The sequence below is a fragment of the Engystomops pustulosus genome, chromosome 8, assembly GCF_040894005.1.
Source record: "Engystomops pustulosus chromosome 8, aEngPut4.maternal, whole genome shotgun sequence".
Taxonomy (NCBI): domain Eukaryota; kingdom Metazoa; phylum Chordata; class Amphibia; order Anura; family Leptodactylidae; genus Engystomops; species Engystomops pustulosus.
In genome coordinates, this window is record NC_092418.1 from 74,536,033 (window position 1) to 74,658,550 (window position 122,518).

A 122,518-nucleotide genomic window follows, 5' to 3' on the forward strand; every position below is an offset into this window, starting at 1 on the left:
ACGCCCCATTATTCTAACTGACAGCTCTGTGTCTCTTCAAATCCCTGCTCTGCCTTCTAGCACATAAAGATCGTCTGCTTATATTCAACTACAGACACGTAAAGCTCTATGTACAGATGGGAAATAGTGTGTAAATCATTTTACACGGTGCTGTGTTTCATTTATGACATGTGACCAATAATGTCATCGCAGGTCCTTTAGCCTTCTAATAATAGCAAACTGTTTCATTACATGAAATCACAGCAGCCTCCATGGAAGATGGAGAGGAGTAGAAGTCTTTGCTGTGACTTCATGTGGACAGATACATGCATGGGATAAAGTTTGCTACTATTAAGAGCCTGATGCCAGGTAATATAAGAGGTGATGTAAGCAAGCGAAAATGTTTAGCTAAAAGAAAGGTATCAGTCAATGAATAGAGCTCTATTGGAACCTGTCACTGGCTGTATATGAGCAAATGGAGTGACAGGTTCCCTTTAAGGTGAAAGGTGAAACCCGTAGATTGCTGCTATGTGTTTATCCAATGTTTGGATTATCAATAAAGCCTGAAACAATTCTGGAAAGGAACGCTGTGCTTGGACATTTCTTTGGTTATAAACACAGTTTCTTGCCTTGAGGATCCGAGCACCGTTTGATCCAGTCAGCATCAAGGTGCAAGTGAGCTGATCTTCCATGTTGTGTCTAAAAGATCAGAATAGAGTTACACAGCAACCCTCATTCTTTTGAGCTAATATTTTTAGATACTAGTCAGGGGCACTCATTTCCAAAATTGTACACAATCCCAAGTTAGGTTCAGTTCATACTTTTCCATTTCACTCTCCATTTTAGGAGAGTGTAACTGAAATTAAGAACGAGAGGTGAAAGGAGAGCCTCGGTTCACCTTACGTTCCCTATTGACATCAAACTAGGAAGGTTGCCTTTCATTTCAATTCTGTTATAATAACCAAAAAAAAACCACACAACGTTACACAACGTTTTTCTGTCATTTTATAATGGAAAAGGGAAAGGAAGCCGCCAAATGGAGACGTGAACTGAGCCTTAGCCACACATTGTAATGTCCGTGCCTGAATGTCCCTCTATCCGCAGTTGGCGGAATACATGGCGTATTTGTGTGTGAACTGTGGCTTAATTCTTGTGTTTGGATTAACTGAGCCACACCCTGCTCCTTGCATTTCTGTCCTGCCCAGCAAGGGTTACTAGCCTGATGGACAGTTCCTCCAGTGTGCTGCTGGAGGCGTGTCCGGGATCGGCTTTAAATACCTGCCCATTCCCATCATACCTTGCTGGTTATTTTGAGTCTGACCTGTGTATATCCCTCCTGTACCTGTATCCATCAGACTTGCTGGTTATTTTGAGTTTGACCTGTGTTTATCTTGCTTGATCTTGATTTTGAGTCTGACCTGTGTATATCCCTCCTGTACCTGTATCCATCAGACTTGCTGGTTGTTTTGAGTCTTGTCTTCCCTGTGTTTCTAGTTCAGTTTTACTTGTCTCTGTTTGTCTGCCTGTATCTGTACCTGTATCTGTACCTGACCTGTGTATATCTGCTTGACCTGATCTGTATATTACCCGTTTGATCTTGACCTGACCTATGTATATCCTATCTGTATCTGGATATCTGCCTGAATTCCTGTATATATCTGTCCCTGTCTCAGTCCTGTGTTTGTATTCTGTGCACCAGTGTGAACACTGGTCTATTCCTGTATTCCGGTTTCCTGTTCTGTCCTGCATCTGTATTCTGTGCACCAGTGTGAACACTGGTCTATTCCTGTATTCCGGTTTCCTGTTCTGTCCTGCGTCTGTATTCTGTGCACCAGTGTGAACACTGGTCTATTCCTGTATTCCGGTTTCCTGTTCTGTCCTGCGTCTGTATTCTGTGCACCAGTGTGAACACTGGTCTATTCCTGTATTCTGGTTTCCCGTTCTGGTTCTGTCCTGCGTCTGTATTCTGTGCACCAGTGTGAACACTGGTCTATTCCTGTATTCCGGTTTCCGGTTCTGTCCTGCGTCTGTATTCTGTGCACCAGTGTGAACACTGGTCTATTCCTGTATTCCGGTTTCCTGTTCTGTCCTGCGTCTGTATTCTGTGCACCAGTGTGAACACTGGTCTATTCCTGTATTCTGGTTTCCCGTTCTGGTTCTGTCCTGCGTCTGTATTCTGTGCACCAGTGTGAACACTGGTCTATTCCTGTATTCTGGTTTCCCGTTCTGGTTCTGTCCTGCGTCTGTATTCTGTGCACCAGTGTCAACACTGGTCTATTCCTGTATTCCGGTTTCCTGTTCAGTCCTGCGTTTGTATTCTGTGTACCAGTATGTTCACTGGTCTTTACCTGTATTTCCGTTACCTGTCCGCTCCACCATCCAGCAGCTGCCAGATGAAGTAAGTGTCCCCTGTCCTGTTGTAGGGTCACTCAGGGACCGTCAGTTAGGTTCCTGATAGTGGGTTCGCCCTTATCAGGGCGGTTTATCTGCTTTAGGCAGGGCCTTAGCCCGCAGGGACGTCGCAGGGTGAGTTCGCCATCGCTTACGTAGTCTGACAGCTAGCGCCAAGTCTGGTTGTGGTTGCGCGTTTGCTGGACGGGTGCTGACACACATTATAAATAAGTTCCAAGAAAGAAAATGCATCCATGATCATGCATGATTCTTGATGTGATACCGTCACCACGACTGTAGTGAAATAATCCAAGCCATTATAATTGTTTAGGAGTTAGATGTATAAAAATGAGAGGCTGACGAGGGATGGATAGCTTAGTATGAATAGTGATCGAACAATGTATACTGATCTGTAATTATAGTATATAGTATAACAAGCGATTGGAAGATTACAGTTATAGTTAGAGGAACGGAAGAGGAGACATGAGAAGAGACTGGACTCACTTAGTGTCAAGCGTTAAGGAGCCTCGGTGGTGAAGCTTGCAGTGGGACACCTTGAAAGTGCACCCATACCGAAAATCTTGAATGCTAGCATACCTCACATGAATATAATAATCTTTAATGAACATGTAAGAAGGTAACAATGCAGCAATTATACCACCTTTCAAATGCTTCCGCTTACCAAAATGCTGCAACAATCTCATTTAAAAGGACTTGTATTTGTCATCATCCTCCATCTACATTTCCTTTACTTTTTCATGACTTTTGATTTACTGTCACTTTAGAATTTTTGATTAAACACAAGCATAATTTATTTGGCTGATCAAGTATGGAAAATGTAACATTATCATGAAGAGTTACATGATAAAAAAATATGTAACTTGTCCTTTGTAATGTGGTGATTTATCAGGTTGGATTTCATGTAAAAGTCATGTTGTTAAAATCTGAGGTTGGGATTTCACATAGAGACTGAGTGAACATTAAAGGTTTTGAAATGGCACCAAGAACTGCAATTTCATAAACTAAAGTTTGTGGACATTATCAATGAATTACCTTTGGTAACCCCAACAATCCATGATGCACAGTTTTGAGTCACACCCTGGGTCATGATGGTTGTGAAATGTCCACAGCTATTCCAACAGCCGCTGTAAGATGCGATTTCATGTTGAAGGAGAGAATGGGCATGTTTATCAGGGCCTCTGCCCCACGTCACAAGCCTTGAAAAAATGGTAGCCAGTGGGGCATTAAGGGGGGGGAGGCAGCCGGCTGGGAATGGGCCAGCACGGGGCGTTACTGTCCCCAGGCCTACGCACATGTAAACATTTGCAGGTAGACTGAAGCCTCTTGATGTATCGGGCACGCAAAAGCAGTGTAGGGGCTATCATACGCGTGCGCACACATGATAAATATACCCCTATATGTTAAAACTTTATACCAATATTCATGTGTCGTGACGGTTCTGCTTCATCACAGAAGTCACCAAAACAAGAATGCTGAAAAAACCAATAATGAGAATAAGCAGCTTTCTTCAGCAGGGTGCAAAATGAAAGCACAACATAAGCTTGACCATTTCTTTAGGCAATAAGCTTTAACAAAAAACTGGTTCTTCTCACCATACTTTTTTTGGCAAGCTGCAGAAAAATGTGTTCGGCCTGTGGAAAGAGACCTGTATGCTGGACAGAACACATTGCACAGGATGGGAGTCCTTGGGGCACATGTATCATAGTTTGGTCTCTCTGAGAAGAATTTTAGAGACTTTTGGCGGCTCTTTTTTGCACCTTATGTATGATCCTGTCTTTTTACTTGTGATATATGTTCAGCTTTTCCTATCCTGGCAGGCGCAAATTTTGGCTTCTTTTTGAGACTTTTTGTTGCAAATGTCTCAAATCCACATGGACACAAGCCTTGTAAGAGGGTTATATATAGGAAAGGACACTTCTGTTAATTTGGGATTTAACATGTTGCATTTTTAATGCATTTTGAAACCTATTACAACAGCTGAGGAGAGTGGATTTTCCTAATTATATTACTGTTAACATTTGAATTTCCAACACGCATAGTAAACGCAATGTTAACACATGCGTTAACGTGGTGTTTATATTGCATTTTGTAAATGCAAATGTTAACAGTAATGAAATAAAGCAAATCCCCTATCCTCAGCTGTTGTAAATGGTTTCAAAATGCATTATAAACACAATTAAACTGCTACATGTTACCTCACCCTTAGAAGTAACCAATAAAAAAAAAAGCAAAAATTTAAAACTTTTGACAAAAGAGATTACTGTGCAAAATGTTAAACAGTTAAAGCATGTGAAATAATTCCAATTTACATGTTAAAATTGGGTCCATGAAAAAAGAAATTCTTTTGCACCTGCCCTGGACCAGGTGCAGAATTGCGCCAGAATTGGCGCAAAAATGGCAAAATGTTGCACGGAACATCTGGAAAACTAAGATACATAAGGCACACTGCAAAAAGTACAGACCAAGGCGTACTTGAAAAAGAACAGAGTAAAAAGTCGCAAAAACGGCAAAAGTCGCTAAAATTAGCCAATTTGGTTAGCTGAAACTATGATACATGTGCCCCCTTGCATCATACAGAAATATCTGTCTTCTGGCCAAATTGCAATGCTGTTCATTAAAGGGGAACCAGTCATCAGGAGCTCCTTTTTCTGGCTCCCCCATAGAGAATAGTGTGCACGTTGCCAAAGTGTTTTTATAATAAAACTGGCTTTTTCCGATAAAAAAGAAAAGTTAGATGAGAGTTTACCTTTCTCTGTGCATAGCAGTGTCTTGTGTCCCATGGGAGTGGGCAATGAGAAGCAGTTTCCTCCACACCCTCGGGAAACCGTTCTGTCATCTGTTTATTTAAAATTTTAAAAAAGCCCATATCCCTCCTAGTCGAAATAGGAGCATGACGGAGCGGTTCCCTGAGGTCAGGGGGAAACCACTCCTCACTGGCCATTCCCAAGGGACAACGGACACTGCTCTGCAGAGAGAAAGGTAAACTCTCATCTAATGTTTCATTTTTATCGGAAATAGCCAGTTTTATTATAAAAAACATTTGGCAATGTGTGTACTATACTCTATGGCAGTGGTGGCGAACCTATGGCACGCGTGCCACAGAGGACACGCAGAGCCCTCTCTGTGGGCACGCGCACTGATGCCTGAACCACTGCCGGAGGCTCACTGGAACTGACCCTGCTCAGCCGATCTTCATGCTGTGAAGGTGTCAGGTCTCTGTGGAGTTTCCTGTGTGCCAGCGCTGCTGTCTGATCACAGCTTACACATGCTTCAGCAGGCAGCAGCACGGAGCCGGCCACAGAGGTCAGAGGTTGCATGTGGGCGGAGTCACAGATGCTGGGCACTCACACAGCGTCTCCTGCCTCAGCCCCTGCTCTCCTCCCGCCTGTCAGCAGGGAGACCTGAAGATAAGAGAACGATGCAGCACAGGAGTCCAGGCTGATAGATGGTGGGTGAGTTCTGCTCATTCCAATTACATTTAGCTTCCTGTGTCACCCGACCCCACAAACAGCCCTGATGGTTATTCATTCACTGTACATAGGGCTGCAGGATCCCAATCCCTATCAGACACTCCTGTGTATAGAACAGCACTATTGTCCTTACACAGAGGGAAAAGCAGCAGTCCCATGTAAGTTACATGCATAGGACTGCTGCCTCACCCTCTCTCAGGCAGCCCTGTAAAAGGTATAAAAGCATTTTACCCTGCACTGTTTGTGTCACATTGAGAGAAATACAGCAGTCCTAAGTAAACTATGGAACATTAGGCTGCAGCAGTCCTGTGTAAAATACAGCACTGCATGGTGCAAAAGCCATTTGAGTAACAGACTGCTGCATCTTATTGCTCCTTACGTTACATAGGACTTCTGTAGCTAGACAGCTTTCATTCATTACATAGGACTGCTGCCTCTTTCTTAATGTAAAACAGTGATGTATAAGGTAGCAGTCCTATGCAAGGAAAGAAAGCAGACAGGCTGCAGCAGTCCTGTGTAATATATGCGATCTGGTATCCCAGCAGTCCTGTGTAATATATGTGATCTGGTATCCCAGCAGTCCTGTGTAATATATGCGATCTGATATCCCAGCAGTCCTGTGTAAACTTAATACTGCACTGTTAAACCCAGTGGCTCCCTATGTATGTAGTGATCTATTTTTATTATTAATTACTAACCTAGGACTGCTGCAGATTTTCTAGTTATCTATTTTGGCATTATTGGGCAGTATGCATTTTAAAACGCAATTCAATTTAGAAGCACTAGAGAGGAGTTACTACTGATCAGGAACTAGCCCCGAGTGTGAATTGTCTTATTGGCACTTTGCGATAAGTAGGTGCATTTTGCGTTTCAGTTTGGGCACTCGGTCTCTAAAAGGTTCGCCATCACTGCTCTATGGGGAGATGGGTGAGCCAGAAAAAGGGCTTTACCAAGGCCAGGCACCTCGGTGACATGAAAACCTGCAAAACCTCCCTTCCTCTCTCTTTCACTTTGATTCTTTTTATCTTTTGCTATGTACCTATTATTAATAAATAAGAAGTACACAATATGCAAGTATAAGACCATAAATTTTATTTCTCTCAAAATTAATATAATAGCAAAGCAATGGGAACAGATATTAAAAGCAGTGCATGTCATACACACTTATATCATTATATTTGGTATATTGCCACCAAAAGAGCATACTAAATGATAGGTATGGAACAAAAAGTAAGATAGGCCAAAGTGCAGTCAACAGGTAAAGCATGGCAAAATTCTATTAACAGAGACTTAGAGCATAGTTACCATACCAACTAAATAGGCACACACTGTGCAACCCAAAACGTGTTTCACTAGTAGCTTTCTCTCTTTCCTTCGTCCTGGTGGTAGATTTCCTTTAAATGCTACCGACATCTTTGCAGGCGGCAATCAGGGGGTTAACACTTGCAATTGGTGCTAACACCGACCCCGGTTGTTATCGATGAGTGTCTGATGTCTGTATGAAGAGGGCTCGCCCAGTGATATTCATACATCCTTAACAACTCCCTGATGGATATATCCGTCAGTGAGCGTTAAGTAGTTCTCAGCAAATATGTAATCAATTTTTTTCAATTAAATCTTTTGACCGTCACAAATAATCAGCTGGAAAACACTTTATTTTGATGTTTGGATACATGTTTGAGAAAGAATTTTCATACTGGAATATTTCCATATATTTTCTGCCAAACCTGCATAAATAATCAGTTTAGAAAACCAAACAAGTAGAAAAAATGAAAACTAAATAAATATCAGTTATAATCTTCAGTTTGCTCATCAGATTAAATGCTGTTGTAGTTACTAACAATAATTTAGGTTGTTAACTATTACCATTTTCTTAGCTCTTTACAACCATTTGATACAGTTCTTTTGTCTACAGTATGTAGCCTCAGGGGTGGGATTCACCTGGTCCTCTCCAGCTCGCACAAGGAAGTTGTTAAAATTCTAGTTTTGTGAGCTGGAGAGAAACCGGCTCACTCCAAGTGGGGAGCCGCAATGCATGTTTCTCTCTACTCTGTGATTCCCATCTCACAGGATACAGTAGGGCTATGAGATGGGAATCTGTCCGTCTGCACCTGGGCCTCACAGGCCATAGGCTTGAATAGACCTTTGACCTGTGATTCGTCAGACCCAGCTCAAGCAGATGCAATGACTTCATCATTGTCCAGGGTGAGAAGGAGAAAATGTGTCGCCTGAAAGAAGAGGTAAGTATTCTCTTTTAAGTATTAATGGCTACTGGGGTATTTTTACTGGCTACTGTGGGCCTTGATTGCTGGCTACTGAGGATATTACTACTGGGGGCATTACTGCTGGCTACTGGGGGGGGGGGCATTATTACTGGCTGGTGGGGAAATTAAGATGAAGAACAATCCATGGATCTGACCACTAAAGGATCACTCATTCCAATGGAATAGAGATAAATTACTTGACCCCATTCAATGTAAAGCAAATGGTGGAGAGGATCTTTATCTAATATATAAAGCTGAGTATATGTGTGTGTATGTATTAATGTATGTGCGCTAAAGGAATCTGTACTGTCGCATTTATAATTACCAAATTAAGCACAGTCGCTGACCTGTGGCCAGGTTTTGAGCCGAAATTTTTTTTTACCAAAAACCCATATTTACAAAACCCACTTTTTAGCGACCATATACATAAGCCATTGTGGCAGATTTACTTACCCGGTCCATTCGCTGTGGACGATTCGGGTCTTCCGGCGATTCACTAAGGTAGTTCCCACCATGTCCACCAGGTGTCGCTGCTGCACTGAATTCCGACGGAATGCACTGAAGTTCACCAAGCCAGACCGGGTGCAGGTAAGCACGTGTCAAGCGACACATTTTTTTTAAAATACGGCGGTTTCTCTGAATCCGACGGGTTTTCCGACGACCACGCCCCCAAACCGATCGCGTGCGCCAAAATCCCGGGGCAATTCAGGGAGAATCGGCACAAAACTGTAAAATTCGGGTAACGTGACGTAAAGACACGATTAGGCCCTTAGTAAATTAAGGTGAGCCTTGATTGGTTGCTGTTCTGCCACAGGTCATTAATATGAGCTCTGAGCTTTGATTGGTTACTATAGGCAATGATTAGAAGAACTTATGTGTGAGGTAAGATCGAGACAGACATAGGGGGAGATTTATCAGGAATGTCTGAGGTAAAACTGTTCCAAGCGGAGATCAGCTGTAATTTTATAAACAGCTGTGCTTTGAGACTGTAATGAGAGTGTTAGAGACAGACAGTTGTTGTAATGAGAGTGTCAGAGACAGACAGTCACCGGAATGAGAGTGTCAGAGAAAGACAGTTGCTGTAATGAGAGTGTCAGAGAAAGACAGTTGCTGTAATGAGAGTGTCAGAAACAGACATTCACTGGAATGAGAGTGTCAGAGACAGACAGTCACTGGAATGACAGTGTCAGAGAAAGCCAGTCACTGGAATGAGAATGTCAGAGAGTCACTGGAATGAGACTGCCCGGGACAGACAGTAGCTGGAGTGAGACTGCCAGAGACAGACACTCACTGGAATGAGAGTGTCAGAGACAGATAGTTGCGTGAATGAGAGTGTCAGAGACAGACAGTTGCGTGGATGAGAGTGTCAGAGACAGAAAGTCACTGTAATGAAAGTCTCAGAGAGAGACAGTCACTGTAATGAGACTGCCAGAGACAGACAGTTGCTGGAATGAGAGTTACAGAGACAGACAGTCGCTAGAATGTTTGCACTGTTTTCACTGTTTTTGATAAATGTGGTCTACTTTGGGACACTGTTAATATAATGTCTACTGTAGAGGCATTTATTATTTGTGATAAAAAAGGTGGATATTATGATGAAGTAAAGAACCTAAAATATTTGTGTTGTAAAATCTCCACAAATGAGTCATGGCCAGAAGAAGCTGACATGGTAGTCAGGATTTCTCTTTTCTCTTTGGATTTTTCTTCTTCTATTAAACACATCCTTTGTGTCACTGGATTCACAGTAAGTACTTGTATTACCCATGAGCTCCCAATACTGCTGCATGCTCTCTGTCCTATGATTCCACATCGATCAGGTGACAACCACATCTCATGGGATTCTCTGGATTGAGGAGTCGGCAGCCTCAATCCCGGTTAAGGGACCTGATGCCCATATCGTGAAAACGCTCGGAACTAAGGATATAAGGTAATTTCCAAAAGGTAAATGTAGTGCTACGATGTCTGTCATAAGCAGCAGAGGGTCAATATTTTCCATACGAGCAAAAAAGCCTGGATGAGTCACCTTGGTAATGTTGTGGAGATCCTTGGACCATATTCAGACTATTGCACTGCAGATATGTAAAAACCTGTACATTTACTTTATTAAAAAGAATTTTCAAGGCTAAGTACAGGCAAACATGGAAAGGACAATGCGCCAATAGGGACAAATTAAGCCATGCAGAGTAGTGAGTGTTTTCACCAGGTTCCCATTTCTACAAGAAATTTGTGTATAAAAAAAAAAACAACATTCCTATCTGAATCGATGAATAAGAGTATAAAGGGGTGATGTCAACATATATATTAATTCAATTAAGAATATTCAGATTAAATTCCACACTCATCCCATTAGTTTGAAGGGTGTTAAGCCGATGTATCCATTCAATTTCTCGTTTTTTCAGCATTTTCTGTCTATCTCAACCCCCCCCCCCACCTCAGGGAAGGGACATGGTCTATAATGCACCATTTTAGTTGCCAAATATTATGATCTGCCTCATGAAAATATTGGGGAACACGGAATTACGCGTATTGATTGATGATCTACAATTATATAGTCTTAATCTACATTCAGTGGTAGTTTCCCCGACAAAGATATTAGGACACAGGCAAGTTAGTACTTTTATAACAAAATCAGATCGGTTTCAATGATGTAGCAAAGTCCTATGTCACTCTTAACAAGTTTATCATGGAAATTCTTACCCCTCTTGTATGAAAACAGGGGAGTCTCTTAAAAATTAAGGGACATCCTTATGTAACCGGTTACGTATGGGCCAATGTTTCCATATAGAGTCCACTACTAATTTATGTGGTGGCTAACCCCTGCAAATTAACCTCATTGCCATTTAGTCTAGCCGTGTCTCCATTTTGGCCGCGTTGCTTACTATTCTACTAACCCTAATCATTTGGCTATAGGGTTGTCAGGCTAGAGGGTTGTGGATCCTCTGGACCATTGCAGACGATGACTCAAGCCACTACCTGGGACCGGAGTCTAAGTGGTACCCGGTTTTCACCAGAGCCCGCCAAAAAGCGGGTTAGACAAGTTGCGGCGTGGTACCACCAGGTCGTTCCTCAGACGTGACTTGTCTGCAGTGGCAGCCAAGGTTGAGGTACGGGAAGGGCAGTCAATCTTGAGGTCAGGCACAGGGTCAGGGCAGGTGGCAAAGATACAACATCAGAGTCCATCCGGGGTCAGAAACAGGAGGTCCAAGCAGAGGGGTACAGGAACACAGCACACAGGACAGCAGAACGGAGGAACACTGGTACACGGGAACACGGAGGAGCTCAGGTAACACAGGAACATGGAGGGACTCAGGAACGCAGGAGACACAGGAATGCAAGAGACACAGGAATGCATGAGACACAGGAACTCATGAGACACAGGAACGCAGGTGAATCACAGAAGAGCTTTCTCTCAGGCTGTGAGGCACAAAGTTCCGTCAGGGCTTGCAGGAAGACGCAGGCTTATGTAGAATTAGGCAATATGGCCAGCGCCAATTAATGGCGCGCTGGCCCTTTAAATCTGGAGAATCTACTGCACACGCGCCCTAGCAGTCGGGGACGTGCGCGCACAGCGATGGGGAGCGTGCCAGGACAGGTGAAACGCGCTGGCGGTGCACTGGCGGGGGCAGAGGAGCACGGGTGAGCCCGCGACCTGCGATATGGGTTGCGGGACCACCCATGAAAGTACCGCCCCCCCCCCTTCGGCCTCCCACTCCTCCTGGGCTAGACGAATCTCTGCAGAAGATCACGATCCATTATTTTATCCTCTGGCTCCCACGACCTCTCTTCTGGCCCGAACCTCTTCCAGTCAACCAAGAAGAACCGCTTCCCCCTTACTGTCTTCATGTCCAGGATCTCTTTTACCTCATAGGTGTTGGTGGAGTTTGCCACTGGAGTGGGAGGAGGAACTTGCCATGTGAAGCGATTCAGGATGACAGGTTTCAGCAGGGAGACGTGGAAAGAATTTGGGATGCGCATGGTAGGAGGAAGGCGGATTTTATACGCCACTGGATTAATGCGCTGTAACACCTCGAATGGTCCCAGAAAACATGGGCCCAGCTTGTAACTGGGATCTTCAAGTGAACATACTTGGATGACAGCCACACTTTGTCACCTGGATAGAATATGGGAGGAGACCTGCGTTACTTGTCAGCTTGAGTTTTGGTGCGGACGGACGCCAGAAGTAGAGACTTACGAGTCTGTTCCCAGATGGATTTAAGGTCTTCTACCAACTCTTCCACAGCAGGAACATCAGCAGACACGGAGAGAGGTAAGGGTGGTTGTGGATGTCTCCTATAGACAACGAAGAAAGGAGTGGCACCGGCAGACTCAGAGTCCAGGGAGTTGTAGGAGAACTCTGCCCATGGGAGCAGAGTAGACCAGTCGTCTTGTCGGGCAGAGACAAAATGGTGGATATAACAGCCTAGGATCTGATTAACCCTCTCGACTTGTCCATTGGACTGAGGGTGATACGCTGAAGGAAAGTCCAATTTCACCGGTAGTTGGCTGCACAGAGAATGCCAGAACCGGTAAAACAAACTGAACCCCACTGTCAGATACTATGTGCCGGGGGAGACCATGAACCCGGAAGAAGTGAGTGAAGAACAGGCTGGCAAGGCAAGGAGCAGATGGTAGGCCTGGCAGCGGGACAAAATGGGGGTCATTTACTAAGGACCCGAATCGCGTTTTTACGGCGGGTTACCCAAATATTTCCTATTTGCGCCGATTTTCCCTGAATTGCCCCGGGTTTTAGGCGCACGCGATTCGATTGTGGCGCATCGGCGCCGGCGTGCAAGCGACGGAAATCGGGGGGGGGCGTGGCCGAATGAAAACCCGACGGAATCGGAAAAACCGCCGCATTTTTTTAAAAAAAAAGTGTCGCTGACACGTGCTTACCTGCACCCAGCAACGGATCGTGAACTGCCTTAGTGAATCGCCGGAAGACCCTAATCCACCGCAGAGAACGCGCCGCTGGATCGCGAATGGACTAGATAAGTAAATCTGCCCCAATGAGTTATTTTGGAGAACCGATCAGTTGCCACCCAGATGACAGTATTCCCAGAGGAACAGGGAAGGTCTGTGACAAAGTCCATGGCCATGTGAATCCATGGGCAACTGGGTATCGGCAACAGCATCAGGAGACCAGCAGCTTTGAGGCGTGATGGCTTATTACGAGCACAGGAGGTGCAGGAACCCACAAAATCTCGTACGTCTTGGACCAGATCCGGGCCACCAATAGCAACGAGAAATGAGGGCTAAGGAGCGCTGTACCCCATGAGGCCCAGCCACACGAGAACAATGTCCCCAAGTCAAAATCTTCTTCCGAAGGGCAGGTCGGACATAAGTCTTGCCAGGTGGGAGCTGCCGGAGGTCTACTGGAGCAGCCACAACCAGCCGTTCCGGAGGGATGATATGCTGAGGAGCCGATTCTTCCCCAATAACATCAGAGGCACGTGAGAGGGCATCTGTCTTGATGTTCTTTTCAGCTGGATGAAAATGGATCAAAAAATTTAAACGTGAAAAGAAAAGGGACCAGCGGGCTTGTCTTGGATTGAGGCGTTGAGCAGTCTGGAGGTAAAGGAGATTCTTGTGTTCAGAATATACACTGATTGGGTGATGAGCTACTTCCAGAAGATAGCGCCACTCTTCCAAGGCAAGTTTAATAGCCAGGAGTTCCCGATCTCCTATGGAGTAATTCTACTCAGCCGCAGAGAAGGTTTTGGAAAAGAAACCGCAGGTAAGCGTTCGGCCTTTGGGCCCTCTCTGCGTGAGCACAGCTCCAGCACCTACCGAAAAGGCATCAACCTCAAGTTGGAATGGTTTCTCTAAATCTGGCCGTGTCAGTACAGGAGCAGAGGCGAAGGCAGACTTCTGTCTTGAGAATGCTTTCTCAGCCGCTGGTGGCCAGTGTCTGGGATCAGCGCCTTTTCTAGTTAGGGCCACAATGGGAGATACAAGGGAAAAGAAGTGAGGAATGAATTGAGGGGGAATAATTAGCAAAACCCAGGAATCTTTGTATGGCACAAAGTTCCACTGGGCGAGGCCACTGAAGTACCGCAGACAACTTGGTTGGATCCATCTGTAGGCCTTTATCGGAGATTATGTATCCTAGAAACGGAAGGCTCTTCTGATGGAACTGCCACTTTTCTAGTTTGGCATAGAGGTGATTGGCCCTTAGGCGCCTAAGAACTTGCCGCACATGCACTTGATGAAACTCCAGATCAGGAGAGAAGACCAAGATCTCATCTAAGTAGACAACAACACAGGAGTATAGCAGGTCTCTGAAGATGTCATTAACAAATTCCTGAAATACTGCAGGCGCATTACACAGTCCAAAAGGCATGACCAGGTACTAAAAGTGCCCGTCTCGGGTGTTAAAGGTGGTCTTCCACTCATCGCCCTCCCGGATGCGGAATAGATTATATGCCCCTCTAAGGTCCAATTTAGAGAAGACTTTAGCACCACGGAGGCGGTTAAAGAGTTCCGTGATCAAAGGCAATGGATACCGGTTCTTTGCTGTCACCTTATTGAGGCCCCTATAGTCAACGCAAGGGGCGAAGAGATCCATCTTTCTTGGCCACAAAGAAGAAGCTGGCACCGGCAGAAGACGTTGTGGACGAACTTGAGGCTGCTTGACGCAAGACTCTACAGCACGCTCTCTAAATCGCACGTCTATGCGGGTGGCCAGAGTGATTAGACCACTCAGAGTAGACGGCAGATCACGAGTGGCCAGAGTGTCTTTAACATGAGAGGAGAGTCCCTTTTTGAAAGTTGCGGACAGGGCCGCGTCGTTCCAGGAGAGCTCCGAAGCCAGGGTACGGAACTGCACGGCATACTCTCCCACAGATGAATTGCCCTGGCACATATTCAACAACGCTGTCTCAGCAGAGGAGTCCCGTGCAGGTTCTTCGAAGACTGACCGGAATTCTGCCAGAAATTCGGAGAGTGTAGCCGTGACCGGGTTGTCTCTGTACTAAAGCGGGGTAGCACAGGCCAGGGCTAAGGATAAATGCCACCTTGGACCACTCCGTGACGAATTGGGACGGCATGAGTTCTATGTGTAAAGAACACTGGGTGATAAACCCCCTGCAGAGCTTCGGATCCCCGTCATACTTGCTGGGCATAGAAAGATGTAGCCTGGGTTCAGTAGCAGGAAGGACAGACGGGGTAGCGGGATTTGCAGGAGCAGCTTCAGGGACCTGTTGCTGATGCTGGGTAGTTAGCAACTGTTGCAGTATGGCGGTGACTTGCTCCAGCTGTTCGCGCTGTGCGGCAATCTGCCGGGATTGGTGGATCACGATCGTGGCAAGATCGGGCCAACTGGGAGATGGTACCTCAGCGGGATCCATAGCTGGATCTTACTGTCAGGCCAGAGGGTTGTGGATCCTCTGGACCACTGCAGACGATGACTCAAGCCACTACTTGGGACCGGAGTCTAAGTGGTACCCGGTTTTCACCAATGCCCGCCGCAAAGCGGGTTAGACTAGCTGTGGCGTGGTACAACTAGGTCGTTCCTCAGGTGTGACTTGTGAATTAGGCAATATGGCCAGCGGCAATTAATGGGGCGCTGGGCTTTTAAATCTGGAGAAGCTGCCGCGCGCGCACCCTAGCAGTCGGGGACGCGTGTGCACAGCGAAGGGGAGCGAGCCGGGAGTCGGGACAAGTGAGGCGCGCTGGCGCCGCGCTGGCGGGGGCAGAGGAGCATGGGTCGCAGGACCACCCGTGACAAGTGGAGAGATTCTATAATTCTTCTTGGATGCACACTCAACAGAATCTCAAAAGATTGCTAATCTGTCACCCCTCACATATACCCACGTGTCCAAAAATTTTATCTCTGACTGAGAGTATGTCATTGTAAATTTAATGTTGGGATCAACTCCATTCAAAAAATTAAAAGAAGGTCACAAAGGACTCAATATCACCATTCCTTATTTGGTGATACTTATACTTTTATTTTTGAGTTGTAAAATAAATAGAAAATAAAGTCTAGACATTGACAAGGTTTGAAATATTTTTTTTTTCATTCGAAATAATAATTTTCTCTTTCAAACTTTGCTTTCATCAAAGAATGCCCTCTTTGCTGCAATTCCAGCATTGCCGACCTTTGGCATTCCAGCTGTTAATATGCTGAGGTAATCTGGAGAAATATCACCCCAAGCTTCCAGAAGCTCCTCCCGCAAGTTGGATTGGCTTGATGGGCACTTTTTGAGTACCATATGGTCAGGCTGCTCTCACAACAGCTCATTGGTGACTGGGCTGGCCAATCCATTACAGATAGAATCCCAGCCACCTGATTCTTCACTAAATAGTTCATGTATAATTTGGAAGGTGCTTTGTCCTGTTGTAGGATGAAATTGACTCCAATCAAACGCTGTCCACAGGGTATGGCATAGCATTGCAAAATGGAGTGATGGCCTTTCTTATTCAAAATCCCTTTGACCTTGTACAAATCTCTAACTTCACCAGCACCAAAGCAACCCAAGACCATCACATTACCTCCACTATGCTTGACAGATGGTGTCAGGCATCTTCTAGCATCTTTTCAGTTGTTCTGCGCCTCAGGAATGTTATTCTGTGTGATCCAAACACCTCAAACTTAGATTTGCCTGTCTATAATAGTTTCTCCAATCTTCCTCTGTCCAATGTATGTGTTCTTTTTTCCCATTTTAATCTTCTCCTTTTATTAGACAGTGTCAGATATAGCTTTTTCTTTGCCACTCTGCCTTGAAGGCCAGCATCCTGGAGTCACCTCTTCACTGTAAAGGTATACACTGGCGTTTGGTGGGTACTATTTAATGAAGCTGTCAGTTGAGGACCTTTGAGGCATTGGTTTCTAAAACTAGAGACTCTAATGTACTTGTCTTGTTGTGCAGCGGGGCCTCCCACGTTTCTTTCTACTCTGGTTTCCTCAGAATAGAGTAGTACACACAGTTGTAGGAAATCTTCAGTTTTTTCTTCTTGGCAATTTGTCGCATGTAATGGCTTTCATATCTAAGAACAAGAGTAGACTGTCGAGTTTCACATGAAAGTTCTTTTCTTCCAGCCTTTGTGAGAGTTTCATAAAACAAACAAATGTGATGCTCCAGATTCTCAACCTCAAAGGAGGGTCAGTTTTATAGCTTCTCTAATCACTTGAACAAGTGTTTTCAAAGGTTTTCTAAACATCCATTAGCCTTCTTACACAGTTAGCAAATGCAATGTACCATTAAGCCATTGGAGTGGTGGTTGTTGGAAATGAGCCTATATACACCTATATAGATATTGCTTTGAAAACCAAACATGCAGAGAGATAAGTCATTTACCACATTAACAACGTACAGACTGTATTTATGGTTCATTTAATGTTAGCTTCATTGAAAAAAATGTGCATTTCTTTCAAAAATAAGGAAATGTCAAAGTGGCCCAAACATTTGAGCGTTAGTTTATGCCTTAAAGGAAACCTACCACTTCTGAAGGTAGATATGAGATGCAAACACCGGGCACCAGCTCAGGGTGAGCTGGTGCCGGTGCTTAGTCTCGTTAGTGTTAAAACCGCGGTATCGCGGTTTTAACACTTTTTAAACTTTATAGTAGAAACTGCTTCGGCGCTGCGCGCGACCGTGCGCGCGCAACGCCTGCTGCATTTCCAATGTAGGCGCGCGCACGATCGTGCGCACGCAGCGCCGAAGCAGTTTCTGCTAGAAAGTTTAAAAAGTGTTAAAACCGCGATACCACGGTTTTAACACTAACGAGACTAAGCACCGGCACCAGCTCACCCTGAGCTGGTGCCCGGTGTTTGCATCTCATACCTACCTTCAGAAGTGGTAGGTTTCCTTTAAGAAAAGTGACTGCTTACTCCTTGTATAATAGGTAGCTGTGAGGATGAGAAACTGTTTTATGTTTAGAAGTGTCATCTATGGAGGGATAGTAACATGGGTCATAGAAGAAGAGCATGTTTTAGTAATGTATAATTGCTTTTCACAGGATATTTAGGGAATAGGGACTTGTTTGTACACTATTATATTTTCCATTGCAGGGCTGTGCATTCCTCTAACAAGTGATCCAGCACGAAGGGGGTTAGAGATGCTTCGGGGTTAAAGGCAATCTGCGTATTTTCCCATTTATATGCAAGTTTTACAAGAAACTTTTGATGTGCAAAACTTTATTTAGAACTTTTCTTTTGGCCCAAAAAATCATTTTCAAAGAAAAACATAAACTGAGTGAAAACAATATTTTATCAACACTAAAAAGCATACAGAGAATATTCCTAATCACAGTGACCTGGGTATGATCAGTACTTGGACATGACATCATTATATGAATTACTAGATATCATTTTAATATTTGTTCTTACTACTATTTGTTTATTCACATTTTCCTCTAAAACATACAGGATAAGGCCTGTTAATGCGGTAGCAAAAACATATAATTTCCCCAGGCAACCAGAAGTCGTTTTAGACCTTCAGTGAAAGCATAGGGCTGTCCTTCAGGCTGAGATTTTGTGGAACAGAATCCTAGCAGGAGAATCGTAATGACTTTGGGCCTGGAGGGTAAATTACAGGATTGGGCCTTTTTACTAAACCTCAACACCAATGAGCTGCGGACAGAAGTTTTTTCATCTGTAGTTCACATGTTTCAGTTTCATAAAGGGCTATCCAACTAGATTAAGGACATTTTTGGCTGTTACCCTTTTCCTGACCCCCTACAAGCAGATTTGAGATTAGCTATCTAACTTGATTGGGACTGACGGAATCCTGGGGTTGTTCTTGTCGTTTGGCCAAACCTATACAATTAGAAGCTCCAGCTTCCTCTTATGAGGTTCACTGGGGAGGCTGATCCCAGGGAAGGCCCTTTGGGCAATCAGGGATTTTTTTGAAGGGAACTTTTCACCAACCATACCCCCAAAAACAACAAACCACTCACTGTATATGTCTTCCATTTGAGGTTTTATATAGTAATTTGATGCCACCATTCTAACAAAAAGTACTTTTATTCACTCCATAAATAAAGTCAAGGAGGTTGGGGACCTCTGGAATACATTCAAAGTACCCCAACTCGTCTTGTCCCCTCCTACTTCTAACCCAGATTCCTTCACTGTGACATCATCATCTTTTGGTGCCAAGAACTCACACATATGCAGTGCGCCTGTGGCCTTCACACATGCGCCAAGCTAGTGGACCTCTAGCTAGTGGACCGTGGATGTGCACATTGTGGATGAGTACCGCCAACTAGATTATGAGTGCTCTCACTATGTAGTGAGCCTGTGAGGCCAAGAAAAGAAAAAGAGGATGACGCCAAGATAAGCTAGGTAAGGAGTGTAAGGGGACGAGAGGTCAAATTACTATAAAAAGCCATGAACGGAACACATAAACAGTGGGCTATAAGGTACCTGTGAGGTTTATGGGTGGTATGGCTGGTGACAGGTTCCCCTTAAAAGGGTATTTCTACATGTACTAGTGTCCTTTAAAAACAGGTTCACCAGTGGTCAGCTGCTAATTAGCCTCTATCATCCCAGATTTGCTTGAAAAGATAGTTTGGCTGTCATGGGTACTCCCGCGATCCATGTCGCGGATTGCCGGGGGGAACCCATGCCCCTCTCTGTGTCACTGGCCCCGCTGGCGCTGCCCAAGACTAACCTCTCCATGCTCCTGCTCCCGTCCGGACTAGGCCCCACGTGCGTCACCGCTCCCTAAGGTCTCTAAGGACCAGTGCACAGGTGATTGGCGCTGGCCACTTCCGGGTCTGCATTTAATCCGGTGGCTCCCATCATTCCCTGCCCGATCTTAAAGCCATTCCTGTGAAGAGAAAGCCCTAAAGCGTTCCTGTGTCTCCGGTGTGTTCCTCTGTTTCGTTCCTAAGTATCCTGCATTCCTGTTCCTGCTCCTGTGTTCCTGTGATCCTGCGTTCCTGTTCCGTGTGCCAGCTTGTGTGTTCTTGTGGTGAGTCTTAGTGTTCCTTCCAGCGCTATTCTACCGCTGTCACCCCGGGCTCGGACTGTCTCCTGCATTGCTACCTTGGCTGCCACAGCGGGCTAGTCTCATCTGTGAAACAACCTGGTGATACCCCTCCGCAGCAAGACCATTCCGCTTTGCAGCAGGCTCTGGTGAAGACCAGGTTCCATTTAAACTCCGGTCCCAGGTGTCAGCTAGTACCATCTCCCGTAGTGGTCCAGGGGGTCCACAGACTGAATCCTGACTCTAGTTCGTTTTCAAAAAGTTTGTAAATGATCTACTGATCTACTAAGAGATTGCATTGGCCATTTTGCTGTTGAATACTAATTTGACATTTTGATTTTCTCTGTAGATAAGGCTTCTCATGAACAACACAATTAGACATATACTGTAAAGAAATTTGGTTATTTGCTGAGCATAAGAAATAGGCATTTTGGCTCAAGTAAATCCATTTTCTTGGCTACATTCTGTCTCCAAATAAACTTTGTTTGGACCCTGAAAAAAGAATCAGGGCCTCTGAGGCCTACTTCCCTGAAGGCTCTCCCATGTTTCCTTTTCCATTATGGGAAATTCATTAGGAACATCTCAGTTTTAGGAAGAACCTTAACCAGCCTGCAAAAAAAAGTGGGTTGATTTTGAAAGCTGGAGTCAGGTTGCAATCCAGGCAATTGAGGTACTCATATAATTTTTCATGGACCCATTTCTGAGACAATGGGGGTCATTTACTAAGGGCCTGATTCGCTTTTTCCCGACGTGTTACCCAAATATTTCGGATTTGCGCCGATTTTCCCTGTATTGCCCCGGGATTTTGGCGCACGCGATCGGAACAAAAAAAGTGTCGCTTGGGACGCGCTTACCTTCACTTAGTCCAGCTCGGTGAATTCCAGTGCGGAACGATGCTTTTCAGCGCAGCAGTGCCACCTGGTGGACGGCGGAGGAACTACCTTAGTGAATCCCGGACGGACCCGAATCCACCGCAGAGAACGCGCCGCTGGATCGCGAATGGACCGGGTAAGTAAATCTGCCCCAATGAGATCAATGGAGGACATTTATTGTCAAAGTGGAAGCTTTGGAGTCCTGGGTGGGTGCACTTTTTTTCCCAAAGCTTTTTCACACTAACCAATTTATGATCTTGTCCCTTTTTTCTCTCGAAAGTTCTCTGATGTTGAAAGGAATTACACTGAAAGAAACAGAGAACTTTGGGCTAGTTAGTGGACTTTTCAAGATTATGTCACTTTCTGGAAGGTTCTCACCGTCAAGTTGTTGTTATTGCTAATCATAAAAATATCAAAACAGTTGAATCTCCGGCAACTACATATTTTCTAGTCAGTGGGAGTATTTTAGCATGCAATAACAACAGTAAGTAATAATTACAAATTTCTTGGAATCCATATTGATTCTAAATAAAGCAAGGAAGAGGGCCTGCCTATGAGTTATAAACAGTAAAATAGCTGAGAACATTTAATGCTTTAATTTAATAAAATTTGGCAAAATTGACAAAATAACCAGGAAATAAAAAATGGGCAATGTGTCGGACTAAAGTCATTTAACTAATAACCAAGGGTACACCAGCCATAAGGTGAGTTGAGCCATAGGCAGCACCACTTGCATTAAAAGGGGGGTAGTATCAGGGGCCCAGTTATTTTCTACAGAGCAGGATCAGCCACTTAAAGGGAACCTGTCAGCAGAAATAGACCTAATAAACCACTCCCAGTATTGTTTTAACACCATGTTTCTTCCATGGCCCAGCATGGTGATATCATCCAGAAAATCTACATTTTTGAGATGTGGATTGGTTGTGTAAAGTCAAGGAGGAGGAGAGTTCAGCATTGAAGTCGAGCTCTCCTTGCCTAAGAATTCCCACTTCACTGTAACGAAAGGTCCTGTGTCCAAAGACATCAGTAACTGGCTTTCCAGAAGTCCTCTGCAGGGTGTAAATTACAGTGAAGGGGATAGACAGGGTAAGCTTGACTTCAGTGCTATACTCTCTTCCTCCATGACTTTATACAACCAATTTACATCTCACTTCAAAGTTTATTTTCCAGATGATGCCATCATGCTGAGCCATGGAAGAAGCATGCTAATATTTTACAACTGGATGTGGCAGAGGGGCACCATTTATAGCTCTCCTCAGGAAGCAAAGAGTTTAGGTTCACCCCTGCTAAGTTCACAACAGCAAGGGACTAGCCATATAAAACTTAACTTTTACTGATATAGTTAAAAATCACTTACTGAACTTGTATACACACATTGGGGCACATTTACTTACCCGTCCGAGTCGTGATACCTGAGGTGCGTTCCCTGACGATTATGCACTATGCTGTGATCCACGTAGACCCTGCACCCGATATCCTGAATGTGTCTCTCACCGCTCAGGTACGCCAGAGTTCACCTTCTTCTTCCGACACAATCCCCGGCGTGATCCCTGAAAAGTTGTGAAACCCGACAAAAATGCGGCCGCAGGATCCTTAGTAAATAAGCCCCAATATGTGTAGACAAAAACACAATTTAAAATGGAGCAGTCTTACCAGGTCAGATGTCGGGCTTCAGGATATGTATCCCTGTAGGAGATCTCCAAGGGGGATTCTAGATATACTCGCCCTTAACATACACATACGCGCGTTTCATCACCAGTTGGGGTGAATCATCAGGGGACTGGTTAGGACTGAAAACTCCAAAGGGCAAGAAGATACCTGGGGAAACCTTGGAACCCTGGACTATGGTTACACACAGGCCTTCCGTGGTTATTTCCCCAAAGTTAAATAGATACTCATTTCCTGAGTGATATACCTAGCTAGTGAGCGCCATTGTGTTGAAGAGATCCACCTTATATATAATTAGCCCCACCTACATGTCTGCCATGGGAATGGTTTTTCATTTTTGGCGGTGAGAGCCATGCTCTCTACATCCCATCCGGACCGGAAGTGTCTGCTCTCCATCTCTGGAGTGCACTCAGACACGCACCATCCACAGAGAATCGCACATCGGTGTGAGAAAACGCCGCAGTGGAAATGGTCATGATTCACATCTGGAGTGCATGACTGTGGCGCCTGCGCACCAGAAGACTATACGGTCCAACGGTGGAGCGCATGAATCCGGCGTATCTACGCATGCCCGCCAGGGGAGCTTGTGCTCCACCCCGGAACGCGTGACGACAGCGCCTCAGTAGCCTTGTTGGCACTTTACTCTGAAGCCCTATAAACCAATGCTCTTGTGTGAGGTACAATATCAGAGTGCTTCGAGACAATGGTACATCCGTATTTTTCTATTATATACAAGAAAAATTGTGATCTCAGAACATTAGTTTTTGCTCCATATGGTATAGAGAAAAAAAAATAGTTTTATATTACAGTTTTCACTATTTATAAAGAGTTCTTTTCTCCTCAAAATTCTGAAGTGACTTTTATAAATTGAATTGTGCCTCTTTTCCGAAATACTGTAACATAGGAGCCCTACAGTTCGAAAAAGTACATATATTCGGGGATATCAGTTCTCTATACCCATTCCTTAATTGTCCCTGTGGATATCGGTTTATCATTTCTTCATTATTACATAATCGACCTTACAAGATTGTACAAGTTATTTGGCTGGGAGTGCTCAAATGGATATCATCTCTCCTAGAAATATCAAAATAGTAAATTGTTCATTAAGTCCGTTGGGGCTCATTGTCTGTAGTTCGAAAATCCAATGAGACTCCTTTTGTAAAGTCATTTGTTCCCAGTCAACCCTCTTTGTGACTGTTCGACTATATCGATGCCCATAAAGAATATGGCCGATATGTCAACTACATGTTTCTGATTTATGTGTCTCGCTACTGATGTGTCGTTGTTTTTGTCAATGTCCAATATGTGTTCCCCTATACACCTCTTCAATTCCCTATTTTTCTTCCCTATGTATTCGATCCCACATTTACATATCATTTTGTAGATGACACCACTCGTCTTGCAACTAATGAAATGCTTGACCTCGTAGCTACATCCCGTATTGGTGGAGACAAAGGTCTTGCTAATCTCCATGTAAGGACAAGCAATACACCCACTGCATTTGAAATTACCAATAGGGGTTATTTTATTAAGCCGCGTGGTGTTTCGTGGGGCTACATAGTGACTTTCAGTGATCTACCCTTCCTAAAGGTGATTTGTGGGGCCTCTCCTAATCGTCTTATATCTCTGGGTCCATCAACAGGATCCCCCAGTGTTTTTGTATTATTTTGGAAGCCTCTTTTGCCCCATTATCAAAAGTTGTAATCAGTCTAATCATCTTAGTATCTGTTGGGGCCCCATCCTTGTTCTGTAACAGCTCACTGTGATCCTTCTCTATTGCCGATCTGTATGCTTGTCTAAGAACATAATCTAGATATCTTTCCCTGAATCTTATCCTGAGATCCTTAGCCTGGGCCCTAAATTCCTAAATATTTTTAAGATATAAGAGTAATATTTTTTACTATCATTAAAACTGATATTGAAATTTGAGAATCTTCTTTAATGGGCAAACCCCTGTAAGTGAATAATATTGGAGTTGTGTAAATGACAAATGCATTTCAATAACACTATCAGCCAATGAGAAGGCACACAACACTCCGAAAAACGTTTTACAAGATCTAATCGGTAGACCATTCTCATCTCACATTGTTACCTCCATCTAACAGAAGGTACCAATCATAAAGACCTTTGACTTTCTGCCAAAAGGCATCTAAAACACAGCAACCGTGGATGTATGCAAGTATTTTACTCACAGTATTATCTCCACAATCCACCATACCTTCATCCTCCGGCAAACTTGAAATTATCATGCGTAACTACTCAGCCAAGTTATATGTTTCATTTCTGTTTTCTACCTGCAAGGGCCCTGCAGCTTAATTATTACTAAGTGAAGGGATTTATTTGAGGGTTCAATGCTTTTTTTCATTTTTATTGATTTGAATACATTTTAATGTGCCTATTAGTGCAGAGTATTCACACTTTTTTATTAAAATATTTAATTATTGCATGAAAATGATGCAAAAGAAACCAATAGCATTTAATAAACTTCAAAAAGTTAATACATTTAAAAAAAATATTTCATGTGGTATAATACATACAACTTAACTTTTGCTCCACAGGATAAAGGCATATAATGAATTATATGGTTGCCCATGTGACTTAGTACAACAAACTATTTTTGCTAACTATGTTCATACGTCTTGTTGATCTTTGGTCATCTTAACCTAAATGATTTTAGGAAATGGTGAACAGTTTTTCCTCCTAGGAAACTCTATATTTGTTTAGTCCTATCAAAGGCCATCTTATATAAACACTAAACACGTTGGTCTCATTGGTCAAACACAAGCTCCGTTGACTTTCTGCCGTGTTCTTTAAGACCTTGGCTAGACACCTCCATTCTTGAAAACTTCCCTCTATCTCAAAAAGGTTGCATGTAAACTGCTCTCTTATATACAGCTGATGGATTTAGCTGGAATGATGTCTGAATAAATGACTTCTGATCTTGAGCTGAGTCTGTTGAAGGCTTCTTTGTATTAGTGCTATGAATCACACAGTATGTGCAGGCAGCTTTTCTGCGACACCAGGGGAGGATTGCCATGTGGCAGTGGATCGCATTCAATAACTTGAGGTTAGCTGTCATAAACACTTAATTTGACATAAGGCACAACTTTCTAAACACGTCTATTTTTTTCTACGTGTTGAGGTCAGTTTGAATATTACCAACTTCATATTCTTACATGTTAAAGGATGGCAAAACACAGAGAGGTTGCATCTTATTTTTAACAGATCATGATCACATTTCATGGTCAAAAAGTAGCAAAGGTAAATAAAAGTACATTTAAGGTTCAAGCAATTTACAGTTTTTATAGTAACAATATCCGTTATTCCCAAATTTACAAGGAAAGAATGGAACCTGTTCAGTGTATGTACACTGTATTTATAGGTGATATTACCCTGTTAATGTAGGTTACCCTAACTTAGAAACTCAAGCAACTTAAAGAGGTCGTTCCAAATATTTAAGTTATTGTTTATCCACAGGATGATTGGTGAGGGTCTGACTACCCCGACCCCCGCAGATCATTGAAAAACGACCCCCAGCTCGCCAGAGAACACGTTCTGACTAATGGATGGAGCAGAACCACTTTCTGACTAATGGATGGAGCAGTAGGACAAGCATGTGCGCTACCTCTCCATTCACTATTTATGGGAGGGGTCAGAGGTTGCTGATAGTAGTACTTATGTATTTCCGTCATTCCCATACAGTGGATTTAGTGAATGGAGCTCCAGGCACATGCTTATCCATTGTTGAGAATGAGATCCCCCTTCTCTGAAGAACTGGTGGTCATGTTCTTGTGATCGTGGGGGTCTCATGAGTCGGATCCTCATTGATTAGCTAGTTATTCCCTGTCCTGTGGATAGGGGATAGCTTAGATATTTGGACAGCCAGGGACATTGCTAGGGTCAAGGTGGGGCACAAGAGGAGCATATGTACTGCATATCCACTAGTGTCCACTCCTGACAATTACTGATCCCCACAGTATATGGCCCCATACTTTGTATTACACCCCCCTCATTGTTCCACCCACCCATTAATGTTCCCTAAATGCTGCCTAACAAGTAATAATGCAATCCACACTTAATACCTGTGGCCCCCACTAATTCCCCCTCAATGCGAGCCATACACAAAATAATGCCTTTCCTTTTCATGCCCAGCTAAAGGAGCCACTCACCTAATAATAGCTGCACTAAGGAATGCCCCCACAGCCCCCACAATGATAAAATATACAGTTCCGACTTACATACAAACTCAACTTAAGAACAAACCTACAGACCCTATCTTGTATGTAACCCGGGGACTGCCTGTAGTTCTACTTGTGCTGCTGGGATCTACCCAGCAGCAGTAATAAAGAGGAAATCTATTGGTAGAATTCCTTTAAGCAACATATTCACAGACCTATGCCCTGTCTATAAAAGTTCATTATAATAAAAATGTAATTTCTACAAATTCATATTATAAATCAAAATTCATAGAAGTGTCTCCACTTCTTGCAGTGATTACAGATTAGTGGCAATAATCCCCTTGTTACAGGCAGAAATACCAGCAACATGGCTGCTTTGTAAGCTCACATTTGGGAAGACACACAGGACATCTGTTTCAACTTAGGGAAGATGTCATTATTTATAGAATAATGTATTTTGGTAATTGTTTTAGAGAAGAGGCTTACATTTATTTACATATGAAATATAATGCAGGTGCTGAACCATTGGACGCCGTTATGGAAGTTTGGGTCATTGTTGCACTGCAAAGCGGGTCAAGGTGGAGATCAGTTTCTGGAGACACAGAACGGACTCGCTGCAGCCGGGATTTTATGTCTTCATTTTATTTATTTATATTTTGAAAAACATTATAACGAGTTAACAACTTAAAAATGTCATCATTACCAGGAAAAGGAATATCGGCCATAATTGGAGTTGACAACATTTCAAACATTTACAGTAAACTCAATGATGGTTAATAATACCATGTAAGCTGATGCCTGCCGCAATCGTTTTAATCATGAATATGCACAGATTTTTCACCTTTAATCTTTGTTTTACTATTTCCAGCATATTATTGGGATAGTTGCAGAACCCCATAATACACACTCCATCTGTTTACACCATAATACAAACTTTAGCTCTGGGCTAGAATACGTGCTGCAGGACTCTGTAGGCACCATCTTTTCTCTTGTTAGATCACAGAAGGACCATCAGAGTTTTTATTAGTTGGCTTCAAAGAGTTTGCTTGGATCCTCAGTAATCTTCAGGGAACTTGGTGTTGCCGATTGCAGTGGCAAAGATGAAATAAAGCATAGCATCGCTCCATCAGTTTCATTAGATATTATTATCATAAATATGGTGGTCTATAAAGATATGACAGGACAAGGAGACAGTATACTGCACCTGTCTGCTTCCTCTACTGCCCTGGTTAATGTATAGCCCCCCGTCTCTCCCCCCGTCCTCAAACTATAATAATTTTGATTGATTTAAGTAATTAAAATGGACAGACCATTTGATGATAAGATTATAGAGATACTTCAAGAAAAACAAAAAAACTAATATTTATTTGTTCTTTTCTTGTTGTATCAATATCTATATAGCATGTTGAGATGGTTGTGTGAATTTGTCACATAAGGAAAAGAAATAAGTCTGTATGACTGTATGCTAATGACATTAATAGTAGAGATTAAGAGGATAGTCATAGAGTAAGCTCAGCAAGCAGAGTTTGATATGTCTATTGTTGATACTGTAATGCTGTGTTGAGACATCATGGGAATGATAGCAAGATAAGAGAAGAAAAAGAATGGTAATTGTAAAAATTTAATTATTTTTAAACAGCAGAGATACTGAGCTGCAAAATTTAGGTGCTCTATGTATATAGAGGTACAAAGTGTTACCGTATATGATCACTTGGGGGAACAGTGATGGAATGTTGTGTTTAAGGTGTTGTCTGCAAAATGATGCTATGATTATCCCATTGTTTGCTGTTAAAGGTGTTGCCCAAGATATATTTGGTGACCCGGTCTCTTACCCAAATCAATAGGACACAAAACTGTAAAGATTGGCTGGCCAATTGTATCTCTTATCATGCACATGGCTCCTCCCTAACAAAAGAAGCTAGAAGAGAAATGACTCCATTCTGCCTTTCAACTAAAAAATAATGCTGATTCATTGCAGTTTTATATTTGTAGAATATTGCATATTGTTTATCGATCCCTTTATTTCTAGCTCACTGAAAGTCGTCGCTACCGAAAGAGTTTATAAAAAACAATTATAATAATTGTTACATTGTATTAAATCTGAGTATATTAAGTAGTGTGTTTATACTTGTCCTTAATCATATAGTCAGTGTGGAGCATCCCAGAGGGTTAGCACTTTTACTAAATGGGGCAAGAAGTTAACCACTATAATGTACTGACATGAAATGTGATGAAATCGGAGATTTGCTCGCACACGCTGGACTGAAGGCATCCTTCACTTTGGTATCCAAGCACGATTTACACTGTGATTAGGACTGCGAAGCTTCAGTTGGGATATTACGGCTTATGTTTTTCCTATTAGTTTCCAAATGACCTTGGAGCACCAGAGTTACATCTGATTTTGATGAAACTTTAGACGTTGCTGTTAATGGAACGCATGAACCTTCCCATGACTCCTTGCAATTATGAAGGCCGCACAGAATCGCTAGTAATGTAAACATATTTACCAAACGTAAAATTGATCGTGTGAGATCCCTGGTGTCCTGCGTAGTCAGTCACGTCAGTACAGGCACATGGGTGGTAAAATACACGCCAAGATTTTGCTCCCCCTGCACCTGGTAGTGTTACTGTATCTCAGCAACATTCCACAGAGAGCTGGCTTCCAATTGGTTGGCAATCTTCTAAAAGACGTAGGTCAGTCTGTGGTTTGCTCAGTGATACTAAACAATAGCTAAACAATGGATGCACCACATGTCTGTCTGATTTTCTTAACAGCTTTGAGGCATTTGTTGTTAGCATCATACCCCCCAATTGCTTTTCTTTTTAATTACAGTTAGAAGCAGTCACCATTCCTGAGGCTATTTGTAAATTTGATCCAGTCTGACTTGGAACAGACAGAGAGTGCAGACTTTCTGCAATGACTTTCATATAATATAATCCTAAGGAAAATAATTAATTGGTATCATCCAGTTATAACATGCACCATGCCCTCCCTATGTCATAGTATCATTCATCCATGTCTGTCTTTTATATTTTTGTTATTCTGTTGCTTTTTATGCAAATATGGAATAAATCTGATATGAAATACTTCTAACTTTTCCTAGGTTCCAATGGAATTTAAAATTAATTTAAAACATCAATTATATAATATTCATTGATTTTATTTTAAAACTATTGTTGGAATCAATGAGATCAGAGCTGGACCCAGAAGGAGTCTCTCCAATGATCCACTGCTGTCATTAGATTTCTAAACTGCTTCAGGCTGTGTTCACATGATGCATTTGCCTTGTGTTTTGAAATGCAATGGGCAAAATACATCATGACATTTGAATACACTAAACGTAACATGTGTGTAGTGTGTGGCATTGTAAGTCATTAATAATAAAAGACAAAACACATGTTGCTACTTAAATAGCACATGATAGGTTTGATGCCTTTTGCCCAATGCATTTGAATTGCATTCACATCATCAGAATGCGGCTTCAGGCTGTATTCACACTTCACAGTATAATTACATTTAGGAACGCAATTCCATATAGTGTGGAGTCATCAAATGAAATAAGTGATTTAGGAAATGGTTATAGCAGAGTGGTGTGTGTTTGAGGGAATATATGAAGGTTACACAGCACTGCTATATTCATTCCCTCAAACACACATAGAAAATACCTGAGAAAATAGATGTAGCAGGGCTATGTGTACCTCAAATACTCAGCTATGTGTAGCAGATGTAGAGAGATGTAGGGCTGTGTGGGATTCAGGGAACAGATGTACAGATATAGATGTATGTGTTTGACAGAATGGAGCTACATCCATTCCCTCAAACACACACAGCTCTGTTACATCTTTTTACACACAGCTATGTGTATTAGAAGTAGGGCTGTGTGTAATTAAGGCAATATGTGTAGCAGAGCTGTGTGTATTTGTGACCTACATCCATTCTCTCAAACATATATAGCACTGCTACCTCCACATACATGATGTAGCAGGGCTGTGTGTGTTTGGAGGAATGGATGCAACGTACATCCATGTCCTTAAAACACACACTGCTCTGCTATATCTGTTGCCACACACACACACCAGATGTAGAGAGGATTAGCAGGGCTGTGTGAGTTAGGGGGAATAGATGTAGTAGGGCTATGTGTGTTTCAGAGAATGGATGTAGGTTTGAGAAAATGGATTGTAGCAGAGCTGTGTGTGTGGATGTAACATACACCCATGCTTTTAACCCTTACAGGACCGAGCACTTTTTCATTTTTGTGTTTCTGTTTTTTAATTCCCCTATTTCCATTCATTTTTCTGTTAACAAATATGTATATGTGCTTGTTTTCTGTGGGGTAAATTGTACTTTTTAGTGGCACCATTTACTATTCCATGCAATGTACTGGAAAGCTGGAAAAAAATTCGAAGTGTGGTGAAATTGACAAAAATACATTTGTGTCGTGTTCTTGTGGGCTCTCCTTCTGTGCTCTAAATTACAACTCCCCTTTATTCTTTGGGTCGGTACAATCAGAGGGATACCAAACTTATATAGGTTTAATATATTATTATATAGGTTCTAGTAGATTTTAAAAAATTAAATTTTTTTTTCCAAATTCTGAGGCCAAATATTTTTTCGGACTTCAACATACGGACAAACGTAAGGTGTAACTTTTTGCAGTATGCACTAACATTTTACCTTATATCTATTTGAGACCTATCACCGTTTGATATTTTTTAATTAAAATATTTATGGATGAAAAAATAGCTAAAAAGTGTTTTGGGATGTGCCGATACCTAACATGTTTATGATATTTACTGTTTATTTTTATATGTGTTCTGTAGAAAGGGGAGTGATTTAAACTTTTCCTTTTTTAAATTCTATTCTTTTTTTTTTTTTACTATTATTTCAGACACAACTGACACCTGCCTGTGACTGCAGAAGTTACAGGTGGGTGTTAACTGTGTTATTCATCCAACATCCGCCTTGTATGAAGAAAGCTCAGCCAGTAAGCTCTCTCCATACAACCCCCGCAGCACCAGCACGCTAGTACGCTGCTGTGCACGAGGGGATAAAACCCACACAGCTCTGCTACATCTTTTTCCTAAAACACACAGCTGTGTATAGCAGATGTAGAGAGATGTAGCTGGGTTCTGTGTGTGTAAGGGAATAGATGTAGCTATTTATTTTTTTGAGAGAATAGATGTAACATACATTTATACCCTTAAAACACACAGCTCTGCTACATGTTTTTCCTCAAACACACAGCTGTGTGTTTGAGGAATGCATCACTATCTAAGTGATGCATTTAAATTTTTTCTCCCATCTCATGGGTCCGTTCTGACTGGCAGCATAGAAAGGATGCAGGACCTGTTCATGTGACCAGTCACCTGACTGTGACATCACACAGCAGCTCCTTTATCCTCCCTACTTCATGCTGCCGATAAGGGCCTGGAAGGAGAAGGAGAAAGGCTAATAGCCTGTGAAGCAAATGGGGGCAGATGTTACCTGTGCCCCCCACATTTTAATTTGCTCCCTGCTCCCTGTTGTAAAACCTCTCCTTTCCCCTGTCTGAGGTGCCCACAGGCAAATATGCCCCTTGCCCCCAGGTCCTGCATGTGTAGAGCATGACAATCACTATATTTCACACAGATAAAGACTGGAGCCATTTAGCTGGTTACTGACAGGGGCCCTAGGGACAAAACAGTTCAAGGCAAGGGCAAGGAAGCAAATGGGTGTCAGGTCTATTTTTGCAGATGACACCAAGCTGTGTAGTGTAATACAGTCTATTGAGGATGTTCACAGGCTGCAGGTTGACTTGGACAAACTGAGTGTTTGATCATCCACTTGGCAAGTGAGGTTCAATGTGGATAAATGTAAGGTTATGCACCTGGGGGCCAATAATCCAAAGGCAAAATATGTCCTTGGAAGAGTAAATCTGGGAAAAGTTGAGAAGGACCTGGGGGTACTAGTAGATCATAAATTAAAGAGCAGCATGCAATGTCACCCAGCAGCCTCTAAAGCCAGTAGGATCTTGTCATGCATCAAAAGTGGTATGGACTCTCGTGATAGGGATGTAATATTAGTACTATACAAGGCATTGGTTCGGCCTCACCTGGAATATGCCGTCCAGTTCTGGGCACCAGTCCATAACAAAAAAAGGCTCAGGAATTGGAGAGGGTTCAACAACAAAGAGCCACAAAAATGATAAGCGGTATGGAGGGTCTCGGTTATAAGGAAAGATTAAAACAATTGAATTTATTTAGTCTCAAAAAGAGAAGACTATGGGGGAACATGATTAATGTATATACATTTATAAATGGTTTATACAAAAAATATGGTGGAAAGTTGTTCCAGGTTAAATCAAATCAAAAGACAAGGGGGTCCTGTCTGCGTCTGGAGAAAACAAGGTGTAAATATAGTCGGGAAAATAGGATTTAGTCAGCCACCAATTGTGCAAGTTCTCTCACTTAAAAAACGAGAGAGACCTGTACTTGACATCATAGGTAGACCTCAACTATGAGAGACAAAATGTGAAAACAAATCCAGAAAATCACATTGGGGCTTATTTACAAAGGCTCTGTGGACGCATTTTGTTTTTCTGTCGGTTTTAGCATTTGCGTCGCTGCGACAGTTATTTAACTGGGGGTTCTGTCGCACACGATCGGATTGTGGCGCAGCTGCGACAGAAATCGGAGGGCGGGCTGTTGGACGTTCCAACTGATTCGGACTGAGCTCGGGATTTAAGATTCGAATTGTGTCGCAAGACAATGCACTTACATACAAGAAGAAGGTGAACTCCAGCGGACCTGAGCAGGGAAGTGACACATGCAGAATATCGGGAGCACGTTCTCAGTGAATTGCGGCACATTCTCCCAATACTCTTCTGGAACATCCAAATCATCTCTAGGAAACTTCAGAAAGTGCATTGTCCGACTCCAATGAACACTCTGAAGTTTATTAGAGATGATTTGGATGTTCCAGAAGAGTATTGGGAGAATGTCATATGGTCAGATGAAACTAAAGCAGAACTGTTTGGCAGAAACACAACTTGTTTTGTGTGAAGGAGAGTGAATGCTGATTTGCATCCAAAGAGCACCATGCCTACTGTGAAACTACTTTGAGGATGTTTCTCTCCAAAGGAAAGAAAGAATGGGGCCTTGTATCGTGAGATACCCTGTTTCCATCAGCAAAGGTACTAAGGATGAAACATGGCTGGGTCTTTCAGCATGACAATGATCCCAAGCACACCGCCAGGGCATCAAAGAAGGGGCTTTGTAAGAAGCATTTCATGGTCCTGGAGTGGCCTTACCAGCCTCCAGATCTCAACCCCATAGAAAACCTTTGGAGGGAGTTGAAAGTGTGTGTAGCCCAAAAACATCACTGCTCTAGAGGAGATCTGCATGGAAAAATGGGCCACCATACCAGCAACATTTTGGCAAACCTTGTGAAGACTTAGCATTGATGGTGCTGTTTCCCTTACATACCTTTCTTGGTTGAACTTAATGGACATATGTCTTTATTCAACCGAATTAACTAAGGAACTACCGTATATACTCGAGTATAAGCCGACCCGAGTATAAGCCGAGACCCCTAATTTTACCAGCAAAAACTGGGAAAACCTATTGACTCGTGTATAAGCCGAGGGTGTAGTATACAGCCAGCCTGCCCCCAAGTAGTATACAGCCAGCCTGCCCCCAAGTAGTATACAGCCAGCCTGCCCCCAAGTAGTATACAGCTAGCCTGCCCCCAAGCAGTATACAGCTAGCCTGCCCCCAAGTAGTATACAGCTAGCCTGCCCCCCAAGTAGTATACAGCCAGCCTGCCCTCAAGTAGTATACAGCCAGCCTGCCCCCAAGTAGTATATAGCCAGCATGCCCCCATGTAGTATACAGCCTGCCTGCCCCCAAGTAGTATACAGCCAGCCTGCCTGCTCCCATGTAGTATACAGCCTGCCTGCCCCCATGTAGTATACAGCCAGCCTGCTCTGCGGCGGCGGCTCCTGGTCCTCAGCGGCGGCGGCTCCCGGTCCTCAGCGGCGGCGACTCCCGGTCCTCTGCGGTGGCGGCAGTGCTCCAGGTCCTCTGCGGCGGTGGGGCTCCAGGTCCTCTGCGGCGGTGGGGCTTCATGTCATCTGCAGCGGCGGGGCTCCATGTCCTCTGCGGCGGCGGGGCTCCAGGTCCTCTGCGGCGGCTTCTCTCTTCTTTCTTCACTGGCCAGCAGTCGCGTCCATGCGATCTGCCGGCTAGTGCACACTATTTTGCGGCAGTGTCGCCGCTGATGGTGTCATCAGCGGCGACACTGCTGCATCATAGTGTCCGCCCGTTGGCAGATCGCATGGACGCGACTGCCGGCCAGTGAAGAAAGAAGAGAGAAGTGTAGCCGCCGCCGAGGATCGGGAGCTGCTGCTGAGGATCCGGGTGCCGGAGGGTGAGTATTCTTTTTTTTTTTTTTATTGACTCGTGTATAAGCCGAGATGAGGTTTTTCAGCACATTTTTTGTGCTGAAAAACTCAGCTTATACACAAGTATATACGGTATGTGATATTTGCTTGAAGCTGTACATTGGTGGGCCCTTGTCCTCCCAGTCAGACACTGGATTTATACATACTGTATTTTTCGGACTATAAGGCGCACATAAAATCCTTTGATTTTATCAGAAATTAAAGGTGCGCCTTATAGTCCAGTGCGCCTTATATATCAACCATACTTACAGACAACAGCTGCCTTGAACTGTGCACAGGTCTGATACCTGCTGGTCATTCATCCTTATAATCAGCAGCGCCTTATAATCCGGTGCGCCTTATATATGAACCTGAACATTTTAGCAGGCATTTATTGATAGTGCGCCTTATAATCTGGTGCGCCTTATAGTCCGAAAAATACAGTATATGCATATACGATACATGTACATACATACACATACATGATACATGTACAGTAGTTCTATATTACAATATTGTTATATCTTTGCATATTTACTATAGTTCAGGTGTGGTGCTGTATTGTGGCCTGCAGATAATACTGTATAACTGTACATATTACTGCAACAGCATTATTCAACCTTAGCCGTTCGGGCATCTGGTACTTGATTGTCTGTAAATCCTGATTGTCCTGCATCCAGAAAAATAGCCTGAAACTAAGTTTAAAACTCCAAGCAGTAGGAAATGGATAGTTCTAACATCATATCTACCAAACAGATAAAATAGATGTTGGCTCGGGGGTTATTGGACAGGGGAAGGTAGGGGGTTGTTTGTGGTGTTTTCTGCAATATATTGTTTTGACAGCTCTTGGCATCCTTCTTAAAGGAAATCTACCATTTGCTTTTATGCATTATGAAACAAACCTTGGGGATGCTGTAGCTACACTGATGCAGAAACATATCTTGTTTAATCCCTGAACTGAGGGGTTTTGCTGAAAAAAACAGTAAAGCCAGCCCCTGTATATAGCCAGCCCTCTGCCCCTGTATATAGTCAGCCCCCTGCCCCAGTATATAGCCAGCCAGCATTCCCCCAGTAGCCAGCCCCATGCTTCAGTAGCCAGCCAGCATTTCCCCATTATATAGCCAGCCCCCTGCCCCATTATATAGCCAGACGTCTGCCCCATTATATAGCCAGCCAGCCTTTCACCAGCCCCAGTTTGCCCAGTTCATAAAAAAGAAAGTCAAAACTATAAGCCGAGTTTGGGTTATTCAGCACATATTTTAAAATGAAAAACATGTAGAAATACAAAGTCAGACAGAAAACTGGCGCAGGGGCTTTAATAAATGTGGGCCTTTCTGTATAAAATAACGTCTATACACCGGAGACATATTCATATATACATATTCATATAGACAAGGACATATTCAGCTTAGAATGTGTTAGACATTGATGGTTACAGATCATGCCTTGAATAAAAGTTATGACAGCCATATTACAGGCGATGTATATTTCATACACCAAAGTCACAGCAGTATACTGGTAACTGCTTTTGGAGAGGCTCTTAGCATGGGTGGTCTATTAAGAGCTTCACAAAAATTAGGCAGGCTTTTTGGAAAATAGCTTTCTGCACTCAGTGAGGTTTTGCAAATGATGCCAAAGTCTGTAGGTTCTTAATGATGTCAGATCTGTGCAGCCAGACACTGAATTATATTAGAAAGCAGATCACTGTGGTTTATGTAATCTACGAAAGGAAGGGGAAAGGAGATTTTGTGCAACATGTGTCAACATCATAGAGTAGGACTGAAAAACAAATTGTTCTCCTCTAACATCTGCCTGATGTAGACAAGTTTGTGTGAAGCCTTCCACAGGCTATCCTGTTCATAGCTTCATCCTTATGCTTTTACTTTTTATTCCAATGACACCAGTCATGCTTCTTCATGATTTGTTACAATTTGGAACCTTACAAGGGTTGTCTGGAATTTTAAAGTGCGTGGGAAAAGGCAATGTATACAATAAAATATTATTTAATCCTTAAATCCCCCACTGCTCCAGCAATTCTGCACCAATGATTTTACTTACATCATTCATGTGGCCACTTACGGTTTAGCAGTAGAACATGAACAATGAGTTATTGGTTACAAAAGACATGTGAAGGATGTAAAGTACATGACATCATTTCTCCGGGCCTAGGGGGGACATTTGAAGCACTGGAGTGGATCACCTGAGGATTTGAGTGGTAAATAATTATATATTTTTTTAAAATATTTGTAACTGACTTGAGACCCTAAACCAACTACAGGTCCTTATGTACCTGGGGCTTAGGGTTCCACATTGACCTGTATGAGGGCTGTGGGCAGGCAAAAAATGAAAATCATAAACTTTTGTTGTCACCTAGGACAGCGAGAAGAGGTACTAGTGCAGGATCTGGAGATGTGATTCCAATGTACCTCCTCAGACTCACATCTCCAAATCCTGCATCCATGGTGCCTCCCCTTGCGGTTGGTCAAGTGACGCCAGCATAATAACCCGACTTCATTACGCATGCACCATTTTTACGGCACTTGTGCAGTGAAGCCGGGGTGTACTACCCGGCTACACTTGACAGACCACACAGGGGCGAAGCAGAATGGGAGACAAAATTCCTCATGGCGCATTGGGTCACTAAAATACCAGCCTTGTGGGTGATTTCGTGTCCTAAATCGCCCTGATCAGTTCAGTTTAATGACAATTGTTTAAGGCTGTATGGAGAGAGCTCACAGGCTGAGCCTTCTCTATATACAGTTAGAGCGCTGGTCTAAAGTATTATACAGCACCCACTGTTGACAAGTGGTTAAGCTTTTATGTAAAAATATACATAACAGATGGTATAACAGATGATCAGACTCCCTTAACCCCTTCCCGCACCATGACGTAATTCTACGTAATAGAATGCAGGTCATTCCCGCACCTTGACGTAGTATCACATCATGGGGATCGCCCCGGCTCAGAAGTTGAGCCCGTGTGATCGCCGTGGGATCCCAGCAGTAAGCAGTAGCCGGGATCGTGACTATCGCGAGGTCCTTCACAGTATAAAATAGGATGGGTGGTTTGTGTGGCAATGGGCCCTGGGATACCACTAACGCCCAAGCTGCCTATATTATAATCAATTACTAAGTGAAAATCAGATACTAACATGATAATGTCTTTAACAGGATGAATGAAGTATAGAATCCATGACCCACAACTAATAGTAAGTTAATGTTATTAAAAGAGTAAGGCACTGCGCATTTGAGGGCGAGTGGAGAACTCATTATGTACCTGTGAACATTTACTCTAGGTGGTGTTATTTATCTGGTCCAAACATATCAGGCCTTGTTGTATATGGTGAAAGGCGGCAGATCGTACTCCACCAATATTTAAAGAAATGCAAGGATTCCCCCCCCACCCCCATATACCACCCCCTATTTTTCTTTCTGTGTGTACCTTGAAGTAGAGTAAGTCTTGTCTTTCATTATCTTTCATTATTTTTTCACTCTGTATGACCCAGTTCTGGACAACTCTGGCTAAGCCATGGAATATAAAACACCAGCTCACTCACAGCAACTGGCCCAGAGATGTCCTGGCAAAAATAAGCTTGAGAAGTTTGTAGTCCGTAACACGTCTGGGTCCGGCTAAATCTACAATGGGGTCAAGCATTAACCTGACATACACTAGTGAGGAATGTCACTTGTATATGCAACACCCTCGCCGATGCAAGGCAGAGAGGTGGTTGCGAATATGTCCCATCGTGTAGCTTGCAGCCTGTGAAGGGTCTGATCAGCCCCACAGCAGGTCACTACATAACACAAATGAACACTGCAGAGGTAGAGCCTGCCTGGTACGGCAGGAGTTAATTGTTTTCTGTGATGTAATTCCAGCAACCAATCCCTTGTGTTATACTCTGTTTATGTGAGCTGAGATGTAATTGGAGGAGTAGCCACCACCTGACCAGTGGGAGTAACAAAACCCCTGGTCAGGAAACTTCTAGAGTTGAGTGCAGTCAGACCTAGGAGTCTGAACAGAGCAGTCTAATCTAGTTAGACAGGAAGACAGACTCAGAGGAGTCTGTGCAGCCAGCACACCAGACCAAAGCAGGTGAGCCCAGCTCCCTGCTGAAGACTGTAGCGAGACAGTTAGTTAGGAAAGGGATATCATCCTACCTTCAAGGGTGATACCTGAAGCAATCCAGGACAAGCTAAAGCATCCTACTAGGACACAGCTATCTCCCAGCCTGCCCTTTGCATCCAGGCTGATGATCCATCCTGTGGCTCCCTCCAACTACATCTCCAGCATTCCACCATTAAGGCACGCTGCTACTGTTCCTGTCGGTTCCAATAAAGAACTGTAAGTTATTTTTGTTCAATGTCTGCCTCCGTCTAGTCCCTGCTACTACGGCTGTCACCATCACGGGCACCCTGTCCATCACACAGAGACTCATACTCTAGACACCAAAGGGTTGCCCCAGGAAGAACCGCTATAGCAGCCTCTCCCTCATCATTTCTTGCCAACACCACCCTGCTGGAGACCTGCCAGGCTGTAGGACAGCCCTCCGGTTCCCCATACCAAGCACCGTGACACTAGCGTGCCTAGGCCGCAACCGCCAGCCAGTCAGGTACTGCAGGCCCCGGCTGTCTCCAGGCCCCAATACAAGGCTGGGCCCCGGTGGGGGATGTTGCATATAGATCAGTTGTAAACAAAGCAACCATGTACGCTGTGTATGTTAAATTGTTTTCCACTGAAAAATAATGAAAATCAATAAAAATATGTTTGGAAAAAAAGAACAAGGCAAAGTGAATGATGCTCATAGCTTCCTGTGTTAGGATTTGGTCAGACAGGACCTTAAAAGGGATGAACTTAGAATTCCACACACTTGACCCAGGTGACTATGTATGACAGATCCTCAATACAGTACATTTCTGTAGGCACTCCATGTTTTTTCCATTAGGGATCATTATCTACTTTGTAAATAGATTCCCACTTGAAATATGGGACCAGATTTATCACTATCATGGCATATTCATCACAGTGGCTTGCACAGTTTTTACATTTTTTTTTACACGGACAAGCCAAGTCACCTGTGTTCATCAGAGAAGCAGTAGTATTCCTTTGGGACTGCTATAGAAAGAATTGCCTCTTATATATGATGTATAATTATATTATTATAACATGATTCACATTTATCCAGTTGCTGTGAGCACTGACAGACATCCCCTAGATGTTCGTCATACAAGGTGAGTAGATGATTGCAGGATAAAGTAGACTTGCTGGCCAGGCAGGGGAATGCTGAATACAGCGTCACCCAGTGGTAAGTTCCTGATATTAGCACTATGATTATTTGCTTGGGAAATTTCAAGGAATGCCTCAGCAGATGATGTGACTTAATGGGAGAAATAAACACTCCACATACATCTGACTTTCCCATGCAGATTACACTTTTTGTCAATTCTGCTCAGTGTCTATACTCTAGATGGAGATGCTGGCGTAGTAGACCAAGCACTAACATGATTTCATTGGAAATGGAATCTTTGCTGTTTATTATTGCAGCCGGGATGGTTTGTGACTGTAACAGTTGGTTATAAGGGTCACAGTCACAAATACTGTAAACTGTAACTGTAGTAGCTCCAATGCAGCTGGTAAAGTGGCAATTAAATCCAGGGATCAGCCATTATGGGGAGGATCATCAGTCCCCGCGCACGGCTGCAGTAATTGTAATGCGACTTTACTAGCAGCATTTAAACAGTTAACACCCACAATCGGTGCTGGCACTGGTGCAGGATCCATACATGGATCCGAATTTTAACAGGTCCGTTCATCATTTATTTAAGACCCTACAGATCTGTTAAAGGGCATCTACCACCAGGATGAAGGGGCTCCAGGCTCCATAAGTGTTAATGGAGCCTGGAGCCCCACAGGCTCATTTGCATACAGTCTTACATCCTGGTGGTAAATGTCTTTTAAATATCTATAAGGCCCGATTCACACTTCCATTTAGACCTTCAGTTGCACTCTTTAATTTAGGAGAGTATAGCATACGCAACAAATGAAGATGAACGGATGGTCTTCTATATACTTCCTGTTCCTCAACAGACCTTTTTGTTTCAACAAGTTTCAACAAGAAGGCAGGGGCGGTGCAGACACCCTCCCAGAGATACGCCGGCACTACCAGTCCCGTGTGTGCAGGTAAGAAGGCAAGGGCACGTATAGCTTAGTACTGGGTATAACCAGGAGTATCACGGTGGTGCTTAGCCAGCTATGAGAACAATGCTTCAACGTGGAATAGTAGAAATAAGGAGGCGGCACTCACCAGATCAATCCTCTTTTATTTAAACATCCGTGGGCAGGGGGGTATGACAAAGCATCACTCACGGCGACGCAGTCCTGGGCTTCCTCTAGCCGTGTGACAATCAGGTCTGCCATACGCAGGTGTGAACTTAGCGTTAGTTTTATGGTTGCATTAGTAGTTGTTTGATCTAACAAAGTGACCCTCAAGTCAAAAAGGATTATGCATCCCATGTATACTCAGTGCATGTCCAGAATGTCTATATGGATATGCAACATCCCCCACCGGGGCCTAGCCTTTTCTCGGGTCCTGGAGACAGCCGGGGCCCGCAGTACCTGAGTGGCTGGCGGTTGCGGCCTAGGCACGCTAGTGTCACGGTGCTTGGTATGGGGAACCGGAGGGCTGTCCTACAGCCTGGCAGGTCTCCAGCAGGGTGGTGTTGGCAAGAAATGATGAGGGAGAGGCTGCTATAGCGGATCTCCCTGGGGCAACCCTTTGGTGTCTAGAGTATGAGTCTCTGTGTGGTGGACAGGGTGCCCATGATAGTGACAGCCGTAGTAGCAGGGACCAGACGGAGGCAGAGGTGGAACAAAAACAACTTACAGTTCTTTATTGGAACCGACAGGAACCGCAGCAACGTGCCTTTAACAGAATGGTGGAGTATTGAGATGCAGTTGGAGGAAGCCACAGGAGGTAGATCGCCAGCCTGGATGCAGAGGGCAGGCTGGGAGGTAGCTGTGTCCTAATAGGAAGCTTCAGCTTGTCCTGGGTTGCTTCAGATATCACCCTGGAAGGTAGGATGATACCCCTTTCCTCTCACTGACTAATTCACTACACTCTACTGTCTCACTGCTTGGTCTGACTGGCTGGTCTTTCTGACTGAATCCTGTCAGACTCACTTCTCTGACTCAACTGACTGTTGGAAATCTCCAACCGTCACTTTTTCTCAGCTCTTGGTCATGTGGTGGTTACTCCTCCAATTACATCCCAGCTTACAATACATTAGGATAATACATGTGATTGGATGACACATCTTACATCACATCAAAGAATTAACTCCTCCCTTACCAGGCAGGATCTACCACTGCAGAGTTCATCTGTGTTATCTAGTGTTATGTAGTGACATGCTGTGAGGCTAATCAGACCCTACACAGGCTGCACGCTACATGGTGGGACGTATTTGCAAACACAGCTCTGCCTTGCATCGGCGAGGGTGTTGCATACCCCCGGGGCAATTGAAAGAGCCGCCCTCGGCTAAACTACAGACTGATTGGGGCGCAGAGGTAGATAAGGGCACTTCTGGGAAGTGCAGGCTATAGGATATGTAGGGACAAACCGCCCATGGTCCTGGAGACAGGCACCTGGGTTGGTGTCGGACTAAGACAAAGACATGTAAATGCGAAGTATGACAGTTGGTTGCTAACGCCATTAAACCGAACTGTACAGTAGGAAAGGTGTGGTGTCATGTACTGTAATCCACTCCTTGCACCAAGGCCTATATATTTGTTATGTAAACACTTCTTCCCTGGCGACAAATATATAGTGTGTGTATATGCATTACATTGGCATATGTGACACAATAAGACATTGTACAATGTACAAGTACCTGCCGACTGACATTCTTACCCTTGTATGAGCGGCATCCAGGTGCTATCTTTGTAACACCCCCGGTCCCCTAAAGATCCGCAGTTTACGGACTACCCCCATGTGCAAACCTCGGTTTGAGGGATAAGGTAGCGGTCAGGGTTTTACATAGGGACAGTCCGACACAGTCACACTACAATCTGAAAAGCCTATCAAAGGTTAGTGCCAACTACTGACATAAATTGACAGTGTGCAAACATTTTGTAAACTCACATTGGCTTAGGAGCTCAATGGGTACACATCTTAAACGTTACAAACGTTACAGAGGTAGGCTACTCAGGGTAGCAGCATAAAATGTCTCTTTACCTGAAAAGGAAAAGGCATAAAAATGCAGGCATAATGTCCATACCTAAAAAGGAAGGCATTAAGTGCAATATAATAGTAAGGACATAGCAACTTTTCCCTGGTAGTATCTGGCAAAAGTCTCACAGAAGGTCTCTAATGACAATGTCCATCTTCTGGGTACAGCCCTTGATGTGGGGAAAAGTGCCATAAAATATGCAAAGGGTCTCCTCTTTGTGTGGAGGGACAGAGTCCTTTGTTAGGAATCTCTGCTGTGGCAGAGGAAGGGGTGCTATCATAGCACATCACAGTGGGCAGTTCAAGGAAAGTCTCTTGACTGAGATAAATAAGGGTGAGCGGGCGCTCAGCCCAAATGGGATAGCAGTAATAAATATACATATGTACAATATTCACAGTACCTGAAGAGGGCTACAGCCCTTCAGGGGTTACTCAGTATCTCCTTTGGTGGTGAGTACTTCGGTGTCAGAAAAGCGTACCTGCCTCCTCCTTCTGTGTGACACCAGTTGGTACTCCTGCAGGTACGCAGGAGCTTTACCTTTTGTCTCCCTTTGAGACCTCCGAAGTTCCGGCTGAGAGAAGATAACAACCTCCTCATCGTCCTCCTCTGAGTCAGGCGCTGGAGTCGGAGTCTCAGCTGTCTCTGATGCTTCAGGGGTTGCAGACTCTGGAGCCGGATCATCCTCCACAGGCAGCAGTATTGGAGACTGCGGTGGGGATGATGGTCTCTCTTGGGTACCTCTTACTGGAGTGGAAACAACAAAACAGAGTTGAGGCACAGTCACAAGTTCTAAGAAACTGGGGGTAGGTGAACACAAGGAGGTCTGTAAGTTGGGGGTCGAGGTGAGAGGTGTGGACATAGGGGCAAAAGGACGAAGAAATCTCTTCAGCCGGTTCCTATGTACCCGGAGTAGTGGACGGTCTCCTCTTGAAATCTCGTAGACTTCAGGGGAGAGACTGTCCCTAACTTGGTATGGCTCACGCTCCCAACGCCCATCTAGCTTACTGGTGGGATGGTTGTTGCGCAGCCACACTCGATCTCCTGGGGCAAGAGGCTCAGCACAGGCGTTACGATCGAAGTCCCTTTTTTGTTTCTCTCGGGCCTCTTCCAACCGCAGATCCACAACTTCGCTGGCATCCGCCAGGCGCCTCTGGTGTTCGTGAACCCAGTCAGTCTGGGGGAGTAAAGACTGGGAATCAGGGGACTCCATGTCACAGGTCATATCAGCAGGGAGATGGCCGTGTCTCCCGAACATCAGATAATACGGGGTGTATCCTGTGGAGCAATGAGTGGTATTGTTGTACAGGTACACTAATTCGGGCAACAGTTTTGGCCAGTCAGCCCTTTTTGCAGGGGTCAGAGCCTCAGCATGTTGATTAGAGTCTGATTCATCTTTTCGCAAAGCCCGTTGCCTTGGGGATGATAGGCTGTGGTCCTCAGCTTTTTACAGCCATATAGAGTGCACAGCTCTTGGAAGACTTGGGACTCAAATGCTGTTCCTTGGTCCGTAAGGATCTGGTCCGGACAGCCATAGGGGAGGATGAAGCTCTTCCACAGGGCCGCTGCGGTGGTCCTTGCAGATAGGTCTCTGACAGGGACTGCAACCACAAATTTGGTATAGTGGTCGATGATCGTGAGAGCATAACTGTGACCGGATCTGCTGGGCTCCAACTTCACATGATCCAATGCCAGGATCTCTAAGGGCCGTTGGCTCACAATGGGATGTAGAGGGGCCCTTTGATTGTGTCGCTCTCCTCGAGCGATGGCGCAGGCTGGGCATTCCCGACACCAGGCTTCGATGTCGGGCTTCATGTTGACCCAGTAGAAGCGCCTTCGGAGGGTGGCTTCAGTCTTCTGAGCGCCAAAGTGTCCAGACTGGTCATGGTACATATCCAGTACTATCTTGGCGTCCCTCCTGGGAATCACAATCTGGTACAGCCGGTCATAAGTGATAGGGTCCAGAGTTTTTCTCGTTAGCAGACCCTGATGCATGTTCAGAGTCTTTCTCTGGCGCCACAATTGAGACAGTTCTCCATCAGCTCTTCTGCGGCGGATTCTTTCAGGCACTCGCCCACTAGAGAGATAGTCCATTACTTCTCCTATGGCGCGGCTATCAGCCTGAAGACTTATCCAGAGGTCCTTTTCCGCAGGGGGCTCTGACTCTTCTTGAGGAGTAGCTGGCGCTGCCTCTGACGGTAAGGAGTAAACTCTCTGGGCATCTTGACGCACAAACTGGGCATAGAACGCTGGCATCTCCACATCTTCCCACTGAGCATCCGTGGAGGGTCCCTCCCACTGGTCAGGGAGACGGGACAGAGCATCGGCGTTGTCATTGGTCTTACCAGCCCGGTACTTGATGGTAAAGTTGAAGTTGGCAAGTCTGGAGGCCCACCGTTGTTCCAGTGCTCCAAGACGAGCGGTGTTCAGATGCGCCAAGGGATTATTGTCTGTGAAGACAGTGAAGAAGGATGCAGCCAGGTAGTCCTTGAACTTTTCGGTCACAGCCCAGACTAACGCCAGAAACTCCAACTTGAAGGAACTGTAGTTCTGGTCGTTTTGCTCCGGTTCTCTGAGGGAACGGCTGGCGTAGGCTATGACCCTTTCAGTTCCGTTTTGGAGCTGGGATAGTACAGCCCCTTGGCCTTGCTTGTTGGCATCAGTGTATAGGGTGAAAGGCAGACTGTAGTCTGGATATCCCAACACCGGAGGCTCAGTCAACCGTTGCTTGAGCATCTGGAAGGCAGCTTCTCGTTCGGCTGTCCACTCAATGGATACTCGGGAACATTGGCTCTCTTTTGGCAGGCCCCTTAGGAGTTCTTGCAGGGGAGCCGCCAGCTGGGCAAACTTCGGGATGAAACGCCTGTAATAACTGGCAAATCCCAGGAAGCTTTTGATGTCCCGTATGGTTGATGGGGTAGGACAGTCGTGAACAGCTGCAATCTTCTCTGGATCTGGCTCAATTCCATGAGCGCTCACCACATGTCCCAGGTACTTGACGCTAGGTTGTAGCAGGTGGCACTTGGATGGCTTGACCTTCAACCCATGTTGGGTCAGGATTTGGAAGACTTCAGCCAGATGGTGGAGGTGGTCTTCATAAGTCTTGGAGTAGATGATGATGTCGTCCAAATATAGCAGGACGGTCTCGAAGTTGCGATGACCCAAACATCTCTCCATCAGCCGTTGAAATGTGCCTGGGGCGTTGCATAGCCCGAACGGCATGTTGTTGAACTCGAACAGGCCCATTGGGGTGGTGAAAGCTGTCTTCTCTCTGTCTTCCGGCGCCATGGCCACTTGCCAGTAGCCACTGGTCAGGTCCAGGGTAGAGAAGTAGGCAGCTGACCCTAGGGCTGCGAGGGATTCCTCGATTCGAGGCAGAGGATAGGCGTCCTTGTGGGTGATATTGTTGATCTTCCTATAGTCAACACAGAATCGAAGGGTTCCATCCTTCTTCTTCACAAGGACCAGCGGGGCAGCCCATGGGCTGTGACTCTCCCGGATAACGTTGGCTGTCTTCATCTCTTGTACCAGCTTTTTCACCTCTTGGTAGCGGGCTGGAGGTATGGGCCGGTATCGCTCCTTGATAGGGGGATGAGAGCCAGTAGGGATGGTATGTTGGATCAGGGTAGTCTGCCCAAAATCCAGTGGGTGTTTGCTGAAGGCCTGGTGGTGCTTCATAACGACATCCAGGACACCTTGTACTTGGTCTGCAGGAGTAAAATCGTCATCTCCAATATTGAGCTTAAGCCACCAGGATTGCTCGGCAGGCTCACCTTCAGCACTTTGCTTCAGTTCCAACTGCTGGGAGGCAGACAGAGAGATTTCCACCAAGTCTTCAGGATGGACGCTGAAGAGAGTGGCTACGGCTTGGTACTTTCTCAGATCCACTGGGGAGTCTCCCACATTTAGTAGTCGAATGGGTACTTGTCCTCGGGATACAGTGACTAGGCTCCTGGCGGCTAGAATGGGCAGGTCTTCATCAGCTGGTAGAGATTCTACTATCGCCTGGTAGTCTTGACCTTGGACGACCATGCAGGCTCGACACCATACTAACGTCTCAGTCCCAGGTTGAAGGCGGACAGGTTGGGGATCCTTGATCCGGGCTCTGCAGATTTCTACATTAGGGCCAGCAAACTTCTGTTGCGCCGCTAGAACCTGCATAGTCTCCTGAATTACCTTCCGGGAACCGTTGGGCACTGTTGGCAGGGAGTCGTGGAGAGCCTTCAGTACTTCAGGGTAGCAGTTGCGGAGGACATTGGTACCCAGTACCAGGGAGAAGTTACCGTTTTCGGGGACTCGTGTCACCACTATGCCCTGTCTGGTTAACTCAGTGTCTCCAATGGTTAGCGTGGGCTCCCAGTGGCCGCGGATGGGTACGGGTTTTCCGTTCGTAGCAATCCTGTTCGTGACGCCACTTGCAACATCCCCCACCAGGGCCTATCCTTTTCTCGGGTCCTGGAGACAGCCGGGGCCCGCAGTACCTGAGTGGCTGGCGGTTGCGGCCTAGGCACGCTAGTGTCACAGTGCTTGGTATGGGGAACCGGAGGGCTGTCCTACAGCCTGGCAGGTCTCCAGCAGGGTGGTGTTGGCAAGAAATGATGAGGGAGAGGCTGCTATAGCGGATCTCCCTGGGGCAACCCTTTGGTGTCTAGAGTATGAGTCTCTGTGTGGTGGACAGGGTGCCGTGATAGTGACAGCCGTAGTAGCAGGGACCAGATGGAGGCAGAGGTGGAACAAAAACAACTTACAGTTCTTTATTGGAACCGACAGGAACCGCAGCAACGTGCCTTTAACAGAATGGTGGAGTACTGAGATGCAGTTGGAGGAAGCCACAGGAGGTAGATCGCCAGCCTGGATGCAGAGGGCAGGCTGGGAGGTAGCTGTGTCCTAATAGGAAGCTTCAGCTTGTCCTGGGTTGCTTCAGATATCACCCTGGAAGGTAGGATGATACCCCTTTCCTCTCACTGACTAATTCACTACACTCTACTGTCTCACTGCTTGGTCTGACTGGCTAGTCTTTCTGACTGAATCCTGTCAGACTCACTTCTCTGACTCAACTGACTGTTGGAAATCTCCAACCGTCACTTTTTCTCAGCTCTTGGTCATGTGGTGGTTACTCCTCCAATTACATCCCAGCTTACAATACATTAGGATAATACATGTGATTGGATGACACATCTTACATCACATCAAAGAATTAACTTCTGCCTTACCAGGCAGGATCTACCACTGCAGAGTTCATCTGTGTTATCTAGTGTTATGTAGTGACATGCTGTGAGGCTAATCAGACCCTACACAGGCTGCACGCTACATGGTGGGACGTATTTGCAAACACAGCTCTGCCTTGCATCGGCGAGGGTGTTGCAGATAGATAACAATAAATATTGATCATCAATCTTCTCTTTTACAGATTTATTACAACACAGAAAATCTATGTGGCAGACCAGTCCACCGTACTTCCTTCTGACAGGAGCAAGAGTTTAAGAAGTTACAGAATGCAGCAATTTAGTAACAAAGTGTAAACCAGAAAACAACAAAATGTATTGAGAACCATGTAAAAGAAGAAATAAACAAACTATGTGGCGGTATGTTTTGTGTTTACATAAATTATTAAGAGATCAAGACATTTTCTTGGCAGTCATTAGGAAGTTTAATCAGTCTGCCTGCGATTGGTGATGCAGGTTCTGAGGTTCTCATGATCACGAATCTGTATTAATTGGAAAAAGCAAACCTCTAGGGGGGAAATATTTTGGTGGACGTTTAATTTAATTAAGTTTTTTGTGGGAGAGAAAGCGATGCTCTCAGATATTAACTAATGCAGTGCCATGTAGTCTATGACTCTGAGGACAACTCCTGTGAAGTTAACTAGCATTGCCAGCAACCTAGGGACCTAAATGTTTTAAAATTCCATACAATCTAGAAAGCAAGAAGATATTTAAGATTTTTCTTCTCATTAATGTTTCATTTCTGATTTGTTTAACCCCTTATTGACACATGGCATAGTAGTGCGACACACGTTGGGTGCATGGAGAGGACTCACGGGCTAAGCCCTCTCCAGAGCAGGGAGTATTTGCTGCATATTGCAGAAAACACCCACTGGTATCACCCACAGTGGGTGATTGGCTAAGATCGTCAATTCTCATTACGTCATTGGTGAGCGGCTATCTGTTGATATGGCAACCTAGGGACACCCGAGGGACTGTAGATGGGCAGGACTGAGAGGGGCTTGTATCCTAATCACTCTGAGGCACTCTGGTGACCAGTGCCCCTCCAGGTTTGGGTTGCACAGGCAATAACACTCCCCTAGACTTGTAAAAGTGCTGAATAAAAATGCTGCAGATTAGCACTTACCATAGTAGTGAAATAGGAAAATAGTCCTCTTGATAGGGTCCAGGCAATGGAACAATTACAGAGACATACCCTTAATGTGGGGCCACAGTCCCCATGCACCTTTCAGCCCTGACACATCTTCTGCCAGGAGGATGTGTGAGTTTTATGGGAGAATCTGATACTGGATTTGGGTTTAAATACTGACATACAGACATATATAAAATGATACAATATAATGTGTGTACTAGCGATACCTGTAATAGGAATGATGATCATCCTCAGATAGAAAGTTCTGACATTGGACAGTTCTATTAATACATCTGTAAGGCTGGAGTGTATTGGCGAAAATTGGATGATAGCCGAATATTGCACTGCATGTTTCAGCTAGTTAGAAATAACAAGGTTTAGTAATGTAGATGCCTGTTACAGTCTTTGCGTAGTTACATTTATGGGTTTTAGGAACAGATAAAAAATGTTTGAGCACAACAGAGTAAATCCTGGATGGACTCCTAGGAGAAGTAATAAGAGTCCAGATCACTGGCCACCAACACAGGATGTCACTGCTGAGGGTGAGAAAGCGGAAATCTCACAAAGCCCTTTAAGTACTATTTGAGTTTCTAGCTGCAAAAACCCAATGATTATATTCCCAGAGAAAAAAAAAACTTTTTTTCTCTGGGTCAATACACATATAGCTATTTAAAAATAACCCTCATTTGCATAATGAAATCCTTTTGGGGATAATTAACTTTGTCTCCTTCCAAGTGACATAACTTTTACATATTTCTTTGTCAATGTGGCTGTTTGAGGGGTTATGTTTTGTGTAAAAACCTGTAGTTTTTATTTGTACATACTTGGGATTCATAAAGTTTTTGCATAGCATTTTATCTAATTTTGTGTGTGATTGATGATAAATAAATGTAAATTTTGGCAGTTTTTCCTTTATTTTGGTATAAAAGATAAATACTATAATCATTTTACACCTGGGTTGGTACAGGGGTGTTAGAATAAAATGTGTGTGTTTTATGCTTTTATTTTTAAAGGGTTGTGATTTTGTGATTGTATTTTTTTTACCAGTTCTTTTAGACTTTTTTTTTTTAAATAAAAAACATAGAAAATGGTCTGCACAGTAAAAGCTTTGACTGGAACCATATTTGTCAATTATTTCCTAATACAGGCAGCCCCCGGGTTACATACAGGATAGGTTCTGTAGGTTTGTTCTTAAATTGAATTTGTATGTAAGTCGGAACTGTATATTTTATCATTGTAATCCCAGCCAGAATTTTTTTTGTCACTGTGACAATTGGATTTTAAAAATGTTGGGTTGTCATAAGAACCAAGATTAACAATAAAGCTTTATTACAGACACCTGTGATAACTGTTACAGCTGATTATTGTAGCCTAGGACTAAAGTACAGTAAATTACCAACATCTAGAGGTCCTTTTGTAACTAAGGGTCATATGTAAGTCAGGTGTTCTTAAGTAGGGGACCGTAATACGATTCTCATTCCTTTAATTGTGTAAAACTTTCCATCAAGACGGCTCCACAAAGAAATGTTAAAGATTCCCCATCACCTAATTGACATTCACCATGGGACATAATTGTAGCCAAAAACATTCAGAATCACTGTTATCAATTCTTTCCAGAATTATCACTCTTCACTTAGTTACCATGATTTCTCAATGAATATTATGAAAAGTATTTTGCAAGAAACACAAACAAGAGATCCAACAAATGTAGACACTGAGAGGCCGCCAAGAGAGCTGATCTGGGGTCATGTCTTCCATACAGACACATGTGTACTAACATACTGTAATTGACCGATAGCATTCATTGAGGCAGTTTTACTAAAAACATCTAAAAGTTAGAACCTCTACAAGAAAGTCCCCTACATGCCGTATTTAATATTGTGCCTGCCATAAAACTGGCAGAGACTATAACTGAATTCTCTGCCAAGTTATACCTGGTCCAAACAAGTCCAACCTGGCTAAGATCCCTTCCAGATCCTCTTAGTAAATATTAAAGGGGTTGGCCACTCTGTTACATAAATTGCCCCTGTGCCTTTGCTGCCTTTATAATAATCCCTAAATGTTCAACGATTGATTCCTCAACTCTGATGCCTCCTTTAGTGCTGTGTGCAGACTCTCTGTAGGATTTTTATTTACATGTCTCTGCTATGATAATTAGGAGAGACCTGCAGAAGAAGATTATGACTCATCCTGGTTCCCCCTTACCTCTCCCTGTGTATGTCAGTAAGAAGGACTGAGAGACAAAAGAAACACACTGGAGGTTGCCATTAGGATGGACTGAAGGAGTGAGAAACAGGAAGTTGTGTGGAGATGCAGAGGGCAGCAAGGTAAGAACAGGGAAAAGCTGAAGACACAGGTTCATATACATGCAGAGACATATCTAATGAGATTTATTGGCCAACCCTTTTAAGACTGACATGGAAACTCTACTCTTAATAAATTCCCTTCATGGTTTCCTGGGTTAAGGGCTTGGTTTTGGAAAATATGTGTGGCCTAGGTTGCAGTGCTGGGCACCAAATATGCAGTGAAATTTTTTGTTGATAACTTGGCCAGCTAATAGAAGATATTAAGTTTGATTAGACATTCAAATTATAGTGTAATATATAATGGTCTGTCAAACTGTGTACTGTTTGGGCAGTTTTAGTTTATCTGCCATATTGCATCACAATTCTGGTGCATTTTGATTATTACAAGTCTTCCAAATTACTGTACATGTTAGTTATCCACGATGCCATAGACTCTGTATGGCACGCTGCCCACCTCAAACACATTTTCAGTAGTTGTAGTTCTTTTTGCTTATAGGTTTATCAAGAAATATAATTAAAAATTTTTTAAGGTAAAATAAAAATAAAAAGATGTTTTAATTGAAACTTTAAAAAAACCTGAAAGCAAAAAGATTTCAACGTACTTGTACTGAAATATAGACATAGACCCTATTACTCTTGATGATCACACTTGTCAGCAGATTCTCCCCTATTTGGTAATAGACAGTGATTGACAGGTCTCCTATTATTTGCATATAGCAAGAGACCTATCAATTCCACTGGGTCAAGCAGGTAGAAGCTAAAGGGAAATTCTTGACTTAATAAAAATATCAATGATTTAGGTTACAGAGAGGTGACCCCTACTACTTTTTTCATTGGTAGATAAAAACAACTTGGGAAAATTGGAGAATAGGGGGGTCTAATGACCTTTGATTCCTATATCTCCAATGACAGTCAAAGAGAAGAGACAGAAAGAAAACAGGGGCGCTCTCCTCGTGTAGCATCGTTAAAAGTATGTTTGAAATAAGGAATACAATTTAGGTGCTCACCTAGTGGCACAATGACATGTGCATGTAGAATAAAGTCCCTGGCGCCGATCTTCTTTTTCTATCTACCTTTTTCCGTCCAGGTAGTCTGGCAGGTAATATGATGTACTGGATAAAGTTTCTGAGCTCAAGTCCGGAGTGGCTCGAAGTAGCGCTCGAGGGAATCAGAACAACAGATCATAACTGATTCCTTTTATTAGTTGCTATGCGTTTCGATTCAGGACTTGAACCTTAAGCGTAAGCATAAATTTTCCCTTGAGCGCTACTTCGAGCCACTCCGGTCTGGAGCTCAGAAACTTTATCCATTACTTTTTTCATTGGACTCTGTGAAAGTTCTTGGGGCTCAGGAAAAGCCCAGTGGAGGGACGTACAGGTATGGCTTCCACATCATGATTCTTATTCTAGTCTTCTAGTCATACCAGTGAAAGCTGAATGTATAATCAAAGGCAGTGGCGTAACAACCACCGTAGCAGCCGTAGCGAGTGCTACGGGGCACGGGCGCAGGGGGGCCCGCGAAGGACGGGGAAAGTAAACTTTCCAGGAAGCCAGAGCGCTGGTATTGACAGCCGGCAGAATTATACTTTGCTAATGATATGTCTCCGGGTCCGTCCCACTACTTCCCCTGACTCCAGGCCTCATACCAGGTGGGCGGAGAGGTAGTGGGACGGGCCCAGGCGGGCACATCATTAGCAAGGTATAATTCCTGCTGGCCCGCGCGCTCGCCTCACGTGCTGCCGGCACCTTGCGTCCGTCCCCCGCCGTCGGCACTGAGCTTTGGCTCCCCTGCCGGCCTGCATCAAACTCCCGCATGCCGACCGGCCAGCACCACTTTGCAGCCGGGCACTGTGCTCCCGCCCGTCAATGTGCGCCCGCCCTCCACTCCCCACATATTTCCGCTCCCGGTTCCCCTTGCGCTCCCGTGTCAACCCCGCTCTGCTCCCATTTCAATCCTGCTCCGCTCCTGTCTCCCCCTTCCCCCTCGGCTCCCGGCCCGACCGCCCCCGCTCAAGCTCCATATCCCCCCCCCCTCACCGGCTACCGGTATCAAGTCTTTCCGCTCCCGGCTCCCTCCCATGTCAACTCCGCTCTGCTCCCATTTCAATCCTGCTCCGCTCCTGTGTCCCCCTTCCCCCTCGGCTCCCGGCCCCGACCGCCCCCGCTCAAGCTCCAGGCTCCATATCCCCCCCTCACCGGCTATCAAGTCTTCCCGCTCCCGGCTCCCCCACCGCTGCAGGACAAGGCGCCGAGAGAGAGGTAAGGTTACTTTATCTTCATATAATATATATATATATATATATATATATATATATATGTATCTGGACCAATTTTTTACATGCTTTGCGCTATATAAATAAATTATTATTATTATTATATATGTATATATGTGTGTATCTGTGTATATATGTATATGTGTGTGTTTATGCTGTATGTATATGCAACATTTGTGATATTTATCAGGGCTTCTATTTTGTACCTCATGGTGCTATGCTGTATGCATGTTATACTACCTGACGTTACGCTGTATGCATGTTATACTACCTGACGTTACGCTGTATGCATGTTATACTACCTGACGTTACGCTGTATGCATGTTATACTACCTGACGTTACGCTGTATGCATGTTATACTACCTGACGTTACGCTGTATGCATGTTATACTACCTGACGTTACGCTGTATGCATGTTATACCACATGGCGGTAAACTATATACATTTTATATTACATGGCGATACACTGTATGCATTTTATACTACATGGCAGTACGCTGTATGCATTTTATACCACATGGCGGTACACTGTATGCATTTTATACTACATGGCGGTACGCTGTATGCATTTTACACTACATGGCGATACGCTGTATGCATTTTACACTACATGGCGATACGCTGTATGCATTTTACACTACATGGCGATACGCTGTATGCATTTTATACTACATGGTGATACGCTGTATGCATTTTATACTACATGGCGATACGCTGTATGCATTTTACACTACATGGCGATACGCTGTATGCATTTTACACTACATGGCGATACGCTGTATGCATTTTATACTACATGGTGATACGCTGTATGCATTTTATACTACATGGTGATACGCTGTATGCATTTTATACTACATGGCGATACGCTGTATGCATTTTATACTACATGGCGATACGCTGTATGCATTTTATACTACATGGCGATACGCTGTATGCATTTTACACTACATGGCGATACGCTGTATGCATGTTATACTACATGGCGGTATGCTAAATGCATTTTAAATTACATGGCGGTAAACTGTATGCATGTTATACTACATGGCAATACACTGTATGCATTTTATATTACATGGCAGGACCCTGTATGCATGGGCGGGGGGGGGAGCGTCTCTCTATGGCTCGCCTAAGTCAGCAGACAGTCTAGGTACACCCCTGAAACCCACCAAGTGACATCCGAGCTGAAGGTGGGTAAGTAAAATTACTGCATGTGTGTGTGTATATGTGTATATCTGTGTGTATGTGTGTGTGTATGTTGACTGGATGTGTTAATGTATGTATGCTGTATATCTGTGTGTATGCTGTATATACTGGATGCATGTGTATATATGCTGTGTATGTGTATGTATCCTGTGTATACTGGATGTGTGTATATATATGCTGTATATCTGTGTGTATGTTGTGTATATACTGGATGTGTGTGTATATATGCTGTATATCTGTGTGTTTACTTTATATACCGGATGTATGTGTATATATACTTTATATCTGTGTGTATGCTGTATATACTGGATGCGTGTGTATATGCTGTATATGTGTGTGTATGCTGTATATACTGGATGTGTGTGTGTGTGTGTATGTTTGCTGTATATACTGGATGTGTGTGTATGCTGTATATCTGTGTGTATGTTGTGTATATACTGGATGCATGTGTATATATGCTGCATCTGTGTGTATGCTGTATATACTGGATGCGTGTATATATATGTGTGTGTGTGTATATATGTATATATATATATATATATATATATATATATATATATAGGAATGGGGCCCCATTCAATGGTCTGCTATGGGGCCCAGCCTCTGCTAGTTACGCCCCTGATCAAAGGTCCAGTATTTGTCACAAATAGCCTACAGTACTGGGTTATATGCAATATAAAACATAGAAGAGCATATTTATACTGAAGTGTCAAGTGTTACAGCATCCAATACAGTATAAATATATACTCTTAATAACATATTGAGTCTTTACTTTAAATGCTGTATATATATTATATATGTACAGATGTAATTGTATGTGTGTATGTGTTATGTACAGTATAGATGATTGTACAATGATAAATAAAGGGGAATATCTTTACTATTTCATCCTTAGAGTTAGATTGGGTGCACGGCTTCAGCTGCTGCTGTTGCCTATAGTTACAGAATGTTGGGGTTGTTGACTTGATGCATCGCATTATGACATTGCACCCCTATATAAGGAGCCGCAGAGCTAACAATCACTTGAGGGTTCCAGTAGTTAGCGGAGGTAAGTCAGCTTTCTCTGGCTGACAGCTCCTCAGTGTCTTTGTCTCCCTCCATTAGAAATCACTATATATCGGGTTACATTTACTGGTGGTTTCAGTAAAATGCTGAGTATATGCCCCTTTTGGCCTGCAGTATTTGGTCAGTATTTCCCTCCATTATTTGTAAACCCGAAGTGGAATGTAAACCTTGAAGAGTTAAAAATTAATGTTTCTGTTTCGGTTCGTTCCTGGTTTTGGCTTTAAATGTTGAAGGAAAATATCATACTGAATACTGTTGTCTGAATGGGGCCTTAGGAAGCTAAATTCCCCCCCTTGCTTTCTATAAGAACCTCATAGCAGCTGCATTGTATGCCTGTAGGAAATGATGCCATATGACCATTTACAATATTCATCACTTACTGTATTTATTTGCACTTTGCAGTCAAACCTTCTTCTACCTGTCCATACTACCATTCATCCATCCAACCATTGTCTATGTAATCCTACATTCATTTGTTGCTCCATCCATACTGCTATGTGCCCATTCAGTCCTTCCTCCCTTTCCTATCCCCTCCCCATGTATGCATATAACATCTGACTGTCCACTCTTCTCTTCTCTGCTCTCACCTCCTTCCATTCCAGTAGAATGTATCAGCAGATATTTTAGGGTAATACAATATTCTTCGAGGAATCTTTTTTTCCTCTGATTACAGTATTATAGTGTTACTGTGTGCGTCAGAATGAAGGACGGAGAGAATGAAGATTTCCCGGATAAGCAATGGAGGCGGGGAGTGAAGTGGGCTCCATCAATATTGCAGCCCAAGTTTGGATATGTCTCTGTATGTTCAAATCTGAAGACTATTGCAGAGGTGGATGAAGAGGAAAATGAGTTTGAAATTGAGGATATTATAAAGCTACAGGAGGAAAGCATTACTATATCTATAAGAAATCATATGAGAGAGGCCAAGCCAAGTATGGTATCCATCAGTTCTCCAACACATGAAGTAAGGGAGGCCTGGCCAAGTGTGACTTCACCCAGGAGAAGATGGTGGGTTCCAAAGTGCCTCAAGAGAAACACAAGGAGCAACAGCCGAGGCTCAGATAGAAGACCATTACAGCTGCTCAGATCCATCTTCTGTTGCTCCAGAGCTAACACCATAGAGCGAACCTATGTCACGGGTGCCAGAGGTGGCACTCGGAGCCCTGTCTGTGGGCACCCAGGCCATCACCAAAGAGGACACAAGGGATGTTCATGGATTCCCAGACAGCCCAGGACTTGCTGCGCTCAGTGCTTAAAGCTTAAAGCGACAGTGCTGCCTGAGACTACAGGAGGAATGGGAAGGTGTCCGCAGATCAGGATTATCATTGTAACTTCAGCTCCAGGCCTGAAAATTCTTCCTATTCAGGGGAACCCGAATTTGTCACCCTTTCTTTCTACTGTATTGGTGTACTTAGGATACTGATAGATTGAAAGCTATAAAGAGAAGGGAGCAAGAAGTTACTGCTTAAATTGGACTTAAAATGTTGACACTTTGGGATAAGTAAGTGGGTTTTAGTTGTAGTCTGGACACTCCTTGTCTAAAAGGTTCGCCATCACTGCCATAGAGTAATGGAGTAACTAGACATTACAGTGTATCTGATCAGAGACCTGATATAACCCTCACAGAAAACAAAATAGCGAAATAATAATAATAATACTTCAAACTGTAAAGGATTTTAACATTAATAATTTCCATATTACTATGAGTCATATCATCACCAGATTACATAGACGAAGTGACATGAGTAAAAAGAAGTTGCAGAATGAATGTTATGGATCATAGATCCATTGACTAGACTTTACTTTTAAATCAGAGTGGAGATGTGAAAAATAGGATAGTAATCCTGAGTTGCACATATTAAGCAGACCAAGGGCTGAATGCTAAGCTGAAGTTATACCTTAATTTCCCAAATTTTGGTCCCTCCTGGACTCTGATCACAGCCTATGCTGCAGACAGAGAAGGGTGTCCAGCTCTAAGGATGAAGATGAGATCCATGATTAAAGAAAAAACAGATTACATATTACCCATATGTTTTGTGGCACTTTTGGAAGAAAATGCAACTTTCACTAAAACTTACAATATCCACAGTATACAATTTTTAAGACAATTTTTTCCCCATCTCTTGTACTTGAAAACCAGAAAATGCATTCAAACAAACACTCAGTATATTAATATGTGTCTTTGCAATGTGTTTTTATGTGTGATGTCTGCAGGGGGCTGACTATACATAGGTTTAGTTTAGTTACATACATACAGTTTAGTTACTGTACTTTACATTTTCAAATATTTTTACTAACTTTCCCCTTTATAACATTATATATTTGGCATAGTGTAATGAGATATTAAACTCTATCCATTCCTAATTATAACACATCACATTTCATTGCTGTTAAATATCAATTGTTGAGCTGCGATTATAGAGGAGCATTACAGAAGACTGTACATTGCAGACCACGCTATCCCTTGATGGGTTTTAACTTTAATTATAATAGAAGCCATAGAACAAAAGCTTCCCTAGTGCTAGAATCTGCATTATTCCTTAGCAGTTGGGTGTCTTCATTTTCTTGGAACATTGAAAACCTTACGATAGGTAGAACCCACCTTTAACCGTTCAATGTGACGCTATCCAGCGAGCTTGTGGGTGGTAAATTGCAATGCTTTTCACAATGCTTTTGAGAACAGATAATTGTAAGGTCAGCAACAGGCCCTGGTGCTCAAAAGACATCATCCTAAATCATCAAATTGTACCCTTAAGTGGGCAAAGAGTGTATGTAAGTGAAATTAAGTGAGTAATTTGAATATTCACTTCCAGCTAACTAAGTGGGATTTTTTTCACTGGGGGCTCCTAATTAACTCCTTTGCTGCTTCTGAGACTGGCTATTACACAGTGAGATCCTAGGGGAGTAGATAATAAAGATAATAGTTATCACTTGCTTTTGTGCGGCGCTGACTGTGTGGGCAGCGCTGGACCGTACACTGATACAGACAGGGCCCTCCTGTATATCCCCATATGCAACACTACACACAATGCCATAATGGAAACAGATATTATATGCATAACCCTTCCATTTCTCCAAATGCCTGCAAAGTGTTTCCTAACAGAACAGTCTCCAGCTCCAGAGAAATGGTTAATTACACCCTCAGATTGCATTGCCCTCATAGCAGGGAATAAATGGATCTATTGTAACCAAAAGGAGTGCATGGTTTTACCCAGTGTAGTAATGGTCTGGGGTTCGGCTGGGTCATGATAAGGATCCAATTACCTTCCAGCCATAGCATATTGTATTGAGCTACTATGGAGCTACTACCATAACATATTCACTCCGAATAAAAGGATTATTAGACATAGATCGACTAAAGTTATCATAAAATAGACTCCAGAGCATTGTAAAGCAACATCCTATGTAGGTCGACATATATATAAATATACTAAGCTACAAGTAACCTGTCATGTGAATTTGGGACAGTAAACCGCCATGGGCCTTCTGACAATGTGGATCAGAATTAAAAATACTCTAACACTAGGACTGTATGTGCTCAGGTTGTCCCTTGACTAGATTTTTGGAGTATATACAGTTCTTCAATGAAGCCAGAGAAGTAAACCTCCATGATGTGCCTAATATATGGTGTATGTACTGTGCAACTGCCTCACGCATGAAAAGTAAAGGGATGTGAAGAGTACCTGGTCTAAACAGATCCGACCTGGCGGAGATCACATCTTAATAAATCCCTCCCTGAGTTTATAAGGACCTGAAAAAGGTCTTCCTTATACAGTGTCATCCAGGATTTTAAATAGAATCCACAATGAAAACTGTTTTTTTTTCTTTCTTTTACATACTTATATGAATTTTAGCTTTGTGATATTACAGTATAGCTGTTATCAGTACAGATGCATAGATTAGGAGCACTCACAGGCAGCCTCCCCCTTCCACATTTTTTGTGTCTTTTGTGCTTAAACGCTTGTTTTTGTGTAATGTATGTGAACCCCTTATTGATTTACAGCGTTAAGGAATTAATGGTGCTCTATAAATAAATTATAAGAATAAGGTGACCAAATAGAAGCCTAAAATGCAAGATTCTGCAGTGTCCCCTCTCCATGCTCTACACTGCAGTAATGATGGCAGTCTACTACTATGCTGTTTATGTTCTCTCTCTCCTGGGTACAATTGTGTATTGCTAATAGTTAATACTGGTCACACAATATAAACTCTTCCACTTCTGTTTTGGGGGAAATGTACAATTCCCTGCATGCCAGTCTCTGGCCCCTTTGCACCACATATAAAATGTTTTTTTTAAATGGTCAATTCAAGATGGGGAACAAGGCTGGGAATGGCGGGAATATCTGCGCCAACCAAATTTATTATAGCCTGCGCCAGAAAACTGGTACAGGCTATAGCTGCAATTTAAGTTAGAACCTCTTAACGATTCAACTTCTCATATAAAGTGCCAGTCTTAATATATTGGCTCCAATAAGTTGAAGTCAGAAATAAAGCTGTGCAGGTTCTGGGATCACAGTTCCCTGCACACAGAATACAAAAGGCGGTCGTTCTATTCCAGATTTATAAGCTGTAGGTGCAGAGTCTGTTTGTGTGCTCTTTATGAGAATTGTGGCATGTTTTTCTGGTAAAAATATAATTACCTAATTTTACAGTTCTTTTTTTATTGACACAGCTACTTGTTGTTTTCACTATGAAGCTGCTGGGTTGTATTTTTTATTAGGTGAATGCAGTAGGTAATAGGTGGTGTACATGCACATGACAGTGATAAAATAGTAAATGTGAACCAAAACAGTAGGGCTGCAAGAAACAAAAGCCATGGCTAAACCATAAATATATATTGAACAATAAAGTTTATCTCTAAACTGCACTATAACAAGAGCCCACCACTGGCTGCAGCACTCTTTTTTGAGCTTTCTTAAAATTATTCATAAAATATTACCAGTCTATAACTGACATTTATAATATAAAGGTTTTTATTCAGTAAGGGTTACATAGAAATGTAACTATTTACCACTGCATGCCACATATATATTACTATAAGACAATTCCATATATGCTGGTCTGACACATATAAATGTGAGAAAGGTTGAGTGTAAAAGAACACTTTTTTAAATTATATGTAGAATTTTGTATACTTGCAGTTCCAGTCCTGGTGAGGGAGCTACAGCACAGGTCTAAGTCGAGAGAAATCACTTGAAAGTCAGTATAGTGAAAAACCCAAAGTACTACTTCCATTTGTTGTACAGATTGATCACAGAGCACTTTGAGCAGTGGAGCACGTTTACTAAGGGCTTTGCCTTGCACTTCTGTCGGACTTCTTACACGTTCTTGTAGGGGAAACGGCTTGCATAGGTATTTAAGAAGTGTCTGCACCACTATTGTGTCGCTCACAACCCTTTTGTGGCGCTAGCCTCCATGTGACACAAATTAGGGGGAGTGCCGGCGCTCGTTCCGACTGAGTTGCACCGAATTTAACATGCAAATTGTTTCTCACGCCCTATGTTAAAGGTGCACCACATAAAAAGTTTGTGAACTCTGTTGGGCCAGTGCAGAGAAGCGACAGATTCATTATTTGGTCGCACCCAGCATTATACACGGGAAGAGCACTTTTAGTGAGGTTTCCGACTTTCTTAGTAAATGTGTCCCAGTGTCTTCTTTATGTTGCAAACAGAACACAGACAGGGCTTATTTACTAAGGGTCCACGACCGCACTTTAGTCGGATTTTCCGACATTTTCGTGGAATGCACGGCTGTGACAGGTATTTAGAAAAGGATTGTGCCGCACGTGATCGGATTTTGTCGCAGCTGCGCCGGCTTTTATGTGACAGAAATCGGGGGACGAGCTGTTGGAAGTTCCGACTGATTCGGGTTCAGCACAGGATTTAACATTCAAATTGTGTTGCAATTCAATGCACTTACATACACCAGGAAGAAGCAGGTGAACTCCGTCAGACCAGAGCGGGGAAGCGACACATTCAAGATATCGGGCGCACGATCTAAGTGAATCGCAGCACAGTGCATCATCATCAGAAAATGCGCTTTCGGTGAACAACTCCAGACAGGTAAGTAAATATGCGCCAGACAAGTTTTCAATCAGTCCACACCTCTCCAGTATATTTTCTTTTGTGTCCTGTTTACACTGATCAGGATCAATGCAACGATCTCCAAGATTTTAAAACAGGCTAAAGCAAGACAGATTCATGGCATAGATCTTACGTTCAAAATTCAAAAATTCTTTTTATTATACTCACAAATGTGGTAGTAAAACAGTGATTTTCATTTATAAAACTTGTTGTAGGCTGTAATTGAAAAATACAAAAATTCAATGCTGTAGAACACTAAACCTGCTGGCTGAAAAATATGCTGATACACAACGGGGTTCATTTATCTTATATCTGTTTTTTTTGGCTAGTTTTTGCCATTTTCTCTGTCTGCTTCTTTGATAATTTATCCATCTCACTTTTTCCTTGTGTTAAATGGGTGATTTTTTAAGATCTCTTTTTGAGACATTTGTTACTAATGTCACAAAAATGTCACAAGTAACTTTCCATTTTCTACGTTTTCCTTAAAGGAAACCTATCATTTCAAATGGTAGGTGTAAGCTGTAAATACCGAGCACCAGCTCAGGGGGAGCTGGTGGCGGTGCTTACTTTCGTTAGTGTTATTAACCACTGTATCACGGTTTTAACGTTTAATGTTTATAGCAGAAGCTGCTTCGGGCTGCGTGCGCGCGCCTACATAGGAAATGCCTGAGACGTCGAAGCAGCTTCTGCTATAAACTTTAAAAAGTGTTAAAACCGCGACACAGCGGTTAATAACACTAACTAAAGTAAGCACCAGCACCAGCTCACCCTGATGGGTGGTGCTCGGTATTTACAGCTTACCATTTGAAATGGTCGGTTTCCTTTAAGTATGGTTTAGTCTGGAGTTTTTTTCCCACATTTAGCACATCTGGAGGATTCGTCTTACTGACAAAAAACAAAAGTCCGGCGGACATTTCACAATGTCCCCAAAAAGGCGCAAAAATTGCAATGCCCCAAAAAATGTCTCAAAAAAGACAGAAAAAAACAGGAAGAAAAATAAAGATAAATGACCCCCAATGTGTGGTTAAACCTTTTTTAATATTTCTAACATATTCCCCCACCCTCGTTTTCAATTTCCGGCAAGTGCATCCGATATATTTGTAACCACATGGGCATATTCTATATATTCTATAATAAAAAGAATTTGATACTTTTGAAAGTAAGATCTATGCCATGAATCAGTCTTGCTTTATGCTGTTCTATAATCTTGGTGATCCAGCTGATATGGAGAAGGCAATGAGTTTGCACTGACTTTGCAGAAACTTGTGTGCCATTCCAAAGTGAATGAAACTTGCCAGCAGCAGGTTGTCCAAATGAAGGCCAAAAGGTTGACCCTATCAGCCATAGCAAGAGAAGTTGGTCGTTCCAAGTCTGTGATTTCTTGAATATTGCATTTTTACAACATCACAAACTCATTCATTTCCCCCAAGAAGGCTTATCACCATTGGAAGACATTTGAGAGGACAGGCTAGTGCAGACAATCTCCATGGTTAATCCTTTCAACAATGCAGTGACCAAACTTCTTATTAGCAGAAAAAAATCAAAAGGCCAGACTCACCTTGCTGAGGATCATGTTGGGTTGGCAGAGGAGAAGTAGTCCAAAGTTAATTTTACTGATAAAAGCTATTTTTATTTATTTGGATCTGATGGGAAACATTATCCCAAACAACATCAACAAACTAGGCAAAGACTGAGCCCAAAGTGTGTTAAGAAGTCAGTGAAAGGTGATGAAGGAAGTGTTATGGTTTGAGGAATGTTTTATGTAGCAGAAGTTGAACCACTTAAACAGCTACATTGCAGAGTGAATGCAAGTGTATATAAGAACCTTTTCAAACAACATTCCTTCTGGGGTAACTCTCAGGCTTCTGGGGTAGTGAACCCCCTGGACCGACCACCATGGACAATGACACAAGTCAATAACTGGGACCGGAATCTAAGTGGCACCAAATTTTCACCAGAGTCCACCGCACAGCGGTTTGGACTTGCTGCCGTGAGGTCGTTCCACAGGTGCGACTTGTCAGCGGTGGCAGCCAAGGCAAAGTACAGAGTCAGAAGGCATGTTCGTGGTCAGGGAGAAGCTGGAGGTCAAGGCAAATTTGCAACTCCAGTGCGCGCCCTGGGGAACAGGGGCACGGGCTAGGAAGCCGAGACGGGAGGGTGGCTGGGGGAAGCGGCCGCATCGGAGAGGGGTACAGGTGCGATGTGGGTCGCGGGAGCACTTATGACACCTTTCTTGCATTCATCACTCAATTAACCAGTAATTTAGAAGAAGGACGATGCCTCCTTTACATGGCAAAAGGTGTAACGCATAATACAGAAAACATTGACACAAGCCTGTACACTTCCTACTGATCGGTGACTGGTATAACCTTCAGAAAATTTAGTTATAATCATTTTCTGTGCTACAGTCATGGCTGTTCTGTATGATCATCACATTTTTTGCAAAAAACACTTCTAGTGTTACAAAAAAAATCCTTAACCAAATGTTGATCAATTTAGATCAGAAAAAAAACTATTGATCATACATTGTTCTTAAATTTTTAACTAGAGTATTTATATATATTTATAGATATATAGAGAAATACACATGTACAAAACATAATCATTTTCTGTAGCAGGAAAATAATCCCAAATATCCAACCAATGATATCGCACATCTTACGGGAAGAAAAGGACTTTCTGGGATGATGATATATTCCACAAAGAGCCTTGATCCCAATGTTGTCTGAGATTAAGTTGAGAAACAGAAGTGTTTGAGATACCCAACATCCAGCATCTGTGTTTTCTTCTTCATGATGTTGGGAACAATACCTCCTGAATCTTTTCAAAACTATGTTTTTATTTAGATTATTTACTTTGAATTTTGTTTTAAAAAATAAAAATTAAGCAAAAGCACATCTATTTCTGAAAGCATTGTAACTTTATAGAATGTTTTGTTAATAAAATCATTTTTCTGCTTTTGACAATTGCTATTTGTTTGAAGAATTATTTAACAATCCTCACTCAAAACATTGCCCCTTATTTTTAATCTATGTGGAAACTTTGCCAAATCTATTAGATTTCTGTGCAACACTACTTCAAGAATACGTAAGCATTGCATTAGCATACTTTTATTTATTTATTTTTTAACATTTTTTTTAGCATAAGCATGAGATTAGCATCATACACAGGGGTTATTCTCTAAGCCTTAAATGCAAAGGGAACAAGATTTTCCCTATAACAGATATAAGACAAACGGAAAGATTCCTGTACAAACAGTTCAGCATTTAGTCGTGCAAAGTGGACATCTTAATAAGTTTTCCTTTTGCTCTTTAACCTCATTAAAGCAGCATTTTATAGGGAGGGGCATTAACATAGTTACTTGATAACTTTTACAAGTTTACCATTTTTAATGAGAAAGGTGTTGAAGAAACAGAGGAAATCCGGAGCACGCACAAAGCAACGCAGCTGTCAGAATTAATCATTATAAGGGTATGGCCACCTCTGATCCCTACTGTTTATACAGTATACAATTATAATCTGTAAAAGGTCAGTCATTTTGTAAATATATTCAGTGACTTATTTTGTACTGAGATGACACCCTTTGCTGCAGGTCATAAATGGAAACAGACAGCAAGTTTGTTGTCAAATACTTGCGCTTAGCTTTTATTGTGCAAAAGGATAATAGAAATCTAAACTAGCTACAAATTACTACAAATATTTTAGGGGTTGAAACATCAGTATGTCAATTTTGCTGAATTTGTTGCTGATTTTCAAAATAAACGCCAGTTGTCCAATATATTTATAATGTAATTATACAAAAGCTTCAGACAGTGTCTGCATAGGGCAATATGCATATACAGTATGGCAATATCCTGTATAAGGTTCGTCCACCAGAGAACCAGAGGATTATCAGGTGGGCACAGGCTCTAACTCAATACTGGACCCCACCGTTGTAGCAGTAAACAACCACATTTTGGGGACTACTAGGGTCTATTCATAGAGGTTGATGAATGAAGGGGGGGGGGTCCAATGCCTTCCATACTGCATACCTGGTATAATATGGTTATACTATGACAAAATGCTGAACTTTGTCTGGTTTGACCATAGACACTGAATTGTTACTCTGTATTAGAGCTAAAGACATACTTAAAGGGGTATTCCGGGAATATGAACGTCTGACACAAAAACCCTTGATGATATAAATAAATGAATACAACATACTCATTGTCATTAGTCACAAAACGGAGCTAAAATAATATGATTTTATGATTTACAAAATTTATGGCCTCTCTAAAGTAGGTGGAGTTATCACTATGATGGCCACCACTGGAAACTACAAGTTCCATGATGCTTTAGTTCTCAGTAACTCCTCCTACCACTTATGCTCTGCTAACAGTGATGATATAACAGACTTTCTTGCTCTGTTACCATAGTAATGATGTGTAACTGCCATCACCACAACACTGGCCATACTGGATGCACTGCAACCAACCGACTACAGCCAAACGTAGTGGTGATCACATGACCCTGCCCAGGCAGGTACAGGACATGTGATTAGCACATGTGACCAGCAGCCATCTTCTGTTCTGCGACGGACCGCGCTGAGGAAATTAACGGACTGATTAAAGGGCCAGTAGCATATTAATTCTTCATTACAGTCTATGTCACCAGCATTTTCTGCTAAGGGGAGCAAAATTTTAAATAACAACTAATTACACATTAGCTTATATTTTGAGTGCCCACTTGTATATGAATTATGCTGATTCCTGGAATACCCCTTTAAGGAATATATTTATCATTTATCCTTATCAATATGTGGTTAAAGGAAGTTCCACATCCATATCACCTCTCGCCGATTGAACAGGATTGATCTGCACACAGGCAATGTGAAGAAGAGATGTGATATCACAGGCCCATGAAGTGTCTCTCAAAATGCTACAACAACAGCTCATTGCGAGGGGAACCAGAATGCTTATCTCCCTGATCACAATCATAAATGTTTATGCAGCATTGACCAAAAACCTGTGTATAAATGAGATATAACATGTAAAACTTAAAACCAGTATTGTATCATTAAATTGTATTATACTGGATACATATATTTAATACATTCTACAGTATTATATATGTATGAATCCAGTTAAATACATGTAAATGAGCTGAGGATGCGCCGATATAGCAGTTTTTTTCAGTCTGGTTTTGTTTGTATGCATATTGCGGACTCGTATATGCGGTTAACATGTCACCCATATGCCAACTTAAGCAACTTCTATTGGGATTCGCCTTGCTGCAATTACAGGTCTCACAACTAAAATACGGTCATTCAAATGCTTCAACACATTTCCCATTAAAGTAAATGGGGACATGGACAGTCCTGTGCATGAGGTCCTAGTGTGAAAACTGGTGTATTCCATCAGCCTGACAGACTTCAATGAATAGCACATCCCCTATATGTTCCTCTCCAATCCGCCTTCAGATGAGGACGATAGATAAGCTCTTCCTGATCAGTACTCTTTGTCTGCTATAGTTTAATACTTAGCTGGCTCCTGTTCACACTGATTTTTGTATGATGGTATCTTGACCCTTTATTGATTTTTTTTACCTGTTTCTGGTGACTATTCCTGTCTTCATCTCTGTGTTTTGCACTTTGAGAAAGGAAGGGAACATCAACTAGTTGTTCCCTACCGCTTAGGGTAATTAAAGCAATCAGGCAGGGACAGCTGGGGTGGGGATTCAGGCTCAGGGCCCACTGTCACCTGTTCCCAGAGCCTGCATAACAATATTATATTTCATCATGAAAATAATTGTCACCTTACTCGCAATCTAAATAGAGCAGTGATCGTGCAGGTTGAGATACCCAAGGACTGGACACAGCAATTTCAGGTAGTCCAAAAGATGATCGTGGAGTCCTAGTGATCATTTGATAGAGGATATGCTCACACATCTTAATTTTCTGTGAGGGGACATCTTCTGTATTGACACATTTAGATCTAAGCTATAGATCTATTTAGATACTAAGATATAGATGTGCTTTTATTGAAATCAATGTATATATTCAACTTATCCTAAAAATAATTTCATTGCGTGAGGTTTATTGGCACCTGTATGCATATGTGAGCATTTTCACACATCCATTTCAATCTTTTATATCTAATTCTTATGTTACCTTTTCTAAAAATAAAGATTATTGTGCCTTTTATTTCTTAATTTTTGCATATATAAAGATCAGTTACCTTTGTACAGCTCATTTTGTTGCTGGTGGTTGATGTTATAAAGTGGTAAAAAATAATATTACCTTGTGTGGAATTTTTTTTAATGCCCTGAGACATTAGCCACTGCACGTATTAACTCATAAAAGAGCACATTTATTTCCTTTTTTGTTAGCACAGTGATGCAACGTTGACTTTATGGACTTATTGAGTCAACGCCTCCCCGTCATATTACCTATGGATCCCGTATTAGGTCTGTCCTATAAACAAAGGAAAATTTTATGAGCATGTTAGTGCCTCTAGTCCTCAATAATCTTCTAATAAAACACAGTCACTTACAGTAAATAGTTGTTAACAGCTTTGCGTGTTTTATGAATAATGCCCAAGGTTAGCTTTAACTATCTTTATTCTGTGAATTCCCCAAAGAGGTTCTAATTTATACATTGCGGAAGTGATAGATCGGTGACAGGTTGAGGTTTGTGACCCTTTATTGCACAGTACAAGGTTTTACATATTTATTTTGCTTGGGAGGAAAATAACTTTATTATGATTTTCTAAGATTTTAAATCTATATATTTTAATGTGGTTTTTAACAATAAAGTGACATTTCTTTGCTAAATGTCTATACTGTACATAAATTTAGCACTCAGGTATGCACCGAAGCATAGTCCTTTTTTTTACGTTTGACGTCCAGTGAATAAGAGGTGATTTTTCCTTCCCATCCTTGAATTTACCCAAAATTACAAAACCTGCCTGTTTTCTTCTAAAAAATAGCACCACACCAGTCCATTGGCTGTAAAATTGCAGCCCTTCTTAAAAGAAGTCTGCAAACAGGAGAAGCTCTGTGCAATGCTGCAGAATCTGTTAGCACTTTATTTATAAAGGAATTATTATTAAGATAAACCCCTTCCCCCATAGCCCTTAAAGCACATTTAATTTTAGAAGGAGGAAGGCCATGGATAACAAATATAAGAAGATTACCACAGTCATGTTGCCTGGATCTGTGAGTCTGTCTCTGGTTTAACATTATTTTGGCAGATTTCTTTTAACCCCTTATCGACGTGTGATGTAATAGTATGTCACATGTCGGCTGCCACTGTATAGGGAGGGCTCACGAGCTGAATCCTCTCCATACAAGGTGGGTGTTTGCTGCATATTGCAGCACTGGTAACACTCATAATTGGTGCAAACACACATGATTGGCAAGTGTCAACCCCTCGAACACCGCCGGCAAAGCTGCTAGCGGCAGGGACGTCATCGGGAAGCGGTGATCTGTTACCATGAAAGCCTCGGGTCATAAAAAGACCTGAGGCTGTCTCGTTTTAACACATTCATTCAAATGTGCGATTTGCACATTGTAATGAATGATGTGGTAAATCCCCATATACTGCCATACTGTAGTATGCCAGTATATGGTAGGATCAATCAGACAAAAAAATTAAAAACCCTAAAAATTCAAATCACCCTGCTTTCCCTACCACTGATATAAATATAAATAAATGTAAGAGTAAAAATAACAGTAAAAATCATTAACATGTTAGGTATCACCGCGTCTATAAAAATATAATAACGTTTTTCTCCCAACGTTTAACCCTGCAATGGAAAATAGAGCCCAAAGTCAAAAATGCCACTTTTTTGCCATTTTAAAAAATATAAAACATTCTATAAAAAGTGATCAAAAGGCTGTAAAATCCTTAAAACAGTAGCATTGAAAATGGCATCAAAAGTCACAAAAGTGACACCACACACAGCACAAGTTATTAGCACCAAAACATTGTAAAATAAAGTTATTTTTTTGTACAGGAGGTTTTACATTTTGTAAATGTATGATAACATTATAAAACCTATACAAATGTATTATCCCTGTAATCACACCGACACAAAGAATAAAGTAGACATGTCATTTAGGGTGCACAGTGAAAGCCGTAAAATCCAAGCTCACAAGAAAATGGTGCAAATACGTTTTTTCACCAATTTCACTGCATTTAGATTTTTTTTCCCAGTTCATGAAATGGAATATTAAATACAGTCACTACAAAGTGCAATTTGTTTTGCAGAAAACAAGCCCCCATACAGCTCTTTACATGGAAAAATAAAAAAAGTTATAGATTTTTGAAGGTTGGGAGAAAAAATGGAAACAGAAAAACAAAAAAGGGCCTCGGCGATAAGGGGTTGAAGTGTAGGGGGTTGGGTTATGGACAAGTTTGGTGCCATTTTTGAAGCAATTATGTTTTTCTGAATAGCTTTCTAAATAAATTCCACTTCATTTGATTTATCTTTATGTTCCAATAGCTGAAGCCCCCCGAGTTGCCAAGGTTAGTAAATTACTGCTCTTAGCAATATAACAAAAATATAACAAAAATATTTTATAACTATCTATGAGTCTCTATGTATCTTTATCTATCTATGTATCTCTATCTATTGATCTATATATCTCTTTCTATCTTTGTACGTATATCTATTTATCTATGTCTATCTATTTAAATTGTAGTAAAGTATGCACAGTGTTGAGGCTCCTCAAAAGGAGGGGTGCAGCGCCCTTACAGGTCCTGGCTGGAACCTCAAGTAGTCAAAATGTAAAAAATGCAAGCAGCATTTATCCAAAATTCAAAGGGAGCCGAATGATATTTATTTGATTAAAATAGACATGACAATAAATAAATAAATCTATGGCACCCACATATCGCAATATCAATATCAATAAAGTAACCAATAAATCACAAATTGATAAAACTTAACACCTAATAGTTCACAAGTTAAAAATGTTAAATAAAAATGTGCAAATCACACATACAAGGGTCGTCATATTGTATCTGACACCTTTCAAAGCTTCTGTTGCAATATTGACATGTAAGGAATAATGGGGCAGATTTATCAAGAGTCTGAAAGTCAGAATATTTCCAGTTGCCCATGGCAACCAATCACAGCTTGGCTTTCATTTTACAAATGCTCATGAATATTTTAATGGGGAGCTATGATTGGTTGCCATGGGCAACTAGAAATATTCTGACTTTCAGACTCTTGATAAATCTGCCCCAATGAGTAAAACTTTCCAAAGTCCTGGAGTCTCTACAGTTCTTCAGGGAGTAAAATATGTCAGGTTCACACATACGACTTGGCGTGTCCAAAAAAAAAGACTGCCCATTTAAACCCTACAACTGACCCTTACTCCCATAATAGAACTCCTGCTCCTACAAGGGCAGTACTACCAAGTTGCCCTATCCATACTCAGACATTCCCTGTATGAAGTGTAGCAGGGGCGTAACTAGGAGAGGCTGGGCCAAAAAACAGACTTCTGAATTGGCCCTCCCCTTTCCCCTTTGCCAGGCAGTCTTTTTATCGCAGAGGGTTGAGGGCACACATCTGTCCCAGTAACTGCAGACCCCATGGGGAAGAAGATGGCAGGAACCTAGAGATAAGAGATTTCTAGTCCTGTCGTCGCCCTCCCCTGAAATTTCTTATCTGAGTTCCTGAGTCATTGGTGCACTGTAGAAGATTTCACTGTTATATAAATATTGTGATGTACAACGTGCAGCCTAATTTGTATATAATGGTGCACACTCACTATTCTTCAGTGTCTCAGGTCGGATGCCAGGGCCCCCTTATACTGTGGGCTCCATAGCAGCTGCTATGGCTGCTACCGCTGTAATTACGCCCCTGAAGTGTAGTAATGCTGTACTAGTGTTTTGTTTGGTAATGTGGCCAGACACATGTGGAGCATAGGCATATGTCAATGTAATTGGTGGTTTAAAGGTTGTCTTCCATTACACTTCCACTAAAATAGCTCTATTTTTTCTGCTATTTCATAACGTAAGAGGAAACAGAAGCTGCCAAACACAGTTGTGAACTGAGCCATAGCCAGGAATTAAGACTATTTCCCTGCATGTCACCTCCACTTCAATTGGTCATGGAAGAGTATGAAGGGGCATGACCTGCAATACGCACTGACTGTAGGGCGCTACTCTACACTAGGTTAGACATGGCAGCTGCCCTCCAGGATTTATCTGGAGGCTGGAGGCTCCTGATAGATCCAGCTGGTGCTGGGGAGCTGGGGCTTCATCATACAGTGGTGCACTTAGTATGATAAATGTGCCCCATTGGTCCTCATATTCATCCATATATTCCGCTGCCATACCATCATTGTACATATACTAAATACCTCTATATAAAGACCAGTATTACCGATATTACCGCTAGGACCAAATCTTAGCGCCATACAGTGATTGATATTACACATGTTACTCAACACCAGGATGCAAAGTTATTCTGCATAGTGACTGAATAATATTACCATACAGCTTCTGTATAATACCACCACAGCATGAACACTAGCTTTACTACTGCATAATGACTGAATAACACTGAATAACGTTTAACTCATAAACTACTGCAATTAAGCACGTTTGCAGAAGGGGGAACACCTCCCACTGTCATGGAAACCTCTGGCACCCCTTGATTGTGTTGTGGGGTGGCAGGGGTTGCCATGGTAGAAGAAGATCTGACAAAGACCTCCGTGACTGCCATGTATGGTGGCCTATTATGTTCAGTCCAAGACTGTCCAAAACATACAATACATTACTGTAAAGAAGTGCTGCAATTTATTGTGTAAGGGATCAAGGTATCCCCAGTGTAAGCCTCCTAGTGGGACAGTACAAAAAAAGTCAAATTAAGGTTTTATAAAAAATTTAAAAAAAAACACAACAATCACCCATTCCCTATATATACAGTAATTCTATTTTGAAATACAAAAATAAAATAATTGAATTGAATTTATGTTGCTAGATATATTTGTTTTTCATTCTTTCTGAATGTTGGTCTATTTTTGGTGCATTTCTTTTTGCTTTTGAGATATATTTGATGTTTATTGCACTAGGCCTGTATATATGGTATTTGGCTGTGCTAACTGCTCCTCTTAAATATTAAAATAATAAAACCCACCACAGACAATTGGTACTATTGATTCCGTAGCAATCTTGGCCAATCTGGTATAACATTATTATACTGTATTTTGAAAGGTATAAAAAAATTTAAATACAAAATTGCAATTTTAGTGCTAATTTAGTGCCTACCTCCCAAAAAGTGTGATAAAATAAAAAAAATTATAGCTGTCAGAATATGGTGACACATAGGCAAATGCGGTTTCCTTATAAAGGAGTTTTTATTTGCTATCAGTGTGCTATCTTTACCCTAAAAATTAACCAATAGCAAAAGACAAGCACCCATATGCCAATGTCAGATAAAAAAATTAAAAATGTATGTCTTTTGGAATTTGAGCAGGGAAAAATGCAAAAAGGTCTGTGTCCTGAAGGCCATTTTAGGCCATGTCCTGAAAGGGGTTGTCCACTTTCAGCAAATAATTGATATTGTTTGTTCAAGGAAAAGTTATACAATTTTCTAACATACTTTCTGTATCAATTCCTGACAGCTTTCTAGATCTTAGCTTGATGTCCTTCTATAGAAAGCTTCTATGTTTACTCCTAGTGCATAGAAATCTGTCCATGGTGAGGTGATGGACACCCAGGTGCTCTAGCTGTTAGTATCACATGGCTCTGATTACTTTCAGTGATAGTAACAGCTTGTGAACCTGCATGTCTATCACATCAGTATGGACAGATGACATGGACATCGAAGCTTTTTTATAGAATGACAACAAGCAGAGATCTAGAAAATACACTGCAGCAGAGACTTACCGGTAACACTCGTGACCAATGCTAGCACTGATTGTGGGTGTTATCCCTGCAATCGCCGCTGGCAAAGCTGCCGGTGGCTTCAAAAAGATGCGCGCCATCTTGGTGATGATCGTCGCTCCCCGTGACTTCACATCACATCATCAATAAACACAAGTGACCCAGTGCCCCTGGCAGCCATACATGCCTGAACTTCGCTCCATCCAGGTTGATCTTGGTTTTATCTGTCCAAAGAATGTTCTTCCAGAACTGTGTTGGCTTTTTTTTTAGATGTTTTTAAGCAAAGTCCAATTTAGCCTTTTTATTCTTGAGGCTTATGAGTGGTTTGCACCGTGTAGTGAACCCTCAGAATTTACTTTTATTCAGTGTTCTCTTTATGGTAGATATTGATGCGCCTTCATTCTGTTGTTCACTTGTTTGGCTGTTGTGAATGGGATTCTCTTCGCCATGGAAATTATTCTGTGATCATCCACCACTGTTGTCTTCCATGGGTGTCCAGGTTTTTTTTGCATTGATAAGTTTACCATTGCTTTATTTCTTTCTCAGAAGATACCAAACAGTAGATTTTGCCAATCCGAATATTGCAGCAATTTTTCAGATGACTTTTGATGAAAACCAAGCATGAAAAAACACAAGACTTAATCACAGATCTGGGCAACATGACTGCGGTACATTTGAAATTATGCTAATGAAGTCTTTCCCACTGCGGCACAGATAGTTTCAGCACACAGTGGAATAGGGAAGTGTTTGCACACTGTAACAGCAGTTGAATCTGCAGCACAGAGGAACTGTATTAACACCCCCGGTGTTAAAAAATTGATTTTAAATGGATCACTCATATAAGAAGTTCACCCAAATCACGGTGCCTGGATCTATGAGTAAGTGTCCCTGGTTTATGATGGAAGATTGCCTATAAGGATGGTTTTTTCACCTGCATTTTCTCCAAAGCAAAATCTTCCAAAAGCAAGCACCACACCTCAAATCAACTCCCAGTCTTTTATGTGCTTGAGAATGACATAATGAAGAAATTGCCCTTGTCCACCTAATCAACAGAGTTATTTGTCAAATTATTTTTGGTGCCTTTAAAAAAGTGTGTCACATGTTAAGGAGCTCAAAATCTTAAACCCTTCATCCAATTTTAACGTGGATACCCTCAAATGAAGGCTGAAAGTCTGGACTTTGTCCATTAAAAACTATACATTGAATATGTTTCAGTAAACATGTAAAAAAAAAAAAAACGAAATCGAAAACGAAAGGCTTGGAAAACCAAATCGGCTATTTCTAAAATTGTGTTGTCCCATAGTTAAATAAATATAGAAAGATAGAAAATGGTATAATGGTATAATGTACTCAAATATATACCTCGAACGATATCTACCACCAGAATCAATGGTGGTAAACACCCAACACTCACATGTCCTGGTGATGAAGTGGAGTCCGGTGCTGCCTTTCTTATATCCAGGAATGTCTGCTATTGGAAGAAAAATGCATTGCAAAAAAATATGTAAATGAGCCTGAGGGGCTAATTTACAGGGCCCCTCAGGCTCATTTACATAATTTAAAACACATTTTTCTTCAATAACATGCATTCCTGTATATAAGACTTGCAGCACTGGACTCCACTTGATCACTAGGACATGTAAGTGGTAGATGTCCTTGTAAATATCATATTAGAATCCACCTTTTATTTTTAGGCATTGTAATATAATTAACTACTGTAAAGTATGTTACAATTCAAGCCAAAAGAAAGCAAATGCAAATCAGTAGAGTATTATTAACTATAATTTAAATGTATGACTCACAGACAAATAGTAAGATTAGCCAATAGCCCTGATTCAGAAGATGAGAACAGGCCTCTAGTAGTCCTGACTAATGGTGTAAGGGCTATTTTCTGGCGTCAGATGTAATAAAAAGGAAAAGACTTGTGTTTACACACTTTGATTTGTTCCGTGCAATTTCACCTAATTGGCTAGGTAAGCCATCATAAAAAGGCTACAAACAAAGTGTCCATCAACAACTTATGAGCCTCGGTGTCTGAAGCTTAAATTATAATGTGTATATATATATATATATATATATATATATATATGAGAAAATAAGTATATGATACACTGCCAATTTGTAAGTTTTCACACCCTCAAAGAATGGAGAATTCTCTCATTTTATTGTAAGTACACTTCGACTGTGAGAGAAAGAATCTAAAATATATAATCCAGAAAATCACATTGTATGATTTTTAAATAATTAATTAGCATTTTATTGGATAAAATAAGTATTTGATCACCTACCAACCAGCAAAAATTCTGTCCTTCTAAGACCTGTAACTTTTTCTTTTACAAAGTTCCTCCTTTTCTGCACTCATTACCTGTATTAACTGTACTTGTTTCAACTTGTTTCCGGTATAAAAGATACCTGTTCACACATTCAATCACACTCAAACCTCTCCACCATGGCCAAGACCAAAGAGCTGTTTAAGGACACCGTGCACAAAATTGTAGACCTGTAGACCTGCACTCGGCTGGGATGGGCTACAGGACATTAGGCAAGCAGCTTATTGGGAAGCTAACAGCCTTTGTCACAATTATTAGAAAATGGAAGAAATACAAGATCACTGTGAGTCCTCTTCAGTGTGGGGCTCTAATGCCAGATCTCGTCTTGTTGGGTAAGGATGATTGGTAGAAGTCAGGAATAAGCCCAGAACTACATGGGAGGACCTGGTCAATGAGCTTAAATGAACTGACATTATTCACTGATTAAAATCCTAAAGAGCCCCCTTCACCAATGACGATCTGGATGATTCTGCTCTGCTCACCATGTTTGGAGACAGAAAAAGGATGAATACAAAGAATAGAACACCATCCCAATAGTGAAGCACAGAGATGGAAACTTCTTACTTTGGATTTGCTTTTCTTCAAAGGGGACAGGACGACTGCACCGTACAGAATGATGGATGGATGATGCCATGTATCATGAGATTTTGGCCAACAACCTCCGTCCCTGAATAAGTGTATTTAAAGGAAATCAACCATATAAAAAATGAAAAAGAAACCTAGCAACACCTCCTCTCCTCTATATCTTGATCCAGGCGCTGTCCGACGCTACTCTTTTTTGAGTGGTTGATTTACTTTAAGATGAATTGTTGCAGTATGACAATGATCCAAAACACACAGCCAGGGCAAAAAGTTAAGTGCTTGATCTTGCAACACAATTTGAAAGTTAAATCCCGCGCTCAGTCTGAATCAGTCACATCGTTCAACTGCACACACCCGATTTATGTAGCATGAAAGCCAGCGCAGCTGCGCCAAAATCCGATCATGTGCGACACAATCCCCTGCTATATACCTGTCCAAGCCGTACAATCCATGAAAATGTTGAAAAATCTGACTAAAGTGCGGCCGCAAATAAGCCCCACTGTATATGATAAATGATAAATGTCCCCATAGTTTTCTATACAAGCAGGTATCTTCATATATATTTTCCTAGGTACATGTAAAGTTCAGCCATGTTGAGTGGGTTCCGATTCCCACGCGTATCAACGCTCGTCTGACTACTAGGTTATAGAATCTTTATACTTTCTGCTCACAAGGGCTAGTGCACCTAAAAAAGCCACCTAAAAGCACATCAACAGCCATTTATGATTTCCTCAAAAGATGTTGGGTGGCTTAGAATGCTGTATATCCAAATACACTTACTATCCAAAAATCCTGATAATATTTTGCCTTTATTGAACTTATAGGAACATCCTGAAATGCTTTCTATTTGGCCCAAAATGTAGTCTGATGTTGGTTCCACAGAACCGCCATAGGAACCTACCTGTGATTGCCAGGTGGGCTCCTGCTATAATAGCCATGGTCAGCGATAAAGCTGACTGCAGGTTATTAAAGGGATATTCCGGAAATATAAATGTCTGATACAAAAACCCATATTGCTATAAATAAATGAATATTCCCACAGCAGATCCCCTTTAAAAAATTGTCAACAGAACAGCTCCCTTTTAAAGAAATGCCCACAGCAGATGCCCCTTTACCGAAATATCCACAGCAGAGCTCCCATTTCATAGAGAGAATGTGGAAACGGACCTAGGGAAGCTATATATAGGAAAATATACTTCTATATGTCCATAGCAGATGCCCCTTTAATGAAATGTCTACAGCAGATGCCCCCCTTTAATGTTATGTCCTCAGTGGAGCCACCCCCTTTAAAGAAATGTCCATTGCAGATGCAAATTGTCCCCAGAAGTGCTCCCCTTTAATGAAATGTCTACAGAAGATGCCCCCCTTTAATGTTATGTCCACAGCAGACCCCCCCTTTGAAGAAATGTTCAAACAAAAACCCCCGTTTAAAGTAATGTCCACAGCAGAGCTCCCCTTTAATAACAAGCTAACAGCAGTTGCCCCTTTAATGAAATGTCCACAGCAGAGCTCCCCTTTAATGAAATGTCTTGAAAAAACGTGTGTGCATGTGAAACGCCTTGGCGAGGCAGCTCCTCACTCTGTTCTGTACCTCTACAATAATAAAGGAAGCATTTTTACATCATTTCCCTCTTTTGTTTTGCCTCATCTGTCTGCACATATTGGACGTGCACCTTTGTTTTCCCTAATGCCCAGTCTCCTGCCTTTGGTCTGCAGGAGGTGTTTATTAATTTTGGTGTGAGCCGTGCAGGCCTTTGAACTTTCTTTTCTCCTCTCCCTCCCTAATTGGATGTTCATATAGGGCCCGGGTATGGAAGCCAAAGGCCCCGGGCGCCCACCCATAACAGCTATACGGAGATCCGCCATTGGGCTAAGTAGTATAAGACTGACATGCACATATATGTCCAAATTTGATAATTTACACTGCAGTAATGGGCAATTGTAGAGACTCAAAACAAAAGTGCAGCAGAAGTGTTCAGTTATACATTTGTGGTGCGTCCTCAAATGTAATATACAGTGGATGGTGTAAAATTGGAACTTGCAAATTTTGCTGAAAAATGTTGTTTCACTTCCCAACATGTTTGGATTTGTTTAGTACTTGGCTTTAAGATGGCAAATTTAGCCTTAATAGTTTTCAGGTTAAAAAAAACCTCTAAGGGTGACCCCTTTTTGGTATCTAAATTCCTGCAGAAATGTATAAAGGAGTATAATGAGCATTTCAATAACATCTTTACCAAAAAAAAAATTGTTTCATACGTGCTTGAGAAAAGTTCACTTTTCATTACATTTTTGGTGTGCAGCTGTAAAAAAGCAGAGGTAGGTGAGTATTAATATTTCTTTATTCTACTGTGTTGCATATATACTTGGTACATGGGCTACCTTTATACTGGAGCCATGGGCTGGCATGGGCAAACTAAATACTAGGGGGCATGTTCTGGCTCGGCAACCTTTATGCTGGAGGCATGTGCTGACATGGGCTACCTATATACTGATGACATAGCAGTGCTGGTATGGGCTACCTGTATACTTGTATATACTGGAGGCATGAGCTGGCCTGGGTTACCTATATACTGGAGAGAATGTGCTTGCCTGGCCTACCTATATGCTGGGGGCATGTGCTGGGCTACATATATATTGAGGGTGCTGTGCTATCTTAGAAGGAGCTAGTGTTAAATAAGTAAGTGATGCCTGTGCCTTCTAGAATTCAGCCCACGTGTAAAGTACATTTAAAGGGGTTTTCCCACGAAAGAAAATTCTCACATCTCAATCCCCTAGTGATGTTATCATTTTAACCCCTTACTTTACAATTTTACTCAGTGTTATTGCTGTTTTAGCTCCTATCATTCAGCTGCTCAGTGCAAAATCCCGGGGTGTGGGTGGGGAGTCTCTGAGCAGATACTTTATTATCCATCTAGTTCTGTGGGGCAGGGCCGGCTCCAGGTTTCAGTGGGCCCCTGGGCGATAGAGCCTCAGTGGGCCCCTTAACATTGAACTCATGTGGCGGCATGGCCTTACCACCTGAGCTCAGACAAAATCATATATTTCAATTACATAGGCAACAAGGATGCCGTCGCTGATGTAATTAAATTTTCTGATCAGGGGGGGTAACCAGCAGAGGCTGGGCTCCCTAGTAGACCATTGAAGGGGGCCCCCATTCCCTTAAAAACACATGTTTTTACACAATCACAATCATTTTTACACACATACAGTATATACACAAATTTACAACATACATACACACGTATCCAGTATGTACAGCATATATACACACACATACAGTATATACAACACATACACACAGCTATACATCATATATACACACATCCAGTATATACAGCACATAAGCACAGATATACAGCATATATACACACACATCCAGTATATACAACATACACACAGATATACAGCATATATACACCATACACACCATATATACACACATACAGTATATACAACACATACACAGCAGATATACACACAAACACATTTACAGCAGAAATACACATAAAAACATATACAGCATACAAACATATTGATGCATTTACATGTGTAGCAAATATACTCACCCCAGCCGCAGTTAAGGGCAGACATGACGCGCACAGGACAGCCCGGGCCGGACGAGAGGCACGCTGGCCGAAATGGAGCACACAGGTTGGGGCCGGACGAGAGGCGCGGGATGCGCCACGCCATGGAGGAGAGGGGCGCAGGCCGGACCGGACAAGAGGATGCTGGCCGGGTCAGAGGAGAAGCGCGCAGGCCGGGCCGGACGAGAGGCAACTGGCCGGGTAGGAACAGAGGCGCGCTGGCCAGGATGGAGTAGAAGCGCAGGATGCGCACTGCCACATGTGAGGTGCGCAGGGTGGGGTGGTCCTCATGTGAAGTGGGCAGGGCAGGCCGTCCAAGCACCTTCAGGAGCAGTCAGGTCAAAGGGCGGGCCGGGAGTGGATGCGATCATACTTTGCCGCCGGGCCCGTCCAACTACCTCTCCGCCCACCTCCTAAGCTGCCTGCAATCAGGGGAGGTAGTGGAACGGGCCCGGGGGCACGTAATAGGGCTGGTTTTGTTGCCACTGTTTTTTATGGATCGTCGTGGTGGGCCCATTTGGACCTCTGGGGCCCCGGCACTTGCCCAGGTCAGCCGGGTGCTGACGCCGGCCCTGCTGTGGGGTGACAGAGTGATCACATTATCAGGGTACACGTGTATATAAACTTTCATCTGGCTTCTGAAATTGTACTGACACATAGATACAGAGATGAGACAGATCAGAGATGCACAAGATTACAGAGAGACTGACAGACTTTTACACTGTCACACTGTGAGCACTGCTACATGTCACAGACATGTGCCTGCCTCCCCCTTCCCCCGGATCACTTATCTTCTTGTAGTTTGCAGCCTCTCTCTCTCTGCTCATGGTCTCCTGACAGAAAGTGATCAGTGTATGTGTCTCTGAGCTCAGTGCAGGGGGCGTGGCTACAGACTCAGAGCAGAAAGACACAGAAATCTCAGCTGCACAATCTCATACAGAAATCCAAGATGGCTCCCGACCTTAAGTCAGAAGTTACAGGGTCATGTATAGGGGCAACTGAAATTGTATACAGCAGGACTGATAAAGACAGGTTGGACTTATGTCTGTGAAATGCTGAATTTTTGTTAATAACAGTGAAGTAGAGAATGGGGCACATTTACTATGGGTCCTGCGGACGCGATTCCCTCGGGTTTTCCCAAATATTTCCACTGTTTTGCGCTGAATTGCCCCAGGTTTTGGCGCACGCGACCGGATTGTGGTGCATCGACGGCGCAACAAAAATAGGGGGGCGTGGCTGGCAGACAACCCTACAGATCCGGACAAACCGCGGAATTTAAAAAAAGAATTGTGTTGCAAGATCAGCACTTACATGCACCGGGAAGAAGAAGGTGAACTCCGGTGGACCTCGGCGCAGCAGCGACACCAGCTAGATATCGGGCGCACAAGCTTAGTGAATCCCGGCAGACCCAAATCCTCGTCAGACAACGTGTCGCGGGATCGCGACTGGACCGGGTAAATGTGCTCCAATGTGTTATTTGTTACCATGAGTACATATAAGAAACTTGTCTTCGTAGGTATACCCCTTTAAAGCGGGGGGGTGTAAATTTGTCGTCCCAGCCCTGACTACAATTGACTCTGGAGGAATTACTGTACATCCAAAATAAGAATACTTACAGATCACTAGAGAACATTTAATCAGGTTAGGAAAGTTACATTTTTGTTATCCATGACCTCCTACCTTTTAAAACTGTAGGACGTGGTTGTGACAACAGTCTATATTTATGTGCACCTGTTTATAGTAGAGTTCATAACAGATGACAAGAATTTATTTACCTCAAAGATTTTGCTTTTTAACCAACATTTTCCCCCTTTATTACCATTCACATTTTGTTTCTATGATGATTTTTCTATTTTCAAATCATGAATTTGCAAAGAATATTGAATCTCTGGTAGAATATGTAATTTATTCTTTGATAAATAATAGAAAATGTTCCAGCATCTTAGCGCAAAGTATCTTTATCCCCTGAAAAGTTACACTAAGTCTTTTCCTGAAATATAATATTTTAACCCCTTTCATGCGAAAACAATCATCTTCCCAAAAAAATAGTAGCCAACCCCTGCATTTCATTTTCTACAGAGGAGTTAAATACACTTAATTACACATAACCATAGTGATCTGGCCTCTATACATGGAGGAGGATTACGGACACGTTGCAATGATTAACCCATTTTCAATAAGAGTGAGTGTTATTTTTTCCACTTTGCAGAAAATTGTGCAGACTGAAACACCTTAGGTAGAAAATGCTTATGTATTGAATTTCCTTCAAAAATACCATGTTGATTTTTTTCCCTAAATTACCTTTTAAAGAAAATAGTTAAGGAAAGAAACTCTTAATGCTAAAAACCCTTCTCCTTGAAAACAATTATGCAGAAGCATATGGTTTCATGGTGGTCAAGGCAACACGTTCCTGTCTATGCTAGTTCCTGTAAGGACCCATTTATCTATCAAGGATGTCTCTTCCCAGCTACACAATGCATTATAATAACTTGAGTTACCTAGAAGATTAATTTATTTAAATATAATATGCATTTTTTAGAACGTGTATTTTAATTAGGTTTTAAAAAAATTTTGACAATTCTTTTTCAAAAACTTCAATCTTTTTATATAAAATCAAGCATGATAAACCAGGGCACTTACTCATAGATCCAAGCACCATGAATTTGGTAATCTTCCTATATTTGATAACCACGGCCTCCTTCCTTCTAAAATCAACATTTCATGTTATGCATAGAGCCAAAAAGGTTTTGGGGGTCATTACCAGAGCTTCTCTATGCTGTTTCTTCTCAGGCTGTTACACTGTCTCCCCCTTCCACCCTGCTCAGTACCTTAGTACTTCCCCTCTTCCTCTACCTGTAGTAAGAGCACAATAAAAGAGGTTCAGCACACAGTGGGAGGGTGAAAGTGCTCCTGCACAGTGTAATAGCCTATGAAGCTGCATCATGAATAATCTTTGGGATGGTTCAATAGCAGAATTTTAAAAGTTTAGACACAGTGAGACGTTCCCCTGGTTTGTCATGCTTGATTTTAAAAGTAGATGGTTTATTCCTTATTTGTATACTACCTTTTTAGGTTAATAAGTCAGTGCCATTTCTGTTTTGCAGAGTCTTTGTAAGGTAGGTACCTAAAAACCTACATGTTTCAGCTGTGAGGAAATGAAAGCTGAGGTCTGATTTGTTGCCATGGACAACTAGAACAATTTAACTTTCAGACTCTTCTGATAAATCTCCCCCAAGAGGGTATGTTCACAGCCTAAGGCTACATTCAGACACGTATACTCGCCAGTCCGTAGCTAGGAGAATATACAGTGCACTGGAGAGGCGCACACAGCTCCGCAAGTCCATAAAAATAGGAAAAGATAGAGCATGCTAAACTGATTTATTTCCTGTGTATGCTCTGGAGCGTTTTAGTCTCACCAAAGGATCATCTGTTGTTTAGGTGGATCAGACCTACCTAACCACCTGCTTCCTTTGCCTGCCTTTGCTCTGATAGCCACCCTAAACCACCATCTTAACCCCTTATCGACGCACGCCGGGTGCAGCAAAGAGTTAACGGTAACACCTGCAATCGGTGCTAGCACTGATTACGGGTGTTATTCCTCACACTGTCTCCAGCAAAGCTGCCGGCGGCTTCAAAAAGATGGCATCTTGGTGACAATTTGCGCATTTTAATGAATGAGGAGGAAAATCCCCATATACCTTGTAGTATGGCAGTATATGGTAGGATCGATCAGACAACCTAGAGTTAAAGTACCTTAGGGGGTCTGAAAAATAGTGAAAGTAAAAATAAAAAAAAGTTAGAAAAAAATTATAATATAAAACCTACAAATTCAAATCACCCCCCTTTTCCTAGAACTGATATAAATAAACTGTAAAAATCATAAACACATTAAGTATCTCTGCGTCTGAAAATGCCCGATCTCTCAAAATATAATGACGGTTTTTCACTGTGTTTAACCCCATAACTAAAAATAGTGCCCAAAGTCGAAAATGGCACATTTTTGCCATTTTGAAAAATATAAAAAAAATTCTATGAAAAATCATCAAAAGGTCGTACAGGCCTAAAACTAGTAGCATTGAAAACATCATCAAAGGTTGCACAAAATGACACCAACCACAGCTCCATACACCGAAGTATGAAAAAGTTATTGGAGCCAGAAGATGGAAAAATTAAAAAATTAAAAAAAAAAGGACATGAGGTTTTAATTTTGTAAATTTATGAAAACATAATAAAACCTATACAAATTTGGTATCTCCGTGATCGTACCGACCCAAATAATAAAGTAGACATGTCATTTGGGCCGCATAGGTAAAGTCGAATTTTTTTTCCCCCTTCCCAGTACTTGGCATGGAATATTCAATACCATCACTATGAAGTGCAATTTGTCACAAAGAATACAAGCTGTCACAGAGATCTTTACGTGTAAAAATAAAAAAGTTATACATTTTTGAAGGTAGAGAGTAAATAGAAAAGTAAAAACAGAAAAAGGGCCAGGTCGTTAAGGGGTTAAAAAAGTAACTAAATATTTAATAGCATTTTTTTAAATAAATCAATAGTGTAAATTAAAATAGTAAAGTCAACATATTTTATTAAAGAAAAATGCTTCTTTGTCCTCAGTTTCTTTATCCATGCTTTAGCACTGTAAGGAATCTTTTCCATCCATACTTCGAAAGACAGGAGAAGTGTTGATCGGACATGAACTGTGAAGTTCAGGTTCATACCAAACTTTGCAGGTACCGAATTCATGAGAAGTTCAGGTCCAAGTTCAGGTTTAGCTCAACTCTACCGCACTGGTAATGTCCACAATCAGTGCCGTCACACAGAACCTTCTTCTGTAATATGTATATCCACTGGAGGTCTTTTTAGCTTTTTTCTAGGTTTCAGCATGAATGAAAAATAATCTTTTATTATTTTATACAATGCAGTCAGCCAGTCAGACAACCCGCCTCCTGCATTCAGACAACCCCACCTCCTGCAGTATGGCAATCCTGTCACCTGCTCAGGTAACCCCACCTCCTGCAGTCAGGCAATCCCATCACCTACATACCGGTAACCCCACCTCCTGCAGTCAGGCAACCCCGCCTCCTGCAGTCAGGCAATCCCATCACCTACATTCAGGTAACCCCACCTCCTGCATTCAGACAACTCCACCTCCTGCAGTCAGGCAATCCTGTCACCTGCAGTCGATAACCCCACCTCCTGCAGTCAGGCAATTCCATCACCTATATTCAAGTAACCCCGCCTCCTGCAGTCAGACAACCAGCCTCCTGCATTCAGACAACCCCACCTCCTGCAGTATGGCAATCCTGTCACCTGCAGTCAGGTAACCCCACCTCCTGCAGTCAGGCAATCCCATGACCTACATTCTGGTAACCCCACCTCCTGCATTCAGACAACCCCGCCTCCTGCAGTCAGGTAACCCCACCTCCTGCAGTCAGTTTGCTCTGCCCACTGTGCATATGGCATGCCAGCCCTGCCTTATAATTGGGACATCATTCTCCAGCCACTGGAGATCTTGCACTCCTAGCTTTGCCGGTGATATTTTAATCAATTGAGCGAGTGCTGAATGGCAGCACTAATGACTAGCTGTTGAGGTGATCTGACACACCACACTACGGTGTACAGAGCTGTGTGTGGTGTCACTTTTTGCAACTTTTGATGACGTTTACAATGCTACCATTTTGAGAACTGTACAGCCTTTTTATAGAATTTTTTATCATTTGCAAAATGGCAAAAAAAGTCGTATTTTCGACTTTGGTCACTATTTTCTATTACGGGGTTAAGCAGCGGGAATAACCTTTATTATATTTTGATAGATCTGACATTTTGGGATGCGTCGATATCTAGTTATTTATAACTATAAGCTAAAGTAGCCCATCATTTCTATGTGCTTCATGTACAATGTATGGATTATTTATCGTCTACTATAAAGAAGTATGTATTAATATTCTGCATTTCTTACTTTTTCAATTTATTTTGAATGTACAACTTTCTTGCTACTTTTTCTTTTTTCTTTTTTTGTGTTATTTCTTAATATGTCTTACATTGAAATGCTCAATGTAGTCTAAATTAGTAGTATAAATGTAGCTGGAAATTCATCTCTTTATTTGCTTTGTTCCGCCTAACAATATTGATTTTAGATTATGTTTCATGTATCAATTTTCTTTGCGTGCATTGGATTAGTGGTTGACCTCTTGTTCCTATCTCATCATCTTCATCAGTGATGGGCAAGCGGTGTATAAGCAAGTAGGAGACACATGGAATGGAGTATGACAGAATAACACTTAACAAGGTTTGTTCCAGTCTGTACATAGAGGGACATACTATATAAGAGGTTCATTATTTATCATTAAAGTTGTTTTCTTCTAAATACACTGGCTCATCCCGTGAGCCCTCTTCATACTCCCCATGCACAATAAAAACGTGCCTCTGTGCAGTGCACCTGTTTGTTTATACGGTCACAGAAATTCCACTCGGAGTACTGGGAATTATGTCAGGTTGGCATGCCCAGTCGCCTGGATGCTGTCTGGGTGGGGCTTCCGCGCCCCTCCCCTGGCACCTTGCTATTTTTTCGTACTCTCAAGCAGCCTCTTTAATGTATGGTCCAAGGTAGTTCTTTTCATATGACCTTAGCTTATTTTGATCTAATTTATTTACCTACTTCCTTTATAGAGTGATTCCTAATAAATAGAATTTTTTTTTATTTCAATTGACTTTTTTTTGGACTGTTTACAATTTAAATACCCTTAATACATGGACTGACTTGTAAATATTTGTTTAAAGATATTAAAATACACTTCATTGGCCCAGACCTAATAAACTAGCTGCGCCAGTTTTATGCCTGACTTTGCACTAGAAAGAACATGCAAAGCGCTTGCACATGTATGTATGAAGTGTCTGTGCCAGTTTTGTGTCGCGGCTGCTCTATGATAGGAAAATGTGCACCTAAAGGAGCTTGATAGTGCTTAGTCAGAGTTTGCGCCATATTTGTCACTGACATGCAACACAATTCTGCAGCATGAAGCAAAATGCACTGCCCCTGTGCAGTGCAGGGGGCACCAGATTCATGAAAACCCTGCACCAGTGTTCAATAATCTTGCGCACCCTGCACATTCATGAGGCAAACTGCACATTGCACTACTTGCGACAAATCTGGGCTATCATATTGTACGGTGCAGTACCTTGTTTATTCCAAGTTCCCGTGGTTCAGGGCAGATACAATATAAAGAGCAGACGATATTCCAGTGGTAGCATCTTAGGGGTTAAATGTAAAATGCTGAACTGCTTTCAGTGTACAGTATATACTTCTTTTTTCTTTGAACTCCTTCTTAATTTCCATCATCTGTACATGCCACAATCATACCGTAAGGTGGTCAGCATTACAACCCACATCGCAAAATGCCAGATATCACGAAATGCTTAGTTTGAAAGGAAAAACCAAAAGTTACGTTTTTCAGATCGCTGACCTTGGTGAAACCCAGATCTGTTCTCTCTTGTTGGAATCTAAAAAAAATTATGCCGGGCCTGTGAATTTCCCATGAAAGTCATATTGTTTTTGAAACTCCATTTGAAATTTCCAATCAATAATCCTTATTTTTTCCCTCATGGGATAACACAGCTAAGATGTGATAGGCTGGAAACAAACCCAAGCAATTCATTCTGTTTTTGTTCTCAAATGCCAGAAGCACATAATGTTTATTAATAAAGGGACAAGGTTTACAGAGATTTTATTATTATTGAACATAAAACGGTTTATAGTACAAGCAAGGGTGAAATTACCAGCTAATTAGGCTGCGAGGATCAGGTTTAATGGAATATAAATCTGGATTCTTCACAAACCTTTAGGGCCTCATTCATTAAACATTTATATATACAACGTTTATGGTAAAGTTGGGTGTAGGGGAGGGGTTGCACGTACAGATGGTGGAGCCAAGGTCAAACAACTCATTTCAAAATGCAAATCAGTCACTGAGATATTAAGGATTCTCTTAGCAAGAAAAAGATGAATCTTCGCAAGGAAGAAATGCTGACTACTGATGACTCGTCGCAATGTTTTTTCCATTATATTCTTGCATTTTTATTACAGCGTGATGTACCTGTTAAAGGGGTTCCACACATTTTTCTGGAACAAAGACAAATTAACATCCACTCGTTCATATAATGAGTCATGTCGATTGCTCAGTCCAAGTTTTTACATCCATTATTCCAAGAGAACTTAGTGTGTAAATGTGAACATTTTGGATGAATTCACAGAATAGGTGATAAATGTCTGATTGCGGGGGATAGTAGGTCACTACCAGGAACAACATCACTAGAACATAGTTACTGAGAAGAAGGATGAATGGATCAGCAGCCTCAAAAAAGGTGCTGGTCCTCCATTTAGATATCCAAATCTGTAAGATTGCACTTTGATTTATCCGCCTCATAGACTTTTAATGAGACTTGAGCGTCAATACTGGACGTCTTCTCCATTTAAAAACATCCTCCACCACTAAAAAACGCACTGTGGTCCGGCCTAGGGGTACAAAAATTAATAAATGGCAATGGTGGATAATCACACACTTCCATTATTTTACATTTAAGGCAATCTACCTTCAAAATCGAGCATGATAAACCAGGGACACTGGTTTATCTTATATTTGTTATCCATGGCCTCCTTCATCAACGTATGCTAAGGAGCCAGAAGGGCACTGGGGACGTTACCCAAGCCCCTCTGTGCTGTAGCTTCACAGAGTGTTGCAGTTTAAATGTACGTCTAAACCTTTCTTCTGCTTCCTCAGCCCTTTTCCTTTACCTCTCCTTGCTGTATTCTCACTGCAGCAGAAGAGATTCAAGCACACAGTGGGAGGGGGAAAGGCTCCAGCACAGTGTAACAGTCAGTGAAGCTACAGCGCAGATGAGCTGGTAAAACCTTCATATCCATTAAAACGCATTAATATAATTGTAATTTTATAAGTGGCTTTGGAAGACCATGGATAAACAAAAAAAGCAGATTACCACAGTCACGGTGCCTGGTCCACGTAAGTGTTCCTGGGTTATCATGCTTGATTTTGATGGTAGATGTCCTTTAAATTGGGATAAAATGTATTTGTAAGCCTTAATTTTTGACACTCACAATAATATATATATATAGTACATAGATGTTTTTATAATTTTTCAATACATTGACACTGGGCAGTTTCCACACAAATAGCTCTTGGCTTTTGAAACTTCTTCTCTAGTCCACTCCCAGTTAGAAAAGAAAGCTACCTAAAACATATATAGGAATCTTTAGTAAGCAAACAAATGTGCTCTCATATTGAAAAGAAATAGATTTATCCTCAGTATTTTGTAGGCATGCCTGTAACACTCGCAGCTTAACAAACATAAAACTTCAGATTAGCCTGGTTTATAGAAGCACATTAAAGCCTGTTTCCATCACAAAACGTATTTTTAGTATCATAACAAAATCCTTGAGCTCTGTGCACATTACCACCTACGTTTCTACATTTCATCCCCAAGTTCTTGCACACATTTTCAGTCCTGTTGAGTGAAACCAGGAAGAACATCTAGATGTATGACTCTGGTGGATCTGATGGGTACCTAAAAATGAAGAATGAGGCAAGAACTTTTAGTTGTTTAAGTCTTTAAAAATGCAAAGATTTTTGTGTTTTATACATCACAGAAAAGTAGAAGAAAATGAATATTATAATAGCATACCAGTTAATAACATAAATTAAAAGATGCAAGAATATAGCCAATGAAATATGCAATTATTATTTTTTTATTTTCATCTTGATGAGGGAGCCGAGGTAATCAAATAAAGAACTCATACTTACCTTGTTTCAGCTCCTGTGTTTCTCTGGTATTTCGGATTTCAGGGTTCAATGTCCAATTGTAAGTTTTGGGAGGTCGCAGTAGCGACAATCAAAGCAGGAGCTGGAAGGGGGTAATTATCTGTTGCTTTTCTTTACTTTCCACAGCACCATGGAGGCGTTCCATATTCATTTTATGATTGTCAAAATTTCAGCCCAGCTAATTCAAAATGAATATCTATTTCCTAACGATAGTTCATCAAATAAATTTGGAAAACCCATTAAAGTGGACCTTTCACCCTGTACAAGCCTGCTGAAGTAAGCAGCTCCCTACCCCAGATGTATCAGTGTTAAACTGCTAGCTTTATTGGAATCTTCAAACCAGCAAACATGGCAGTAAATAGCGCTGTGAACGCTGTATTCATGAGGGGGCGGTCCGAGGCGCTCCGCCTGTTCTCCACTTTTTCCTCAGACCTCCTCTGCCAGAACATAGGCCGGTGGTGACTGCCAGGCTGCAAGTGGCAGTCACCGCCTCCTCATACCGCCCCCCTCATGAATATGCCGGACCGCTGTAAGCTCGGTCCGGTGTTCACAGTGCTATGTACTGCAGTGTTTGCTAACTTTATCAGAAGGTTGAACACTGCTAAAGTTAAGCTTGCAATGGTGATGGCAGCACAGTGGGCACATTTACTAAGAATAGTGCAAACTGCACTAAAAGTGGGTTTGCCTGTGTATAATGATGGGTTCACCAGATTCATGAAGAATGTGTGATAGAAATCATGAATCGCTTCCCTACACTAGCCCCACAGAGTTCACCAACTTTTTTGTGGTGCACCTTTAACATAGGTCTTGCCCATGGTCGGAATGAGCTCCGGAAAGCCCCCTAAATTGTGTTACCACAATTGTGTCACGTGAGCCAGAAATGTGTCTCAGAGACTTCTTAAATACCTGTGCAAGCAGTTTGCACTGAAAAGAACAGGAAAGTCAGACAGAAAACTGATGCAAGGGCCTTAGTAAATGTGCCCCTATGTTCTCATTCTTGAGTGCAGTCCATCTAGTTGTGGTACATCGGAAGTAGAAAAGAAAAAACGGAACAGATAAGCTCCAACCATATATAGTGCAGAAGGGTTTATTTTTCAAGTAGATAGGGGTTACACGTTTCAAGGGAGAACCTTCCTCTTCATCAAATCCATTTTCAGCCAAGGAATGGAAGAAGCTGGATCCTTCTTGTGTTCCTTGGCTAAATCTTCCCAGTAAATGTACATATCAAATATGCAATATAAAGCAGCAAATCACCAAGAAGTATTTCATTCTCAAACATATTGTATTAGTAGGTACAATATGTATGCAGCAATGAGATTTAGGAACAAAAAAATCCCAGTCCATTCAATTTACCTACAGCAATTGTCTTTTATTCAGTAATTCACAGTATTAGATCCAGGAAAATAATGCTCTTTATTCACCATATAGTATTCGTTGCAGGTATCCTGAGGTCATATACCTGGAATCACAGTTTCATTGTAGAAAACACATTTATGTTAAGATAGTTTATTACTATACTATAAAAAGTGATATACCGTATATATACTGGAGTATAAGCCGAGTATTTCAGCACAAAAAATGTGCTCAAAAGTCCTAAGTCGGCTGGTATGAAAAAAACTCTGTTCTCACCTTTCCGACGCCCCCTGCAGGTTCTCTTCTGTCTTCAGCTCCAGCTCTGTCTTCAACTCCCCACGCGGTCCAGTCGCACACACCAAGACGTCAGCCACATGTCGACATCATAGAGTGTGCGCTGCCATGGGCACACACCATGATGTCAGCAAGTGGCTGACGTCATGGTGTATACGACAGGTCCGCATGGGGAGCTGAAGACAGAGCTGGAGCTGAAGACAGAAGAGAACCTGCAGGGGGCGTCGGAAAGGTGAGTACAGACATTGGCTATATACTGGGGGGGCAGGCACTGGCTATATACTGAGGGGCAGATACTGGCTATATACGGGGGGGGCAGGCACTGGCTATATACAAGGGGGCAGGCACTGGCTATATACAAGGGGGCTGCTGATTATATACAAGGGGAAGGCACTGACTATATTCTGGGGGAGTTACTGGCTATAAACAAGGGGGCTGCTGGCTATATACTGGTGGGCAGAGGGCTGCTGGCTATATAGAAATGGACTAATGGCTATATACAAGGTGGCAGCCACTGGCCATATACTAGGGACTGCTGGCTATATAGTACGGGGCTGCTGGCTATATACTGGGGGCAGGGGGCTACTGGCTACATACTAGGGGCAGGTTCTGGCTATATACTAGGGGGCAGGAGCTGGCTATATACTGGGGGGCATGTGCTTGCTGGCTATATACTAGGGATGCTGTGACCAATGCATTTCCCACCCAAGGCTTATACTCGAATTTTTCAAGTTTTTTGTGTTAAAATTAGGTGACTCGGCTTATACTTGGGTCGGCTTTTACGTTATATATATACCCTTCTTTCTTATATTTAACCCCTTAATGACCGCCCTATCGGCTTTTTACGGCGGTCATTAAGGGTACTTCTTCTGACGCTTACGCCTTTCTACGGCGGCGCGTCAGAAGAAGTTTTCGGGACACCGGGTCTCGCTGGTGCCGGTGTCGGGCTGTGATATCACAGCCCAGACCCGGCACTAACACCCGGGATCGGAAAAACTCCGATCCCAGGTGTTTAACCCCTTACACGCCGCGGTCAAACATGACCGCGGCGTGCAAGTGTGTCCCCCGTGGATCGGACCCCCCCCGGTGTGCTTATCGGGGGATCCGATCCCTCCTGCCTCAGCCCCGGGTTCCGACGAGTGACCCGGGGCTGTCGGCTCCTCTCTGTGCCGGGTTCCGCCTCCTGGCAGGACTCGGCTGTGTGTAACTGAGCATGCTCAGCATGCTCAGTAACTTACAGTATACACTGCAATACAAGTGTATTGCAGTGTAAAGGCTTGAATAAGCGATCGGATGATCGCTTATTCAAGCCAAGAAGTAGAAAGTGTAAAAAAAGTTTTTAAAAAAACTAAATCTTTTTATAATATAATTAAATAAATAAATAAATAAAATAAAAGTCCCATAATCTCCCCAGTAACACAGAAAATGCAAATGAAGTAAATAAAACACAAAAACACGTACATATTTGGTATCACCGCGTCCGTATTAATCTGTACAATAAATCTAAATCAATATTGAACCTGCTCGGTGAACTACGTAAAAAAAAAACTCGGAAAACTTCCCATAATATACAATTTTCCATCAAACACCATCACAAAAAATGTTCTAAAAAGTGATCAAAAAAGTTACGTTCCCTAATATGATACGACTGAAAAGAACAACTGTTTTCGCAAAAAATAAGCCCTCAACCATCTGACAACAGAAAAATACAGAAGTTATGGCCCTGAAAAGTTGTCAATAGTAAAAACAATGCGATTTCTCCAATATTGGTTTTGCTCAGGAAAATTGAGCAAAAATTAGAAAAACTATATAAATGAGGTATCACCGCAATCGTAGTGAACCAGAGAATAAAGATAAAATATTATTTTTACGTTACAGTGAGCGGGGGAAAAAAAATGCTAACAATCCAAAATAAAAATTGATGATTTTGTTTGTGTCCCCCTTGAAATAGTTAATAAAATCTCATGAATAAGCTTTAGACTCCCAAAATAAATTATCTATACATTGTATCTCATCCTGTACATAATAAGCCCTCATATGTTCGCATTACCAAAAAAAAAAAAAATTATAGGTCGTACAATGTGACAATACAAATCTGCAGTGAATGGCGCCTCCATTCATTCTATACTCGGCCGTGCGCCCGTACAGCAGTTTACCACCACATATGGGGTATCAGTACACTCGGGAGGAATTGGGCATCAAGCGTTGCAGTGCGTTTCATCATTTAATTTATTCTGAAAATGTCAGTTTTGGCCTAAATTAATGTATTTTCCAAAAAAAATTCTATAGTTTCTAAATCACAGGTCCATATTTTTTAACCCATGTGAAACACTTAAAGGGTTAATAGACTTAATAGAAGTTGTTTTACATATGTTGAGGGGTGAACTTTCTATAGTGGGGTAATTTATGGGGTTTTACTATTATTTAGGCCTCTCAAAGTCACTTGGAAAACCTCTTTCAGTACTAGTATTAGGTGCAAGTCAGCAAACCTTAATAATACTTCAGGATAAACTAGGATCTCATTATGGCAATGAATAAGACTCATAAATGTATACCATCAATTCAAACACTGCATTGCCCAGAATGGAATTTTACCTGCTTTTTACTAAAACAAAAACTTTACCTAAATATTTCTAGAACAGTTTTTGAATTTGTATAATTCTGTCCCAAATAAAACATATTTAACATTTTCTGACTATATCTCAGGCTGGTGTTGAAAGACAGTATTCAGACAAAGCCTCTGTTGCCTACAAGTGGTTTTACACAGTCTGTGTCAAGAAAAAACAATACTCACAATAGTTTTCCAGAAATATATTAACACATAATCATGTTTTAAGGGACAGTAAATTGTAAATTAATGAGAAAAAAGTACACAGAAAACACAAACACTATGATGATACTATGACACTGGCACAAGCTGGACAATAAATTTGGGACGTGATTAGTCGGTTCTTGGTTCATTTTCTTGGTTCAAAACACTTTTTTTTGCCTAACTTCCATTGTTCTTTACCATGGCACATAAAAAGTGCCTGATCACCTAAAAAATGTAGGTATGGGGTATGCATTATTTACTATGAACAACTTTTTATAGGTTGCCTAGTATTTTCTTTCGTTTTATTTTCCTTCCTCCTGAATCCAATACTGCAATGGCCTGAAAAACTGCAGAAATAAAAGTCCACCTTTTTAGTGAAGAGGCCCTGCGACCATGACACAGGGGGTGATTTAAAGCAAATTTACCTTCAAAATCAAGCATGAATGAATCAAGTACACCTACTTATAGATTCAGTCATTGTGGATGTGGTAATCTGTTTATATTTATCCATTGCCTCCTTCCTTCTAAAATGAAATTAAAAATTATGTTAATTAATCAGAAGCAGGGTAGGACTGGCCCACTGGTATGTCGGTGCAAAAAACAGTGGGCTGTGACACTGTATGGCTCCGCAGACTGATAACCCCATCCCTGCCATTGCTAGCGCAGTCTCCATCCGTGCCGGGATCATCATTCTTCCCCTTTAGCTGTGTTGCCAGCAGGCATCTATTGATGATGTCATCATCTGCCAGCATCACAGCAGAAGGAAGATGAGAAGAAGCGAGCTGCTGGGAAAGGTATGTGGCATTTATTATTTTTTAAATTCATTTAAAACAAGAAAAGGAGGAGGAGTGGGGGCCACACTATGAGGAGTATTAGGGCCCATAAGATAAGGTGGTATGAGGGCTTTCAAACTAATGAGCTATGAGGGGCCACAAGATAAAGGGGTATGTGGGCCCATAATGTAAGGGCCCACAAGATCAGAGGGTATGAGGGATCACAATATTTGGGAGTATGATGATCCGCCATCATTTTAGGGGCCTTAAGATGAGGGGCCACAATATGAGGGGGATATTAGGGGCCAAAGAATCAGGGGAAGATGATGGGGCCACAATATGAGGGAAAGACGATGGGGCTACAATAGAAGGGGAAGATGATGTAGCCACAATATGAAGGGGATATGAAGGGGCCACAACATGAGGGGAGATGATGGGGCCACAACATGAGGGGCAGATGATGGGGCCACAATATGAGGGGGAGATGACAGAGGCCACAGTATCAAGGGAAAAAATATGAGGGAGATGAGAAATGCCATAATATTAGAGGCACAAAATATGAGGGAGAGATGAGAGAAGGAAACTATTTAAAGGGGAATATGAAGAGGCTACAATAGAAGCTGACAGAGGCACAGTTTGCTTTTACTTAAATCCATGATCTCAAGATTGAATTGTGTTTTAAAATTTCAAGCACATCTAGAGTTTCTCTCCCTGAACAAAGACATGTTTAGATCTAAATGCCTGCAAAAACATGGTCAAATATGTTACTACTTACCAAACACAACCATCTCCGTATGGGAAGGAGTTACTCCACATGTGCTTGAGATGCATTTTAAAACACAATTCAGTTGCATGTTGTGAAGATGGCCATAGGCTGTGCACCTCAAAATACATCTTCATTTTTTTTTACCATCATTAAGACTGATGTGATTTGTGATGTGTTTTTGCCTAATGCATTTGTAGTACCATTCATGGACAATGAAAATGCATTGCGTAAACACAGCCTAAGAAAGTATGGGTAATATTTCCATGTAGCAGTAGGTGGGGCCTCCGAATCAACTTCACTAGTGGGCCTTGGGCCCCTCAGTTCTACCCTCACTAGAAGCACTTTGCAGGTGTTACCAGAGCTCCTCCATGCAGCAGATTCACAGGCAGTTAGAGTGTCTACCCCTCCCCATCCATTCCCTCAGCACTTCCCCCTCCTTCTGCCTTATGTTATCGCACCGCAGTACAGAAAGTTTCAGCTCAAAGTGAAAGGGGGAAGTATTCCTTGTACACTATAACAGCTCGTGAAGCTGCAGCACAGAGTTACTTCCAAAAATAGGGTTTTCTCAGTAGAAATGGAAATTTTTACATGTGGCTATATTTTATGTCATGGTGGCGTTAAGCTGAAGCATGTTATAATAGATTTGGCTGAGAATATAAGGTCAACTTAAATTTCACACTATTTTGCAACTCTGGTCTCTTAAGTGTTAACCAAAGCAATGAAAAGCAGCCTGGTTTATTAAAACATCATTCACATGAAGGGTAACATTACATGACACAGTGCTGCCCCTGTAATTCTAGATGCTGGCTTGGCCAGGTTTTGAAGTTTATATTTTAACATTTATTCTGGATATGACATACTGAAAGACCACGTTCTCGCTCAGGAATTGCGTGCTCTGTACCAAAAATCTGCTGTGTATCAAGAAAGGAGACGTCATTAATTCAATAAAGCCAGTCAATTATTAATCAATTAAGGTCCAAATGGAGGTTATTCAGCCTGATGACAAGTCAGATTGTTTAGATCTGGGTGAAAATGATTAATGATTGTTAGCATGGTATAGACGAATCGATAATGATCAGCAGCCTGTAATAAAACCTTTCGTAAACTGACAAAACTTGTGATAATAAGATTGTACTCAATTAGTTCATATACAGGACATTATCCAGAATACTCGGGGCATGAGCTTTTCCAGATAACATTTATATTTTTTTTGGAACTAGGACCTCCATGTCTTACATCAACAAAAATCATTTAAAAATGTGACCCTTGTTTTTTTTTTTTTTTGCCAAATTACTTAAAAGATCTTTACACCAGACAATGCACTGATGCAGGAAGGGGGGGGGGGGGCACTGCACTTGTGTCATTTGCTCCCCATTCATTTCTCTGGCAGCACAGGAAGCAGATATCCAACAGATGAGCACATTCACTAGATCTAATACCATGGTGAGCGAGTGTTCCTGCAAACGTTGCTGCCAGATCTTGGCCGCTATCATGGGGTCTTTAAATGCAGGTACAAGGGTTTAGGTCACTTGGTTAAAGAGGTATTACGGGAATATGAACGTCTGAAACAAATACTCATAATGTTATAAATAAATGAATATAACAAAACTCAATATCATTAGTCACAAAATGAAGCTTAAATAGTTTGATTTTATGATTCACAAAATGTTATGGGCTTTGTTAAGTATGCGGAATTATCACCAAAATGGTCGCCACTGGAAACTACAAGTCCCATGATCCTGTTTGTGCACTGATAGCAAGGCTTGTGTTGAGGAAGTTAGGATATTTGTAAGTACACATCTAGGACATCTCTCCTAATGTTCTAGTTTGGTCTTTTGTTCTTGTCTTTATTCTCTGGTTATAATCTACAGAATAGACTCTAATAAGCACCAACTTCAACAGGAACCAGCAGGTGAAGGCAAAGTGTAGCCAAAAGTATGAGGCAAAGGTCAAGGTTGAGAAAGCTAACTGGGAGTAGACAAGAGACAAACATTACAAAGGGTCAGGATCGGGAGTCAGAAGTCAAGACGTCTCCACCAGAAAGGAAGTACTGGAACAAGAATGTAGCAATAGGTCAGAGCCAGAAACATCCGGAAATGCAAGTGATCAGAGATAGAGGCAGACATTGTAGACTATCACAAATGTGTATCAAGACATTAACTCTGCAATTACTTGTCATCTTAAAGAACATACCATCACAATGTGAAAAAGCATTTTCTAAAATAAATTTTTTTAACAAAATTCTAAATATCTGTTTATTAACAAATTATGTTTTTTCTGAATGAGTTGACTGGTGAATCAAAAATCTACCTTTGAACTAATGCAAATTCCCTGGTGTGTGGACATGTACTCTTCTAGAAGAGGAAGACAATGCAAGACAATGCCTTTGGGAGGTTATGATATTATGAATGGAAACAAGCTGCAGTACTCTGTCAAACCTGGAAAGTAGTCAGTGTCAGTATCTGTCAGTATCAAACAACTAACAAGGCCTGGGACAACCCCTTTAAGGTAGAAATTAACATATACATTTCTTGAAGGTCAAATAATCTATATATATATAAATATATTTGGCTAACTCTGAAAGTGTTACCTATTGGCAATGGAAATGATAATTATAACTAATTATTACTAATTTAAAAAAATTCTAAGACATAAGTAAATTTAAGAGATCTGAAATTAGACCCAGGAAAATGAGGAATATATCTATGATTAGATCTCTTCAGACTTTTGGGTGGGATTTGTTTATCCACATATTTTAGGATAAGATTCTCTGCAATGATGGAATAGATTTCTATACTTCTCCTATACCTGACGTTCTAACATATGTTTTTGGACCTTAAAGGAAACCTACCACTTTAAAATGACACTTATAACCCACAAATTCCCTGCCGGAGCAAGGACAAGGACTATTTGCAGAAACTGCTGTATTCCGTGTAAAACTGTTATATTCGTTATATTTAAACCCCCCTTTGGCGCACCACGATAGCTCTGTGCGCGCCATGCATGCGAACGTTCATGCGCATTATTATGAGGTGCCGGAGAGCCGGTGACGTCACCGAGCTCTCGGGCACACTCGCACCTGCGCAACATGGTGCGCACAGAAATATTTTGGTGCGCCGAAGGGGGGGGTTTAAATATAATGAATAAAACAGTTTTACATGAAATACAGCAGTTTCTGCAAATAGTCAAGATATGCTCCGGCATCGGCTCACCCGGAGCTGTTGCAAGGTACTTGTGGGCTATAAGTGTCATTTTAAAGTGGTAGGTTTCCTTTAACTCATGTCAAACACCTGTGATACCATACGAGATGTTGTTCTGGCTCATTATCAGCTTATGTTGAATACTGTACAGCTTTTCTTTTATGTTTACCATTTTGATCATTTCTATCCGTTTCACAGCTGCTTAGACTTCCATAAATAAAGAAAAGCAGATTCAAACCAGCCAAAAGCATGGCAAACATACAAAAACGCATGCATTTTCACTGCCTTTAAAAACGGTCCAAAAACTGTCCAAGAACGCACTGTGTGACAGCACCCTCAGTCATAGGGGTCTATATGATTTTTTCAGTCTATTTTCTGAGACCAACCTGTTAATCTAGCACTTATAGCTTTCAATATACATGACTACAGCACACGCTGAATTCCTTAATCATAATGTATATAAATGTTTATGTCTCCACCCACTTATTTCCTGCTAACTGGTCATGTTAAATGTCTTCTGGTATATCCAGCTATGTTTTGTGACACACACCATGCTCCCATTAAACTGTGATTAATGTCTGTGCCACATAACTAATATTTTTTCACAAAACTTTCTATGGTGCGCTGCTTTCCAGATGATTAGTAGAAGAATAGCTCCATCTACTGGTAAGAAAGTTTAGCTGAACGTGCACACTATAGATGGCACAACCTATATAAAAACAGCAACAAGAAAGACAAAGTTACAGAATGGATAAATAGAATTTCTAACCCTTAAGGAAGACAAGCACTTTATGTTCAGTTTCTAGTAAGTATAGGAAAATGATAAAGTTATAAAAGAATCAGTCTGACTCATACTCACACCCATGAGGATGAATTGAAAACTGTACAACTATGGCACCAGGCAAATGTATAAAATGTATTTTGGACAACCAATTTTTTCAAAAAATACAGTACCATAATGTAAGATAATAAATTACAGAACCAGATTTGCTGTAACATATATACAAATTGCAGCAATATGGATTTTCCCCTTGGACTGAATCAGAAAAAAAAAATAAAGCAAAATATTACAAGGATCTTAAATAGAGTTGGTCTCAGATTTGGTCCTTCATCTGATTAGATGTGTTTGGGGGCAGTAGTAAAGTCCCCATACAAATAAAATACATCTAATCTATATGGACAGATTTGCAACTAATTTTAGAAAATCTATGGTATAATAAAATACAGAAAAATATATAAATTTGCCTTCATTAAAAATCTTCTTATGTTACTTATATCAGTATCTAGCCCCAGTACAGATAGTCAAGGTCAAGGCTTACGGACATGTAGGGTTATCCAATATCCAGCATGTCATATGAGATGACGTTACTAATATATGCTGTATGACTACACTCCATACTTGTAGAGTATTTTCCATTTCTGATGATTTTTATGTATAATTTCCGCTATGTGCCTTGGTCTAAACTACTAGGTGAGTGTGTTTGCTCTGATTTAAGTATGCCCCCAATGCTGCACTAAGCATGCTTTGTTGGGGAAGGGTTAAATGGCATCAGGACTCCGCTTGTGTATAAAGCAGACCTTTCCACTTGTACCAAATTACAGACCACACAAAACGTCCTAATAGAAGCCAGCTGCTATCAGCACTGTCACCAATAGCATCAAGGGTCTGCCTTGTGTGTATTTCTATTTCAAGTCCTACATCCCAAAAGCCACAGCCACAAATTGCTCACTGCCCATGACAGCATTCACTGTTAACCTGTAGTATGCCAAAATTCTTCATCATACATAGTTGTTACTGAGCTATAGGCACCTCTCTTTGTAGAGCATTAGCCCATTACCTTTAATTTTACACAGTTGCATAGTTTATTTTTCTTGGTTCATAATATGTGGCCAGCACAATTTTATAGCAGAATAAGATCTTGCTATTCAAGGGGGTGGTAACCTCTTCTACACAACACATAGAAACACACCCCTGGAAAGGCTTTATAAAGAAACAAGTACCTACCTAAGCACAGCGGATTGGAGGACACTCTAATATGTGCTTCTATATAAGCTTTGCAGAAAGAATGATATATTGGACTTAAAGGGGTATTCTCATCTGGGCATTCACTTTCAGTTTCATTAATCTGCCATATATAAACATTTCTTCAATTAGATGTTATTAAAAAAATGTTCCTGTGTGAAGATAATTTTCATAAATGTAGTCATATGATCCCTTAGAAACAAGACTGTGTCCTTGGTTACGGCCACGTCTGCTGGAGAGATTGCACAAAGAAACAAAAAGTTTCTGAATATTAAATGTCTGGGATTTACTACATGTCGCACAGCCGTCCTGTGGTAATGATCGCTGAATCCTGGTGGTCAGGCAGAGCTCATTAGCGCATATCTGGCCACCGCTGCCAGAGTGTGACGTGGTCACGAAGCCATCTCGTTTCTAAGGGACTACATGACTACATTTATGAGAAATTATTTTCACACAGGAACATTTTTTTTAATAACATCCAATTGAAGAAATGTTTGCATATGACAAATGAATTTAATTAAATGTGAATGCCCAGATGAGAATACCCCTTTAAGTACAAACTCATAAGTATTAAAAGGAACTTGTCACCAGGGACCTCATTTTCACTAAAGACAGATGTAAAAGTCCATGACACCTGCAGTGCAAATATGCCTCTCTGCCTTTTCTAAGCATTTGCATTACAGTATAATTGTATGTTATAATTTACTCTTGCATCCTGACAAAATCCTGGGATAGTCCTAGGTATTAGGTTTTGGTTTGGATGCATTTCAAAAAACAACATGTGACTTGTCTGAGCTGCAGGCTGTCTCCATCTTTGTGCTCCTGTACAGCTCCTCCCTCCCCCACTGATGTCAGGATGACCAGGCTCTGACCTCTGAGAAGGAGCAGGAGGTGGAGCTGTATAGGAGCACAAAGGTGGGGGCAAAGCTCTGAGGAGTGAGTAACACAGACAAGGCACAAGTGCAAGAGTAAGTTATAACACACAATTATTTTGTAATGCAAATGCCTATAAAAGGCAGAGAGGCAGATTTGCACTGCAGGCGTCATGGGCTTCTGCTACCTGTCTTTAGTGAAAATGAGGTCCTTGGTGAAAGGTTCCCTTTAGGGTTAATGAAATAGGTAGGATTATTAGTTCTGAAATATATTCCTACTGTTGATGCGAAGCAGGGCTGGTCTGAGGTTGGATGGTGCCAAGTATGTTTTATCACCTAGCATAAGGAAAACAGGATAGATTCACAGATATATTTTACAATTTCATTCCAAGAGAAATTTCACAATTTATTTCTTTGTTTTAAGAGCTTGTTTTTTTGGTAGTTGTATTTTTTATTTCAATCATTTTTAGTATCTCTAATTTATTGCTTAGATTTACTTATTTGTATTAAAAAAAAACTGAAAAACTGTGCCCCCCACTATGTCCCGAAATAAATCTATGCATCTAGTGTTCATTGGTTGCATGTGAATATATACACTCACCGGCCACTTTATTAGGTACACCTGTCCAACTGCTTGTTAACACTTAATTTCTAATCAGCCAATCACATGGCGGCAACTCAGTGCATTTCGGCATGTAGACATGGTCAAGACAATCTCCTGCAGTTCAAACCGAGCATCAGTATGGGGAAGAATGGTGATTTGAGTGCCTTTGAACGTGGCATGGTTGTTGGTGCCAGAAGGGCTGGTCTGAGTATTTCAGAAACTGCTGATCTACTGGGATTTTCACACACAACCATCTCTAGGGTTTACAGAGAATGGTCCGAAAAAGAAAAAACATCCAGTGAGCAGCAGTTCTGTGGGCGGAAATGCCTTGTTGATGTCAGAGGAGAATGGGAAGACTGGTTCGAGCTGATAGAAAGGCAACAGTGACTCAAATCGCCACCCGTTACAACCAAGGTAGGCAGAAGAGCATCTCTGAACGCACAGTACGTCGAACTTTGAGGCAGATGGGCTACAGCAGCAGAAGACCACACCGGGTACCACTCCTTTCAGCTAAGAACAGGAAACTGAGGCTACAATTTGCACAAGCTCATCGAAATTGGACAGTAGAAGATTGGAAAAACGTTGCCTGGTCTGAGGAGTCTCGATTTCTGCTGCGACATTCGGATGGTCGGGTCAGAATTTGGCATCAACAACATGAAAGCATGGATCCATCCTGCCTTGTATCAACGGTTCAGGCTGGTGGTGGTGGTGTCATAGTGTGGGGAATATTTTCTTGGCACACTTTGGGCCCCTTGGTACCAATTGAGCATCGTTGCAACACCACAGCCTACCTGAGTATTGTTGCTGACCATGTCCATCCCTTTATGACCACAATGTACCCAACATCTGATGGCTACTTTTAGCAGAATAATGCGCCATTTCATAAAGCTGGAATCATCTCAGACTGGTTTCTTGAACATGACAATGAGTTCACTGTACTCAAATGGCCTCCACAGTCACCAGATCTCAATCCAATAGAGCATCTTTGGGATGTGGTGGAACGGGAGATTCGCATCATGGATGTGCAGCCGACAAATCTGCGGCTACTGTGTGATGCCATCATGTCAATATGGACCAAAATCTCTGAGGAATGCTTCCAGCACCTTGTTGAATCTATGCCACGAAGAATTGAGGCAGTTCTGAAGGCAAAAGGGTGTCCAACCCGTTACTAGCATGGTGTACCTAATAAAGAGGCCGGTGAGTGTATCTATACAGAATGAGTTAACAAAAAATACTTTATATACTGTATATCTATCTATCTACCTACTATAACTCTATGTCTGCCTCTCTCTATATATATATTACAAATATGATCGATATTACCTCACACATAAGCATCTTATACTCAGTGCCTATAGTAACCAATCAAAGCTCGGAGTTCATATTAATGACTTGTGGCAAATTAGAAGCTGAAATGTGATTGGTTGTTAACTACCACAGCACAGCAGACAATGGCACCTGTATATGGTGGTTAATAAGTGTATTTTGGAAAAGCGTGGGGTGAAAATTTTGACTTAAAACAGAGTATATGACGTTCCCTGAATCACACGATACCGATTCCTTTAGCGGACACATATACACACTCAGCATTATACATTAAATTACAGTATGTTGTAGCAATAATTTCTTTCTATGAAAAAGATGCCGCCTTGTCATAGTTTTTGGTCTAGGTAAAAAAAAAAAAATAGAAAGATCTTCGTTCAGTCACTTTATGTTTTTATATATTGGAACTTTGATAGGCATCTACAGTCTGATTTGAAATAGAATACAATGTTGCCATCTTGTTCAGGGCCAGCTAAAAGTAGGCAGTGGGGGTAAAGCTGAGGGCATCCCCTCTCCTTGGGCTAGGGAAGGGGGGATTTAGGTGCTTGCTTTGGTGCTTTCCTCACTCACAGCACACTTCTGTCCTTCCTGTACATTTTAATAATGTCTACCTGTCCCTGCACACCATCATTGCTGGATAACTCTCTGGGAAAGGACATGCTGGTTACAGGAGTCAAACAAAGGAGAGGATATATCAACTGTGGGGCAGGAGAGAAGGATATTGATGGCGAACCTTTTGGAGATAGAGTGCCCAAGCTCCAACCAAAATCTACTTGTATGTCGCAAAGTGCAAACATGACAATTTAAGCAGTAACTTATTAATCCTTGCTGTTTCACAGGTTTTAATCGTATTGGTATCCTGAGTTCACCAATACGATAGAAAGATGGAGAAATTTGGATTGTAGCTTTCCCTCCAGGTCCCCTGAAGAGAAAGAATCAGGGGACCCAGAGCAGGAGCTCAAATGACAATCCATCTCTATCCATACCTTCCAGCTCCTCCTGTAGTCCTGGTAGCCAAGGATGTTGCTTTAAAATAGCGCTGAGCATGGTGCGTCCTGGGCTGTATTGGATCACAGGAGAAAGCCTTGAGTCCTAGCTGGCAAACTCTGTGTTGGGATGAAGGCCTGGGCTCCGAGAAAGGGCTCCGAGTGCCACTTCTGTCACCTGTGCCATAGGTTCGCCACCACTGTTGTAGGGGATGAACAAGGGAAAAAAGTATTTTTGTAGGGTGTCTTGAGGGGTACATTGGGGAGGTGGCCCAAGAAGAAGATGTCTTGTCTGTCTACAGTACTAACATGCCTTGATCCAGCACTGGTCATGTTACCTACAAAAATGGTTACATGCTGTATTAGGACAAGCTATTTACTAAAGCTTTTTCCTGTAGAAGAATTGTTTCTGTAGTAAAGACTAGCTCTGTATACATGCCTGATGGATCCTGTCTGGCAGTACTTGGATTGTCCATAAGTCCCCATTCAGAAGACAGATCAATATTTTGTATGAGTAATTGAAAGCCAAAACCAGTAATGAAACCTAAACATGAAAGACCTTACAAATGCAGAAGGAATATACTGACCAGGATACAGTTGTCTGAATGTGTCCTCAGTCCCAAATAAGAATCGTTGCAGCAGTAAGTTTAGAACAAGCTTAATATCATGGTGTATAAATGGAAATCAACAAATATAAAGATTTTTTGGAATAATGTGAATTATTATGCGCCTGAAAATGACCCTGTTTAGGGAAGCTTCTGAAATTCGCAATGACAATGATGAAATCAATGAGGGTTAATGGAGCTGGTAGAGCATAACTGACTTCCTGAAGTGGAAAATAATAAGGCATATATTGTATCTCGTGCCACACAAGAGAATGACGGGTCTGCAATTCCTAATGTAATCCCATTAAGTCTCCGAATTGGCTCTAGGGTGAACTAAATGTTAAAAATAAAAGAAAGAAACATGCTAATATCATGAATAATTAAGCATTACAACAGCCGCTACAACAAAACAGCATTAACAAAAACGAGATTTCTTGCTTACGCAGTGCAGCAGGTCATTTCTAATTAAGTGCCCCATGCGTCCATAAAAACAATTACATTTTTAACACAGTCTTATTAGCTTTTTCTTCTGGAGTGAAATGTTCAACACCAAATGAGGACATTTCTGCCAGTGAATGAACAGAGTAAATAGAGTTATTCCAGAGTCACGGGGTCTTAATTAAATAAGTCTACAATGAGACGTACGTGATGTGTTTTACCTCACTGTTATAGGTAGATGAAAAAGATTTATGTTAACTTTTAATATATCATAAACTGAACACGATGGGGCACATTTACTAAAAACATTGCAGTCTACACTATGTGCAGTTTGCCTGTGTAGTGTGCAGTGGGCGCCAGATTCATGAATTGTGGTGCATGTTCTTCATGAATCTACCGCCCCCTGCACTGCCCGATGGAATGCACCAACTTTTCTTTTGGCGTACCTTTAACATCGGGTGTCCATTACATTTTTGTCGGACTCTGCATGTTAAATGTGGCGCACGGTCTGACTTTTTCAGTGATGAAATCTGTATTTCAAGAAGAATAGTGCAGCCGCGACACAAAAGGGGTCGCCTGCGACACAGTTGTATGTGGTGCAGGCACTTCTTAAATACCAGTGCAAGCAGTTTGCACATGAAAGAAGGTGCAAAGTCCATCAGAAAACTGGTGCAGGGGGGCTTTAGTAGATCTGGGCCAATATGTCTAGAAACTCTCCATGAGCCGGCCCCAGTCTATGCTGTCTATGCCCCTCACTCTAGAAATATACCAAATATGTAGAAATTAGCACACAATTCAGAGTGTCGTATTTAACTTTCAAATTGTGTCGCTGTATGTTAAAGCTGCACCACAAAAATATGGTGAACTTTGTCAGACCTGAACGGGGAAGCGACACATTGATACTTCAATTTACCTTGGTGTATATTGACATCTTGATTTGTACTTTTTACATTAAAATGTTATATTAGTATTTATAATATATTTTTAGGCCAATTCCTGCCTGGCGCAGAATAAACGTGGCGCAGCTTCCGCCTCTTGATGCATCCAGCTGCGCATATGCAGCGGTCCGCCAATCATACGCTGAAGCACGAACTCCAGTGTATGATAAATCTACCCCATAGTGTATATGCATGTCATTTGGTCAATGTGCACAATCAATACACCAGCCTGATGGTTTGTGATGTTACATACTAACTGCAAATATTACAACTAGAGTTCATCATTCACAGCTTTCAGATGGGCCACTACACCACTACATCTCCAGCGTAGGACAATATAATTCCACACAGGGCCGACGCTATGGGTAGGCAAAGTGGGCAATTGACCAGGGCCCCCTGAAAGGGAAAAATCTGTTCTTTCAAATGAATCTTAGATTTTGTTTCTAGGTGCCAGGGATCCAGAGATATTCAGGTTTATTCAAGTGAGAATATCAGGTGCCATTTATATATAAACATCACTCCTGACGGCAGTTTAACAGTTAATATCTCAGTTTTCCTAAGACTTAGAAACACAAATATAGATTCCTATAAAATAAGAGACTCTCTTCTTTCATAAGGAAAAAGAAGTGAGGTCCTATGTGTCACAGAGCCAGAGATACAGTCCTCTGAAGTGTGTCCCCCTCCAGATTCTTAGCCATCAGGATACAGGGAGAATTTGCTGCACACAGGAGCTGCTGCACCTCACAGATAATGGAAATATTCACTTTATTTAATATAAATATTCAACTAATAATGTTTATGTTTTTAACCCTTCTCTATACAAAACTATCTAAGAACACACTTGATCTCTTATTGCCTTTTATTTATTTATTTATTTTTTAGAAAATTGACTGATACAATGAACATGCGATCCTCTTCAACCTCAAAATTGTAAAAATTGCTCTGGTCAATAACCAGAAATGCCGGGCAGTGAACGGGTTAATACTCCTTGGTTGAATACCCGGGTGAAGATGCTTATCATCTATCTCCTATAATCTGACCATTTATATATCTCCCTTTTTCTCAATCTATTTTTCAATCAATCTTCTTTTTCTCTTCTACTGTATTTATCTCTCATAGCTACTGTACATCTACTGTGTATATCATCTATATTATAGTTCTGCATCTAGAAAGCTGTATCATATTTCATATTTATCTTCTATCATAATAATTATAATGAATAATTCTTAATTTATATAGCACACACAGATTAAGCAGCACTGCACTGTGCTTGCCAGATGTCCCCAATGGGGCTCACAATCTAATCAACCTACCAGTCATTTTTTGGAGTGTGGGAGGAAACCGGAGGACCCAGAGGAAACCCACGCAAACACGGAGAGAACATACAAACTCTATGCAGGTGTCGACCAGCGCTGCAAGGCTGTAGTGTTGACCATTGAGCCACCGTGCTTCCCATCAATCTCCCTATCATTTATCTATCTCCTATAAAATTTGCTCATATTTTTTTACCATACTAAAGGGAGCCTCTTGCTCACTGTGACTGGTCATAAAATAGTTTTATTTTGGGGCCCCACTTTTAGTTTTGCCCAGGCCCCCACTTTGTCTAGATCCGGCCCTGATTCCACACTATATGAACTGGTGTTTTAGCTCCGGCGTCTAAGGAGTTCCCCTCTGTCTGGTAAGAACACAGCAGTATTATAAATAGCACATGCTGCATGGGGCCTACAGTTTTGTCAGTGGGGTTCGGGAGCTAATAGAGAGTTGGCTCGCAGTCTTGTGCACTTCTATGGTGAAAGAGCTCTTAGAGGATTATGATATCCTTACTTTACTGTGGTATTTATATTCCTCTCATTAGATGTATGGCTTCTAAAGTATACATCATAATCAAGTATATTCCCCAGTGTGGGAATGTATTTCATTTTCACAAAACCAGCACCCAACTGCTACATGTTTTTGCCTGTCAAATTAAATTGAGGAACAATTATTTGGGTGAGTAAGGGACGGATAATAACAAGCCTCTCATGGCTGATTTATTGGGCATGATTTATTAAATTACACATCAGTACCCATGCAAGGGGGTGAGGGTAATCGGATACAGTACTGTGTGTGACTAGTGATTTCTTAGGCTATGTATACAATACTGTTAATACATCCTCATCAAGGATCCAGGTTTCGGCTTTGGGGATGGTGTGATGTCAGAAAAAGGAACAAGAGTGCTGTAGACACTGCATGGAAACCACATGGAGCAAGACGTGAGGGCTATCGCTAGCAAAGGAAAGAGAATCTTAAAAGCTTTGTGGATTTGAAATGTTGTTCTGACATTTCATCAAAAATGTAGCAAATCAAAATATGTGACTAGTCTTTCAAAATCTCTGGAATGTCCATTAAAATGAGCACTGAAGCGATCATGTTGCCATAAAATGGCTTTTCACATTTCTTTAAATTATTTCTTTTGAAGACAAAAATATTTGGGGGGTCTGATCATTGCCCCACCACCCATCAGGAGAGCATATGGAGGCCTTACTATACTTTACTATATTTGCTATTATATCTTTGCCCCCATTCAATGTAAACTATGATGAGCCCAACCATAACTATCCTTTCACATAGCTGATGTTGATACTGACAAGCCATCCTTTGTAAACAAAAAAAATCTGGATGACCCCCCTTTATCTTTAAAGGTAACCTGTAAGAATTCGGATCGCGTGACGGGATGACGTGAGAGCACGTCGCTCCGCCTCCCGATGTCCGTGACACGGAGACGCCGATTAGATGTGAGCGCCTCGGCGCTGGAGCGTTCTTTAGCTGACCTGCCTCCTCTTGCTGTGTCCGAGCCCTGAGCGCTGGATGCGCTGTCGGTGCCTTCCTCGTTGGACATCCCGGTGTGCGTGGTGGCGGACCCTGGCTGGATCGGACTCCGGTGTGCTTGGTGGCGGACCTTGGCTGGACCGGACCTAAGACGGGAGGCGAGTCGCCGTTTCCGTGGGAGTTCTGGGCGCTGAGCGTTGGAGGAGCTGCGGGAGTTTGGAGTGGAGAGGAGACTCGTGCTGGGATGAGGTGATGCTACAAAAGCCGGAATAAGGGGCCATAAAGTCGCCTAAACGGGTGACGGAAATAAGGAAGGAGCGTCCTGGGTTGCTTACTAAGCTGGGTGCTGAACTTTCGGGGGAACTGCCTGTGAGCTGTTACCTGGCTGCGGCCGGGACCAGCTACCGGACTGGACCACTGTGGAATATGCACCAACCCAAGTTTGCTAGGACCCAGGATCAACTTTCCATTGTGCTGCGGAGTCACTAAGTGAGTAACACCCATCTGAAATCCTCCCTGGCTGCCATACCGATAGTCACTAACAATCTTTTCCAAAGGTATGCTACTAACACCACTGCCCCTGCTTGGATTTAAGCCAAAAACTGTATACTTCTACTAACTTTTACTAACACTTTGCTACTAGCATTTGTCTAGGCTTGGACTTAAGCTGGAACTGCATGCTATACTAACTCTTTTTCCTATTGTTCAGACCTCAGCTGAAAGTGCATGCTACTTCAGCACTCGGTTGCTAATACTTTGCACTTGCTTGGACTTAAGTTATCAGCGCCAGGAAAACAGCAACCTGGTGGTATTTGGATCCCGTTGTAACTTAAGTATCATTACACTATAGCTTTCCACTTTACTACTTGGGCGCTCTGCTGTGGGATATAAACTCAGCTGATTCAAATTTTGGCTTAACAATAGGATTCTAACTAACTGGCCTAAAACGTAACACTTATTAACACTCTCTTATACCTACCTGCTGGGTGTTGGGCCGTAGCGTTTAATTGGATTTTTTGTTTCTGTGTTGTTGGTTTGTCATTGCTGGGTTTGGGTTGGTCTACTCCACCATGCCTCCTAAAAAGCCAGAAAGAAAGTCAGGAGGGTTAGATAAAATGTGGAAGGCCTCCCCAACCAAAACTAAACAAAGCAGTAAGGAGGACTCGCCCCCCCTAGCTTCCAACAGCACAGGGTCTAACTCTTCAACCAGTGTAGATCTTAACCCCGCAAGTGAAGATATTCTTGCTCAGATCCTCGCTACGGTGCAAGAAACCAAGTCATCAGTAGTGGAGCTAAAAAAGGAGGTTGGCTGTATTAGTTCCGACATTGCGATAATGAGGGATGATTTAAATTCATTGAGAGATAAGTTTAAGGGAATGGAAAAAAGTGTTAGGAGAACCGAGGAAGACATTAAATCAATTCAGAAAGGCATGAAAGAACTAAGGGAAGAAAATGCACAATTGAAGGAAAAGTTGTTAGATCAGGAGAATCGGTCAAGGAGGGCCAATATAAGAATAATCGGGTACCCAGAGGACCCTTCTGAAGGGAATATGGCCATCAGCTTACAGAAGTGGCTTCTGAAAATATTTGGCAGTGATGAGCTATCTCCTAATTTCGCAGTGGAAAGAGCACACAGAATTCCCTTTCAGAAACCGATACCAGGGTCACCCCCCAGAACAATTCTGGTGAAGTGTCTCAACTCACAAGACAGGGATTATATCATTAGAAACTCAAGGAAAAAAGAACAAGAGATGCTTATGGACGGGAAAAAAGTGGCCATTTTCCCAGACTATGCGAGGGAGACACAGAAACTGAGGGCAAGCTATAAGATGGTGAAAAATAGGCTGCATGAGGCAAATATACAATTCTCCCTGCTTTTTCCGGCCAGACTGAGGATAATTTATAAAAACAAAACACTGTTTTTCGGATCCTCAGAGGAAGCCTCAGACTGGCTGGAGAAACAGGGGATTTAGACAGGAGGCAGGGAAGATTAACTGTGTTAATAACATGTCGTAAAATGACAAAAGGACAATGATGAACGCTACTTAAATATGTGTAAATGGTCATTGGATGTCGGGAGGGCGATGTAAGGTGTAGGGATCTTCTGTATGCTGTTACAGGTGGATCAAGTTGGGGTAAGGGGTTGGGGAGGTACGGGTGGGGCTGGGGGGAGACGGGTGGGGGGTATGAGGGGGACTGGGAGGGGAGGGGAGGTGGGAGGGGTTATTGGCAAGAGAGGGGAGGAGTTGGGTGGTTTTTTTTTTTTTTTTTTTTTTCTTCTTGTTTATTTCTTTTTGAATGGCGAAGGTAACAAGAGTTTTGTGTTGGAATATTAGAGGTCTGAGTGATAGGAAACGAAGATGTGCAATATTTGATGTAATAAATAAACATCTGCCAGCAGTGGTAGTACTGTTGGAGACCCACTTAACTCCAGACTTAGGATGTAGAATAAAAAAACGTTGGGCTGCATGGGAATTTCACGCATATGGGGGTAATTACTCTAAGGGAGTCTCGGTCTTGATCCATGGTAGTATAGATTTCAAACTATTCGATAAAAAAGTGGACAGCGAGGGTAGGTTCATATTTTTACACTGCACTCTGAACGAAACAGAGTATCTTTTGGCCTTTTTGTATATTCCTCCTCCTTCCTCGCTGAGGGTTCTTTTGGAATTCGCCCACTTTATTAAGGATAAAAGTTGTAGTAGAATCTTGATTATGGGTGACTTGAATATGGTCTTTGACCCTATGCTTGACCGCCTTAACCTTGAGGGGGAAACAAAAGTAATCCCCAACGAGGGAATAAAATTGAGAAATTTTTGTCAAGACATGGGTTTGCAGGACATATGGAGAGCAAAATACGGGGAAAAAAGGGCCTTCTCCTGCCATAATAAATCCTGTAATACTCTGTCCAGAATTGACCACGGGTTGGCTAACTCGCAGGTAGTGAGGAACATTTCTAGGATGACATATGAACCCATTGTGATTTCAGACCATGCCCCAGTTTTGGTTACGTTGGGGGAGCCATCATTTAGTAGGGGAAAGTTTAAACTGAACCCCCACTGGTTAACTCTCCTTGAACCCAGCTTGGATCTAAAAACGATTATTAGTGACTTTTGGGATAGAAACATCAATACTGCAAGCACATTAGCAGTCTGGGATACGCTAAAATTACATATTAAATCTACTCTTTCTCAGGCCATTAATGTTAAAAAGAAATATTTTAGGAGGAAAGAGGTTGACTTAAAAAAACAGGTAGATGAAACATCAAAGAACCTAAGTTCTCCTGGAGACAGTACGAAAACACAAGCATATAAGAACGCTAGGCAAAAATATGAAGACTTTCTAATAGAAAAAGCCCAACACAAACTGTTCTTCGCAGGACAGCGCAATTTCACAGAAAAAGGGAAACCCGGTAAACTTTTAGCCAACATGATTAATAATAACAAACATGGGAATAGGAGTATCTCAGCTATTAGAGGGCATAGAGGACAAATATGCAGAGAGCAACAAGAGATACAGAAAGAATTTAAACTCTTCTACCAGCAGATTTATGAGTCTGCAGGGGATGAAGTTCGATTGGAAGATATTAAAAGATACCTGCAAGACATTAACTTCCCGCGCCTGTCTGGAAGGGAGGCAGAAATGCTGAACTCCCCGATTACGTTGGAGGAACTGGAAGAGACGATCGACTCTTGTAGTGTTGACTCCGCTCCAGGCCCAGATGGCCTCCCTTTTTGCTTATATAGGAGACACAAGTCAGTACTGGCCCCAATGATGCTAACCACAATACAAGAAATTCTCAAAAGGGGGAAAGTTACAGATTCTATGTCCGAAGCCACCATCATTCTTATCCCAAAAAAAGATAAGGACTTGTTAGACCCTGGAGCATTCAGACCCATCTCACTTATCAACACCGATGCTAAAATTATAGCAAAGGTGCTGGCTAGACGCCTTAAGAGGGTAATCACCACTATCATTCACGAAGACCAGAGGGGGTTTGTTCCAGGCGGGAACGTGAGTGACTGTCTGAATAGACTGTTTGTTTCTATAGAGAAGGGGAAGGGAGACCTTCGCTCGATCCTGTCACTGGATGCGGTTAAAGCCTTTGACAGGGTCGAGTGGGGGTTCCTATGGGAAGTAATGGACAGATTTGGGGTCGGAGCGAGTTATATAAAGTGGGTAAAATGTTTATACAATTCCCCAAGGGCTAGGATAGGTATTAATGGCAGCGAGTCGGAATGTTTCCCCCTTGGCAGAGGTACGAGACAGGGTTGCCCCCTCTCCCCCCTCCTCTTTGCCATTTTTATCGAACCCCTGGCCATCAAAATAAGGGGCCATGCTGGTATAAGAGGAGGGGGAAGTGGTGGTTTGGAGGACAAACTGAGCCTGTACGCGGACGACATTCTGCTGTGCCTGCGGGACTCGCCTCTGTCAATAGCCAATGCAGTAAATACAGTGACAGAATTTGGCCGGTTTTCGGGCCTGGAGATTAATTGGAGCAAATCAGGTCTGCTGCCCCTGGACGGGAATAAGACAGAAGATCTAGAGCTAGGAATCAAAATGAGTAGTCAGGACTCATTGAAATACCTTGGGATTCTGATTTCAGCAAAAGTGCAGGACTTCGAACCATTAAATCTGAAACCTCTTATCAACTCAGTTAGGAGCAGGGTCCACATCTGGGATAGACTCCCTCTCTCCTTTTCGGATAGAATAGCCCTCATAAAAATGGTCCTGCTACCACAAATTTTGTTCTTTTTGACTTCATGCCCGATCTGGATTGACAACTCATTTTTTAAAGCAATGGAAGCGCTTTTTAATGAACTAATTTGGGGGCGGAAGTGAGCTAGAATTAAAATTAGTTACTTATATAGACCCTCTGGGGAAGGGGGATTGGGGATACCTTTTTTGCAGGGCTATTTTATAGCGGCTCAGATGTCCCGGATAGTAGGATGGAAGGAGCAGGATGAATCTCTGAAAACTTGGGGTATGGAAGAGGGGAAAGTTTTTACAGTGTATGAATTATTGGAAAGGGGGGTAGTGCCGAACAATAAGGATTCACATACAAACAAAGAGGTGATACACAAAGGTTGGAATTTGATGAAAAAAATTATTCACATGAACGGGATTACAGAAGATACACCATTGTGGCACAATCCCCATTTCCCTGAACTTGGTAATCTCCCTGATCCCATTTTTTGGGAAAGGAGAGGGGTTCGCCTCTTCTCCCAGATATTGGAGAATGGAGTAGTGGTAAGCTTTCCTACACTTCAAATTAAAGTGGGTTTGAATAATGGGGATTTTTTGAGATATGCACAATTGACACACGCAATTAAAGCAATAAGGTTTCGTAGAAGCATAAAATTAGAATCACACCCATGTATAGACTTTATTAAAAACACGGAAAAAAAAAAGGGTCTGGTCTCGGGACTGTATAAACTTTTGATAAAAGGTATGTTTTTAGGGGTTAGACACAAGTCACAAGAATATTGGGAAAAGGCGGTAGGTCAGTTAACACTACACGAGTGGGAGGGGATTTATAGGAACGTGAAGGTAGGTTCTATTAATGAAAACCACAGAGCCATCCAAGTTAAGATACTGTTCAGACTATATTATTCTCCAGAGGTGTTATATAAGATGAAAGTGAGGAGTGCATCAAAATGTTTCAAATGTGGAATAGAGGAGGCAGACTTCCTTCATACAATTTGGGCATGCCCCAAAATCCAAGATTTTTGGGAGGAAGTTCATTTGCAAATAAACAGAATTCTAGAAATGGCCCTGACCCCTTCGATTAACTTAGCAATTATGGGATCGTTTAGGACCTGTGACAAAGTGAAGCAAAAGGAGAGAGCACTGGTACTAAAACTGATGACAATAGCGAAAGTCTTGATAGTGCGAGAATGGGGGAGTAGCAGGATTCCCACGGTGGATCACTGGTCTGCTCTTACACAGAAGATCAGAAGATATGAACAAATCTATTTCGATAAATGTGGGTCCAGGGGGAAATGGTTAGAGATCTGGAGTAAATGGAAATAGGATAGACTCCCCCTTCTTTTTCCCGGGTTTTTTTTTTTTTTTTTTTTTTCCTCTCTCTTGCCAGGGTGGTAGGGAAAGGGTGGGGGGAGGGAGTATTAAGTCTTTGTACAAGGACAATGGTGGGTTGTTAGAATGGCAAAAATTTTTATGGTAGGTTCATGGTAATGCGTAAATCATGGCCTTCACCGATCTATGTGTATGTCGATGTTTGTTGCCATTCACATGCTGCAGCCAGAATTACACTAGGTATATGACTTTTTAACCCACCATGGGGTTTCAGTTGTAATGTTTGGGGGAAGGGGAGGGGGGGATATGTTTGATCATGTGACTTTGTATTCTCCTGTTTTGTATTGGAATGTTATTGTTTTAAAAAAGGCAAATAAAATTGATTAAATTAAAAAAAAAAAAAAAAAAAAAAAAGGTAACCTGTAAGTAGAGTATAAATGTCCTTTTGAAAATTCTTGTGTACTCACACCCATTTATCAATACAAAAATCATGTCACGTGAAAATGAGCCAAGAAGAGTCATATTTTGCTTTTGGTGAGTCAAGTTTAGAGGCTGCATGTAGACTGCCAATTCAGAAGCCCCTATCTTCATTTCTAAAGTATCTAGAAACATACTTTTGATGTGATATAAAAGATAGGAATCTAGTATCAAGCTTGTGGTTTTGTGAGCTACAGAACCGAAGATACAGACATGTAATAATATAGTCGGAAATGCAAGTTACAGATAGAGATCCAGTTCGTGCCCATTTTCTTAAAGGATATATACCACCAGTCTGGTGGTAGACCGTCATAATGCAATGCACGTTACCTTCAGGGTTATGTGGCGCGTTTCTTCCATGTCCAAGAATGTCCTCTACACCGAATAAATAACTTTATAAAAATATGTAAATGATCCGAAGCACCTCCTGGCTGTGTCCAATAATAAAATATGCACGCCCACTTCATTACAATTCATTTTTACAGACAGCCGCAAGCGCAAGATGTAGTACTCCCGCACATGCGCGAGATTTGCAGCCGGGTTACAGTGGGAGATGTCCTTTAAAGGAAACCTACCACCATGGATCTACCTATTAAGATAGGCAGGTTCCTCTAATCTATATATGATAACCCTTTTTAGGGCTAATCCTTTAGTCATATTTTATAAGACACAAAAAAACTGCTTCTCTGTACTGAGGCATAAAATAATGCTACCCCTGCAGCCTCTAATAGTGACCCATCTCATGCAAAATATGACTCTCTGCTGATTTTATAATTTTTCATAAAAGAAGGAATTCTACTATGGACTACCTGAGAGTGCTAATAGTATAATGGGATTAATGGGCTAATTTCCTTAATTATCTGACAAACCCAATTTAACCAGAAGCCTAAGGCCTCTTGCACACTAGCGTTGCGTTTCACGTCAGGGTGCAATGCGTGAAAAACTGACGTTTTGGCTGCGTTTTTGTTCCATTTTTCCTTGGAGTAATTTGCGTTTTTGCGTTTTTCACGCGCGTGTTGTTAGCGTTGTTTTTGCGTTTTCGGCGCATTTTTGACGCGCGTTTCAATGGGAGACTCGAGCAGTTTTCAAAGGGACCATGGTTTGGGATTAAAATGTGTTATTTAATTGAAAAATAATGTCTTCTGATAATTTGCAAACATCTGCGATCTATTCTTCACTGTTCCGCGCGTATATTATCTCCCGACAATTTAGCAGATGTGAAGAACAGTGAAGAATAGAATAAAATCATTGTACACAGTGAACACAGTGAACACAGGATCATTTAAGATAAAAACACAGTGCAAAACACAGTGCAGAATAGATTACAGATGTTCGGCACATCTGCTTACTTGTCGGGAGATACGCGCGGAACGCCGCGAACAAAATAGCATGTGAAGAACAATATATATGTGTGTGAAGAACACATTGCAGATGTTTAAATACATCTGCAATGTGTTCTTCACACATATATATTGTTCTTCACATGCTATTTTGTTCGCGGCGTTCCGCGCGTATCTCCCGACAAGTAAGCAGATGTGCCGAACATCTGTAATCTATTCTGCACTGTGTTCTGCACTGTGTTTTTATCTTAAATGATCCTGTGTTCACTGTGTTCACTGTTTTTATTCTATTCTTCACTGTTCTTCACTGTGTTTTATTAATTAAATGATCGTTCGCGAGCAGGGGAAATAATGTTATTCTGGTCACCTAGCAACCCTTACGTTTAAAACGCATTGCACTCGCATTGCACTTGCAATGATTGCGAGTGCAATGCGTTCTTGATGCATCTCCATAGACTTGAATGGGGCGTGAAAAACGTGCGTGACCCGCAAAAATAGAGCATGCTGCGATTTTGACGCGCGTGCAAACGAACGCAAGCACGCGCGTTAAAAACCACGCTAATGGAGAAAGACCCATTGAATAGAATGGGACAGAGTGCAATGCGAGTTCTGAGCGTCAAATGCACGCGCAGAACTCGCGCGTGAAAAACGCCAGTGGAGAAGGGGCCTAAGTATAGTTTTCACTGACTTTGCAAAAATGGTGTGCTGTTCCAAAGGGACGAAAATGCTTTAGGAGCAGGTGGCCTAGATGAAGGCCAAAGGGGTGACCTTATCAGTCATAGTAAGAGAAGTTCATTCCAAGTGATTTTTAGAATATTGTATCTTTACATCACAAACCTTTTCAATTCACCCCTAAAGAAGCTGGTCACCTCGAAAGACAAATGCAAGAGAGGACAATGCGGAGAATCTCCACGGCTAATCGTTTCAACACTGCAGATGAAATTTGTTTGTCATACAGTGACTTAACATCTAAGAGCATTTTGATTGAAAGCCCACTCTGCAGTGACCAAACCTTTCATTACTAGAAAGAATTAAAAGGCAAGACTCACGTTTGCTAAGGATCATATTGTGTGGACAGAGGAGAAGTGGTCCACAGTTTATTTCAGTGATTTGTATTTGACGGGAAACATATACAGAAACCAGGGAAAGGTTTTGGAGGAATTTTCATGGTTGATGTAACGTCCGTGACAAGACGTTCCTCTGTCTGCAGATGGCAGATTAGGTGGCGTTAATTCCAGTTTATATTTTCCGTGTGTTTACTTTGTGTGAATTATAGTTTTGGTTTTTGCTAGGTTTAAGTTGATTGAGCCACACCCTGCTCTCTGCAGTTCCACTCTATCCAGCAATGGGTTACTAGTTCGATGGGCTGGAGGATCTGCTCTATATACCTGCCTAGTCCCATCATACCTTGCTGGTTATATTTCATATCTCAGCTTTGTATCTAGCTTATGTTATTGCTGTTCTATTGCTTACTCTAGTTGTTCGATCTTGGCTATTGTACCTATTGTACTATCGACTATTCCTCTTGGACTCAGTTTCTTTGTTGGGACCCGGACTTCTGACCTTGCTTTCTGTGTTGTTTGTTAGTTTTGTTTCATGTCTCCATTGTGGCTTGGGGAGGGACTGTCCTTGTTGGTTGTCCCATATCACCTAGCATACTGGAGACAAGTAGGTAAGTGTCAGCGTAGTGGGGCTCAGTTTAGGGCTCACTGTATTGTCTGTCCTTCCCTGTGCTCCAATTATGATCAGCAGGTTGATATATGTTGATATACTGTGGTAATGTTGTAAAACATTGTTATTGTAGTGGCATGGTGTACCGCTTACAAAAATGCATCAAATGATCAATGGTAATTTCTGAAAAAAATCAAGTTGTCATACATTGTTCTCTAACGTTGATCTCCAGTGTATATCTCATTGGCTTAATTATGAATTTTAGTACAGAAAATAACTATTTACAATGTAAAATGACTGTCTGATAACCAACCTATCAGCAATTACAAATGAATTTGCATTATTTAGGAGACTAGTATATCCAGGGATAAGCTCCTGGTGTATATAGATCTCTAAGATTACATTTTCATGTCTCCATCCACTCCCACATTCTTAAGATCTTCTTCAAACTTCTTTCCAAATCATTGACACTTAAGCTATGGGATTCATTACTTTGTCTAGCAAAGTGAGCTGTCCAATTTCCTTCTGGTTTAGTAGCATGCGGTTATGGAGGGCTGAGGACTATTGTTGTGCTGTGATGTGTTCAAGATGGTAGCTCTTACAGAAGCCTGGCTATAAGTTAATGTATACCCTAGGGGCACCATTCATAAGATAATGGGGGGTGTCTCAGGCTGTGGTTCTGGCACGAACACTAAAAGCATTACCACAGTATTATTAGCAGACACACTGTACAGAATAATGTATCATTATGTGTTTTATCTCTTGTCAATATCAATCTAAATTGTTACATAAATAACACCAAGTTACTACCAGGGCCGTCTTAGCCAGTTTTACTAAGTGCTATATACAGAACAAAGCTAAGGAAATTGTAGTACATGCACAGTAAATGGAGATCTTATAAATGTTAGTATGGCAATGTGCCATGGTGCTCTCCCCACTAGAAAGTCAGATTCTGTCACTTGCTTTCAGATCACCATCTTTTCTTTTTCTTACTCATCTATTCAGACACTTTGGGGGGAATTCATTAATACTGGTGTTTTAAACTGCAGTCTTAAAGTAGACCTGGGTTCAAGTCCCAGGATCAACATCTGCAAAGAGTTTGTATGTTCCCTCTATGTTTGCGTGGGTTGCCTCCAGTTTCCTCCCACAATCCAAAATATACTGGTAGGTTGATTAAATTGTGAGCCCCATTTGGGTCAGGAACTGATTTGGAAAGCTCCATGCAGCGAATAATCTGTGTGCGCTATATAAATAAAAGAATTATTATTATTATTATTAAAGTTCACCCTGTTGGCTCTCTGGTGCCCTTATCTACTAAGAGGCTCCCGACACTTCGTAAAAACCAGCTCAAACTCCACCAGTTTGGACCTGTAGACCGGGTCTGAGCTAGCAGAAGTTTTTGATATATTCTCAGCTGGTTTTCCGGTGTACACTATAGAAAAACTCGAGGGCTGGGCATTCCCACCTGTCCCCACCCTCCTCCAGCCAGTTAATTTTGTTACATCACAACAGAAATTTACATTACCATGGATACATCCTGCCACTTACTGTCACCAAAAATTCAAGGAATACAAACACTATCAATTTTCTTTCCCTCCATTAGAATTAACTCTTCTTGTCCAAAAAGCCATTGCTCCTTATTCATCATTTTACTGCTCAGCTCAGCTCCCCATAGAGAGGGGAGGGGTATGTAGAGCTCCCCCCTTCCCATCTCCACCCGGCTGTGTGCAGAGCGCCTCAATCCATTTTTAATACTCCGAAGAACCAGTAAAGCTTGACACTGGGGATGGTAAGCACAGTTTTTTTTGTCCACTCCTCTCCATTGCTGAAATTCCCCAAAATTTGTGTGCTCAGGTACCAGAAACATACTACTTTAGACAATGAAAAAGATTCAAATGATCCAGCACTTTTTATATGAATAATTCTTGCTTCTTTCTTAAATCATCATATAAAATCGATCAGCACATAATGGTATACACAGCATGTTTGAGGATACCACTATGTGCTGATCGAATTTATATGATGATTTAAGAAAGAAGCAAGAATTATTCATATAAAAAGTGCTGGATTGTTTGAATCTTTTTCATTGTCTGCAAAAACCTGCAACCAGAGGGTGTATCCTTTTGCACTTTCAAGAGGACGGGGAGAATCACCAAATGCTCACTGGTGTAAGGATTTCCTTCAAAACACACTTGCCGCATGGACTTTTGTTTTGTACTACTTTAGATGCCACATATTTTAGAATTTAGAAGCCCTGTTGTTTGTTTTATGTGGACTACGCCT

General features: G+C 41.9%; 1 long non-coding RNA gene across 2 annotated transcripts; it reads left to right on the forward strand.

The window, feature by feature from the left end:
- Positions 1 to 5,759: 5,759 nt before the first annotated feature.
- LOC140074636 (uncharacterized) lies at positions 5,760 to 48,991 on the forward strand. 2 transcript variants are annotated; one of them, XR_011849222.1, is made up of 3 exons: positions 5,760 to 5,843; positions 38,364 to 38,401; positions 48,823 to 48,991. It is a non-coding gene; the product is annotated as an uncharacterized lncRNA (long non-coding RNA). The 2 variants fall into 2 exon arrangements; XR_011849223.1 differs by having other exon boundaries at positions 5,760 to 5,839.
- The last annotated feature ends 73,527 nt before the right edge of the window (positions 48,992 to 122,518 follow it).